Genomic DNA, 120,879 nt, shown 5'->3' on the forward strand with positions numbered 1-120,879 from the left:
AGTTTTTCAACTGTCCACTTGCCATTTCAATCAAGTCGCTCTGCCATAAATCATCTATGCTTTTTGTGACTACTGGGAGTCTCTTAAAATTATGTCGGGCTTGTCTGTGTAATTCATCAACAATAATTTGTCTAGACATAATATGTAAACAAGAATATTGCAACTATAGGGTGTTCAGCAGCTGATACTACAGGATTTTCTAAATATAATTTATCCCCTATTTGTATTTTAAATTCCAGAGTGCCATCATCTTCAGTATAGGCTGTTTCTAATGTATTGGGATCTGTAAAATCCTCCAATTCTACACTGGTGATTTTCACTTTGTTATCAGCATTTGTTATTGATAAGGTGGGGTAGTGGTGTGCCTGTGGCTGTAGCCAATATTTGATCTTGATTGGTCTCAATGTGCCCCCAACAAAAAACTGATAATAAAATTGTGCAGGGGACAGCATATATATTTTGCCACCTGGTGTAAATGGAGAATCATATTCTTTGTTGGGGATGCTCTACAATTCAAGAATTACTGTATGTTTTGGATTCTCGATTATGCCTGTTATTTCCTTTTCTGCTGTGAGCAATCTGCTTGTTACAGATTCAAGATGCTCATTGAAGGTCCTAACAACATCATCATGGCCCGGCTTGATTTTTATGTCCACAACAAGTTTCTTGTATTGTTGCACAATTTCTTGTAGCTGGGTGGCAAAAACAGACAGAGCATTTGCTTGATTGGATTCCATGGTCCCTAGCTGTTGCTTGATATTAGCTACAATTTGTTGCAAATTTTCAACAATTGCCAATTTTGAATTTTGAGCTGTAAGATCATGGACCTGTCTTCTGATATCCTCAAACAGGGCATGCAGTTCATTAATATGTTGATTGGTTGGAAGAGTGGCCACTGTCTGTGTGAGATGTTTGATCTCTGCCTGGATATTCTTGATATCTTCTGATTTCAATATGCGATTCACTGCTCTCTTAATATTTTTAAGTTCCTGTGATGTAGGCAGATTTGATACTGTATTTTGTAAAAATTCAAGTGCCAATTTTACATTGTGTAATTCAGAAGCATCAGCCACATTTTGCATAGCATTTTGGAGCAGGGCTATATCTGCCTGAGAGGGTGTGGATTGTTGTAAAATTTCAAGTTTTGTTTGAATATCATCAATCAAATGATGAAAATGAGATAGTTCAGATTCAGTGTTGAGGTTTTCAAGCTTTGTGATTTGTTGCTGGACACTGACAAGGGTATCTACAATACCGGGCAATCTGGATTCTAGTACATTTGCCAAATCACTTTGCACTGCTGCTATTGTACCTTCAAGATGAGTTATGGAACTTTGAATTTTTCCAAAATCTTCATATGTTTCAAGTTGCAGCTTAATATTTGCCACACTCCGAGTTATTGCATTCAAAGCATCAGAAGATGCAAATATTAAGCTGCAACTTGAAACATATGAAGATTTTGGAAAAATTCAAAGTTCCATAACTCATCTTGAAGGTACAATAGCAGCAGTGCAAAATGATTTGGCAAATGTACTAGAATCCAGATTGCCCGGTATTGTAGATACCCTTGTCAGTGTCCAGCAACAAATCACAAAGCTTGAAAACCTCAACACTGAATCTGAACTATCTCATTTTCATCATTTGATTGATGATATTCAAACAAAACTTGAAATTTTACAACAATCCACACCCTCTCAGGCAGATATAGCCCTGCTCCAAAATGCTATGCAAAATGTGGCTGATGCTTCTGAATTACACAATGTAAAATTGGCACTTGAATTTTTACAAAATACAGTATCAAATCTGCCTACATCACAGGAACTTAAAAATATTAAGAGAGCAGTGAATCGCATATTGAAATCAGAAGATATCAAGAATATCCAGGCAGAGATCAAACATCTCACACAGACAGTGGCCACTCTTCCAACCAATCAACATATTAATGAACTGCATGCCCTGTTTGAGGATATCAGAAGACAGGTCCATGATCTTACAGCTCAAAATTCAAAATTGGCAATTGTTGAAAATTTGCAACAAATTGTAGCTAATATCAAGCAACAGCTAGGGACCATGGAATCCAATCAAGCAAATGCTCTGTCTGTTTTTGCCACCCAGCTACAAGAAATTGTGCAACAATACAAGAAACTTGTTGTGGACATAAAAATCAAGCCGGGCCATGATGATGTTGTTAGGACCTTCAATGAGCATCTTGAATCTGTAACAAGCAGATTGCTCACAGCAGAAAAGGAAATAACAGGCATAATCGAGAATCCAAAACATACAGTAATTCTTGAATTGTAGAGCATCCCCAACAAAGAATATGATTCTCCATTTACACCAGGTGGCAAAATATATATGCTGTCCCCTGCACAATTTTATTATCAGTTTTTTGTTGGGGGCACATTGAGACCAATCAAGATCAAATATTGGCTACAGCCACAGGCACACCACTACCCCACCTTATCAATAACAAATGCTGATAACAAAGTGAAAATCACCAGTGTAGAATTGGAGGATTTTACAGATCCCAATACATTAGAAACAGCCTATACTGAAGATGATGGCACTCTGGAATTTAAAATACAAATAGGGGATAAATTATATTTAGAAAATCCTGTAGTATCAGCTGCTGAACACCCTATAGTTGCAATATTCTTGTTTACATATTATGTCTAGACAAATTATTGTTGATGAATTACACAGACAAGCCCGACATAATTTTAAGAGACTCCCAGTAGTCACAAAAAGCATAGATGATTTATGGCAGAGCGACTTGATTGAAATGGCAAGTGGACAGTTGAAAAACTTAGACAAAATCAACAAGGGCTACAAGTATCTACTCACTGTAATAGACACATTTTCAAAATTTGCCTGGGCTGTGCCACTCAAATCCAAGACTGGAAAATGTGTTACAGAAGCTTTTAGAACAATCATCAATCAGAGTGGAAGATCCCCGCGCTATTTGCAAACAGATAATGGCAAAGAATTTTATAATTCAGTGTTTCAACAATTTATTAAAAGCCAGGCAATAAAACATTATTCGAGTTACAGTGATCTCAAGGCCTCAATTGTAGAGAGATTCAACAGAACCTTAAAAAATCTTATGTATAAACAATTTACACTTCAAGGTAATTATAAATGGGTTAATATTCTTCCAGAACTTCTACATAAATATAACAATTCTGTCCATTCCACAATCAACATGAAACCCTCTGAAGTAACTTCATCTGATGAGCAAAAATTGATCAGCACTGTTTATTATCCTAAATATCAGCCAACAGCAAAAGAACCCAAATACAAGGTGGATGATCAAGTAAGAATCAGCAAATATAAGCACTTATTCAAGAGAGGCTTTACAAGAAACTGGAGCACTGAATTATTTACAGTGGTTCAAGTTAAACCCGGGACCCTTAACACATATATAATAAAGGATCACCGAGGAGAAATTCTCAAAGGCAGGTTCTATGAACAAGAGCTCAGCAAAACTAAACAGCCTGACACATAACTCATAGAAAAAATTATCCGCAAAAAAGGCAACAAGTTACTTGTCAAATGGCTAGGACTCCCAGAACACAGCTGGATCGATGCAAACAAAATAATAATATGAGCACCTGGGATGTTATAAAAAGGCTGCCAGAACCTGAACAACAGAATAAGAGAAATGGCAAATTGTTACCTGATAATATTAGGTGTCTTATTGTTGGGCCATCTGCTTGTGGTAAAACTACACTAATGGTTGATAATTTTTTATTGGCACCCAACTGGTTAGACTGGAAAAACAGGCACTTGTATATCTTCTCTAAGAGCTTGGAACAATTAAAATATCAGCAGCTGATGAAGCTATATGATGGATTGGATATTGCCACTTTTGAACCAGATGTTAAGCCACTTGATGAATGTCTCGATAATTCTGTTGTTGTGTTTGATGACATTATATTGGATAATCAAAACAAGGTTAGAAATTTCTTTACACAGGGCCGGCACAAAAACATTGATTGCTTCTACCTGGCACAGACGTTTTCAAAAATACCCAAGCAACTGATCCGAGACAACAGCAATTTTATATGTGTGTTTCATCAAGACCATACCAACCTCAAACACATACATGATGAATATGTAGGTGGGGACCTGAGCTACAATGATTTTTCCAAGTTTTGCAGCAAGTGCTGGAACCAGGACAGTTATGGGTTTGTCACAATTGATATGACAAGAACACCTAATACTGGTAAATACAGAAATAAAATCAACAATTTTCTAGACATTGAAACATAAATAAATAACTTTGAAAAGGCCAATAATTGATGATCTTAAATTAAGAGATTATCTTGTAAAAAGATTTAAGGGATGGAAATCAGAGAACCGAGGAATTTATGAAAAACACAAACAAACAGAACAGCCTGTAATTGATGCTATTAATAATTTAGGTAAGAATATCAAAACTGTTGCAGAGCAAAATCAAAATTTGCTCACAGAGCTTGTACCTGTAGCTGCAAGGAACATATTAGATTATCCATTCACCCCACTTTCAAGTATTCATACACCTAGTCCTATTGCTCCTAGAAGAATTGAGGCTAGTCAGGATCCTATTGAATTGGGTCTTCTTGCTCAAAAATATTTAACAACACCTAAAGACAATAAAGATGAGGTTTTTGGCTTATATGCTGACACAGAGCGTGATGGTAGCATCATACATAGAATTGGCAATTTCAGAGTAACATTTATGGGAGATGATATAATTGTATATTCAGAATCTCGACTTGGAGAAAAAGGTGCTTTTGTTAAGTACTCCGGAACACCTGGATTGTGGGAATTGATGACTAGGAAAAGGCCTGGCAGCTATACAGATCAGGATTATGAGGATTACAAAGAAATATTAATAAAATCAGATGCTCTATACCAGAACAATGATCCCACACAAAAAAGAGTCAAGTCGAGCAGTGGGGCAAAATACAATAATTTAATCAAGCCCATATGGTCACAGATCAAGACTGGCAGTGGAATCAAACAATACAACACCCTGCCCAAAGAATTTGTGTGGGTTGATGATGTCAGGAAACTTGTAGATAGGTTATTGGTGATAGCTGGGGAGGAAAATGCTGGGAACCACAATTTTTACAATGAAAAGGTTGGAATTATGGACATGATAAGCACAAAATTGTCTAATTTTATAGTGAATGACACTAAGGGGATTGGATATCTTATAAAAATTATTAATACTCTACCCCCCAAATTTTGGAATATTTCTGAGGGTCGGGGCCTTGTTAATGACATTATAAACAAGCTGCCATTTGAACTACACATTCCAGGCTATCAGTATTGTGGTCCAGGCACAAAATTGGACCATAGATTAAACAGAGGGGATCCTGGTGTTAATCCCTTAGATGCTGCTTGTAGAGACCATGATATTGCATACAACACACATTCTGATCTTGACAAGAGACATGTTGCAGACAAGAAATTAGAAGAGGCTGCATTTGGCAGATTTGTAAGCAAAGATGCTTCTTTAAGTGAAAAAATAGCAGCATTGGGAACCACCATAGCTATGAGCACCAAACAAAAATTGGGGTGGGGGTTGTGAATATGTATATAATAAACCTACAATGAAGGCCAAGGGTGTTATTTATCAAATACCTTATGCAGGTCTCAAATCTCTTAAAACTATTGACAGTCTTTTGACCAAAAAGCAGCGCAAGAAAAAAAGCTCTTGTATTGCAAAGGGCCATGGTATGAAAATATTACTTAGCACCCCCAATTAAAAAAATTACAGCAATCAAGAAAAAAATCACATGTGGGGGGATTTATATTTACCATCCCTGCCATCTTAGCTGCTCTCGGGGCTGTTGGGAGCTTGGCGGGGGGATCAGCTGCCATAGCAAAAACAGTAATAGATGCCAAGAAAAATAGGGCAGAATTAGATGAGCAGAAGCGCCATAACCTGGCAATGGAGAAACAGGGCAAAGGTGTTAAGAGAGCCATGAATAAGTTTAAAAAAAACAAGAGCCGCTTACAAACCAAGATATTGAAGCTTTAATCAAGCCACTGGGCATCAAACATTTTAGAGGTGTGTACATGTCTGATTCTTTACCAGAACAACCACTCAACAAAGAGTGTGGCATTGTTAATTTGGATAAGTACAAAAATCAGGGCACTCACTGGATTTGCTATCTTAAATATTTGAAAGATGAGGCATTTGTGTTTGATTCATTTGGAGGTGTTCCACCTGAAAATTTAATAAAATATTTAAATTCAGCTAATCTTTATTACAATAATACCCGTGTTCAAAACTTCAAAGATGTTAATTGTGGACATTTGTGTTTGTTTGTTCTTAGATATATGTCTCAAATAAATAAACCATCAATTGAAGATTTTCAAAAAGCCTTGTGGTATCTGAAACATCATGGGGGTATTTCATCTCACCAGCCAAAATTCAATGTTGAAACTCAAATTGCATGATGACATAATGTATCCCAAAACAATAGCTCTCAGGGCATTTTATGGCATGTACCTAATCCCTAATATTACACACCACAACAACACAATTGCAGTTGGGGATGAAAAAATTGTCATCACTCCAGGGCAATATAATCTATCTACTCTAAATGCTCAATTACCCAGAGGTATTGTGTTAAGTCAAAATTCTGTCACTCACAGAGTAGAGATTGTATCTGCTACAGAAACAGTGGATCTGGGTACTATAGGAGAGCTGTTAGGCTTTGAGAACAACACAAAACTTGAACCAGGCATCAAACACACTGCTATGAATATACCTAAATTCTTAGCCATAGAGACTCTGAATATTCACTGTAATGTGGCAGAGGGTATGATCACCAAATCAAATGGCATAGGCACTCACAAACAAACAGGCATTATTGCAACATTCAAGCCTAATTCTGAATTTATGGAGCCAATCATCTACAATCCATCCCCAACATTATATTTTCCTGTGTGTCATAATAGAATAGATTATATTGAATTGATGGTCACTAATGAAAAAGAAGAATTAGTTGATTTTGCTGGAGCCACAACAACTGCAATCATAGAGATTAATATTTAAATAAAAATACATACAAGAAGAAAATGGAAAATATTGAGAGTTATGAGCTACAATCATTCCCCCCAAACAGGAGGACATTTGCAAATTTAAATCAACCCAACACAGAAATTGAGGTTGATCTTGATGTAGGGGATGGATTTATACACCCCCACAGAGCAGATCTATACATCAAATTTGATGTTGTAAAGCTCGATGGTACCGATTATCCGGCAAATTCAAATATAAGATTGGTGGACAATTTTGTGCCACATCTATTCTCTGAAATTGAGATCAGAAAACATGGTGTTGTTATAAACAGAGTGGATTATCCCGGCATTACCTCCACAGCTTTGGCCACATTAAAATTATCCAAAACCGAGGCTTCTTACTACAAAATAGGTGGATTTGAGGCTGGTGATAAGATATTATCTAAAAACCACACAGTGCTGTTCCCGATGCGCCTATTGCCAGGATTCTTCTCGGATTTCAAAGATATTATGTGGAAGGGTGGTTTAAGAATCACATTTAGAAGAGCTGCAAATGATAACAATGCCTTGATGAGGTACAGTGCAATAAACTCTACAGGAGAAGCTCTGCCCAATACCCTACCAGATGCAGGCAAATGCATTATTCAGACTATGGAGTTAAGAATCCCTGTTGTTGAATATGAGGCCAGTTATGCTCTTAAATACAAAGCTGATATAATAAAAAATCCACAGGTTCCTCTACAATTTTATACATATCAATGTGTACAGAAGCCCGCAACTGGTTCTTATTATGAATTTGATGCCACAAATTCATTCTCCAGCATTCAATATGACATGCCTGATTTTGTGGTGGTATTGTTTCAGACTGGGAGACACAACAATCAGGAAAAAAATTCAAGTAAATTTGATAACTGCAACATCAAAAACATATATCTTAAAAATGGCAGAAATGAGGTATTTCCTAGAGAAAATTACAATTTAGACATGTCTAAGAATGATTTCCTCAAATTATATGAGGCATTTTCTTCCTTCAAACGTGTCACTACTGGCAATACTGACATGTATTACACACCAGATGAATTCAAAACACAGAGACCCATGTTTGTAATTAACACTTCAAAAAGAAAACAGGTTGTGGTGAATGACAGAACAAACATTAAAATTATCTGTGAATTCCATGAGGCATTACCTGATGACACCATATGTAGTGTTATTCTCATAGGGGAAAAATCATATGTTTATGATGTAAGAAATGAGAGAGTCACGGAGCAATTCTAGAGGGTCTCTGCATATTGCATTGTTTTAATATTAGATAAACAAATTGAAGCTGGTATCCAATTAAACTTAAACCAGAAGTAAATATGTGTGTATGTGTGTGTGTATATGTATGTATGTGTGTGTGTCTTGGCCTAGTTTTAAGTGTGGCCAAAAAAAATATCAAGAGGGGCATATTTTTAACAGAATTATGGACAGCAATCTCACAGAAGTGCCTTTTGTAAGTATAGGCACATCAATCTGAGGGGGTTCATACTTTCTCATGGAATCCATGAGGGCATTTTTTACAAAAATCTTGGATTAGACAGGGTTCCACACTTGAGCAAAAAGCTCATATGGGCATGTTGAGCTTGTTTTAAGTATAGCCAAACCTGCTTGAGGGGGGTTCATACTTTCTTGGGTTTATAATAGTACAAATACAACTACTATGGTGTAACCGAACATTATGTTTAAATAATTTTTTGAGGAGTACCATTACTGTGACGAGTATGTACATTGACACCGTGGAAGCAACAATAGGGGCGGTTTTCAATGTGATGCATGGGTGCTTGTCTTTACTTTGTGTTGGCAGATCGGTTACCATAACGTTGTTTCGTGTTACTTTCTGATGGTAATAAATGTTTTATACATGCTGTGTATTCATCTATGGAACTATCCTCCTGTGTCCTTGGCTATGGATATCACCTAGATGATATCTAGGTTATGCTTGATAGGTTTATGGTTCCCGTGTGCGGCTTTTTTGATGCTCCGTTACCCTGCTTTAATCCGTCTATTGTTATGCCCATGCCTATCCGGGAACAACGGTGTCTATGAATTAGGCATCTCTCTACAATTGCACTGCGTTTGGTACCGACAATCCTACAGTTCTGTGCTGTGTGTGTTCCAATTATAATTATATGAGCGTGTTGTTCCTATGCCAGATTTACGTGGTTTCGGAGTCAGATCCCCATTTCAATCTGTCCTTATCTTGACATTTGAGGGCAGGTTTTTACCCCTAAATTTCTTTTTAGAAGAAACAAAAAAAACAGGTATATCTTCCTTTAGGCCCCTCTATACACCTTCCAAGTTTCATTGAAATCGGAGGGGGACACAGGGGTCAGATCCCCACTTCAATTTGTCCTCATCTTGACATTAGAGGGCGGGTTTTGCCCCCTAAAACAGTTTTCTAGCCGAAACAAAAGAAAACACATATTTCTTCCTCTGGGCCCCTCTATAAACCTGCTAAGTTTCATGGAAATCGGAGTTGGACACCGGGGTCAGATCTCCACTTCATTTTGACATTTGAGGGAGGGCTTTGCCCCCTAAAACAGTTTTTTAGCCGAAACAAAAAAAAAAACACGTATTTCTTCCTTTGGGCCCCTCTATACAGCTTCCAAGTGTCATGGAAATCGGAGGGGGACACTTAGATAACCTCCCTTTAATATATGCATTTTTGTTGAAAGATTAGTTGATTGATTCATTTCGTTTATTTTACTTTGCTTTTCTTACACTTTTGAGTAATGATGAGGGTGAGTAATGATGTAATGGAATTGATGAAGGGACACTCACATGGAACACCCATACCCAGGCCGGGATTCGAACCCGGGACCCGTGGCGTGGTAGTGCTCTGTGCTAACCACTCCGCCACGCAGGTCGGCTTTAGTTGAAGGAGAAACGTCTTTTGTTTATCCATGGTAATTGTAAAAATCGTAAAACCTTGCATGGAACATAACATAAGCAACCTTTAATTTTCATGGATAATTGTAACCAATTTTCTTACATAAAAGAAGTTAGTTTTGTAAGCTTTTAGGACGCTTGCCGAAAGGCTGATCTACCAGAGTACCAATCAGGAAGTTGTCCTTATTCTAACCTTTTGGTGTTTGGCGCATCGAAAATAGCTGTCAGTCATCGTAAACGCAAATACAGTATAAGAGTGCCTGTATTGTATTTCCTCAGTGGCGGCGATTAGGAGGGCAATTGCCACCCACTTTATGACACTTTTGCCCCGCACTATCTACCAAGAGAAAGTAAATTATCCTTCCCCCCCCCGCCCGCCCCAGTTTTGGCACCTTGTCCCCTACCAGTTTTTGAAACAAATCGCCGCCACTGTGTTTCATTCTATTTCTACCTCCTTAAATTAATAGCGTCGATGGGAATTAATTTATTCAATACAAAATTGATAGGGTTATGCTTTACCAAGGCTTCCAACCTAACCGTTGTCGCCTTAGTAGGCAGCTAACCACTCCGCCACGGAGGCTGACTAGAGGAATGTGTGAACTTGTGTTGATATATTTTTTTATACGTTGCTTTTCTTCAAAATTTGGCTAAACATAAACATTGTATAATAATTACAATAAATTATATTATAATACATGAAACTGATTATGTGGTATCGCCCTCGCCTTGTGATCAAGGGGTTTCGGGTTCGATACCCGGTGGAGGCACATAGTGGTTTGGATCCCACTTTAAACTGTAGGTCCAGTCCCACTGTGCATAAAGTGGACTTAAAACACCAACTCAATCAATTAATCAATCAATGAAATTGATGAATGGGAAGCTCAGCTGAGAGCACATGTTACCTACACCTTGATACCAAAATCTGTCAATAGGCACAAGTATATATAAGTTTTTCTCCGGCAATATTGCACAAACTGCTTATGATGGATGCACTTTTGGTGCTTGAAAAGCATCGTTATCAGCTCCTCCAGTTGCACTAGAAAAGCATCGATTGACACGGTAATTTATTTCAAAGAAACCAAAGAGTGTATGAACTTGGTTTGATGCATTTCGATCTCTGGGTGTACAGTACGGGACTCGAACCCTACGGCCTCCCCCACAACGCTCTGCTCCACCGTCGCGGCTAGATAGGAGAGTATGTAAGGCAGTGGAGTGCACAAGTTTCATTTGTGAATGTCAGCCCCCAAACTCACCCCCACCCACACACACATATACACCCTTTCCTAAAAGGCAGAACACAAAATGAAGAAATGATGAAATATAGGGAGGAAGTCGCGTCACTTATCGCACGTAAGTCAAACACCTTTTCGGTCAAGCGCCTTATTTTGTCAGATTAAATGTGTTCGTTTGTTGTTGTTGTTGAGTTATGGTTTTAAGTCCACTTGATGCACAGAAAGTCTAATCAGGACTGGACCTACAGTTTAAAGTGGGATCCGAACCACTGTGCCTCCACCGGACATCGAACCCAGGACTCCTTGATTACAAGGTGACGACGTTACCACCATTATTTTATACCCCTAAGCGGTAGCAATCCCCGCTATTCACTTTTTCTCAGTCTTTCACATTTGTCAATTTTTTACTAAATTCTTTGTTTTTCTCATTGCGGACAAACACAAACATCCATGTCCTAACCAGGCCCGTGGCGTCGAAGCGCGCTTGCTGACCATTCCACCACAGAATCCGACTGTGCCACCACGCCATCGGGGAGGCCTGTTTTCGATGTTTTTGTTGGCTAAATGTAGTGTTTTTATAGCTAAAAGATTTAAACCTAAAAAGCACAACGTAACCACGAAAGCATTAAGAAGATGAAAATCGACACTTGACATAGAAGGTGTTTGCATTAAGTGAGATGAGTCATACCAAAAAATATAGGGCTTACTTTTAAAATAAGAAGCCACAACACCCTCCCTTGGGGTCGTGTCCCCCCCTTTATGAAATTCCAGCACGCCAAAGCCGCTGCAGAACGCCGTGCCGGCGGTGACGGACCTAGCCGGTCGAAATGGTATCTTCCCTGACATCGCGGAGCCGAATCGATAGGCGACTCGCCGATATTTTTGGGAGGGAGGGGTCGCTGGAATTTTAGAGCCCAGGTTCTAATCACAAGGGGTTGGCCTGGAGGGGATGGTCGTGAGCTTCCCCGAAACGCTGCGGGTGACTCGTAATTGAAGTAATTCAGAAAGAGCAAACACGGAGAGCAACAACTGTGTGGAAACTGTTTCGTAGAGCGAGGCCGTGGGTTTGTTTGCAGACGCCGTCGAGCGTTGCGTCACGTTTGGACAAGTGTCCGTTCTGTGTAGCATGCAATATGCATGATTATCCAAACAGAACCAGCAAGAGAAAGAGGAGTGGAAGTTGTTTTTTTCAAAACTACTTTCCTCCTTTCGTCACGACCAAACAAATGGACCCGTTCGATGGTTTGTTTTAGAATTTCTATTTTACTTTTTTCTTTTGAAAAATTAATTGCTTTTCTTCACTACACTGCAGAGAGTGTAGTTTTCATATATTTCTACTTCCTTTCTTATAAAAATAAAGATGTAGAAGGTTTCTTAAATACTTCCTTTACCCACAAAAAAAGTAAATATGTTTTTCCTGAAAATATTTGCTTTCGCTAGTGGAAGAAACGTTTCTATCGACATGCACTTCGTTACTGTGTGCTGATTACAATGTGTTAAGTGTTGACAATAACTGCAGCACCTATTCTTTATTTCTCTATTGTACAAGTAGTAATAATACAGTGTGTCCGGTCCGACTTAAAAGTATAATAAAAGAAAAATTAATAACTTGTAAGTTTATTAAGATATGTCCATACAGTTTTCTTCTACGGATAGAGTAACTAAAAAAAGTTTTTTACATGCCTAATTTACCTCGATATGTACACCATTAGAAGCACGACATATATCCAACCTATATTCAAGCTCCGCGCATAGCATTACTGGTATCACATTCCGGATGCGACGTCGTAGATCATGTTTGGTACAATGGAGATTACATTACTTTGCTGGATTCTTTCTGTGGTGTTTTGTAAAGTCTCAAGTGTACCAAACTCGAAAACTTGACCTTCTTGATCAACGACGTCGCATTTGTGCCTCAATCCGGAATGTGACGCCAGTAATGATGTACAACATATGAATATATAATAGGTTAGACATGTGTCATGTTACTTATTAATTGTATACATATCGAGATAAATTAGGTATATGAAAAATATTTTTGAGTTTTTCTATAACTGTACGGAAATATCTTAATAAACTTACATGTTATTAATTTTTCTTTTATTATACTTTTAAGCCGGACACACTGTATTGCTACTTTGCAATTAACTTGATTCGTTCGAAAAAGTTTACTTGCTATTCTTGTTATTTCAATCATTTCTTTGAAAGTTGTGTCCAAATTAAGAAGCAGACGCAAAATATTGCAGAATTGAAAAGTAGAGAGAGAGAGAGAGAATAAAGAAGGGTAATAAAAAAGCGAAGAGTAATAAGAAACTAATTGTAATAAGAAAGCAAGAGAGAGGGAAGGAAATAAATATAATTAAAGAATGCGAGAAAGAGGGGGAGAACAGAATGGAAGAAATAGAAATTTGAGAGTAAGGGAAAGAAATACGATAGAAAATGAGTGTATGTGTGTGTGAGAGAGAAAGAGAGAGAGAGAGAGAGAGAGAGAGAGAGAGAGAGAGAAGGTGACAAAGAAAACTATAATAATGAAGAACAGTCAGTGAACATGAAACCGATGGAACTTAATTCGACCTACTGTACACCTATTGTAGTGTGTCACTCCCGTACACCTGCGTTTTCTGCTGCTTGCACTTCAGCGACGCTTGTGTCAGTGAGTGTTGCAAAATTGCTTTAATGAAAGTTTAGTTACAACGTCTGATTCTTTTACACTGCTATTTGAAAGATTGGTCGCCAAGATAATAAAGAAAACTTTGAACAATTGAATACTTTCTAATATTGTGATGCTCATGAACAATACATGTGATAATTTTGAATGTTTGGCATGTTCTCTTTGAACTTCATTGTCCCTTGCTGGTTTGTATTTATCTTCCGTTACATTTCTGACACTTTTGGCTTATTGCAACTATGAATATAACTGTTGATGAGATTATACTATAAGATGAAATGAAAAGACCACATAAACCCATAGGCCACTTCACTGGCTGTGGGTCCAAGCATTAGAGCCTCGCTTGTCAGCAGGTGGGCATTTGAGTGCCTTAGCAAAAAAGGTCACTCCTTACACTCCGACAATTGTTCCCATACTGAACAATTATAATTGTTGTTATAAATATTCAGTTTATAAATGAAATATGCACTGATACCATTAAAAATTTTGCTCGAGCATTATGTTTACGTCTGTGTGCATGTTGCCTAACTACTTGTAGCTGCATGCCCGCCAACCTGCAGCCGTGAAATCCGATGTTTTCATTTTCCGCGTCAGGGAAAACGTAAACAATGCTTCGTATGTATATGCATATAAGACCACTCGATAGTGTACATAACGATCTTAATTGACACAATAATACAAATTCCCATCCATATTTTCAGTTCGTTGCACTCTTTTCAATTAGCAATTCAATTCTTTCAATAACTTCACTGCACGAAGTTTACATTCATATTATGTATTACACCAGGCCCGTACCCAGGGGAGGGCCATGGTGCCCATGTTCTACCGCCTCCACCTATGAAATATTTTAATGTGAACCTGTAAAAAGCTACGAAATTAACATTGGCGATTTTTCAAATCTGTTAAAATTTCGATTTTGTCATTGCATAAGTGAATGGATTTGTTGACAGCCTCCAGAATTCTTCAGTCTGCAATATTGAGTAATTTTAGTTTTGTCCAAGGCTACCAGACGTCCCGATTTAGTTGGGACAGACTATTAATTTTAATCCCTGTCCCTACTTTTTTTCGAAGCAGCCGTCATGCTAAAATGACTTTTTTTTGTTAACTCACATTTAGACATGTTCTCTATATAAATTAAATGATACGTATCAGCAATTATTTTTATTATATCAATTTCATCATATCGTCACTCATCCTCATAGTTGCTATTAGACTTGGCAGAAAAGTGGCATAAAATATCCTAATTCAATCAAACCCACACCATTTCGGATATTCTCTTTGTTCCACATTTTCGATTTGGCGGTCTTAACTACACGTAAGGTAGATACTTATGTACTGCTATATCTCTATTCTTATACCTTATTTTTACCTATTCACGTAATAATAACAATACAGTATTAATTACTTTAAGCATTATGGCTATTACTATAAATTATATTAACGCATTAATTTATACATATATATTATTATTATATTACTTTATTATTATTATTATTATTATTATTATTATTATTATTATTATTATTATTATTATTATTATTATTATGTCTGAGACACTTTGTTCGGACCCCGCTAGATATATTTCTAAATACATACCTGGCCCCAACCTCAAAAATACCCTGTACATAAAAATGTTAAATCTTCCTTCCATACCCCAACATTTCACGTGTAGTGATCACACTGCTTCCGTCGTTTACACTTTTCTTTTCGAGCAAAGCTTGCTTTTATTTTGAAAATGATGTCTTGCGACTGAAAATCAATTCGCAAATATAATTGTTTCCAGAATTTCACTTATTACGTTTTGATATGGAAAATTTGAAGTAATTATATCCATAAATGACAAATTAAGCTGCAGTACTTTCATGAGAAAAGTAGCACACGAACCAATTACACCCTCACCTAGGCCGTCATTCGTCTCGTGAAACATTGGAAACGATATATTTTCCACATTACTATGGGTTTAGTTGCTTTACCAGTGTAATAGGCAAATATTCACTGGTGTTCTTCAAGAAGTAACATAGTGAACTTGGTAATATTTTGTTTAGGTATTTTTTTCAAATACCATACTCAATTTCGGGTGTTAAGTCTCGTCTCGACAATTCTCGAAGCATCTAGTCTAATTCTCTTCTCAATTTTACGAGGCCGTCTTGGTCTCGTCTTGAATTTTGAAACGGAACTGAGAGGAGATCGGGACTTTTCTCGTCCCAATACGAACGTTATTTTGCATTAAATTTATTAATACGTTTACCTTTTAAGCCAACAATAAAAATTACTTACAGTATAGATTGTTGTCCCCGGGTTCGAATCCCGGCCTGGGCATGGGTGTTATTTTTGAGTGTTCCTTCTTCAATTTCATCAGCCTCAACTTCACTCCTTTGGTATAGTGAGCGGGGTTATTTTCAGCGCCGCTATGTTAATTCGCATCATGTAATAAAGTGAATTTAGGTAGTAGAGCTGACTAACTCTCAGGCATTCCTAAACCTGAAGGTTTCTTAGGCCTCCCCGATAGCGTAGTGATAACGCCATCGTCTTGCAATGAAGTGGTTTTGAGTTCAATACCCAGCGGACACACATAGTGGTTCGGATCACAATTTAAACTGTAGGTCCAGTCCCAATTGCCTCTTTGTGTATGAAAGTGTACTTAAAACTGAAACAAACATACTGAAGGCTTATTGGGAACGTTTTCCACCTGTCCCTCTCTTAGGCAAGATCAATCAGCTCTACCAATTTCCTTCAGGTCCATCTTAATATTGTCATTCCATCTTTGTCTTGGTCATTCCACAGGTTTCTTGGCATCGGTTTTCCCCAACAGGGTTCCTGTAACTAGTTCTAATCCCTCCCTACCCACTGTCTGCTTGATTTACTTATTCTTTTATTATAATTAAATCAATTATTTACTATTTAGGTACTGAAATAATTAAAAAATAAGTAGCCTTATAAGTAAATTAATATTGAGAAGTCAAAACATCGAACCTTAAGATTTTGAATTCTTGGATTTTACGCAAGTTGATTCTTTTGTTTCCTTGTCACAGTGCAGTAAATAATTCTTAACGACCCTTCCTGATTTTAATGCGTAGGCACGACACGGAAAAACTACGGAACTCCCTTCACTGCCAGTGGAAGGTACATACCAGTATTGTGAAAGTAGTTAGCATTCATCCCACAACCCGCACTTTGTATGCGGAGTTTCCCATTTCGCAACGAAATCAAGGTAGCTCCCTCGCAAGTAAATGTTTGGACGAACAAAAATTTCCAATTATTTTTAGAAAATGCTTCACTTTAAAATTCTATATCCGCATGTATGAGTATATCAGAATTTTACATTGAGTGATATTACAATATTAGGAAAAATTGAGGAAGTACTAATTTTTCTGCACATATCAACTTAACCAGAAAAGAAATGACAAGAGTCAGTTTTTGTGTGTGTGTTAGCGTATTTGTAACACAGTTATTCGTTATTCTAATATCCCATCTTTTTAAGTAAATATTATCTGCGATTCGTTTTTGGCAAATGTTTGTATTGGTCTTTTCTGCCCCTGTGGCCTAACCGTAAGACCAATCTGTGTTTGTACGTGCAGTGGCCTTATGTTAGTTTCATATTTGTTAGTTGCGAACTTTACTGGTGGAAATTAGAAGTATTTACATTCATGACGTCAGGCGTGCTTTTCTCTGATTGGTGCACCTAAAAACGAATTCGAGCAACCTAATCTCACACGTCGGACACATCACAGCACACGCACACTTCAGATATTTGGGTGGTTGTTTGGAAAATAAGAGAAAACATTCCACTTATTTACACACAGATTACACATTTAATGCAGTCGCACACACTTCATAAGGTTTATAGAGTTCGCTGGGCGAGAATTGTTAAACTTGTAAAACGTAATTATGTTCAAGAGAGATTTGCCTGTAATTTAAGGTGATTACAGCTTATTGCTAACATTCAGTTCTCACAAGTATTCGAATGGTACTCTTTCCACAAATTAACATTTTTTCATTTTTAAGAAAATTATACCGACACCATTGAACAGCCATGATAATTCTATGGTTAGAACATAATATATTTATAAATAAATTATACGTATTAGCAATGATTATTAAAATGAAGAAAATAAAACATGAAACATTTTCGCAACACGACTGCAGTTTGAAAAAAGTCGGGATAGAGATTAGAAAGAATGGACTGTCCCGAGTCTTGTAGACTTGCATCAATTCTTATAAGACAAAAATTACTCCATGTTACAGACTGGAGCCTGCCTCTCCCAGAACAACCCATTCATCTATGTATGGACGAATTCGAAATTCTCGCGCAATCTGAAAAATCATCAGTGTTATTTTCGTAGATTATTTTAACTTCACATTATAATATTTGATAGTTCGAGGGGGATTATGGCCTCCATGGCCCCTCCTTGTCGGGCCTGTCGTACATATTCAAATTTCAGCTCTCGGAAAAAGATAAATGCATTTTAAGTGTGAGAGAAATTATTACATATTATTTTTGTCGGTAATTTATTATTATTATTTAAATATGATAAATTGCTGACCAGTGGTAGCGATTAGGGGGGGGTGCGTTGGGGGCTTTTGCTCCCCACTTATTGCCCTCTATTATCCATTATGCTAAAATTTGTGTACTGCTAAGGGAAGTAAACTGTACTTGACCCCACCCAACCCCCTCCCCCGTTTTGGAACCCAATCGTCGCCACTGTTGCTGACGTATCACTGAAAAATTTCTATCGATTCACATTGAGATTTCAAATGTAAAGAACGGATGGTGCCTCGCATTCTAAGCTCGCCCAGGGTCTCGCGATATGTTGCTACGCCACTGAAGATAATATACTAATACAGGTTAAGTAATATAAAAATACCCATGTGTGGTCACAGTAATAATTATGACATATACACATAAATACACATGTTAATTTTATTATATATGTGTGTGCTTAAATTTAAAAATATAAATTAGAGCAATACAAATAAATGCAAAATTCACAGTTCTTGGCACTCTTACACTAACACAGGAAATTTGAAGCTAATGCAATAATAAAACAGAAATAAATTAATAAAACAATTACAGAGTTTCAATTAGGACAGTTCTGCCCTAATTAATTTTCACAGAAAAATTAATTATAGGCAAAACATGATGTGATTTATGGATTGTGATTCTCATGAAGGTAGAAAACTTACTTTTACAAAGTGTGCATATAAATTGATAATGGTCTTCCTATAGTTACAGTGCATCGGAGAGTCATCTACTGGCATTTATTAATACCATACTTTTATATCATTGATGTAAGTGTAATTCTTGTTGCACAACACTAATTAACTTAATTAATTAATTAACAAATTTTAGAACCGATCCTTTCTTGCAATAATCAATGGATGTAATTTCACAAGGAAAGGCTAGATTCTAAACTTATTAGGTAAGTGAGCGAAAGGTGGCCATAGTTTCCAAGGTGGCCCACTTCACGAAAATCGTATTAGTATATAACAAAGTTAACAAATGGCACTATATCAATGTACCATGTCCCCCTCTGGTGCACTATGCAGAAAACGAACTGTCTCGGGCTGCCAGCAGCCATTTTATGTAAGTTATTGTATCAGGGATCGAGCAGAATAGTTCCCGTTGTTATTTTTAGGTAAGTAAGAAATGTGTGTGTGTGTACGTCCTTGAAATTAACGAAAGTTAATACTTTATACATATTTTTAAAGCTCGTTTAGTTATCCTTTTGATCACATAGTTACATTGTAAGAATGTTTCTTGGGTCAAAGGAACGATACCTATTTTTTTTCAAAAATGTAGTCCAGGGGCGAGTTCCTAAGGTGAGCCACTTTGGGAACAGGTTACACTCGCCTCTGGAATTTACACTTTTTTCACATTAAAATACGTTTTATTATTAAAGATTACCTAAAAATGTTAGATTTGCACAGACTTTCATGAATCACTAAATGTTATTAGTGTGTTGGGTTTATATGTTAAATATTTCAGTGATAAAATTTTATTTTTTGTAATGTGGAATTAGCTAAAATTGTGCTCGAACCCGGAATTAAATTCTACAGAAAATATTTTTTCCAGGAATGTTCCCCATTGTCAAAAGGTGGAAGCTGGGGGAAATCATTCTACATACGAGCGTCGGTCAATACGTATCTGTACTTTTGATGTAATTTTATTTCGGTTGGCGGTCATGTCAATGAAGCGTGCATTTATCATTGATTGAGAGTATATCACTCCGAAGAGAAGTTGAAGAATTTCACTTTTGGGTACTCGCGAAGATGAAGATGAGTGATATGATGAAATTGATGAAGAGAGACTCACAAAGGACACCCATGCAGGATTCGAACCTGGGACTACTGGCATCACATAGGATGTGCTAACCACTCCGCCACGGAAGTCTGTTATGCGTCGTTACTGTACATAATGCATGTCACTAATCAAATGTTTGAGAGTAACAATTTCTCTAATACATTATATTAAAAAAATAGTCATGAAATAATATGTTTTCTTGAGCACAAGCAACATTTTCTAGGACACTATAAGAAGTGGGCCACTTTGGGAACAGATCTAACGGGTTTGTAATTCTCTTTCTTTAAAGTTACAAGCAATTTTGCAAAATATTTATATGGTACATGTTGTTAATTAGTTATAAGAGTTATTTCTTAAAATTTCATACATTTATCTCTCATTCAAGATTTGTAAATTGCTAGAAGCTTAACTAGGCCACCTTTCGCTCACCTACCTTACATGAAACATTCATTGATTAAATTAGGTTTTTTGACATCTCATTTCCGTCACTTTTGGCTCATCACGACGATGAGGATGATTTATGTAATGAAAGTGATGAATAGACATTCACAAAGGACACCCATGCCCAGGCCGGGATATGAACCCGGGATTCCTGGCGTCGTAGTGCGCTGTGCTAACCACTCTGCCACTGAGATCGGTTCATACGTGAAACATTTCACATGAAGCTACTGTCTTATAATCGACGCGCTAGCTACGTCAACGACCGGCTGGCTTTGAAATCCACGGAGAGCGCCCACCAGCTTCAACAATCACATTCAACGCAGTGTTGTCACACATCTACTCTACGCCACCCTGTCCCTCCGCGCACAAGCACCTTCCCACGGTCTCCACATTGAAGTTGCAAAGTACGGCAACAGCCTATCCGCAGTCATGTGACTGATACTCCACGTGGAGTAGACGAGCAGAATGACAGCTGCGCCAATTGGCTGAAGGTTAAGTGTGATTGGACGAAAACAACTCGCCCGCTATTTATCCCCACCCACGTTTGTGGCGGCGGCTTCCTTCAGTTCTTCGACTTTAACCAAGTAAACGCGTGGACTGTACGAAATGATTGAGAGGAAGACGTTCTGTGAAGTTTTATGGATGTCTAATGTTAATAACAACAACAACAAAAAAAAAAACAATAAATACAGCAACCAGTCACTTTGGTTTTAATCATTCTCTCTAAAAGATTACTTGTATGGTAACTTTTGACAAAGGTCACATACACTTTTTCCCTCATTTCCTTCCATTCTTCCAGATCTCACCTCCTGCGATTAACATACATTTACATTAAAATGAACGTTTTATCATCAGTACACTTTCTCATATGTTCTCATGTTTCTGGTTATGTCCATACCTCTCTAGGTTACGCGACGATGAAATAAATGAATCAGCAGACAATAATGCAACGTTTATGTCACAATCCAAACCAGGGATTTCAGGCTTCGTACGGTGAACACTTCGCCACGGAGGGTGGTTCTTCAAATCAATATCACTGTTGCTATTAACCCAGAAACCTAGAAATATAAGGTAAAAATGTATCATAGAAGCAACAAAATAGCCTGGCACTGTACTAACTTACGCCGAAGGGATTGTAGACTTTTGAAGACTTGCTATTGACGTTTGCTCAGCGCCGTAGAGTTATGCAACACACACACATAACGCCATGCAGTAAAGTGAATGTTTCAGGATATTAGGTGTCTTATTTTTGTCGTGGGTGACTGTACATAACTATTCGTATACTGTATGAATAGGAATAGAGAAAATAAAAGTGACTTCGTATTTGTAAAAACTCAGTTAAAACTAAATAAACTCCAATTGCCCTCGGAGGACAGGGCCTCTCGCGTGGTCAGTTCATCGAGTTCCATCGAGTATTATAGCTATCTTCTCTCCAATTGTCCTCTTGATTTGTGAGCTGCCACAGGGAATCGAACCCGGGTTTGTTCGCGACAAACACGAGCACGCAAATTTGGCTACGAAAGAGCTACTTGTATACATAAGAAATATATTTGAGTGATAGTAATATTATAAATTCAACATTTTTTGTCGGACGATTGAAAATATTTAGATATTATTTATCTTTATTATTTGTTTATTTAATTCTAATATAAATGTTAACGTTAACTGGAAGTTTTAGAAATGATTATTTATGTAAAATAAATTTAAAATGGAACAACGTAGCTTGTCCTTGTTACATGTCCAATATATTATATTTAGATGTTTGTGTTAATACATTTTTATGTTTATTAATATACAGGATGAGGCACAAGTCAGGTTACATGAGCGAATGACCACCGCGGTCGCCAGACCTAACATTTGTGGATTTGTTCTTGTGGGGACAGAGCTGAGGTGAAATTTGTTTACGAAAACGTAAATACCATCGTGTACGCTAAGAAAATTAAGAGCCTGGAACACCTTAAATAGAAAAAGGATCACAGGCGCCATCTCCGAAATCACTCTCACCTAACAATCAGACGAATTACACAACTGGGAGCGTCGAATTGAAGCATGCATTCACGTAGATGGTGCGCATATTGAACATGTACTGTAACTGTGGCCATGGGTGTCAGAAGGGGAGGTCGTACATGACCGTGGACCCCAATCCTCCACTGGAAATTCGCGCATCGTTCATTTCAAATTACAGAAAAGCAGAAAGATTTATATGTATGGTTAACAACAGACATTATGTTCAAATAACTAAAGTACAAATACATAAGATCGAAGAAAATTGTGTGTAAAATACAGGAACCAGGTGTCGTTCATATTCTACCATTCCATCCAAAGAATAAAAGGTTCCACCGTTTCCAAATTAGAACTGTATTAGAGAGATAAAGTCTAGGCTTTTTCTGGGAAAAAGCACTTATGTCAAAAAATGCAATTTTACAGCAGACAGTAATTTATGTTTACTCTTTGCATAGCAAACATGATAGATATTGGATCTGCACTGATAAGAATCTTTACACATGCCGCATATAAAATTATACTTATAATATTTTCTTTAATTGATTCAATGTGACTTACTACATGAAAGAAACAGATTATCGCACTTTGCGGCTTTTTATGTGCCTTTTCCCGAACACCGTATAGAAATAATAAATTTAAACTTTATAATTTAAATATTCCTCTAACTTTTACAACTTTTTCTTTAACTGGGAATGTAAAGGTTAATAACAAAATAGAAAAATTATGCATTTCAATATACAAACCATATTAATTATAAAAAGATAATGCAAAAACGGTTGTGCTTGATATTCATTCAAAAGTCTCTCCAAGAATATAGAAATGAAAATTTGCAATAGGATTGTTTCTTTATTAATTTATGATCGTTATTTTTATAAACAAATAAAATCATGGTAATAATTATTATTGTAGTTATTATTCTACCAATCTAGTTTTATAAATGGCCTGACCCCATCGTTATAAATATTTCTGGCGACGTCCATGACTTGGCCCATTACATATCAATCGTGTGTATGTTTCTATGGACGTATTTGTTTCCCTACGCAACCTGACTTGTTCCTCACCTTATACAGTCACGGACACTTCTGGGTTGTAACGATTCTGTTAACTTTCAATAGGATCGTTCTAACCCAGAAGTGTCCGTGACTACACTTACCATTGATTGAAATTTTTTGGTCTGATAAGGATTCGTGGCAGTACATATGTTGTGTGCATTGCATTAAACTTCGTGACGTATACGCTTCATTGCTCCAAATGCCACTACCCTCTACTTATCTAATTTCTTTTTCTAATGGAATCTCTTTTACCTCAGAGCATTAACTTGTAATCTCTTCTACATCCTGAAATCCTCGCTTCTCTGCAAGGCGTTGTGTGGATTGCTTAACTCTGCGGCGGTGGTGGAAGTTTCCATTGAAAATTTGCTATTAAAATCCACTTAACGCCGTAGAGGTAGGCAACACACAGAACGCCATACTGGGAAGCAAGTATTTCAGGATCTAGGTGTACGATTTCTATTGCCATTGACTGTACCTCTGCCATTCATCGTTTCCGAGATATCAAATTTTAAATGGAGCAGTAGATCATTTATAATTTCACGCTAGAAAACAGCCGTGGCTTAGGAGCCAATGTTCCATGCAAGAGTGTGGTCAGTGCATCAAGTCCAATTGTCACTGTTTTCTGGTTTTCGAAACCGGAGCCCACTACTTCTTCTTCTCAAGTAGCTCCCCAATTGTTCTCACGACGCTGGATCAATGCCGAAATTTGAAGGAATCGAACCCAAACCCCTCGCATCAAAGGCAAGAGCGTTAACCATTTGCTCACGCGGAAGCCGCCAGATTGTAGAATTCCGCAGTGACTTCTCACCTCAGGCACTTCACATGGGAGATATGACCAGGTATGTAGTCGAGTGTATACGGCGTTTACCGCCGTATAGTTTACCGCCGTATACCCCTGGTTAACCTTGCACATATACAACACGCATACCTTCTGTTAAAAGTCTTATACCTTCGTTTACATGTATTTATGTACTTTGGACATTACTCCAGTTATCACAACACGGTCAAATACCTTTGTTTTCACTTCATCGGGGAACATAGTATTGAGAAGGTGAAAGTGTGTCAATGAACGATGCACATCAGAATTTTATCCCCATCATTTGACTGCTTAATTTAAATTAAAAATAGAGGTACAATTTTATTACATAAAATGGATTATACTAAACTAAATTATAATTAGAAACAATATCACGGAAATGTTCTCCTCCCAATAATTCTATCACATTCCCCCATATAGTTTATTAATTAATCCACCTATACAATGAATCGTAACAATTCGTAGAATCTTTGGAAAGGTAACGTACAACGAACTCCAAATCCCAGACATTTAGCCATCACCTTTTCTAGACAGGAAATTGCTGGAACCATCTAAGGAATGTCTTGTCAGACATCGCCGAGCTTCCTTGATCGCCACAGGTGTAAAGCAATCGCAATCAAGGAAGAGACTACAGGTCTGACTGCATTTGTTTAGTAAAATCAATCTGAATAAATATCTGGGAAGAGAAAGGTTAAGGGGGCTATTCTAAGCGAGGAGTCAGGGCAGAAAATTAGTTCTAAGCCACCTGTCAGCTTTCCAAGTCAAGAAATCGAGTAGTGAGTTACGAGCATTACAGAGAGTACGTTTTGGGCGAGACCGTGTTGAGGAGAGTCACAAATCAGACCATAACCGTACCTCGCAGAACTTCAGCTGCTGTGCAGAGACAGGTATGCTATTTCCATTAGCCATTCTGATCCAGTCTTTGGCGGTTTTAAAACTCAGGTGTTGTGTTTAGCCATTCGTATGTGTTTAGTTACTAGATCTCGCATCTCACCATCAAGCTCACCATGAGTAGCAAGTTCCTCCAAAATAGAGGATGAATGATCCCACATACCGAAGGGTATGTTACGGAATATCTTGAACATCCCCCCACAACATGAATTACTGCCCCTGCACATAAAAATAATAAGGATTTAAATATAGCATGCGTTAATAAATAAAAATTAATAATAATAATTTTGTAAAATTACAGTTAATGTATGTCCAGTTAATTTAATCAGAAGCCTCGCTAGCTTGAACTCCACAATTGAAGTCTACTGTATTTCAGTTTTAAAAACTGAAGGAACGAAAAAAATAGAATTCTTGCATTTTCTGCTCATTTTTCACTTTAAGTTTTTTCAATTTCAGAGTTAATAGCAATATTATAAAAGTTATTAACAGTATACACATTGATAATTCACACAAGCAATATCAACAATAAAATAAAATACAATAAAATCCTGTAGTGGAATCCATGAGTATTACCGTGCAAATCGTCCATGACTATTTTCATTAATTCTTCTCTTATATCCTATGTGTTTTTAAGCAATGGGGTTTTATGTAAGTTGTCAACAGCTTGTTTTGAGTTATCTTTTAATTCTTGAAGCTCTTATTTTGTCAAATAAAGTGCACGAACATGGTGATGGACAATTTGCACGGTAATACTCATGGATCCCACGAGTCTAGCTTGTGTCATTCTTTACAAAATTCACAATTTTGTTGTCACGATAAAAATCTTTGATAAGAATAAGGAGATTTCATTATCACTTTTACTGTTTTTAAAATGTTGTATTATTATGGGATATAGTGTAATACACGAAACTCGTAAGTTAATTTCTTCTGTATCTTATTTTTACAAGATTTTATAGATTTTGTGCTAGTTTCTAATTTAAGAAACGAACAGCAACAAGTCTATATGTTTAAATGCAATCATTAAAATAGCTACACGTTTCATTTTTAAAAAAAGTCTTCTCTATTGTAATATTATGACTCTATTATGTCAACCATGGGGTAGATCGGGTATATAATCAGCACCAGTGATCTAGCATGAATGACAACTTTTTGTAAAGTTAATTTATTTCATCTATTTTAATGAAAACATGGTCTGCACGTATCGTTTCACGAAACGTAGTTTATACCCTGTGAAAGTTTTGGGACTACAGAACGACATGTTTTGTTGTTGCAATTATTTGCTATAAGGAAACAAAATGTGCAGGTACAAGTGTTGAACAAGGCCCAAGACGTTAAGACCCAATTACCATACACGCAACGCAAACTACAAACAAGACACGGAATGAATGAATTACCAAGCAGTTAAGTCTTTGTACTTGTTATTCCTTACCTCAATTACATTGCCCAACGTCTAAATTTCAAATTACGTGCATTCTTGTCTCGTGTGTACAATTTCCGCCTTCGCTGTTATGGAAGATAATGAAGTTGAACGGCTCTCGCCGGTTAGGTTATGAGAATTAGTAACAAAATGGACTAGCTAGTAGGATGTATGCAAAGTTGCTTCTTCAGCTTTAGCGTATGGCAGCCAAGTTCCAATTTAGATAATTTTCAGCGCTCGTTAGGGGATTGTTGTTTGCCAGGAACGAAGCTAAGCACGTAATAGCTCAGTTACAAGTTTTACCCAGACGCCAACAATAATTTCATGATCCTACACCATTACTCAAATAGAACTTTATGTGGCCCCTGAACCTGAGGGGAGTACATTATGTCGGACTAGCTGTTTCATTAAAACATAAGATGAAGTTGGACAATAGAGGAAGACCAAGTGGGTTTCTGCAAAATCGCCAAAAAAAATAATACCAGCATTGTCGATCGACCAAAAAGTTTAATCGGTTAACCGGATGCATTTAATCGAATAACCAAATTTATTAGATTTTAATACGTAGATATCATGGAGAAAAACCAACTAAACGAACTGCCATGACATTAGGCGGGAGGCAGAAGTTCACTCTGTTTCCACGTTGGAGCACAAGCCAGTATGTTCTATCTTAGCAATCTGTGGAGCAAGGTCGCACATAAGGGCAGAGAAGGGGAGAAAGCGAATGTGAGGAGCTGAAGCAGCACAAGCTGATGCAAAGGCTGGTAACTGCAGTGGCTTTCTCCGTTCCCCCGCAATCCCTCGCACGTGTTTACTGGTCGAGCCACCTCGCGTCACTACTTGCGCAGAGACTTGCTTTCGTTCGTTCGCTCCAGAGATTCCCGGGAAAGAGAATGAAAGACTTCGTTGTAGAGTTGGTGTTTGTAATCCATGTTATACAAATTGACCGTATTTGCTCGAAAGGTGATGGATGACAACTGTGTATTTTTATCTATTTATTTATTTATTTATTTGTTAGCGTCTTATTTTAAATGGTGGAGTTAAGGCCGTACAAAGCCTTTTCTTCCACTCAACGCTAGAAAAATGTCACATGTATATTAAAAGTTGTTTGATACTAGATACTTTCCTTCCCTTACGCATCATTGTACTGAACGAACGCTAACACCACGCATTCTTGACGTTAATTCTTGTCGGTTATTAAGATTAGAAGTTTCCTAAAACACAGGGTCAGCCAATTTTTCTACCTATTTTAAGACATTCACAATTACAGCTTTTGTTTGGCCTCTGAAGCTTTTCTTTTCCTGCTCTTGCAGTTGAACTTTTGAAGACTATTCTGGTTCCGTGTCTTGAGTTTCCTTGACTCTGTAAAGCAGTCCGACGTGTAGATATGGGACTCCATTTCTGGGGCCTGTAACGAACTTTCAATTCACACGGTATCGAATGGGACTCGAAAGTTCCCCGGAGAGAGGTCTGTCTGACGTCGAACTAGGCAACGCAGCCCGGTTGACGTTGCCACACATTGTCCCGCTCTCGCTTTGCTTTTCCCATATGTGGCACCAGCGCAATTCTGCCCAGCCGCCTATTTTCATGGCCGTGCGTTTAATATAATTTTAGTTTTCTAACCATTCCATATGAAAAGCAACACATACATTTTTTTATTTGTGCGTATCATGCTCTCCGGGAGTGTAGAGTTATGTAAGAAGGCAAGAAGTACGTACTAGGTTATTCCAATGGTCTTTCAATGTAGGTGAAGAGTCTACCTCACCAAATGATTTATAGATTTTCACCTACAGAGGATTCACAGAGCACTTATGTTACTTTATCAATTCGATTAGTCATGTTTGATCGGTTAATCAAATTTTAAAATTGATCGGTTATGGTTCGATTAACCAATTAAACCTCTAGTAAATTATTTTTATAATATTTTTTTTGTTATCATGTGCTGTATTTCAAATGTTATTTTTTCAAGACAGTTTTCTCCAAGGGAAAAAACTGAATAAGAAGTGTTTTTTTTGTCCAGCCGATATGATAAAACTATTATACCAAAACATAAGCAACAAACCCCTAGAAGTAAACGTCAATTGTGCTACGATGCCAGGGCAAGCGGCATGGGCGGAGTTTTAGCTTTTGCTTTGGGAGGGGCGAGACTCTGGGAGAAGCATAGTCTATGATATTATAAACTAGGGGATATTCAATAACCCTCAGGTATTGAATATTTCCTAGTTCATAACGAGTCAGGAGGCCTTCCGCCGGAAATTAAAAAAGAAACAAACTTAAAAGCACTGAGTTTTATGCCTGTTAGATTTGAAAATGTTAAATTTCCTCGCGTAAGTAAACAAATATTAATTAGTATATTGGTTGTCAGTTTTAAAAGAAGCAAAACATTACGATTATTGCATTTCATTATTTTCTTATTGATACAATACTCGTATTACTTTTAAAAAGTTACGGTACAATAGTAAGCTTCAGAAATTTTAGAAAAATTAAATTGAAAAGTTTTTTTCATGCCTCAGCAGTAACTGTTGACTCAACACAAAGTCATTTTACGTTTTTCTTTCATCAAACTGTACACATCAATCAAATCGTCTAAGACCCGCTATTGCGGCGCAATTACCGCACGTGCCATCATGACATACGTCAAGGTTTGCGGTATGGCTTCATAACAAAAATGTAGTGACTGAACTTAATCATGTGTTATTTTTTAGTCTTTTTTAAGTTGGGAGGCAGGCTCCCCCTGGCCCCTCCAGAACTCCGCCTATTAGCGGGTTCGAATCCCGGTCTGGACACGGATATTCTTTGTGAATGTAATTTCATCATATCATCGTTCATTCTCATGTTCGCGATTAGCCACAAGTTGCAGAAAAGCAACGTAAAACAACCTAATTTAATCGATCAGCCATAACAAAAAATTTAGCACCTAAATAGCTTCCAATTATAGACCTGCAAGAGATCCACTAAACGTTAAAAACTATTTAACGATTAATGTTTGAATAGCTGTTGGAAAAGATGTAAAAAGGTGAACTAGATGGAGTAATGGGGAAAGTTTTTTGACGTGTTCTATATCTTCCGGTACACCAAATTACATGGACGTAGCTTCGTGTACTTCTCAGATATCGAATACACTATATGCACTGTGCGAATGAAGCTTTTTGCTTTGGGGTGATGCCCAGTCAGTGACGTATTTCTGATTTCATTTCGGGATTCTTTTTGTTGTTGTTTTTTTCTGCTCATGAAAATTTGTATATGTTAACTAAACTATTGCTTTGCGATTCTAAGTACCTTCGAAACTTGGTTCTAATCTAGGTTATTAAAATCGAATGATAACATTTGCACGTAATTTAGATACACTTAATTACATTTGCATTCTAATATAACCGAAACTCATGCACAAAAAGAGCTTTCGAACTACTAACTCCGGAAACTTGAGCAAATTTCTATTATTAAGTTCCCTGGCCCTCACGGGTTCTTTTTCTATTTATTAAGTTTAAATTTAATGTCCATCTAATATATCCACAAGTTTCACGTGAGAGCTTTAATACTTGTAAAATATCAACACTATTCCATGAAAACTTAAGTGGAAAACAGCCTGCTGTTGTCTCAGCTCGGTAAGGTTGGCCAGTTTCAGAATGGTGTCCTGCATATTTTTTATTAGAGAAATTTTTGATGAATGGACCATTAATGGACAGAATGGTTTTGTTTATTTGTTTGTTATATAGTTAAGAAATAGTATACTCTATGCTTTCATTCCCATTTTTATTTGATGGGGACAAAACATCCCTGGCAGGAATGAAGAAAAATTCTCCTTTGCTGGGGATAAAATTTTGTGTGTGTGGCATCCCCCCCCCCCCCAGTTAATTCGCATATATACGAGCATATCTATTGTTAAGTTTCAATTGTTTGCCAGCCGTGGAAAGAGCATGTCCAAACTCTAGTATACAGCCACCCGGCCCCGTGGCGGAGTGGTTAGCACATCGCGCTATGGCACCAGGGGTCCTGGGTTCGAGTCCTGGGCATGGATGTTTGTGAGTGTCCTTTCATCAATTTCATCATATCATCACTCATTCCCGTCTTCGCAAATTAGCCAAAAGTGGCACAAAAAGGGAAGTAAAATAAAGCAAGTCAAGTGTAGTATACAGCCAGTTGAGATTAAGTCCTTGTAATGCAACTATACTGTTCAACTACAATTCAAAAACAATTTATTTAAATCAAACACGAGATCTATCCTACATAAAGGTACTTACTAAATTACTACTATGTACCTTTTTGGTAATATAACCTATTATTGTATTGTTTCGCACTATATATTTGGATAATTTTCTATATTGATTATGTTAAATTGTTTCATACTTATTTTTGTATGTAGGCCAACTCTATTACTGACTATAAATAATACTTCTTAATGATTTTACGGTATTGAAACAGCTATATACTATCTAGTAATAATAATAATAATAATAATAATAATAATAATAATAATAATAATAAGTTGGATTCTAATCAGCATGTGTACATGCTTATCAATGACTGTGTTTCTTGCGATGAAATATACACCCATCGAAATTCTCATGATAAAATTTGCACCCTTAAATTACAAATACTGACGTCACCTAATTTTGAATGAAAGAATCACAGTGCATTCACAACAAGGCAAAATTTAATAACTATTTAAATTCACCCTACTAAGAACCGTTGTGCACCGTAAAAGAAAGAGGAACAACATTTAAATATATGTCTTCTCTTCTTCTATTACATAGTAAATAAAGTTACCGGTTTCGTTTTAATTTTATATATATATATATATATTACATAAATCTGCAGCATCTATATTACTTCGTCAAAGCCAAACAGCAACACCACCAAAAGTCACCATGAAAATGACCGGCTACTGCTATGCAGGCGGGAGCAGAATATGACGTAATTCGCTCACTCAGCGCTTCACCGCTGTCAATCGCAGGCTGGCGACAGATGCTGCTGGTATTGAAAGCTATTGTTGTGTTCTGCTCGCCTTTATGGCACCCATATGAAAATGCTAAAGAGGGCGCTGTCTGTGTATTGATTTCCACCCATTTAGTAGAGGTAAGCGTATTCTTCTCCCAGCCCCGTCTCCCTTTTTTGGCTTCTCTGCTGTCACTGTTTGTACCGAGCATGTCCAGGATATCAGTTTCCTATGTGAAAACATGTGTCAAAATTGAAAAGCATTTTTGAAGCAAATAGGGTCAGATTTCAAAAAATTTGTGAAACACAATACTTTTCACCTAAAATGTGCATTCCTCTACAAATACTGCTGGTATAATCACTGTCGTACACAAAGGGACTACAGCCCACACCGAAATTGTAAGAAAATCAACATTTTCAAATAAAATCTGTGAAGAACGCTGGAGAAACCAGAGTGGTATGTGCAACCCCGTCTTAAAATGACCCGGAATTGCCATTTTTGATAGTAGAAAGTTCTAAATATGCGAAATATCTTATTGCGTATACCGACCCCCTAGAGCGCACCTTGTGCACCTTTACAATTCCAGCCCCTCCAGAAAAACCAACCTGAGTAGGGCATTGGTTATGTAACAGTAATAGGGTGACCAGACATACTCTTTCTAAGATCATTATACTCTTTTAGATGTTCATATACTCTATACTCTTTTCAATTTGCAAAAGTCCCCAAATATTCTCTTTTCCTTGCTATTTACTTGTAATTTCATTCATTATTTTACGCGTAAAAATGCCTTAAAATTCACAGAACGGAAAACGTCAAGATGTCCACAAACTGAAGTATTTACTCCTTGACTCAAGAATTTCCTATGTACAATTTCAAGAGTCATTTTCATATTCCATCAACAAGCAAAATATATTTCAAATTTATTGGAATTTAATGATAATGATTAGGGCTGAGCCGATATCACTTTGAACCGATACTCTTACCGATTCCCACCGATACCGATACCGATACTTGAAAATTGCAATAATTAAAATTTGTTCAAAATATTGATCAATATTCTTATGTAAATCTTCTCCTCCAATTATATGCATCAACATACCAAGTAATTTGATTTAGAATATTCAAGAATTGCATCAGAATATCAAAATAGATATTATGTAGTCACAAAATATAGTTTTTCGAGCAAAATTAGTGTAAACTAAAAAGGAAGTTTTAATTTTGCATAATTTCCAGGATAATTAGATTGTCAAGAAGTCGCGCGGGAATTTTGCGGGCCCCGTGAAAGACCAAAATGACGGAAAGTATCGGCTGGTATCGGTAGCTGAATTCCAACCGATACTTTCCGATATCGGGTATCGGCCGATACCGATACATCGGCATCGGTATCGGCTCAGTCCTAATAATGATATTTTTAAAACTTACTGTGCAATTTCAAAAGCCGTTGAAAAACATCTTGAAGATTGGGGGGAAAGAAAAGAATCAATGATGGGTAAGTGGAGGTCAGTGTGCAAAGATTTAGTACAGGCTGGGTCAAATTTAAAAGTGATTGTTCCTCTTATAAAATTCTTATTTACTCTGCCTGGTACAAATTTTCGTTGTGAAAGACTTTTATTAAAATTTATTAGCGAGAGGAAAAAAGTTCACACCTGGTGTCAACACTCGAACAATTAATGAAAATGAAATTCAATGTGGACATGACATGTGAAAAGTTTAGACTGGCAATAAAGTACGATTTAAATATACTCAAGAAAGAAAAATCATCCCAGAAGTATGAACGATGGTACCATTGCTGATACATTACATTAGACCCATAAGTAATTTGAATCTGTAGAGTGTAGGTCTATTTTATAGGAGCTATAATTGAAGCAATAACAAATAGCCACCCTTATTTTCGTTTTCTTTATATGTTTTGTGCATGCACACCTTCAAACATATAGACTATACTCTTTTTGGTCAACAAATACCTGGTCACCCTAGTTTATACTATATTTATATACGTAATTTGGCCACTACTCCAGTGAATTTATGACGATCAAATACCTCTGGTTTAACGTCATCGGGAACATAATGTTGAGAAGAGTATAAATAAATGATACGCGTCAGCATTTCATCGGTATTATTTAACTATAATTATTTTATTTAGACTAACGTAAATGTTTGACTTGATATGATTTCATATTTTGAAGGATCCAGTAAATACTATGCGAAAGTTTTCAAGAATGTTCTTGTTTCTCTTTCCTGCAACAATTGGTGGCGGACTTTAACGAACGAAAAAAGAGAGAGAGAATTGTTGCTTCAATGTAAGTAGTGCGGTCTTCAAAGTATTTTCTTCCCAGTTATTAGTAGTGTTATTGAAGTTGTTAACAGTACACAAACTGATAATTCACAAATGATGTATCAATAACAAAAGAAAATACAATAACATGCTGTACTATATATAACCTTTATGTTTGAATGCTATCACTTAATACGCATACCATATATTTTTTTTATTTTAAAAATAAAATATATTTTAATATGCATCTTTTGTCCCAATTGTGAGCATACCATCGAGTCCGCCTGAGTTCAGTCTCTGGGTGATTTCGGATATCTCCTATAACGACTGAGGGTCCATTACCGGTTGAAGATCTCCACAACTCTATACCGCGTTTGTTAGAACCTGTCCCGTTTCCCGCGCTAGCGATCGCTCGACAGTTTCGGTGACAATGAGGAACGAGGAAAAAATCGTCTGCTGGGCAGCGAGGAGCGAATGGAAGCCAGAAGAGAGGCACTTACGTAGACGCTGTTGCCACGTGGCGTATTTTAATTGGCTGCCTGGCTTTGACTTTCCCCAGCACGGAGAAAAGCCAGCGACCAGCTAGCGCGGGAACCGGAACAGGTTGTAACAAACGCGGTATAGGTAGGATTGTAGGAGGGAGACTGGCAGTCGGGATATAGGCCAAGGCCTTTCCAGGGTTGTAGAGCCACTGGTTATGTTTATGTTGTTATGGACATACCATCAATGACATTTCTTGTACAAGTTAATGCAATCATGGTCTCCAGTTAACGTTTCACGATATTTAGTGTATGCCCTGTGAATTTTTTGTGGCTGATTTCTTAGGAGTTGGTAAATGTATTTCTATTCATAGCCTAGGACCACGTGACATAGTGAGATAGCTCAGATCTTGGTCTCAGTATATGCCACTGTCTTTGTTATAAGGTTCACAAAAAGCAATGCAGTTTCCAGTTGCGATTTTTACGTGTGGCTCGAGCACGCTTGAAACTGAAAGGGTAAAGTTGGGAACGTGCAATAACTGTGCGTTAGTTTGCCAATTAATTAGTCTGACAGATGTTTATAAACTGTGTTTCGAACATTACTCACTTTTAGAGATAATTGAACACCAACTTCTCGTCGATTTATCCACGCAATAGTGCATTTGAAAACGCGGTGAAGCTAACAAGTGCATTTTTTCCTCTAAGTATATTGTTACGTTTGCTTTTCTGACAATCAAGTTATACCTGAAAGTAAATGCATGGTTCGAGTGTAGTATTTGTATTATACCAAGTCAGTTTACCCATACACAAATTCAAGTTTATACACAAAATTCAAGTATACATACAAAATACAAGTGGATACAAAACATTCAAGTTTCAGTGGTTTTGTTCAAAGTGTCCTCAATGTTTTGCAATGCATTGTGTGCAACGATCAACAACAGAATTGCAAAAACGATGCAGTAAACTTGTATCATTGTTGATGACATGACACGCATTGAGAATTGAGTCTTTCAGTGCATTCAAATCTGCCGGTGATGATGAGTATACCTAACAATTCCTCACAAAGCAAAATAGCATGGCGTCTAATCACAAGAACGCGCAGGCCCATCAGTGGAATGTACCACAGCGTCCTATCCACTCTTCAAATGTGCCATCTAACAACAAACAACAACACTACAACAATCCAGAGACTCAACTGTCGACAAAAGAATAACGAGGGCACTGTTGCCCGTGTCACACGACAATGTTACCAACCGTATACCTAAAATATATTACTTAGCACAAGAAGTACACACACTATCGTAATACAATTATCAATGTGCTTTTTGGGTAAACTGACTTTAGCGCCACCCTGTGCATTGCTATTTTAAAAAAGTATCATTCAATATATTGTAGAATTGTGTTTGTGCTTAAATGCCAACATAACTGTATCTAAAAAGTTCTAATTTCTAATTTAACTGTTTGGCCCATTGACTTAAGCTGAATGAGAAGTAACATTAAGAAGGCATATTCTGTGGAGAAAATGAGTGTAATTATATATGAAATAGTGCACAAGAGTCAACATCACTTCCGCGTAGTACACTCAAGGCAACACATCTGATGAAGGAGAATGAATATTTCGGGATATGTGTGTCGTATGTGTATACAATGGTGGCTGTAGTTCGATTTGAGACGAGACCTTCAACAAGGACGATTTCCTCATTCACAAAAAGAGAGAGGATGGTTACATATGTCCCTGTTCAGTTCAAATCGTGCCTAAGGCTCGCTTTAGACGGAAGCGCATCCTTAGCATTTTTTCCTAACATTTATGCCATGACCAAAATGCTACAGTGTAAAGTGAAGAATCTTATGGCATTTCTGAATCGGACCTATTTCCGTAGCATGTTTCGTAGCGTAACCAACCAGAAGCGAGCTCTATGTCACGAGCGCAGATGTAATAGCGGCCGAGTGAGATGTAAACAACGTATCACTTCACTTTTTTTTTAAAACCGATAAATATTCAACCGAGAGGAATAACGTTTCCTATATAAAAAGGTGTTAGTTAAACACCTGTATAATACTTTATACAGAGTGTTTCAAAAGTCGCGTAACCCAAATTTGAAAATGAATATCATGAAAACCGTAAGAGATATTTACATCGGGTTTGCTGCATTATAAAGCCTCATCGTTTGAGATATTTTTCAATGCTTAACATTATCAATTTATTCGATACAGAAAATTAAATAAATTAATAACTGGCGGAAGGCAGCGTTATTTTTTTTTTCAGAAATGCACTTTTGAGTGAGAAAACTACTATATAAGAAATAATCGGAGAGCCACAATTAGACGTCTGATGACTGATCCCATGTCAATCTGTCATTTGCGACTAATAATGATCATGTGCAGCATTTGATTGATTTATGACTGGCGATTTTATGGGTTGAGTGAAAAAGTGCCATTTTTCGAACATATCTCCGGCAGGTAGAAATTTTGTCACCAGACGTACGCAATAAGTGCCATACATTTACAAGACAAATCATAAATCATGATTTTGTAGCGAAATTGGACCCTTGAGAGAATCCTAGGCTGCCCCTGGCTACCCTGAATTTTCTTCCCTCACGCTTCGCCACTACAGTGCCTGGTTGATTCAACATGGCGTATTCATTGGAGAAGCGCGTGTGCATTGTTGAAGAGTATTTTACTACTCATTCTTACACTCATGTGCAAGAAGTTTTTCAAGATAAATACCCTGCTTCTGCTGTACCTCACAAAACAACTGTTTTACGACCAGTGTGTCGATTTCGAGAAACCGGAAGTGTATGAGAGAAAACACGAAGTGGTCGCCATCGTTTTTAACCGATGTGCGTACATGGCTGAAACAATCTCCAACCAAAAGCCTGAGAAAACTTGCGTCTTAAGCTGATTTGTCACTTTCCAGTGCTCATAGGGCTGTGATGTGAAGAAAGCTACCCTAAAACCATATCGCGTTCGCGCTGTTTAAGAACTGCGACACCTTGATAAGGATATACACTTGAACTACTGCAGGTTGTTTCGATATCTCATCGAAGAAAATGGCATCATTAATTAATTCCTTGTTTTTCACTGTTGAAGCTTGGTTCCATTTGAATGGTTATGTCAACAGCCAAAACAGCAGAAAATGGTCTTCTGAAAATCCTCATGCATTCCACGAGGTACCGCTCCATCCACAAAAGCTTGGAGAATGGTGTGCTGTATCCCGACGACGTATTGTGAATTCCATTTTATTTCAGTGAACAGTGGATGGTATTGTGTACAGAAAAATATCTCAAAGGGTGAGGCTTTATAATGCAGCAAACCCGATGTAAATATCTCTTATGGTTTTTGTGATATAAATTTTCAAAGTTTGGGTTGGGCAACTTTTGAAACACTCTGTAGCTTATACAGTACACATATGGAAGAATATATTAGTTTTTGCAATTGTAGATGGTGTAATTCGGTGTGCCTTTCGTGCTGTATATATTATACATTGGAATCGCAAATTGCTAACCGGAATGCTACATGAAATGCTTCCGTGTAAAGCAGGGGTGTCCATCCCCCCCAAGGCCTATGACGCACCCCCCCAAAAGGTAGAACATTCGCCTCGCCAACCCCCCCTTTATGCCGAATTATTTACTCAAATCATTTTGGTCAGACATAAATTGCGGAACAATATAATACAGACATATTTAACCAATATATGTTTACTTTAGGTACTTTAGGCTCTTTCACATTTGCTAACATAAAACGTACAAAACTGCTCAGGCCACTGCCATTGTTAGTGAACTGAACCTTCACAGTTTGTCTGCTCGACTAACCTTATATTAATGCGAACAGCACCCCACCGCCCCCCCATCCCCCCATCCCCCCATCCAAACCGATTCTAAAGGCATAAGAGGTGGTGTTTCATTTCAACCCCATCACCGCGATCACCCACAGGTAGGTAGAGAAACTGTACATAATAACCAAAACTAAAAATCAATAACAATTCAATCGAACGAAACGACCCCCTCCCCCCATTTTTGTGTGAAGATATATAGAATTGGTATAAAACTTTGTCCCCCAAAAAAATTCCCATGACGCACGCGCGTCATGAAAACCCCCTGTGAGCACCCCTGGTGTAAAGTACTGTTTGCTGTAAGTTTTTTAGAAGCATATAAAGCATTAACAGCATTTTTGCCAGCAATAATGTCAAAATAAATGCTTCTCTAGAAAGTGCTGTCTGCTGTAACATTTTTTGGAAACATTTATCCAGCATTTCTTTTCTCTTTCAAAAATGTTAAAGGAAATGCTTCGGTCTAAAGTACATTCACCAATCTATTCACCTCGTCAGGAATAATCCAATAGGTAACAACAGATATCGATTCTAATTTATCTCTATAAATAAATATATTTTTGTATTTTTTTGTTATTTAGCGTCTTGTCTATCATTAAAATACAAAATGTATGTACAATTCAGTCTGGTTCTTTGTAACGCCACTTATAATGAACATTGTTCAGTTTCCTGACATGATTTCTCTTTCTCTTCTTTTCTAGGGACGAATCTAGTAGGAAAGTTCACTCAGAGTGTCCGTAGAATAGTCCAAGATGTGAAGGACGAAGGCACAGCAAGTAAGTTACTACACTTAATATTTTAGGCTGTCCAATCAAAAGAAGGCAAAAGTCATCTTTTTAATACTACTCAACTACTATACGATTGTAATTCCAAGCTATATTTGAAACTAATTTCAATAGTGCCAACATTTTCTCCTCATATAAAGCATAATTATGTCAAAAAATTTAGATTAGATTCATTTCTGGCTGGGGATAGCTTCATGGATCTGCTGTCACAATAAAACAATAACTCACGATGAAACAGATTTTCCTGTTTCTACGAAACTACTATAAATAAAATAATAACCCGTCGTGCAAGAGCCCGTGAGGGCCAGGGCCTACGTACCGACTGCCGGCCTCACTCCTAACCTGTTACGGGGTGACGTGTGGTCAGCAGAACGAACCCCCAGTCTTTGAAATAGGTTTTCATGGCCGGGCTACGCTACTCATTCGTAGCTCCCCAATTTGCTCACGATTTATGGGTCACTGGTCCCATAACACAGGCCGAAATCTCAGGAGAAAAGAAGTTACGCATTTCCACAGGAGGCTCAAACCTGCGTGCGTCCCGTAGCCGGAGTCGAAAGCATGACGCCTTTGACCACACGACCACGGTGCAGGACCTGTGAAACTACTACTTTATGGTAAATTGAAAACTAAATAATGTAAACACGAACAAAACCAATATAAAAATCATGGAGTAAGCAATCCAACAAGTCTGCCATGACCATCAGTGTTCATAGAAATAACCTAGTCATCTGTCGTTAAATAAATAAACCCACGACAAAATTAAATGATATAAACTCTCTTGAATGTGTGGCAAATGCCATACTCTTAAATCCAATAATATAAACCGTGCTGATGACTATCGTCTTAGTTCAAAAAATTGAGTAGTTTCTTGAGTCTTTCCGAAGAAAATTAATTTTTATGTCGTGCCATCTATTGGACAATTTACAAGTTGTTGCTTTTGTACTTTTTGTACTTCACGTCGTTTTTCTTATTGCTAATTGTTGCTTTTGTATTTTTTTCTTTCGCGTCATTTTTCTGCATTTTTTGCAAATCTCGACGCTGAGGACGAATAAGGATTATAGAAAATTGATGAGAGCGCAGTTGGCAACCTTCGATGAAGAGATCATAAGTTCAACATCCAATACTTGCAAATTTTTGACTGGTACACATGAGAAAACAGTGTTTACATCTATTCAATTACTTTTTATGATGCACAATATAACTTTGATATACAAAAAAATTAAAAAGAAGAGAGTTTCATCAAATACCCAGGCCTTTAACGTTTGTATTGGGCAGCCTATGACACTGCATACAAGAAGAAGTAGACTCAGAAATCTTTCTACACACAGCTCATGGTATTGCACAAGGTCAAAAAAATCTTCATAAAAAATTTAGGTAAAGACCCATCTTTGACATTTACTTATTCAAATCTAAACTACTTGGAGGGCTGTTTTTATCACAGGAAAAGCTAGGGATGGTATCGATACTAGACAAAGACTACCCTTTGAGATCATGACGACTGCTTATAAAATGAGACAAAACCGAGAACAAGACTTGTATTTAAAACTTGAGACGAGAACGAGACTGGCGTCTTCAGGCAGGATACGAGTAGAGATTGCTAAGACTTGTCTCGTTTCCATACCATTACTATAGGTCTTTTCCACTCTTACGGCGGCCGGTCCTAGTTCTGGCAAGGGAAGTGGGGAGCGGGGATTACGTCGCAGTCCAACCAGACAACAGCAGTGGCGCCGAGAGACACGACGCGGCGGGAAAAAGTACTACGTGAACCTTGTTCTACTGGCTGCTGCGTTTCTTATCGCGCTGGATTGGTCGCTTGCCCGCTCCCCACTTCCCTTGCCAGAACTAGGACCGGCCGCCGTAAGAGTGGAAAAGACCTTTAGGTAAAAACGTTCAGAACTTTTGACGTGAGTTAAATGGTTGAAACACTGGAAAGAGAAAAATGCAAAGTTCTGCCAGCTTTACATGCCCTTACAAGCTGTGATCACACCTCAAATGTCTTCAGTAAAGAGCTACAGAGAAGTGCCACATAAACAGTGTTCTCTTTCTATTTGATATTTCCGTGTTTTCTATTCATAAGTTTTATAATCGCTGCATCCTAGAAATAAATTTAAAAGAAGGCAGAGTTGTGCTGTTTGCACAGAGAAACAGGGGCTTTGGCAATGCCACCTACGGTAGATATCCTCGAAAACCATGTCCTAAGTATAGATTATCAGGCAGACCATTATGGGGTCAGTCAGGCCTTCAGAAGAGTACCAGAAGAATCCGATTCGCATATGTTTGACTGGACTCGTGAGTTTGAATCTTAGGAAACAAAATGAACCGTGCAAATTGCTGTTGATGAAGAAATACGACATCGTAAAGACTCACCTTCAATCTTATGAAAACGCGAGAAATCTGATTCACCTTTTAGTAGAGGCGGCAACTTAAAATAAATTTTGGGAGGCAAGGTTGATATAAACAATATTTTATACGTATATGTAAAATATACACTATCCGTCCTTCGAAGTGAATTTGGGGGGGGGGGCATAAAGTGCCTAACCCCCCAAATCGGCGCCTATGCTTGTAGTTCTCCTTGTTGATGTGTTGGTCTTGACCAACTCTAGCTGATTAACTTGCTCATTGTGTTAAGTACATATCTGAATGTAAATTAATGGAAGGAGGAACTCTTACCTCACTCTACAAATATTAATTTGTTTTCCATGTACACTTCCGGGATGTAGCGATAACGTTGAAAGCCAATAGGATCGTTACAACCCAGAAGTGTCCGTGACTGTACGTAGATAAATGTGTTATAGAAAATCATGTATGACTATATTTTTGTTATTAAAATATAATTTATTATTACTCTTAAATAAGAGTTTATTCTCCATTTGTGCAACTAAACATGTCAATAAACATGATTCAATTTATGTTAAAAGTAGCTCATAATAAGAATCAGATAACATTCAAAAACTGGAGGCAAAAATTTAAAATTAGTTTAAATTCAATTGTAAATATATTTTACAAAATATTAACCAAAACAACACAATGTAACCCGTCTGCTCCCACAAATAAGTTACACCTTGACTTGAAATATAATATTTTAAAATAAAAAAGAGGATATCTACCTAAATACTCAAATTACGGCGGTATACAAACTGGGTCAAATGAATCTGATGTTACGCGCGACAGACATGCTGATTTCGTTCAGGCAATTCTAGGTCAAAATACTACTTAAGGGATATCAATAGAAATAAGCTGAAACTCTTTCTTTCATTTAATTTGGGTCTAAAACTTATATTATGTGCTATATAAAGTTATTGGATGGAGAAATAGATTTTAGTTCTTCAGTTTTGGCACATTCTGTTGAACCCTTATGCATTAGATAAAACTTTGAAATCACAAGAAGGCTTTATCTTAAAAGGAGCTTTAAAACAATAGAGAGAGAAACATTAAAATCGTATCATGGGTTCACAGTTAAGAGCAAAAACTTATTCTATCCGTCGTTTTCAAATATCAATATATCAATGCTTTCAAGGCTAAAAATCACCAATTATAAAAAATCAGTTCAACAAGTTTCATCCTACAAAGGATAATTTTATGGGAATACGTAATTTCAAGGACTAAAAGAAAAATCCTTGTTTATAAGCTCTACGAATGTTATGAGTACATATTATAACCCACAATAGAATACAGACACAAAGTAAATTTTGTTTGATCTTTTAGAGAATATATTGAGCATGTGAACTCGTTCTTGTTTTTCCAGTTGTAACTAATATGCTGTTACAAAATCTTCCGCTGAAAATAATTGATGATCTGATTCTAAATTAATTAATAACCCTTTGTTTTCAATCATGTCCTCATAATGGAGCATGATCATATGAATGTAAAACAACTTTTTTTGTTTTTGTTTTTTGTAGCAGAACTGAAGATCAATATGTCCTTTTTCCTGTAATAATGTTATTGCATTGCAATGGCCACAACTTCAAATCACTTCCATTTGAACGTAATTGTATTTTTTTTTACAATATTTATAATTAAAACAGCAGAAATGAAAGCACAGAAAACAATACAATAAAAGAATCATTAGCGGATGCTTTTGCTAACGAATAATTAAATTTTTCGAGTGAATTATCTCGGAATTGTCATTTGAAATTTACATTTCTTTCACTGACATGTTTTCCCAAATGTAGTTATGCCGTGCAGTTCATTTTAATAACAGAGCGGAGAATATTTTTGCAAGCATGAAAAATGTAGGTAAATAAATCCGCAAGAACACAGCCTTGTCGAACGCAACGGAAAGATATTAATTCATATTTCACAAGATCTAAATCTAATAACATTACAGTAAGTACGTACCAAACTCAGGGTACAAATCAAGTTATTGAAGGAAGGTTCTTTTCAATGTAGGTAACTCAATACTTGTTCAAAAACATTGCTTTTTCCCTCAAATCCATGAGAGAGTGGATGTTTCGGCTCCGACATGGACATGAGTCAGCGTCGTCACGGAAGAAAAAAAGGCTCTGTCCGAAAGGTCCAAAACGCAGGCTAGAAGTACGGTCCAGTCGGAAGTGACGTGACCTAGTGCATTTCGAGAGCGCCAATTAAACGAACATTCGAGTCCACAGCACGCAGGACTCCACATTGTAGTCTTCTTTACTAGACTTCTGCACTCGTTGTTCACTTGTTTGAAATTATGGAAGTCAAAAGTCAGCCAGATGTAGGTTGTATGTGTGTAAATGTAACTATAAGAAATTTTAAAAATGCTATGTGGTTTCTACAGTGAAAAGCAAGTGTTTCTAACGCGGGAAAAATAGTGTGTTCTTCAAGGGCACCCGCAGGATTTTTTCTCAGGGGGGCAGAATCATAGAAACTTTTATTAGTATTATTTATTTATTATAATTATTAATATTATTATTGCTATTTTACTGCTATTATTATTGTCTTTATTTTTCTTGCTGATATTATTATTATTGTTACATTACTATTACTACTACCACTACCTCTACTTATGTTTTCTTTAAATTACATATATTGATAATTTCCATATTCTGTATATCCATATACAATTTGCATAACGGTATACTTAACATTAATTTATGTAGGACAAAAAGCTGTTTGATAGTTAATCAGTTTAAAATATACTGTAAGCTTAAATGTAACCCTACTTCAAATAATAATAATAATAATAATAATAATAATAGTTGCTGTAACTTACGACCTGTAAGTCACAGAAAACATTACTTCTTGTTGTAAAATGTCTCTACAATTTCACCACTCGAATTACATTAACTCTTCCCAGAAATGTCAGGGCGGGGGAGGGATGACGTCACCACTGCCTTTTTTTGTTTTGTTTTTGTATGAATTTTCATTGTCATTTATCTTTATATGCGTACAACATACAGGATATACTTTAGTTTTTCAAACTGGCATAAGCAGTTATTTGAGACACGGTGCTGCAAATCGTAAATATCATGCAAAAAAAAATGTTATCACCGGATATGGATAAGATTTGTTGCATTCATTTATTCATGCTATTGTTCTCTATTTGCAGGCGGACAAACGAAAGAGGAGGTTATAGAGACGAACGAGAGACTCCGCCTCGTGCGTATCCGTTTGGAAGAGTCCTACGACACGGCGAAGCAGGCTCTCATAACGCTCCAAGGGAAGTACACGGACAGCAAATCCGTTAGAAACGTCTTCCAACGCTACGCCATGCTTAAGGTCATGATAAAAGTAGGTCAGGTTTCAAGTATAGTTTGGGTTTTCATGTTATAAGCGATCAAAGTTTAGGTTGAGCGACTTTTTAAACACTCTGTAGTACCATTATCTCATGTCAACAATGCGAAAGCACACTACAATGGAAATTCTTGTTTGTATATTAATGAAAATAATTGAAACGCACATTGAAGCTGATAAGTAGGCTATTGAGGAAAAAGCAAAACGATAATGAAATTATTTTTCCATTGAAAAGAAAAAGAGAATTCCTACAGGTAATTAGATGAGGGAAGGTCCCTCATGCTATCAGTGACAAGTTTTCTCTGCATAAAAGTTATGAGAACAATTATCTGCGGAATTTAATTAATTAATTAAATTTCCGGTAAAGTTCATTATTCAGGCAGTGGTTTGTAAAATAAGCAATTGCTCAGTATTCACACAAAGTTAGAAAAATTTCCATTTCACAAGTTCTCTAGATTATCGTTAACAAAGTATACTTTAAAAGATTAGGCCTACATAAATTTCAGGAAGGAAATTTATTTTTGTAAAGGTGTGTATGATGTTCTTGCGTTTACGAGTAAACAACGATGTAAACTATGTAATAAGTGTAGACAATGTAATACATGTAAAGAACATGACGTCAAGAGTTGAAGTAGCAGCAGGTGGTACAGGTGAAATAGAATACAGTTGTTGAAGAAGTGTAAGAAATACCTTATTTACGGCTACGAACCATTTTATACTATATTCTATCCCTGGAATCTGTGGAGCAAGGCCGCGCATAGCGGCAGAGAAGAGGGGAAATCGAGTGGGCGGAGCGAAGCAGAATACGCTGCTGAGAAGGCTGGTAACTGCAGTCGCTTCCCCCTCCACGTAATCCCATTTCTTCTCACGTGTTCATGGGTGGAGCCATCTCGCGTCACTACTTTCGCAGAGACTTGTTTTCGTTCGCTTGCCCCAGAGATACCCGAGACAGATTATAAGTATCTAACACAGTGTGTGAAACATTCTTATCAATGGAAAAATATGCTACTTTTGGCTTATCTCGAAGTTGAAGCTTGAAAGTAAATAAGTGAATTTTTGTTTTAAACATGAATGTTTTGAGAAAAGAAACAACGTGATTGAAATACGTCACTTTTTCTTCAAAATTAAATTAATTTTAGTGAAGTTTACGTTGCTTACATAGACTATATAAACAAATATAAGTCAATGTAATCTACGCATAGCCGACCTCCGTGGCAAAAAGGTTATCACAGCGCGCTACGCCGTCAGGAGTCCAGGGGGGGCGTTCTTTGTGAATATCCCTTCATAAATGTCATCATATTATCACCAATCCTCATCTTCGCGATTAGCCAAAATTGGCAGAAAAACGAAGCTAAATAACAAGAATCAAATCAAATCTACACACATATTACGTGACATTCTTTTTTTCTTCTTCTTCTATGACCCTATCAAGACTACAATTGTATGTCGATTTTGGTCAACGGTCTTGTTAATATGACCCCTAGCGAGTTAAGGAAGTAGATGTAGGTAGTTTTTCTGTATGGAGGCTGGAAAAAAGTTATAGTCGAAGACAGTTGCGGTGATTAGGGAGACGTGGGGGTCAGTTGCCTCCCCCCTTTTTGCCATTTTTGCCCCCTCTTTATGCTAATTCTTGTCTACCAAGAGAAAGTAAACTGTCCTTGCCCCGTTAGTTCTTGCACTCAATCGCCGCCAGTGGTTCAATACTAAACTTTCCTGCAAAACCATAAATGATGTATGCGAAAGAGGGGGGGTTGAAATCAGTTAGAAGAGCATGTAGAGAGGTCCAGAATTTAAAATAAAACCTACAAAAGGCCCTAGGAGGGTGCAAGGACTTCGGCAAACAATATACGAGTGGCCTATAAACAAAAGTTTTCAGATGATTTTTTTTATTTTTTTTTTGTTATTTTGTGTCATTTTTCTGGCAATTTTGCCTAATCGCGACGATGAGAATGAGTGATTAAATTATGACATTGATGAAGAGACACAAAGAACACCCATTCTCAGGCAGGGATTCGACCCCGGGACCCTTGACGTCCTAGCGCGCTGTTTAACCACTCCGCCATGAAGGTTGGTTCAGAGATTTTTGTTCCTTGGTCCGAAGTTTGTTTGTTTGAATTGATGTTTAGAGTCCACTTTATGCACAGATAGGCTAATCATGACTGGACCTACAGTTTAAAGTGGGATCCGAACCACTTTAAAATGTGCCTCCACCTGGTATCGAATTTGGGACCTCTTGATTACAAGGCGACGATGTTACCACTACGCCATCAGGGAGGCTCTTGGTCCGAAGTACATGTTTCGTATACCACAATATAAACATTATTACAATCACTAAACAATTAATTTATAGAATTTAGTATTATAAACTTTTAATCTACCCAGACAATTTTTAATGATATCCAATAACATACTTGCTTAATTGGAAGCACCAGAGTCCTATAAACTTGTAATAATACACAAACTATTATTTTTATTTGGCGCGAGACCCTCTGACGCCTCGGGGGAGTGTCCAAGTTCTCCTCCCTAGGGCCGGTTCTGTGCATAAGTTTTGTTTTCTTCGAAATATTCGGAATATTCTGAGAACAAGTATTGTGCATCGGGAGTTTCGGCCCAATATGAGCACATGGTGGGAAACCGATTTGTATTTTTGCAAGGTGAACATTGGTACGGACCAGTGATGCGTTTGGGTTCCAAAACTGGGGGGGGGGGGGGGGGGCAAGGTGCCAGAACTGGAAGGGTAAAGACAGTTTACTTTCCATTTGTAGATAAGGTTTAGTATATTGCGGGTGCAAAAGTGGCAAAAAGTGTGGATGAAGGGGGGGCAACTGACCCCCACGCCCATCCTAATCGCCGCCATTGGATGTGCACAATGGATGCCCTGGAGAAAAATCTACTATCCAGCAATAAATTTGGTTTGTCGGATGTTCCTGACACCAAATTGTCGACCCATCCATAATCTTCTTTTTGTGACCCTTGGGAGGAAGTTGTTGATGTTTTAAGTCAACTTTAAGCACAGTATGGCTAATCGGGACTGGACCTACAGTTTAAAGTGGAATCGGAACCACTATGAGCCTCCACCGGGAATCGAACCCGGGACCCCAGGGGGAGGAAGTTGTGTATAAGGGTGGATTGAAGAGTAAGATTTTTCTTTGTAATAGCAAAATTAAGTTGCTTTCTCGCTTGAAAAAGACAAATGTAAAATTTCTTGTCGATATCCTAATTCTAAAGCTTGCCTCAACGGCTTTAAATTGTTTAATTGTTGTTTAAATTGTTTAAATTGTTTTGGGTATACAAGACATGCACATTTTAGCGATTTGTCCAACAATACGTATGGGAACTGTGTGAGAGAAATATTTTCGAGTGTTCTTGCTCGTTTACCATGAAAGCGACTTGCTGGTTACATCTGTTGATCGACAAGCGGCAAGTGACACGCGACAGGGGGTGACACGGGTCGTTCCGGTCTGTACAGAAACTTTCACCACGCATATGCAACCATGATACGGCTGCTTATCATGTCACTTCGTTTCCAAGTGAGAAGTGTCGCTTGTAGCTTGTCAGTTGTCGCTCGTCACTTCGGTCTGAATGCTCACTAAGGGCAAATATAATCGAAATTTCATACTTTTTAGTTCCCGTAAGTATTAATCGTACAGTCACCTGTAAATAAAGTACAGCTTTGCGAACATGCGCAAATACCACAACCACAGCTCAAGATACTAAATTATATCGGCGTTCCTTGTACAGTCACCTGCAATAAAGATGGGGCACATACATCCTGAAATACTCGTTTCTCTGCAAGGCGTTATGTGTGTTGCTTAACTCTGCGGCGGTGGTAGAAGTTATCATTGAAAATTTGCTATTAAGATCCACTTATCGCCGTAAAGGTAGGCAACACACATAACGCCTTGCAGAGAAACTAATATTTCAGGATCTAGGTATTCCATTTTTTATTGCAGGTGACTGTACAACGATGTACTTCACGATGGAAGGAAGAACTTCATTTAGTTGGCGGGGGGCAATATTCCAGGCCCAATTTTCGTTACGTCAACCTATTATTTTCCTAGAGACCTGCGGCCCCTTGAAGCAGGCAAATTCAATCGGACGTCGGTGACGTCATAGCGTCGGTGATGACGTCAAGAGCAGCTGGGCCGAATGGGGAAGGGGGTGTGTGAAAAGGAAGCGAGCGAGAATTTCGAAGCCTCTGGGCGAGAATGAGTAGTGAATTTCCAGCTGAAGCCGAGGCACGGATAGTTCTGAGACGAAAGCTTTTGAGAAGTCTTAGAGGAGCCGTTCGCTTACTTTGAATTCGAAGAAAATTGAATTCGATTTCGTCACCTTTGTAACAGGGTAGAAACATTGTAATGAAATAAGTTCAAGAAGTTTTGTGCACGTGAAAAGTCCCCACTAAATTAAATGACTGGTTTTAGGGATTTTGTAATATCCACAGCACGGGGTAAAAATTATCGGGCAGCGGTACAAGAAATTTCCCACAATAGAAATGTTCAAATAATAGGGGGGAACTCCCCGGAGCAGCCCTCCTCCACCAGCATACATTCGAGGGTATGCGTTTAGGCCGTGGTGCCTTAAGATAAACCAGGACGTCTTATGGTCCAAATATTGGTTCCACCATTTTACTTTGCAAATATATTTATAATTTCCAAAGAAAGGGGGAAAACAGAAGTTTTCTTTACATGCATACAAACAAATATGTTTGATCCATTGATTGTTCCGGTGCTCCAGTACAATTTCGGTTTACATTTTGTCTTACGTTTTACATTTAATGCATGTGTTATTGTAATTACATAATGCGATTTGTAAACATGATATACAGGGTGGCTATAAAGTCTCGAACCATAGAAGAAATGACACAGAGCACATGTTCCTACTAAAGAACGTGATCCGCAGGTCCGCCACCATTCTCAACGCACTTCTGGAGACGTTTTACAAGACTTCTTTGAATTGTCTTTAACATACGTGCTTCCAGAGCAGCAATTGCAGTGGTTATTCTTTCCTGGAGATGTTCCAGATCCCGAATTTTTACTGCATACACCTCAGTTTTCACAAACCCCCATATGGCAAAATCCATAGGGTTCAGGTCGGTTGACCTTGCTGCCCATTCCACATGGCCCCTTCTCCCAATCCACTGTCCGGGAAACATGTCATCCAACCAGTGGCGTACGAAACCTGCATAATGAGGTGGAGCCCCATCTTGCATAAACCACTCTGGATAGCCACCGAGAATATCAAGATCTGGTACCATTTCATTGCCCAACATACTGAGGTAATTTTCTCCTGTGACTGTTGATTCAAAGAAGAATGGACCAACAATCTTATCGTCCCATAAACAAACCATACCATCACTTTTGGAGAGCCTTGCATTTTACTGTCGGTGAACCAGTTTGGGTTCGTTTGCGACCAGTACCTTAAATTTTGTTTGTTCACCTCCCCAGAAACGTAAAAATTTGCCTCGTCTGAGAACATCACATGTAATCAAACAAATACAAGAATATAGTCATTTCTCCTACGGTTCCAGACTTTATAGCCACCCTGTAAATTTTATACAGAACTGAATAGTATATACTATTAATAATAGTGTAATATATATATATATATAATACAGTAATACAGTAGAATAGTTATTCGTAAAGAGAAGAAAATAAATACATTACAGTAAGCACTGGCATCTATGACAGTTGACAGTGGGTGATACTTTTGTTAGAATATTTAATCAGTTAACTGAACATTAACATGCTTATTTTAAATATACATGTATGTACTGTGTATACATCCATACATTTTTGTTGATATCGTGATTGTTCCGGTTCTCCGGTACAATTTATGTTGGTGATACTGTAGTGATGTTAGTTAATTAATTACTGAAACGTTAACATAAATTTAACTAGCCAATATTCACAACTACTTATGGTATGCAACGTACAGTGCTGTGCAACATGTTACAAATTAGTAAGATATAAAATGCAAAGGCAAGTACCATAAGGTAAGAAATACATTCTCGTATGTTCATATAATAGAGAATATGTGCGTAAGTTATATATATTTTGATTTTTTGATTTGATTTGACTTAGTTTATTTTACTTCGCGTTTTGTTCCTCTCGGCTAATTTGCGAAGATGGGGATGAGTGATGAAATGATGAAATTGATGAATGGACATTCACAAACAACAAAGCCCGACCGGGATTCGAACCGGGGACACTTGGCGTCGCAGCGCGATGTGCTAACCACTCGGCCACAGGGTCGGGGCCTATATATATATATATATACAGGGTTTGTCCGGAAACTAATAGGACTGAGTCGATTTTAAAAAAATTATTGAGCCAATCGTTACAATTCTTTAAAAACTTTCAAAGTAGTCTCCTTCTGCGTCGATACAGCGCTGCCAGCGCGATTTCCAATCATTGAAGGCGGCACGGAAGGCATTCTCCGGAATAGCCTTTAGAGCCGCGGTGCAAGATGCTTGGATCCCCTCTGTCGTCTCAAAAGATTGCCTCTTTGTCTCGGGATCATACTCAAAGATCCATGACTCGTCACCTGTGATAACGTTATCCAAAAATTGGGGGTCACTTTCACACATGTTCAAATTTTCTTGGCACACTTCCACTCGCCGCAACTTGGTCGTCAGTAAGCACTTTTGGGACCATCTTCGCGCACACCTTGCGCATGTTCAAATGCTCCGTCACAATGTCATGAACCACAGATTTAGGTAAATTTAACATCTGGGCAATTAAGCGAATACTCAGTCGACGGTCTGAGTTCAAAACTTCGCGTACACGAGTCACATTGTCGGTGTTTGTCGAAGTCGAAGGTCTTCCAGCACGGTCTTCATCGGCGACCTCTTCCCGGCCCTCCGAAAAGGCCTTGTGCCACCGAAACACACCACTTCTTGCTTAAGTATCATCTGGGTAAGCCTGCTTGATCATATCAAACGTCTCTGTCGCAGATTTACCGAGTTTCACACAGAATTTAATCGCGTACCTCTGCTCTAACGAACGCTGCATTTTCGGCTTGCACCACTCACAGAAACACGTCGCGCGAAAAAGCCTGTCCTGACTCTCCGGGTGCTCGGAGACAACTGACTAGCTGCTTGTAGGTTAGGTAGGAACCCCCTCTACCGAATACAGTCAGTGCGCGCGCGCTCCGAAGTACAGTCGCGGCGAAAAAAAATCAGTCCTATTACTTTCCGGACAAACCCTGTATATGTATATATATATATATATATATATATATATATATATATATATAGAGAGAGAGAGAGAGAGAGAGAGAGAGAGAGACAGAGAGAGAGAGAGAGAGAGAGAGAGAGAGAGAGAGAGACGGTTCAAATCCAAGAACTTTTCTAACGTTGGAAGCGGCCCCGGCGCCCACCCAGTGTCGAATAACAGGGGTACCTGGGGGAAACCCTGGGGGATAAAGGCGGTCAGGGGCGTGATGCTGATCACATCACCCCCACTCACGACCGGATCAAGAAAGTGTGGGGCATTACCCCCTATACGCCTTCATGGCGTGGTGCTAAGCACAGGGGAGAACTTTACTTTTTTTTACAGATAATGTAAACCCAACCTCAGAGTAACACATAATCCATCACAGGTTGCACTGAGCCTTATTCCATATGACCACCCTGCACGTCCACACAATACTCCCAGCGACGCACCGCTGCACGAAACACCTTTTCTAGCATTGTACAATGTTGTTGTTTGTTGTTGGAGGCCCTATATATAGTAAGGCTGAGCCGAGACCGATACATTATGTATCGGTTGAAATTTTCCCACAGATACCTTCCGATACAATCTTTCTTTGATTCCTTGTGGCATATTGTAAGAAGTTCCGCTTGTTGTATTTCCGAGAATGACTGAACAAACTCCCACCCCCTGGGAAGCAGATGATTGACAAGATCAAACGCCTAAGCAAAGCGAAAGCTTTGGATCAAGCTACGACCAAACTTCTCGAAGCCATGTAACTACCTCGTAAAGACTGTGCGGATATAAAATAAATAATTTGTTTCCAATTCTTGCTCGCAAACTCGTGCGGTAAGAAGATGGACAGTATCGCTACCATGCTGAGCTGTTTCCGGACCACATGATTGCCGAGTTCTTGGGAAAGACAAGTGAAAGTCGATGTGGAATTCGTTTTATCTTACATTCAAGCGGGGGGGGGGGGGGTGCGGATTCAAAAAGTTATTCTTGCTCTCTTCCCTTCTGTGTAAGTCTTTTATATGACTGTTGGTATCGGCCGATACCACAGCGACTTGTATTTATTGCAAATAACAGTGAATGATGGACATTATATCATAAAAAGGCCATATTTTTATAACTGTATTTATATATATATATATATATATATATATATATATATATATATATATTACGTCGCTTTTCTCCCTCTCCAGGTTAACCCAAACGACAAGAATGAGTAGTGTTCATGAAATGAAGAAACGGGACACACGAATTTAGGGAAACACATGACTCTGCATTAAACTACATATCGTAACGATCCGTAGTACATTCAATTATTATGGACAACGAACTCCAACTTCCAGTCATTCAACGTTCCAATCAGGAAATATTCAGAAACATCACAGGAATGCAGTGTCAGACAGCACTGAAGCTCTTCCTGGTCATCAGCGGTATAAACATGTAAACGGACGAAATCCAGGAAGAGGCTAGAGTCCTGACTGTGCATTTCTTTAGTAAATTGAATTGCAAAAAATTTCTGGGAGGCAGAGAGTTCAGGGTCAGTTCGAATTCAGGGATTGAGGAGCAAGTTACGATTGAATAGAGAGAGAGGAGGAGGTTCTAGGGAGAGTTTGTTAACGCAAGTCGCAAGTCAGACTCTACGTACAGTAACAAGCATAACCTCTCCCAGTATATCTTCAGTTGGAGTACAGAGACATTATATCCTTACATTACCCATGCTGATTCAGTCTTTAGGGGTGTGAAACTCAAGTGTCATGTGTTGTCATTCAAGTGTGTAAATTTAGTACCTCTAGCGCCTTACCACCTTGGTCACCACGAGCAAATAGTGCTTTATCATCAAGGATGAATGATGCTTAGTGAGCTACATTCCCAAAAGATCCCCCCCATACCTAAGGGTATGAGACGATATCTCCTCAACCCCTGATTCTAAAGTCAGAAAACAATAACCAATCTATGCAGAAGATCATAAGCTATGAATTAGGTTCAGTGACTTTAGGACGTAAAGTACATAGTTTCTTACATAGTTGCTGTTTTTTTGTATCAGAAACCCGAAGGTCCCAGGTTCAGATGTCCCTTGAGTTGCAATAGCACTCTTCATCATTCATACTCGCTTGGCGATTAATCCTCATGCGAGAGGTTGTACCTGGATAGCATAGAATGGCAAATGAACACACAATACACTCTAATTTGGACTTTAGGTCTCCCTAAGATTCTTTCGGCATGATGTTAGGAAAATACCTGTTTCATCTAGAAGCTGAAGTTATCAGAATCCTCGAGAAATGGAAGAAGAATATAGGCTCGTTTTTACTGGCGCCGAAGCGTAGGTAGAGAGAATCAACACCACTACCTTGGTGTCAGACCTGCATCAGGCCTTCAGACCGACGTGCGAAGAAAGACCACTCTCTCTCTAGTAGTGTCTATAATGCTCTGCTCACTGATCTCAACTGATTCCCCTCTATCAGGATACACACTATTTATCCTCCAAGGATTGCTGTTGTAAATACCAGGTCGATGCACAGCGTTACTTCCTCGAAGTTGTTTGTTACCTGGTGCCCTACTAAAATTGATGAAACACCTTTACTCAGCAATACTTGGAGTTCCTAGCGACTGCTTCCTGGCTGTGATTCTGATAGACAAGAATCGAGAGTAATTACCTTTGTGGTCATAATAAAATATGAAATTCTATAGAATTGATAGGATATGCCTAAAATTGACCCAATCTTTAGCGTGTATTATTGGAATAGTGCTGTATTTTTTAAATTTTTTTGCAGAGGAAAAATCACGATTTTGGAAATCCCCATGATACCTTACACCATGTAATATGCACAGATCTCGAAATGCACATCACAGATATGCAACAGTCCTCATATACACGGATGATGCATTCAAAAGAATTACCTGGGATAAAAGTTTTATTTTTCTTGTTTCGTTTCTCCTTTCTGCCTGGGGAAAGCAACAGAAACACGGGGATTGGGTATTTCAGATGGTGAGAGGAGAAGAATTAGCTAAGTGTATATTTTCTTCCGCTTTCGACACCTAAAATTACACTAAGGGGATTTTTCGGTAAATCTGGACACACACTATATAGGGGAAAATGGGGTAGCCCCGGACATATTCAGACAGTGATGTGCTTCTTGGTAAGAAGATGCAAAATTGTTTTAAAACAAGCCTGAAATATTTATTTGGAATGTGATCTTTATTGACAAAGCAAAGTTATCGATAGAAATTCAAAAAGAAGTACATAAACAAATGACAATACAGATCTCTACATTTTACATATTTTCACATATTGGCGGGTACCACCGGACACTTAAGATAATTGAAAAAAAATCATATTCTACACTTGGAAGGAACAATAAGAACACCTACCCAGGAAGTTTACAGTGATCACATATGTAGTGGATATGAGTTGATTCGATATCGGTGCAGTTGTCATGGGCCCAGCCATCGCAGGATTGACACTGAATCCAGCCTTCATTGAACGTTTCACCGCAAATGATGCATTCAGTTGTGCTATCCTGTTCGTCTGGTCGTATGTCCTCTTTGTTATTGTCACAAGCAAGCTGATCGTGGCCCATTAGCTTCTTGCGTCCTTTCTTTGCTAGTACATGTGTTGAGGTCACTTTTCTTTCAAGTTGCTTCTTATATGCTGAAGATGTTAGTATCTCACTCACTGCAGTTCTTCTTGTTCGTGACGCTAAACGTCGCTTACAATTTTCTGGTAATGGTGATAACTTTTCAATAATGGAGAGCCCTTTGCTAGTTGATGGACGAGGAGATTCAGGTTCTTCGGTGACATGTAGAGAACGTGGATCCACTGCAGACGACGGAGAAGAAGCAGCCCTCGTTGCCTCCACCGCTGCTGAAGTTGAAGGTTCTGGGTCTTCACAGGTTTGTGGAGTGTAACATCTTTCAACGCGAGTCACGTTTGCGGGCAGGTAGTCAATGTCTGTGAATATATTACGGTTGAATGGATATATTCCAGTGCACGAAAATCCATTGAGAGCAATGTCCATGCGACACACCTTAAAGATGCCTCTGCAACAAGGTGTGCTACATCATAATCGGTTATCTTTACTCCAGCATTCTTGCGCATCCACTTCGAACAAGCTGCATTGTATGCTCCTTTAAACAGTTTCATAAAAGACCTGTCAAGGGGCTGAGTCTTGTGCGTGGTATGTGGAGGAGTACTGAGCATATGAATACTGTGATCCCTCGCATATTGGATCACTTTCAAATCCTTATGACTGCAATGTCCGTCAACAAGTAGCAGAACTGGAACGCTATCACACAGTGTCAAGAACTGCTACATTTTGTCCGGTGTTACCCTCCAATTGCCTGTCCGGCGCTACCCGACACGTACCATTCGACAATAACATGCCTCATACTATCACACAGTCAAATATATACTTGCGGTTTCACACACGATTTGTTCAAACCCTAACCAGTACACTGACAACTATTTGTGTTTCATTTACTTAACTTTATAATAGCAATGACCTTCCTTAAGTTACTTCGGGACGAACACCGCATACGCAGAAACAGAGCGGCTTGCAGTACGTCCGCTATTCTTCACCGACCAACTCCTACTACTTGCACGTGCAGGGGAGAACAAAGTCCTTTCTTTTTCTGCTGATATAGTATTGCTAGCTCATACCGCAGTTTCGGAACTCACACTGTCCGATGGTACCCGATGTCCGGGGCTACCCGATTTTACCCTACGCCCCTGTCTCGTACCCATCAATACTATAAAACAGTGAGATAAAATGGCGTTTTTCTTTCCCGACCCTAATCAGGGGGTCTGCGCACGCCTATGCAATACAATAACTGTGCATTTCAGTATAGTAACTATAAAATGGAAAAGAATTAATGGAAAATAGTTGTGTTGGCTATTTACTCGGTCTGTGAATCCAATAGCATGATAATAACAATAACAACAATAATACTGAATTTCGAATAAAATTTATTTAATTAGGTTATTATATTAGTGTATAATAACAATTGTAACCGTTGTAATTATTATTCTTATTTATCTTACTGTTGTAATCGAAGTATTTCAATGTTTATAATTAAAGAAGGTTCATTTCAACCTGCAGAAAAGTCTTATCAAAAACGGAACTATTGGTAGAAGTTCAACATTGCCTTGGAAAATATTATTGAGTTGATTGTATGAGTTGGTGTTTTAAGTCCACATTATGCACAGAAAGGCTAATCAAGACTGGACCTACAGTTTAAAGTGGGATCCGAACCACCAGAAATCGAACCCGCGACCCCTTGATTACAAGGCAACGACGCTACCACTGCGCCATCGCGAAGGCTTTGAAAAATATTGGTATTATAGAGCAACCACAAGGAAAACCTTTAACGAAAAGTCCCGTGGTTTCACAATAGTATTGTCCTGTCCCATATGTCTGCACTGCATCCGAAAGATCCAGGAACTTCCTAATTTTTTCGAGGTACCTTTGTTTCTGTATCTCACTTTAACATTTTTAAGTGATCCAATTCGTATCCGATCTTTTATAAAAAAATAAACTCGAAGACAATCTGTATTCCACTTGTTTTCATTGGGAACTTGGCCAAACCGGAAGTTCCATCCCCGCCTTCGATAATCGAATGGTCAGATCGATTTTTTTGGTTTACCCAGGAACATCCCCCATAAGAAAAATGGCTAATTTATAAAAATAAAATTGTTGCAAAATGCTACAAAATTCATGAAAGAAATCAATAGAGACCAACAGTGGATCAGGGAACTGGTATTTTCAAGATACATTTTTTGTTACAATTAGTGTTAATAATAATAATAATGTGTAATTAACTTCACATCAAAAGGAAATTAGATTTTCTTGTAAATATATAATACTAGCTGATTGCCCGGCGTTGCCCGGGTATTTATTCATCTCAATCTTCTATTAGACAGGAAAATAATGAATTCTTACTATAGGGTAAAATTAAGTTGGTGGTGAAAGGCATTGGAAGTGTCACTATTCATCTTAGCGACCCCGAAAACTATGGATTCCACACTAATATCGGTCGTTTTCGATATTTTTACATGTGACATTGTGTACACCCCTATGGGTGTCAAAGGTGTCTTGGAGTTGAACGGCATTGCGAGTGTCACTATTCATCTTAGCGAACCCGAAAAATATAGATTCAACACTAATATCGGTGGTTTTACATGCCATCCCCTTCCACCCCATTCCTAGGAGTGCCAGAAGTGTCTTGGAGTTGAACGGCATTGGGAGTGTCACTATTCATCTTAGCGACCCTGAAAACTATGGATTCTACACTAATATCGGTCGTTTTCGATTATTTTTACATGTCACCTCCGTCCCACCCCGCCCCTAGGGGTTCCAAGGGTGTCTTGGAGTTGAACGGCATTGGGAGTGTCACTATCCATCTTAGCGACCCCAAAAACTATGGTTTTGTCACTAATATCGGTCGTTTTCGATTATTTTTTCGTCTCACCCCTTCCCACCCCTACCTCTAGGGGTGCAAGGGGTACCCCCCACAGTATTTCTTTCCAGATTACAAGTGATACGTGTACCAAGTTTGGTTGAAATCGCTCCAGGCGTTCGAGAGTTATGCCGGAACAAACACACACACATACATTCTTTTTTATCAACGGGTGAGCAAAAGGTAACTGTGCACCTACACAAAGCTACAAACGCAGAGAAAAACTTCCCTTTCTTTATTGGTACATAAGGACATGGACAGTTGGTTAGTAAGACACTCATTGTTGTGAGTCACTCATTGTTGGTTCTTCAGTTATTTCTTTGGAGCGTGATCTTGCAAAGCGGAATTGTTGTCAGTCACTTATTGTTTTTTTCTTCAGTTGTTACGTCGGAGCGTGATCTTGTGAAGCGCGGAACTGCATTAGAAATGGTTTTGTTACTCGAGGCTCATGTCTTTTTGGTGGAACAGGTCTTTCGACGTGGAGGTAAATATACAGAAGAAGTGCGAAATAAGTTTATGGAAAGGTTTCCTGATACAGATCCACCACATCGTAATGCAGTGCGGCGGTTGATCGATTAATTTCGCAGAACGGGATCAGTGAAGAATGCGCTGAAATCAGGCAGGTCACGAGTTCTAACACAGGACAAATTACAGGATATTTCGATTAGAATAGAGCAGAGCCCAAAGATGTCAATTCGTAAATTGTCACAGCAAGTGAGTGTGTCGTACGGCAGCGCAAGAACCGCACTGAAAAGCACTTACATTTACACCCCTACAAAATAACAGTAGTGCAAAATCTGCAAGAAAGGGACCACGACAAGCGTGTTGAGTATTGTCATTGGTTCAGAGACTTTATTGCTGTTACCTTGACTTGACACGTCCAGATTTTTATCTGTCGGGAGCACTGAAAAACTGCGTTAACAAAGACTATCCCAACTATCTGGATCAACTAAGGAGAGCCATTACAACATTCATCAGGAACATCACACCATTGGAACTGTCAAGGGGTTTTGCAAACAAAATAAAGCGTGTCAATGCATGCCTAGATGCACATGGAGAACATTTTCAACATTTACTGTAGCAGGTATGTAGCATGTAGCATGTAAGAATGTGTGAACAGTAGGAACACAGTTACCTTAAGTGAACAGTAACCTTTTGCTCACCCGTTATAATAATATATATAGATTAACTAACATTAATGGAAATACTACCATAACTAAGTTGCAAACAAAATATAATGTAGAGCCTAATATCAAAAAATGCTAAAAATGGATGTATGTCTGTGGATGTAAATAAGCCATTAAAGATATGTACTTACATACACAAAACATCGAGTGACACATATTTCATACCCAAACTAACTATATATGTCCATGTACAGCCATGGACACATCTGGGTTGTAACAAGCTTTTTTAGTCTTATTTACTTTCAATGGGTTTGTTAAAACTCAGTTTATACATGCATACAAACAATATATTTTACCGCTTATTATTATTATAATAATAATAATTATTATTATTATTATTATTATACAAATCATAAAATTGATATTGAAAATACTTTGGCATTGTTGACAAGTTCAGACTTGAGTCCAAAGCAAAAACTTTAATTCCCACACTAAGTAGCCAAACTAAGAAGAGAGATCAGCATTCTTGAAAAAGAACCTCAAACTTAGGAAAAGTTTGCAAAGTATAGGGCTGACTACAAAGTAATGATGATAATAATAATAAATAAGGACATACCTGAATCGCATTACGATGAAGCAATTTTGTCTCCCCAAATGTGTGCACTCTTAGGCCTATGCCTAAATCTGTGCCTACTCAGTGGATGTAACTTCAGGTAAAGCATAGAGATAATCAAAATTTCTTAATGTATACTAATTTGCCATTTCTCTTTGCAGAATTGGCTTGTGAAATGTTCTAGGAACATAAAACAAACTGTCGGCAAGGGAATAAAAATTACTTCCGAACATTAACTATTGTATTAATTTTCTGTATCATTTTTAATTCTTCTGAATATGTAGTAAACAGTCACCTATATTAGAGTCTAGAGTGCCTTGGCATTAAGTTGATCTTCTTACTGACATTTCTTCAAAATTATTAAATCTTCTTATTTATATTGTGTAAGTATTTCCTTCTCTTTGCAGGAAGTAATTACCCTAGAAACGCAATATTGGAAGCTTGTTGAGATTCCAAAACAAGAAAAACATGAAACTGTGCCATCGTTTGTCCTGCGTGCATGTTCTATCATGGAGAAAACGCAAAAGACTGGTGAAGGGGTCAAAACTTCTACAAGACTAGCTGATGAAGGAGATAAGAAAAGGGAAAGAATAGAAAGATTAGAAAGTATGTATTTTAACCCCATTTTTTTTAATTTTAGAGTACAATGAAGAACAGTACAGATGAAAAGTAACAAATCTAAACATACAAGGGATACTCATTTCAAAGTGGGACTTATGATTTTTCAGAATAACAGAACACATTTGAATATGTAGAAATTACTTTTACTCTTCGATGTAGTCCTCCTCTACACTAATTAAATTACCCCAGCGTTTCACCAGCTCTTTGATACCAACAGTGTAGAAAGATTTCTCAGTACTCCAGAGTCGTAATTGGACTGTAGTGTGCAAACTGTGTGGTGCACAGTATGTGGGCATGCATTGTCTTGCAGCAATAGGGTGTATTATTTATCAAACCAGGTCATTCATTCTTGAGAGCATGACACAGATATTTGAAAATCTGACAGTAGTAAACACTGTTAATTGCACCACTTTTGTCCCCCCAAAAAATGCTGACCATAACTTAGCCTGCTCAAAACTTTTTCAGATGTGCAGTCCACATGCTTCCACCGTTTTGATTAGCGCTTTTGATTCCAGCATTTTTTAAATGAAGCACTCACGTTTCTTTGCAGATGACCAATAGTTGACGATCTGATTGAGGAAGGACTGGTCTTCCCTGTCAAAATGTTCCTTTGAAATCCTCTGTGCTGGGCGAAGACAGAAAGTGAAGTGCCCTAACTTTGTGGGACTGAAGGCATTCATGGATGATTGCATTGAAGGTTCTCATAGAAAGATGAATCTCTTCCTTGCATTGGCAACATTTTATCCACCGATTTTCAAGAATCAGGCATTCCACTCACTTAATGTTCACTGGAACGACATCAGTGTGCTTCGAGCCACCTCAGCCACTGTTTGAACCATTCAAATGTTTTACAGAGGCTTTCAGTCCTATCACTGTACTGTGCATGAAGTCTTCATTGAACTTCTATCGGTTTTATACCTTTATTTACAATAAATGTCATCACAGACAAAACACTTTGCACTCAAAGGCTTCTCTGTCATCTTGTTTAACAAGTGACTCACGTTGTGAGTCCATGTGGTAATAGTAGACACATATATCTCTTATAATTAAAGTCTTATGTATACTTCTAGGTGTGTTCTCTTATTCTGAAAAACTGAAAGTCCTGGTTTGACATGAATGACCATATGCATTGTGTGTGTATGCATTTGTATGTTTGTGTGTGTTGGGGGTGGTTAATAATCAAAAAGTTGGCAAGCAAGGAGTTCACAATCAAGGGGTTCTTAGTCTGATTGATGGTGGAGAAACATTGTTCATTCATTCGTCAAAATTATGAAAATGTAGAACAGTATATTGCATAACATTACTTAATATACAGTACTTCTGTCATCTTAATTTATTGAAATTTAAAATACTAGTAAAATAGATAAAGTCATAAAAAAAATATTTTTAAGTAACATCAAATAATTATTATTATTTTACACAAGAATTTAATTGGTACATCTTTCTATTATGTTCAGCTATGTCCTCTTGCATATTTAAAATTAATTATTAAGAATTTATAATTGATGTAGAGCAATTGTGTTTCAAATTGTACTATACTAGTTACACAGGAGTTACATAGGATATGCAAAAATACCAGCCAATATGCTGTGTCCAGCAAATGTTACATGATAGGCCATGTCTATGAATTGTATCAAATTCAGTAACTTCAAATTAGTAAGAACACACACTTCATATATGTTCAAAAAAAAAGTTTAAATTTGTTCCCTAGTTTTATGCTGTAACCGCTAGTTATTTTAATAGTTATCAAATAACAGAAACTGTAGGTATGTACTGTACATTTGAATCACTACAAAAAGAGCTAATAGGTATAAAGACTTTATTGAAAAGTAAAAATAAAAATCCACACTGCTCATTTAAATTTTAGTAAATGAAAATGTACAAGGTATGTTCAAAAAAAAGATTGGATTGTTGGAATAGCAACTTTACCCGAACATGTACATCTTATTCATGTTTGTCCCCTTCAAAGTACTGTCCTTGGCTGGCGACACACCACTCCCAATGTTTCTTCCAGCTTTGAAACGCCTCCTGGAATGTTTCTTCCGGAATGCTCTTTAGGTCCCTCGTACATTTTTGTTTGATGTCATCAATGTGTCAAACCAACGACCTTTCAATGTCGATTTCAATTTTGGAAAGAGGAAAAAGTCTGCCGGAGCCAAATGGACGCTGAGGAATCACCGTCGTCCTGTTTTTGGCCAAAAATTCAGTCACAAGTAGAGTGGTGTGAACCCGTGCATTGTCGTGGTGTAGCGTCCAGTTTTGGTTCCGCCAAAGCTCAGGCCTTTTCTGCATCACTGTGTGTCTTAACCTCTTCATAACCTCCACATAAAATTCCATGTTGACTGTTTGTCCTCGTAGGACGTATTCGTAACGAACTATTCCTTGCCAATCGAAAAAAGGTTGATGTGAACATCGTCTGTTGACGATCTTCGTCCGTCGAAGTTCTCCCACGTTGCTCCTGCAAATCTTTCATTTTTCACACAGTCACACAGCCACTGTCCCACTGACCGCTGCAGACTCTGACACGTGTTGCTCGCGTGCGCGAAAGGCTTGCACTGAGCTCTGGGCCTTGTTGCAATGTACTTCACAAAGATGCCGCTAGATGGCGCAACTGTGTTCATTTCATTCCATCAAGTAGTTTGTGCGTAGTGCACTCAATCCGGTCTTTTTCTGAACACACCTTGTGGAATTTTATTCATTTTAGAATACTAATAATTCCTATAGAATATTTTATTTTTGTTAATTTCATGTGCATTCATTGTTTCAGATATGACCATTGCCCAGATAGAAGCAGAAAATACTCAGATGACCAATGACTTATATCGACTTCTGAAAAAATACACTGGGCTTAGAAATCTCATAAGGGAACTCAAGGTAATTTTAACATAAATCATATCCTCATAATTTGGCATAAAATTATTCAGAATGGGAGTAAATTCTATTACACTTTATAATTGCAGCGCTTGGGTGTAAAACATGGTAAGTGACATTTTCGTCATTTTTGAGTTACAAAGTAACATGTGCCATCCTTCAATATTCAAGTGAAATTGCCATGTCATACAATTTGCATTAGACTCAGTGAAGCTTTCTGAAATTGGTAAACACAACACAAAAACAATTCATCTACAGTATAGCTTCAAATAACATTTTTCTTAATAAACTCCGAAAGGATCTAAATGCCATTTACCTTATCTTACACCTGAGCCCTTCAATTATTATACCTAGTCTTACCATAAATACTGTCACAAAGTTTTAAGTAAATTGACACAAAATGCTGAGAGATATTTTAATATCCTAATAACATTACTGAAATGGATGCATGACAAATCAAAATCACAAATTAATATTCATACTGGCCGCCCTTAGCACGCACACATTCCGTAAGTCTTTGTGGCCACGCATCAATTGAATTACGCAACACATCGACTGGAAAATGAGCAACTGCCTTCAGAAGAGACCGACCGCTTTAAACTTTCAATATTGGGATGTCTCTTCTTACAAGCCATCTCCTGAAGCTTGGACCACAATTTGTAGTCCAAAGGGTATAGGTCCGGACTTGCAGAAGGCCAATCTGAAGTGGAAATGAAGTCTGGAACATTTCTTATGAGGGCACGCTCCATTTCTGTGAAAAAGGGGTCAAAACATCAGCCAAAGTGTACCAGCAGACAGTGCTTGAGAGACTAGTCAAGAATCTCAACAACACCCTCTCCCATGGGCAGAACTGGAGCGTCTAGCAGGATTCAGCCCCAGCATATGAGGTCCGAACAACACAGCAGTGGCTGGAGGCAAATGTACCAGACTTCATTTCCACTTCGGATTGGCCTTCTGCAAGTCCGAACCTATACCCTTTGGACTACAAATTGTGGTCCAAGCTTCAGGAGATGGCTTGTAAGAAGAGACATCCCAATATTGAAAGTTTAAAGCGGTCTTTTCTGAAGGAAGTTGCTCATTTTCCAGTCGATGTGTTGCGTAATTCAATTGATGTGTGGCCACAAAGACTTACAGAATGTGTGCGTGCTAAGCGTGGCCATTTTGAATAATGATTTGTGATTTTGATTTGTCATGCATCCATTTCAGTAATGTTATTAGGATATTACAATATATCTCAGCATTTTGTGTCAATTTACTTAAAACTTTGTGACAGTATTTATGGTAGGACTAGGTACTTTTCTCAACATTTGCATACCCCCACTCTATTTCCTTGCAAATATCTTAAAATTTAATTTTCTTTCTTCCTTCCCTGACTAATAACTTACCACAGACAGATCAAAATTCATATTAATGGATGTTAATGAAACTATAATTACCTCAGACTCAGTGGTGTCCAATACATAAACTGCAAAACCCCGCAGTGTGGGGGAAGGCAGGGGGGGGGGGGTATTTTTCAGTTAGTTTTCAGTTAACAACTTCTTATGTGTTCCGTACCACAAACTAAATATTCATTCTTTCTAACCGCGAGTATTTCTTCCCTGCCAGAGACTGGATATCCATGGGATATCCACAATATCCATGGATCTGATCTGGACACTGTCGATATCCTATGGACGTCCTTTGGAGATTTGTGTTGTACGGGAATGTAGGTTTAGAAGCATACTATTATAAAATGCCAACTTGTGAATAAATATGTCCTACCTCATGGTTTATAGAATTTGCAACTCATTCAACAATTGCAGCTTTCCCAATACATGGTATTCAAGATAAATGTGTAGACATGTTTTATTGATCATACTTCTCAAACTCAAACTAATAATAATAATAATTCCTTTATTTAGCGGGCGAGGTTCAGCCGTAGGCTGCTCTACCACCTAACCCTTGTCATGAGCTACATAAGAAAATATAAGTATATATGATATAATATGATAATATATGAGTACAGATGGAAAGCTTGATTACACTAAAGAGAAATAAAAAATTCACATTACCTACAATTACGAATATTCTCATTTCAGTAATATTAGTCATAGGATTATATAAATGTGAAAGAACAAGAAAATATTAAAAAAGAAAAAAAAATACAAATGTGAAAAGAAAAAAATGTAAATGTTAACATAAGGTTGCATTTAAGTAAATAATAATAATAATAATAATTTGAAGATATTAATAAAATTTCAATAGTTACAGTTATAGAATATGAGTGTTTTGTCGTTTGTTGAGTGCCAGTTCATTTCTAGTATGTGCTACTGTTCTGCTGCTGTTCCTGTAGAAGCATTTCTTTCAATTTAATTTTGAAACTCTTATTGAGTTTCATGGATTTAACATTTGTTGGTAGTGCATTCCATGCTTTCGGGGCAGATATAGAAAAGGATGAGGTATATAGCGTAGTCGAATGGTGAGGAATGTCAAGTTCGTTGTGACGACGTGTCCCGTGTCTGTGAATTGTGTTGCGATTACATAATTTTTCAAATAAGGACGCGGGTTTACGTTCAGTTTGCAGATCATGAATGAAAGATAGATAGTGTAGTAGCCTCCTGTTGGCCATTGTTAAAATATTATTTCTGTTTAAGATGGGAAGGATGTGATCGCGTTTATCCAGGCCAAAAGTATATCTGATGCATGCATTTTGTGCGATTTGAATTTTTCTGGTGAGTTTTTTCGCAAGTTTGGACCCATACACAGTGTCACAATAATCAAATAGTGGAAAAATTAAAGATTGAACTAGTCTAAGTTTACATTCTGCAGGTACTTACTACATGCACATTTATATATCTTTATACTTCAAATCTTACTTTATACTAATTCAAATATGGTAATGGTAATGTATTTTCTTTTCTATTACAGTCAGAGTACATGAGTTCCAAAATATATCCTATCTTTCCACGTTACACATTGCTAAAAGACATGATCAAGGATGTCACTCATGATCCTGACTACATGGAAGTGTGTCATGAAGTTGATGTAGTTTAATATCACTGCCATTTTACTTTCAACTAGAAGAGGAAATCTGTGCCATGAACATTGTTGAACCAATGCTTGTAATAGGGCAAGGTTGATATGTTATGATTTGCTCCCATGTTATCAGGTACTGAACTAAAGACACTTTATTTAGTGCTTTACTTTTGTCACTGCAACAAAAGTTATTTCAAATGTCATAGTTATAGGAGAAAGGATTAAGGAATTGTATTGCAATATGTGGCTGTCTGGTAGAAACAGAATGTCAACAGTTTGAAGCAAGCTTCTGGTAACATAATTATATGGAATTAAGTTTAGCAATTAGTGCTGTTATGGAATCAATAACTTGGCATACTGCCCCATATTTTAAATAGTTGGACAAAAGTAATAAATGCTGGTACTGGATATGTTTTCTATAGGACAAGTTAAAATTCCATGTGTAGCATCAAAAAATGTCATATGAAAGCAAGTATCACTTTAGTACTTTGTATACTACAATCAATTGCTTCAACTTTTCAACAACATTACACTGAAACAAAAGTATATAAGGAAGAGTTAAATGAATTGCCAACATCATACTTTCATGCTGAGAGCAAAAATAAGCTTTCCTGGTGACGAATGATGAAAAGATTCTCTCGGGCTATCGGCCAGGTGAGTTGTAGAAAAGATTCCAAGCTTTCGAGAGCTAACTCTCATCTTCAGGGTAGAAGGTTTCATCTCATAATTTTAAAATTTTACACATTGATTTTTTCACACAACTCAAAAGATAATTATCAATTCATCTCTTTAAGTTAGCAAATATTTCAATTTTCAAAAGGAGAACTATCAAAAAGAGCAGAGAAAAAAAGTAATTTTCATTCAGTGCTAATTTTTTTCTTGAAATATCATGTCAAACAATATTCTACTTTTCTGTCTATCAAGAACATTCAGCAAAGCTATTTCATTTGTGCAAATCAAGCTATAATTTATGTGCCTTTGTCTTCTGAGCATAGGAAATCATATATGCAAAAAATAGTGCTATTATTTTGTGTATACAGATATTTTCTTTATTTGCTGATAATATAATTAAGTGCTCTAAAAGAAACATACATAATTTACTGATCCTAAACTCATGAGAAGCTTTTATTTCTATCTCTGAAACCTGCTTGTGTTTTCTTGATAAAACAAATAAGTAATATATCTATGATGAGATGGGTCAAAGTTTCATGCCGCAATTATTTTAGTTTGTTTTCAGGATTACAGCAACATTCAAAATATACTTATTTTATTGGAAAATATTCCTCGTAAAGTAACGTCAGAAAAATTTTTGACTGTCTGAATTTTGTTATTTTGCTCACAATGAAAATGTTTATATTACTGCATGCTTAAGATACCTATATAATAACTATGAACTAAAATAAATATATAAGAAGGTTGTAAAAGAAAGTGAAACTTTTATTTACAAATTTACTTCCTTCAATGAGTTTTTAGGTTGACTCGGTTTTCTGTGTGCCAATAAGAAAAACATTACTCAAAATTTCCACAACATGCACTAATGTAAGAAGAATTTTGTGGTCACAATAGCTCTAAAAAAATTCCAATACAAGGACAAGCCTGTTGAAATTGTGGCCTTTCAGCCACTGAGGTATGTAGGATTTTCTTTTCCCGGAGGGGGCTGGAAGTTTAATGGTGGATAGACCTATTACATAACTGTGTTCTTGGGGAGGGGGGAATATAGTATAAAATATTTTGTAATTATCATTTTGAACCTTTGTTTTAAAAGTTGTTGAAATACAAAATTGGTAATCAGGGGTCATTTTAAGGGAAGTTTGCATTTACCACTTCTGTTTTTCACAGAGTTCTTTACTGCTTTCATTTGAAATTTTTTTTTTTTTTTTCAAAATTTCAGCATAGTGTTGGCATTTTAAAATGTTTACATTGGCTAACAACATTTCTATCCACAATTACTCTTATTTACCTTTTCACACTACAGGTACTACCAATTTATGTATATGAACTTAATCTGTATTCTTACCAACATTTCCAAATGTGACACTTTTTAAAATCATTCATAGAACTCTGGAGTAGTGCGTCTTGTATTGAGCTTTATATACTGCATATGCAAATATTTTTAATAAAATTGTACTGTGTGTTAAAGACACTTCAGGTTGGGGAGAGGACACTGCCTACCCTGAGTTAGCAGTTTGCCCACCTTCATGTTCACGAATTGATACCAGTGCATGTACACAATGTAACTGCCCATCCTGGCTATGGCACTGAGGCACTGCCATTTCAGAAATGTGCTATGGGATCAAGCAAGTGTAAATTATGTGAAGTTAATGAATCGGACTGAACATGTTCTAATTTAAACCTTCAAAAACAATAGAATAGATTACATTATTTTTCTCTATTCAGTTTTTGTGCAGGCTCTTTATTACCTTAAAGTATTATTTTATATTTTTTTCAATTTGAAAATTTTCATTTTTGAGCATTATAAGAAAAACATTAGTTTAAATGTATAGCTCACACTTAAATATTATATATGTCCTCATATTTTTTTTGGTTGCTCATATATTATTTCAATAAATGCCTTTTACATTCAGTAAAACATTCCAGATTTAAAATTGCAGAGTAAGGTAAAATGATGAACTAGGAATGAATACATTTACTGTACACAAAATGTCAATTACTTGATATGTGTTATAAATTTTTATGGAGATGTATTAACAATATATTTGTAAGTGTCCATAATGAGTGGAAGTATATGTAGTTATTAAATATGATCTGCAAATCACTGGAAGAGAAGGTAATTCTAATTATTGCACTTTATAATAGGCTTTGTAATGCTGTAACTAGCATACAAACCATTCTTGTATACATATTAATTCTTCATTAAAAACATGATTATTTTTTGTATGAAATAAAACATGGCTGATATTGATTGGCCTTACATCAAACAACTATTAAAATTGTTACCAAGTTGCCAATTTGCGCAACATAGTCAGCAATTTTATTACATTTTGCCTAAATTAATTTATTCTTAAAGGAGTAATATATACTGTAAATATAAAATTATTGACTAAAATGTCACACAATCAATGATGGAACAGTATGAAGAGTTTTCCTTGAAAAAATGAAACAAAAAATTAGTATTTTGAAAGATTTCTTATTTCAAATGCAATGTTTTGCTTCGTAATTCAGTTTTATATTTTTGGACCTTGTGGTATCAGTTTTTACCTCTTCTTTCAGAAATTTGTACATTGGTAGAAAAGTTAGTTAGAGAGGGATATATGAAACTGCTATTTGCAGACTTTGGTGGAATATTGTATGTGAAAAAAATATCATAGGAGCAACTAGTTAAGTGTGCATAATATGATTGAATTAAGGTTGCATAAGCCATATTTGCCTGAATAAGAAATGATTTAGTTACTTGAAGCAAGAAAACTTCTGACATATATATATATATATACAAAAAAATTTCAGCATATTTCATATATACATATATATATATATATATAAAATACATATATATATATATATATATATATATATATATATATATATATATATATATATATATATATATATATATATAAATACAAAAAAACAGCTTTGGCAGCAAATTAATGTCAAACAGATGAAGAATTGAATATTTATTGAACATAAAGAAAGAATGTTACATCCAGTTGACATTAAGTAAAGTTCCTGGTGATATTTTATGAATGTTACGTTATAAGTATATATATATATATATATATATATATATATATATATATATATATATATGTCAGAAGTATATATATTTATACATAGTATTTTCCAGTGAAACTATTTTTCTGGTCTTTAAGGAAATACACTCCCAAAATTGTCACAATTTTGCTTTAGAAATACGTGAAAATAACATTATAAAATGTTCTGAATGAGAAAATGCCAATTTGCACCAAAATTGCAGGACACACTTCCTGTGATATTCTTATGAACTCTTGTACCTTACTATAAGTTCAAATACACTAATGCCATGCACATGTTCTGTAAATAACAACACAGTGCAGAAAATTAAACACCTTGTTCCTAATATTTCACAAATTTCTCATTTGCATCCTAAGGAACTGGTTCACAAGGAATGGACTTGATCACATGATCATGCATGTATCTAAAAAGGTAAAAGTAAAGTGCTCCCCTGTGCTTAGCACCACGCCATGGAGGTGTATAGGGGGTGTGGGGGTAATGCCCCACACTTTCTTGATCCGGTCGTGAGTGGGGGTGATGTGATTAGCATCACGCCCCTGACCGCTTTTACCCCCCAGGGTTTCCCCCCCAGGTACCCATGTCATTCGACGCTGGGTGGGTGCCGGGGCTGCTTCCAACGTTAGAAAAGTTCCCAGATTTGAGCCAGCCGGGGATCGAACCCGGGACCACAGCCACTCATGCATGTATCTAGAAATATGTAAAGCATAAACTAAAATAATTATATTAAATTAATTAAAATATGCAAATTAATTAATATTATATTTTTATTACATGAATAGGTAAAAGGGCGCTATAAGAATATTGATGTAACACCTCTCAATCATTATCTATCTTACGTATAGTAAAGGTTGGTAAAATTTCTAAAAAATACAACAAAAAGACAGCTTTGGCAGCAAATTAATGTCAAACAGATGAAGAATTGAATATTTATTGAACATAAAGAAAGAATGTTACATCCAGTTGACATTAAGTAAAGTTCCTGGTGATATTTTATGAATGTTACGTTATAAGTAGTAATAAACTTTGCATAAATCTTCTTTGGTGATCACAATATAATCCTTGCCTTCCAACGAGTTTGGCAGAAATAAATAACCCTCGATTAAACAACAATTATATTTTAATTACTTAATTTCAGTTATTTAGTTATTTCATTATTTTCATTAAGTCTGGATCCCCCCTAAATACGTCCTTGCATATGATGTAATTCCTGCAATCCATAAGAATGTGAACTAGAAGTTTGCTAAACATTCAGAACAAAGTGTTCCAATTGCTGTGCTCAGTGCCTGATTAAGGCTCTGTAGTGTCCTAGAATATTATTTGTTGTGCCACTGCAAGAGTCTCATATTTTCAGAACAGCATTATCAGAATATTTTCACTTAGTACTATAAATGGAGAAGCAAAAATAATGTAATTATAGGGAGAAGGTTACTCTTACAAGGTCAACATATATCAATAAACTTGGCAATTCATTTTATAGGTAGTTCACAACCATTTTGCAAAGTTACCAGGAAAATGTAAAAAATGTGAAAAATGTACCCACATCTCAGATTTTAGTTACCTATTTGTTGAAGTAACTATGTTAATGTTATGTTATATTATGTTAATTATGTTCAGAAATATAAACTATGCTATATCACAATTAGCTAATTTTAGAGGGAAAATTAAAAGCACATTACAAATCCAAGGCCAATGACCTAATTACATAATCATATCAAAGGTAATAGCAGCATCCTCAGTCTATGTTTGCACCACCACTGAATAATTAAATGTTTTTTGACATGGGATGAAGTCATTGAATTTATATTTGACCCCAGTTGATGTCTTTGCATTCAATCGTGGGCACACGAGTATTGTGATGAACTACACAATACAGTTTTTTTTAAACATTCAAATATATATTTTTTTAAATTATGGCCTTTCTTCATTGAAATAGATAGTGACTCTAAGAACACACTGTGTACACATAATAAATACCACACTTGATAAATTTGGGGAAGCAGAAAGTACGTACTTTGCTGCCCCTAGCTCAAAATATTAGCATGCAATGTTAATTAGACATTACCCATTGTCTAGTGCTTATTCTAGCACTACTACATGAGCGCTATAAAGTAGTTGGTTAGAGTAATGGATTTGTAGTAAAAATCACATGTCTGTAGTAGGTTTGATTCCCACCACTTGAAATTTCATCTGAAGACAACAGAAGACGTGCTCTCTCGAAGTGTAGTGTTAGAATAAGTATCATTTAAAGCACTAGACAATTGATAATGTCCAATTAACATTGCATGCTAATGTAGAACCATTGCCACTAACAGTCAGAGAATTCTCAAAAAAATTGTGGATGAATAGTGTAGGGCCACTAATACTCCATAATATTTTCAGTGCCAAAGCATGGTTGGATACTACTTGACAGTTCTCAAGTGACACACAATTATCACTCATTAATCACAAATTCTCTTCTAAGGGCACATGGTAACAGAAGACTACAAGACTTTCTGCTACCCCTACCTTGGGATACATTGTAACCTTGGGCACCAGAATGTTTGTTTGTTTTTAAATCTACTTTATGCTCATATAGGCTAATACTGACTGAACCTATAGTATACAATGCGAACTGAACCATTGTGAAATGTGTATCCACTGGGGGTCAAGCCCGAGACCACTTCTTTACAAGGCAACAGCAATACCACTACAGGGAGTTCTGCCACCATCATGTAATTATCCTAGTTGTACCTATTTGCACATCTGCATTGCTGCTTTGTCTTGATTTTGCATATATATCCTTTTAAATATACAAAACAGACAACAAATAACGTAGGGTGAAGAATGTAGTTTCTTTAAAAATAAAAATAAAAGAATTAATGATTAGGAAAAAAATAATTTTGATTTCATGATGACGGGACACATAATGATACATGATACAGAATGATACTGCTAACAGAAAGATCTCTACATGTGGTAAGATGAATCCCTTGTTCTGCACATGGAAGAACTGACTGACTTACTCTGGAAAATCTGTTGTTGTATTTACATACTTTCTGAATTTAAACTAAGCATTGTAAATTCTGGAAAATCCAGATCACAGAATTCCATTGCTATAGCCAATTTTTCATGAAACCTTTCATCACAATGAATGGAGATGTCTTTCTTCTTAGCCCCTACTACTATATTGTGCCCACTTCATTTGATAAAATGATATAAACAGAAAACAATTATATCAATAAACTTCTATGCACACAGCACGGCAGAAGACTACAATACTTTCTGCTACTCCTAACATCCATAAATGATCTTACCCTTCATTCTTCATCCATCTTTAGCTGGGGATCATCCCTTCACTGGAAAATGTAGTCATAGTTATTAGGCTATACTCAAAACAAATATAATGCATTTTATACTAAGAGAAAAAATACTGATTTGGAATCTTAGTGTTATGATTCTACATACAGGCAACAAATAACTTAGGGTAACAAATTACTTACATGAGTAAGAATGTCTCACTACAAATAAAAATTAGGTGAAAATATAGACATTTAAAATTACATTTCTTGGAAATAACATTTCGAAATTAATGTTGTGCATATATTTTCATTTTCTCATATATATTTTTCCTTGAAAAGTGTGTTTCTCTTAGAAAAAGTATACAACATGCATACAAAATTATAAATTATATGTAGAGTTATAAAATGCAATGTTCACTGTTGAATGACTGTGGTATGGAGTATTTATTCTTCTTAATTTCAAGAGGCACAATTCTTAATGGTATCACACTTTCTAAATGCACATACTATAAATTATAACCCAATATATGAATCTTTGTTTAATAGTACTTAAATGTTGAATATAAATTTTTCATGTATCTGCACTTTTCAGGTATTATATTAAGTTATTTCCTATGGTTTCATTTCAGGGTTAAAAATCTTTTTGTAATACTCAATATAGCTGGTAGTGCCATGATATAAAAATTATTAGGATATGTGAAACATTAATATCTGCAAATGATATGATATCAATCAAAGTGGAATAAATACAGGTGCAAGATGGAGTAAATGTAAGCAAATAGAATTAAAATCAGATCTGTCAGAAAGAAATGAGTTTTCTAGGTGAAAAAATTATAGTGAATATGTGAAGTACTGAAATGACACAGATTTTTTGCAAACACTCTATTGAAGTGACAAACATAAAATTTTCCTTTGCTCAATTTTTCAGCAAATTACTAAAAGTCTTACAAGTAGAGGCTAAGACTTATAAAATTCAGTTTTTCGATGGGACTTCTTGTAGTGGTAGGGTACCCTGTAGGTATTGACATGTGCACTAGCCAACATTTCTGAGAAAAAACACTTCAATGTTCCAAAGCTTTCCAAGCGTGCCTCGTGAGGAGATGATAATTCAAGTGCTGTAGGTTCTGGGTTTGGTTCCTGTTCAGTTCACTTACTTATTATCTAGAGCAACTCTTTATTGCATTTTTTAAATATTTTTTGAAATAAAGACAAAATATTTTTTTTTGGGAATATACACTTTTTTGATGTTTTTCAATTTTATTTATGAAAATGACGCTTCACTATATTTTGTTAATTTTCTCATTATTTTACAAATAATTGCATATTAACTTATCCATGTGTTACATTCAACAAAATATTATGTATAGCAAAAGTAACACATTTTTCTTTTTTCAGAAAATGATCAAGAGAGAAAAAACAAAAATGCTTTTCACAATCAATGTTTTTTATTTGCATTTCTTTGTAGGCAATATAGAGTGGAAATTATCTTAAAAGCATGGAAACAAAATATTTTTCTACAATTTGCACAGACGAATTTTCGCAATAAATAAAATGCAGTGAACAAGTTAACAAAAAAACTAGTGGCAATCGAAGGGGTATGAAACCCAGAACCTTTGGCATGTGAAGCTGATAAGTTATAATGAGCCACTGGGCCACTAGGCAGTCTGACAATATCTCCTCCTCTTGAGGCATGCTTGCAAAGCTTCTAAACATTGAAGCGCTTTTTCTCTGAAATGGAAAGCTAGTGCATGCTTGCACCTTGGCATATCAATATCTATAGGGTACATATCCTACCACTATAAGAAGTTCAAAACTCAATTTCCCAAGCTGCAGCCTCTCCTTGTTAAATAAATTCAATATCAGACATTTCATTTCATTATGATCAAACATTTTCCACAAATTTTATCCAAGCTCTTTTCAACATTAGAAATACAAGATGCTTTCCTTAGCAGTTTAGAATAATTTATATATAGCCTTAGAGCACTATTCATAAAATATGCTATGGGATCAGAACAACTAATTTCTTAATAAAAGAAAGTACAAATATTCTAAATACAAGTCAATTATAAGCATACTCATAGTCAAAGATTCTGTGATGTGCCATTTCATATTATTTAGGTATAGCATTTCTTCCTCATAAATTTTTGTATTTGTGTACTTTTCTTTCATTAAAAGCATATATTATCAACACTGTTAATGCAATTGTAACTTGTATGTATGACATGTGAAGTTATGTCTGATAATTATACTTTATTGCCTGTTAATCATATACATGCATTATAGCATTTATTTTTATAGTTACAAGAAAATATAAGATTGTTCAGCAAATTCAAAACTTAGATGGTATGTGCTTCATGAAGTAGTTATGAATTATGAAACAAAAATTAAAACGACCAATATTACATTATTGTATTTTTGTGTAATATTTCTGTCGGTCTTTTTATATTAGATTACCTGTGACAAAAGATTACTGCAACTTTGACATGCCAATAGAGAAATATTTTCTTAAATATAATTTTATGTGAAATTCAATTTTATTGTTGTAAATTACTTACAAGTTTGTATAGATGCATGCATTTGTATATTTTCATGTATAACAAAACTAAACCACTAAACCTACTACTGCTCCAATTTAAGATTAAGATGTTGATCTGATCAATTTTTTTGTTCATTTGCAAGTAATTTTCAAAGCCTGACTCATTAGATGTTGAGATCTCCGAAAACTCAATGACAGACCATTTGTCACAGACTTTGCCCTGGAGTAGTCTCACTTTTATGTATTATTTCAAATCAAGTTTGAAAACTGAATCTTGTAACTGAATAAATGCATTCAACACAAGCCACAGATATCAAATACCTATTAACTTGCTATAATGGGATTTCTCACCAACATGCATGTAAGTCAAGTAATTAATTTACAAATATTTGAATTAGGAGGTAGCTAAATAATGTTTCAGGAAGTTAGCTTATAAACAATTATAGAGGGATCTAATATCCCGCACTGTGGCCATGTGGTATAAGGCATCAGGGCTCTGACAAGGTCAAACAAGCTGGTTCGAGTCTCCTGGGGAGAGCCCAACACCTTTTCTCCTGAGATATCTGCTAGTGTAGGGGACTGGTGGCCACCCACCATTGTGAGGAAATTGGTAAGCTGCATGGGCGTCCGGAAGGGAGGGCAATGGGGGGCCGTACCCCCCCCCCCCCCGGAAAATGAAAGTCAACCAAAATATATGTATTTCACACATATAATTTCATTTTGGCCACAATAATATGTGTTAATTATAGCATGAACACCATAAATTCAAATTTAAACAATGTTTTTTAGGGAACAACACTATTTTTGGGGAAGATTTTCCTTCGTTTGCCCCCCCTGGAAAAAAATACCTTCCTTGCCCCTCCCTGGAAAAAATCCTGCGGACGTCCATGGTAAGCTGTGAATGAGTAGCTTAATTTGTTCATGGGAACTTACAACAATAATTGGGGGTTCATGGTGCTGACTACACATCATTTCGTAACTGGTTGGATGATCGCTCAGACGCCCACTTCTACCGAGGCTTATGGGAGCAGGAGTGAGGCTGGCAGTCAGTACATAGGTAGGCCCTGGCCCTCATGGGCTGTTGCACTACGGGTTATTACAGAGGGATCAAACAAATTAGTTGGTACTATTGGCATTGATTTATATAGATATATCAATGATTTTGATTTATTGGTAAAAATTACCAATAATCTTAGCAATGATACTTTGTTATTATTATATGACTATAAAAATATAATTCATATGCCCTAATTTTGTAAATTGAATGTCCAAGGCAAAACTCATTGCAGAAACATACATTTATTAAGGAGGTGAATGAACTGCATATGTTCTTTAGAAAAAGACCAAAATACCAGTAGAACATTTGCAACTTTATATTTGATCAGTGTATAAATATCGGTTAACTGAATCTCTGTTGTTATCGGCAAAAAATCCATATCAACTCATCTTTAAACTTCACAAAATTGAGTGACAATTTTTGCTTTGATGAACAACAACCAAGGGATTGTTACTGTAATTTATTGTCATCATCGATATTATTATTATCTTTTATTTTTGTTCTTTGTCAGGTGCACATCAAGCTTGTTTTTAGTTGCATAGTAAATTTGATTTTAAAAAATCCTGAAGTGGTACTCAAGATTCTCAATTGTAGTGCTTTTTGGAGCTTAAAAAAATAAGCTGACATTTGACTAAAAAATAATGATTGTGAAAATTATTTTTTACATGTGCATGTTATTGAATTAATTAATTTGAATAATATTAAAAATATTTAACTTTCTATTATAGCAACTTGTGAACACTTTATATACCATATATATGAATTCATACACAATATCAAATCTATAGTTAAAATTGAAAGGAGGATAGAAGAATGTGTATAGACTTAAATGATTTTACAATTGTTGGCATTATTATGACTGTGATTACAATCTAACTATATTTCAAATAAATATAATGTGTACTTCACATTTCCAAAATTTCAACCATATTAATGTGCTTCATATATTGTGTTTGAAAATTATAAGCTTTCACCAAGTCTCTTTCTTTTGCATTTACACCAATTTTGTTTCCTTTGTACACCTTTCTAAGATATTTCATTACCGTTACCTTTGTATCTATCACATATTGCAAGAAAATCAGTAACCTCATCTACAGAGTGGTCACAAAGTAGGCATACTCATCTTTATTTTCGATACTATGATTGTTATGGTTGAATGTTTGATATGCACATATATCTGATGATTTAACAGTCGTAAACATCGGAATGGAGACTGCCATTTTCATAATACAACCGAATCTTGCACCATGTTCCAGCACACATCGCATTGAAATTTATAGTCAGTCCCAGTACATAATACAACCACCTACAGAAAATTGTATACCGTAACTGCCACTAAAGAATGGATTTCCCTCCCAACCACTGTAACATCCATCAAAAGCCATAAGCTATTTAAAAATAATCTTAAACTGTATCTACAGCAGGACTGCGAACTATTTAATCACGTGCAACTTTTCAATCATAAAAATACTCACTGTAACATTTAGCAACTGTGTGCATATTAATCTTATAATTTCATTATTTTATTTTACTTCATTATTGTTATTATTATTATTATTATTATTGAAAGTGTGTCATTATCTGAATAAAACTTTCCCAGGTGGTGGATTGGAAGAGGTTGTGAAGATTACCCAGCTCACTTAGTCTGGCTTCTCAAGAAGTCCCGACCTCACCTCTGGGGGTTCATTAATGGCAGAAATAACTGGTCACACAATGCAATAGTTATGAGCAGTTGTGGATGATGCCTACATCCATGGGACCCCTGATTATCTCTGTAAAACATCTCTCGGAACATGGCACAGAATTCAGCTGTGCTACAAAAATGACAGTCTCCATCCCAATGTTGTGGACTCTTAAACCATTGTAGTGTTGAAAATAAAGGGGAACATTTCCACTTTGTACTCTATACATTTTGTATAACAGATATTCTTTATACATTTATCATTTATGAACATGTAATATAGAGATCTAAATGGACAATGAAATTTAAACGTTAGTTTTCAGCAAGAAACATTTTAAAAGATACCTCACAATTACCATATGTTTGACATAAAAAATGACAACAGCATTTAAAATAGAAGTGTATTTACTCTATGAAGAAATTTTATTTTCATTGAATTATATATATCATTTAGTATTATTACAGTTAGAATTCATGAAAATAGCAGCCAGTCTATCATTCAAAAACATTGTCAACATGATATCGGTGGCATGTGTAGTAAGTACATATTTGCATGTTATTTGAATTAACTAATAATTGAAAACTATTTAATCCTCTAGCAACTTGTAACATTTTTAATGTAACAATGTTATAAGAAATACATGCAGAGAATTATTTAAGTAGTATTGAAAAATAATTTTGTGTGTATGTGTGTGTTATTGTATAAAACAATTTTATATTGTACGAAAGAATAAATAGTTTAAACATTTTGATAAATATGTAATTCAGGCAAATATGGAGCTTTTTTTATTGTTGCAAAGGAGATTAAAAACAAATGTATATAATCATCGTCACATGCTTGAAATTTTGTTTTGCTATTAAGTTGTTATGAAATGTTGTGTGTGTATAATGTATTCTTGTTACCATTGTAGGATTCAAACATGAAAATAGTTTTCTCTATCTCCATGGAATGTTCCATCACTCAAATATGAATATGTTGTAATGAGCTTGAAAAGCAACACAAATGTTGTTTTTATGTGGATGCTTAATGAATGTTACTCATCAGCGATCAGCTATGTATTGTTGGGTTGTTGCTGTTTTACACATGTGCTAAATTTTTGTATGCATATATAAGTGTACATGTAAATACAGGAAAAATAATTGCATTACATATTTGCTTTGTTAATAAAAAGCTTGGAGATAAAATTATGCAAAATTTACCATTAGTTTGTTTCTCTTTGCACTTCTCTTCATTCATTCCACTGTTACTATGTTTGAAGATTTCATTGTCATTTCATCTTCAATGAATGTACAATGTACCAACAAAATCCCATTATCATTGTTTTGAAGTTTGTTTTAAGATAGGCTAATCGAGACAGGACCTACATTTTAAAGTGGGATGCTATAGCTAACTACTGAATGCCTAGTGTCCACCCTTCTGGCATCATCAGTACAAATATATGTTATGATATTCTCGATGATGTTTTCACTAAGAGATCCGTGGGACAGAAAACTGCAATACGCCACTTGTCAGTACCTAAATTTTGGAGCTCCTATCGGGAATCAAACCGAGAACTGCTCACACCAAAGGCTGGAGCATTAACAATTCGGCTACTCACAAGATCCAATGGTAATACTACTCATTACAAGTAGTCGAGTCTGGATAATCTGGTTTCCATACAATCCAAAAAAGTCAGTTCAATATTGTTTAACTATACTCTGTCCCAAGAATCTGCAGAGACGGGGAGACTGGGAGTTGGCAGAGCAAAGCAGTGAGCACGTCTGAAAATGGCTGCTAGCCGCAATCACTTCCTCCCTCACGAGTTTTTTGGCCGAGGCCTCTCGAGTCACTACTTGCGCAGAGATTGTTTTCATTCACTCACTCGGGGTGTAAGGGGTGACCTTCCACGTAGTACACCCAAATGTGAACCTCACTTCCACGTTAGTACACCCTGGACTGAACACTAACGAGGCTCTGGCGACTGGCCCCATGGCCAGTATAATTTTGTTTGTATTGTCCTGTTGTCCTTATGTGTGCTGAGTGCCCGTTTACAGCCTTGTATTTGTTTCCTAAGATCACTGTTTTTGTTCTATTGTTTTTATTTTCCCATTTCATATTCTCCCTAGGTTATTCTGTATCATATGAGTTTTTTTTTTTATTTGAGGTAGTCTTAGTCCCATCCACCTCAAATTACTGATTTTTGCCTTACATATCAATTTGTATCAACAAGAACTCGCATACAAAAAAGTCTGGAAACCAGCATGCCTCTGCCGCGTTACCACTGGTATGCTATTGATTGATTGATTGATTTGGTGTTTTAAGTTCACTTTATGCACAGTAAGGCTAGTCGGGACTGGACCTACAGTTTAAAGTGGAATCCGAACCACTATGTGCCTCCACCGGGTATCAAACCCAGGACTCATTGATTACTGCGCCATCACTTTAAGCAAAAAATATCCAACTAAGTGTACTTTCAATTACTCCTCATTAGTTACTTTCAATTGACAATATCTGCCTCCTTCTTTACTCTCAATTAATAATCACAACAATTCGCCAAAAAATTCAATTCTAAGTAGAGTAACACGATTTCAAGGAATTATTTAATGGATAGTAAACACTCCTTTCTTAGACTTGGAAAGAGGGGGTGGGGTGAGGGCTTCAGTTCAAGAACCATTCCATTGGCTGTCAATCTAACATTCAGCAGAGAGTCATTCACATTTACCTACTAATGCTAATAGTGACTACTACATTCACATAAACGTATATTTTCAGCTTGAGTTGATTGATTTGGTTTTTATTTTACTTTGCTTTTCTGCCACTTCTGTATAATCGAGAAGATGAAGATGAGTTATAATATGATGAAATTGATGAAGGAAGACTAACAAAGAACACCCATAACCAGGCAGGGATTCGAATTCGGTACCCCTGGTGTCATACCACGCTGTGATACTCTGTCATGGAAGTCAGCTTCAGCACTGCAGGTTGAAGTGGGTCTAATAGATGGTTGGCGTAGATGCATCGTCACAAGGTCAAATGGAATCGACCAGAAATAAATAGAATGGCAATGGGTCTCCATTCACTGATCACGTGTCACAAAAAGAAAAGCAGATTGGAAGGACTTGGACCTGGGAAAGTTGTTGCTATACTTCCACTGAACATAGCATAGGCGTGCGCATGGGGAAGGGGGGCAAATCCCCCCTTAATCATGGACGTCCGCAGATTTTTTTCCATGGAGGGACAAGCAAGGTATTTTTCCATGGGGCATATTACTCCGATAATAGTGTTGACCCCTCAAAAAAACACCTCTTGAATTTGAAACTATCGCATTCCTGTACCCCCATTATTTAATAATTAATGTAAATTACTATGACTGAAATTAAATTATACGACGTGTGAGAATTTACTTTTAGGTTGACATTCGTTTTCTAATGGGGAGATGTGGCCATCCTTGCCCTCCTTCCAGACGTCCATGTCCCTATATAATTATATTTTCACCTAGAAGTTTAGGATAGAGGAATTTTATCGCTGTTATTAAAATATATTATACTCTTAAAGAAAATGAAGTATTTTCAAGCCGATGAAAGTTCATAGCAACTACGGAGAAGGAGGCGCAGGGGCGCAACAACAAGGGGGACAGATGTCATTGCCCCCCAACCTTGGACGGAAATCAATTTGAAAAGGGGCAAACATGGAAGTAAAGGAAAGTAAGACTCGCTGAATCTAAGCGTACCAGGACAAAAGGATACTCAAGATGGAATTAGTTTTCACGTCTTTCTTGCATTATTTCTTCCAGACGACCAAGAGCACATGCAAGGGGTCACAGAGGGGCAATTGTCCACCTCGATTTCATATCTTATAAAACTAAAATAAAGATTTCGTGAAATTTTCTTGCTCGCTTCACTCGCAATATCTGCTTTTCTTGCGGTCTTGTCAAGTTCAGAGCCGTAACTAGGGAACGCCAAACGTCTAAATGAAAACAAAATGTAAAAGAGAATGCCACGGCGCTTCATGAAAATTCTTGCGCCATATTATATCAATACTGTTTTCATTTTGCACAAATTTGGATCTCATAATAATCTACAAATCTTGGCCCTCCCCGCAAAATATTACCTACCAACGTTTACACACACACACATACGTACGAGGGGGAGCTGGAAAGTTCATGAAATCACCCAGAAGAAATACAGTTGGAACAGCCATTTTAATACATTATTCAACGTATTCCCCCCGAAGCTCAATACACGTTTCACAATGATGTTTCAACATTTGTAACCCTTTCAAAAAGAAAGTTTTGTCCTGCTGTGCAAACCAGCCCTCCACCTCCTTAACCAGTGCCCCTTCGGACTGAAAATGTGTGCCCTTGAGATGTTTTTTTGGTTTGGAAAGAGGTGATAGTCGGATGGGGCCAGATCAGGAGATAGGGTGGGTGGGGTACACAGGTAAAGCCCAGATCCGCCAGCAATTGCATGGTTTGATGTGCCTTGTGCGAGGGCGCATTGTCCTGGAGAAATTCCACACCACGGCTCACTTTTCCTCGACGTTTTTCCTTCAGAGCCGCCTTCAATTCAATCAAATATTGGGAATATACAGCAGCATTGATGGTTTCACCCTGTTTAAGATATTTTATGAGGATGACACCGTCCTTATACCAAAAGACCGATGCCAGAACCTTCCCCGCTGACCTTTGACTTCGGTCGAGGAGACCCACTGTGGTGGGTGCCACTCCATGGATTGCTGTTTAGTCTGTGGGTCATAATGGTGAATCCATGTTTCATCTTCAGTCACCAGACAGCGCAAAAATCATCAGGGTGTTGAGATTTGCGCACGGTCTCCCGTGACATCTGCACCCGTGTTCTCTTCTGGTCAGCATTCAGACATTTTGGGATCCATTTCGATTTGAGCTTCCGCATGTCCAGATACTCTGATATTTTGACACCCACACGATCACGCGATATCCCCAGATACACAGCAATGGTTTTGGTGGTTATGCGCCTATTATCCATGATCATGTCGTGCACTTTGTCAATGTTTTCCGTGATCACTGCACTTGCAGGCCTGCCAGAGCGGGGTTCATCTTCAGTCTCACCATATCCAGTCTTAAAACGCCTCACCCATTTGGCTACTGTTGTATATCCTGGGGCATGTTCCCCCAAAGTCTCATGCAAAGTTTTATGGATATCCATGGGGGATTTGTCTTGAAACACGAAAAACTTGATAACGCTGCGAAGCTCATTCTTCTCAAATTTCCTTAGGTCCTCCACCATCTCTTCTTACTGAACGTGAAACAAAAAAAAAATAACAATGACAAAAGGATCATATTCAGGATAAGAGGTTTACAATATATGCTCTTTATAATGGCTACAACAATTTGTTTTAATTTTTATTTCTTCTGGGTGATTTCATGAACTTTCCAGCCCCGCCCTCGTATATAGCCTCAGGGTCGACGAAAAAGGGGGGTGCGGACCGTGCCACTGCCCATTTTCAGGGCGGCAAAATTTGAAGAGAAGAAAAAAATAAACCTATTGAAAACTTGAAAGTTATAATATTATATTGCCTAGGTATATTATATAACTTGGAAGTTAATATATGCCAACCCACTGTTTTGAAGGAACATATCAGTAGTTTCACTTTAAAACCACTGAGTGCCAAAAGGTGGGAAAGCAGATTCGATGCCTTAACTCTGTTGAGATATCAAGTGGGAGAGGTCTAGGATGGTCTCCTTCAAATAATTGGCGACAATAAAACTGTCCGAATGGTCGCACATAAGGCTCAGTATATTGCAAACCAGTTGCATAGATTGAGCTTCACATTCCTTTGCTCACTTGATATCTGGTATGACATTTTACTCCACGTAATGTAATGAGCAAATGTCTTCAAAACATTAATCTACGATGTGTTAGATGCTATTAGATGATTTCTTGCAAACATATTAGCGCTTTGGGCGGCCGGAAGGGGGCAAGGGGGGGCGTGCCCCCTGGAAAATGTAAGTCAATCAAAAATTATATATTTTTCACATATAATTTCATTTCAGCCACAATAATATGTGTTAATAATTATTGCATGAATATCATAAATTCAAAATTAAGTACTGTTTTTTGAGGGAACAACACTATTATTTGTGAAAATTTGCCTTGTTTACCCCCTTGGAAAAAATTACCTTCCTTGCCCCTCCCTGGAAAAAAAATTGCGGACGTCCATGCCTACACTCGTGGAGGCTTTCGGGGGGCGGCGACCTGTGAGTCCCGGTTGATGAGAAAGAATTGGCATCGAATTTAGATATAGATGTGTCACGGTATCCATGACGTGTGAAAAACACCGTTCGATACTAATCATTTTGGTTTATTGATTCATATTATGTTTAAATGTAAAGTGTGAGGTTTGGTTTATTTTGTGGAAAGATTTGTATCGGAGCCAGACGTCGGGAGTTGGGAGACGGGTTTTTCTGAGTGACAGCCGAACTGTCAATACGGCAAAGTACATGGCATATTTTCACCAGAACGGGACGTCACGGAGAAAAGGAAGACTTATTTTCGTCGGGACCAACGGAGAATTCTCCGCGGGGGGGGGGGGGTCGAAGCTATTCTTCACAGATGACCAGGATAATCAGCTGGAGCCCACCCAAGCTAGCAAGAACTGAGGACGCGTCTTGTGACCGCATTTCGAGACAATGGACAGAGGTCATTTCCATCTCTTCGGAAATCCAAGCCAAGCCACTCTAACGTGTATTTCAACGGACAATTTAGAATCTGGTATAAATCTACCGGACTGCGAGTTCAACACACAGTTTTACCCGGATTTTGTAGAGAGAGAATCTCCGCGCTACAATCTCGCGTGACTATTGTTTTGTCTCCGTGGACTTTGTTTTTCTTACGTACCGTGAGCGAATTGCCGATAGAGAGTTACCAGTGTGCGCTTTATTTGGTGAAGCATTATGCGGTGGTTTGTTTTTACCAAGCGTGGACTACCATAAAAATGGGCAGCTAAAAAGATAGAGAAGGGAGGCCGTCGCCTTCCCCGACGCCTGAAACGATGCACCGCCACCATCCGGTGAAGCCGACGCCGATGACCGACGACTGACACACACAGCGCCGGGAAGCCCAACATTGCCAAACGCCCAGAAGTACGTTTCCAGTTCGACGTCCAACCGAAGCCCGTTACCAGAGAGAGAGAGAGAAGGATGACTCCAGTTCGACGTCCAACCGAAGCCCGTTACCAGAGAGAGATCATTCAAGGACGACGTTTGATTGATGCCCGACACATTAGAGAGATTCCGGACCGACGCGTGACCATGTGCAACCTACGCTTCTGAGAAGAGAGACACGCGACGTTCTATGAAAGTGAGAGTGCCCAATGTTGTCGCAATCATCCTTCGCCGCGTTCGACCTCGAAGAACATTTTCGCCGCAAAGGAACCTTGTGCAAATCCCGCATCCAGGAAAGATGAACGATCACGCGATGTAGCAGAGTCCGGCAGAATATTCTTCAGATGATCTTGCAAGCCTTGTTGTTGTGTGTGTGTGTGATTTCTTATATGTACATTTACAAGACATACAAACACGTAGGTTCAAATTAACAACATAACTTTAATGCCTGGAAGCCATTCACGTACATCTTACACACGGTTACTATAATAACCAATCAATAACATGCTACAGAATACAAATTCTTCTTCTTCCTCTTATCATGCGTCTATCATCTCCTCCTGGAGTCTCTCTTTTTTTTGTTTTAAGTGCTGGTCTCACCATATCTATCAGGAGGTCTCCTAAGTCTATTCGATCTTCTGATTGGTGGGTGCCAAGCGTCTGTATTTGGTTGGTTTTGGTTATATCTTCCCTCTGCATCCTCTGGCTGTCCTGCTGGTATCGATTCAAGGTTTGGATCAGGTAGATCTGTTGATGAGGGGTTTGGTTCACACTCACGTTTTCGTAGCTACCTGACGTGTACCGTTCGTGTCGATCCGTCGAACAACTGCACTTTATATATTAGGCTGTTGCCAACTCTAGACAATACCATTCCTGGTACATGCTTGGGCGAATTTACCTTCGGGGTCTGCACCCAGACTGGATCATTCGGAAGATATGTAAGATAAGTTTTGTCAAGTCGCTTCCTCTCTACTCGGCCCCGCCGTGATCCAAGAAATGGTGGGCGATCCACTCGCCTTTCCCGTTCAGTCATATATTTATGTCTCTTGTATCACAGTTGGTCACTTTCCCTTGATTCATCATCCTTATCTCCCATTGCCTGTGTTCGAATTCCAGCTTTCTCTTCTCTCGCCTTCTGAGCCAACTGCCTCAGATACTCTTCTTTCTTCTCCTTTTCTTGCTGGTCAAGTTTCTTCTTCAGCTGTGCTCTCAAACCTTCACTTTCCGGTATTTTAGTATTAATATAAAATACAAATACCCCGTATTTGTGAACAATGTGTTACATTGTGCTAACAGTTTTCTCCAACCCGGATGAATACTGTCGAGCCATGAACGTCCAATCAACGGATAACGGAGAACTTCTTCACACAATATCACCGGTAATTTATACAATACATCATTCCATGATAAATCAATGAAAGCTTGACCTTTCAACTTCAACGTATTATTATTCACACCTCGTAACTTTAGTGTAGTGAATTGCGTTCGCCGATGAGGAAAGAATTGTTTGAAACAATTGTTATTAAACAGAGTAACTGTAGATCCAGTATCTAGTTCACATTGAACAATTCGCTTATCAATACACAAATCAACTACGCACGGTTCGGCTGACACAAGAACATTAGTACCATCTATAGCTTGTGCTCTTGGCTTGAAACTAACACTCCTTGCTTTTGAACGAGTGAGTGTTGCATCTTCCACTTGTGTATTTTCTGTGTTCGATGAAATAGTGCAAGTACTATCTTCTGGCGGATGAGAATCACTAACCTCGACGTGCAATAAAGACAAACCATGAAATTCGTTATGTATGTTTTGTTCAACAATAGCGTCTAAAGGTTTAATATTAGACGTAGATATTTGATCACTTGTAATTGTCTTACTCGCAACTCCACCATTATTTTTCCTAAACTTGCATTTTACATGCCAATGACCTTTCTTTTTGCAAAATGAACATATCGAATATTTTGCTGGACAATGTCCAAGATCATGCCTTCTGGAGCATCTATCACATTCTTTAGTGCTTTTATAACTTCTATTACGAGGAGTAACAAAGTTATTTTTGCTTGTTTGCGAGGACTGGAAACATGGTTTAAATTTCTGTGTCCCAGCAAATGCAACTAGATTAGAACTACATTCCTTTTTACGATGTGTGACCATTTATGTTTCCCGTTCAATTAATTCCATTTGAAGCACAATATCTTGACATTTTGCTGGAGTCAATGTAGGTTCACACAATAATTTATTTCTAATGGCGTCAGACCGAACGCCTACAATTATTTGCTCTACAATGGCTTCCTGTAAGTACTGGCCAAAACTACATTTAAGTGCTTGTTGCTTAACATGTACCATAAAGTGTGTTGCATCCTCGCCGCTTTCCTGCGTGCACTGCCTGAACTTAAAACGTTCCACATATTTGTTTATTTTGTGGCCATAATCTTTAAGTAGATTGTCCTTGAGCCGTTCGACTGGTTCAGGTGCAAGTATAGTCTTCAACACTTTGAAAGCTTCAGACCCTATAACTGCAATCAGTATGGGTACCTTCCTGGCTTCATTAACATCATGAGCCAAGCAAGACTGTTCAAACCTCGTTAAATAATCTTCTATTTCTTCCGAATCTGGCCGGAACTCAGAGAATAAATTCAAACCGAACATATTCATAATTGTGGTCAACTAAATATCACAATATCGTAAACACAATCCGTATCACACTGATTTGAATTTGCCTTGTACAATTATTGTAAATAATACACAAACCGTGTAATCTTGGTTCTTACCGTAGAAATTGATCAAGCCGACACAATTTCTCCTTGCATAAACCTATGCTGGAATTATGATCGTCGCGTACTCTTCGTGACGTCTTCATCCATACTTCTTCTTACGAAGAATCGCCAAGAATATCCTGTACGACTGCGCCATAGATGTAAGCCTTGTTTTTGTGTGTGTGTGATTTCTTATCTATACATTTACAAGACATACAAACACGTAGGTTCAAATTAACAACATAACTTTAATGCATGGAAGCCAGTCACGTACATCTTACACACGGTTACTATAACAACCAATCAATAACATGCTACAGAATACAAATTCTTCTTCTTCCTCTTATCATGCGTCTATCAGGTCTATGTCCATGTAAGCATGTATTGTTAGTATTAACGCCGTACCGTAAACGCCGAAGTCTCACTTATTTGCAAAGTGACTCAGGAACCCCGAACCTAACTTCCGTGTCTGATATTTTAGTATTATTATATAAAAGGTCATTTCATGTTCATATGTAATAATTTAATTGTCTGCATTCAGAGTTAGAAGCTCCATTCCATTACGTAAATTTTTGGTGTAAATTGTCAAAGTGTGCTCCATTTTTGTGTAACCGACCGCCCCGTCGCGTCAATTAGCTTGTCAATAGTTGACGGATTAGTCTTTTTATTCGTGGAAAGCGTATTTTATATTGCAAGGTCGTGCGAGTGTAGTATTATTTATTGCATAGTGATTTTTGATGTAATTTTTGCACGCGCCGACGATTGATTTGTGTATTCCGGCAGCTGGAGCCGATTAAGTTTTACATCACTATGTAATGGTGCATTTGTTCTCAATGGACGAGAGAGGCTTGTGTGTATTAGCCCCGTCCGAGAAACTTGGTAAATGTCGTGCTTACGACTTGATGCGTACGTTCATTCGAACGAAAGGTTTATCTAAGCTGACCCAATTGTTTTAGATAACTGCTTTCCGAGGACTGGCGCATATTTGATCTAAAAGAGCACAGGAGCGGCCAGACTAATGACCTAAATTGACGTAAAGGTTCAAACAAAAAGGGATTGGTACCAGATCCATGATTTGTATGTATATTCACATGTAAAATACCTCAGAAGTACGAATGAGAGAGAGAGAGAGAAAATGAGAGAGAGAGAGTGATTGAGGAGTCGATGTAAACAGTTTGTTAATTCCAATATTTTTTTGTTGATACAATATATTCTCATTTTTACCGTTCGTCAGTGTTATTATTTGATGTTTTTCAGGTATCTGGTATAATGCTATTAGTGTGTTATTATTGTTCGAGTCTGCATATCTAAGGTAAACAAAACAGTGTAACATTTCAAGGTATTTATCTCCGCCTCGCACTAGTACGACAATAAACGATCGTCTCAGTACCGAACTAAAAAACCTGGACCGTAAGTAAAAGTCACGACCGGGCTCCCGTACCCATAATGACGTCGGGCCCCCGTGCCGGGGTATGAATGATACGTCATTCCGGGGAACGTGAGTGCACTTATTACAGATGATCCAAAGTTAGACAACACTGTACAGGGTCGAAATCGAAGAAGAAGCAGTCTCAGTATGATGAAACTGTTGAAGATCCACAAAAACGGTACAAAGTTGATTTTTATTACCAACAATTATTTTAGCTCTAAGAGAAAGATTTGAGCAGCTTAAACATCATAGTGAATTTTTCAATTTCTTTTTTGATATTAGTAAGCATAAAGACATGCCATCTGATCCTTTATTTGAAAAGTGTAGAAAACTTGCCGGAATGTTAAAACATGAAGGCTACCGATTCGGCTATAATAAAACAATTACATCAAAGGAGACCTTAAACTGATAAAGGGTCATGATTTTGCACCTAATGTGAGTGTAGAACTTCGAATTTTTTAACTTTGTCGGCTAGTGGCGAACAAAGTTTTTTTTTAAAAAAAATTAAGGCTAATAAAAATATTATCTTCGGTCCAATCATGTCTGAAACACGCTTGTTTCCATTTTATGCAGGATAGCATTATATGAGAAAGAATATTACGTGTAAAGGTAAAGGTAAAGTTCCACGTCATGAAGGCACATTTAAGGGATGTGGGTGTAGGGCCACACACATTCTCGATCTCGGCCATTTTGGAGGTGATGTGATCAGCACCACTCTCCGGCCGCCTTTACCTCCCAGGGTTGCACCCAGGTACCCATTAATTTGAGGCTGGGTGAACCCCAGAGCCGCTTTATGCGGGGGACAACGCAGGAAAGAATTAATGCGGGAGATCTGGGAATATTACATGTAATTATTTTAATAATCCAATGATATCACAGACCTACAACGGTAAACATATGAAGTCAAATCTTCATTTCTTTCCTAATACTTGTTACATTTAAGATACGTTTAAGAGAGAGGAAGAGAGAGTTTTCATAAAATATAATGATAATATAATAATATTAGTGTCGCATTATTATTTTATAGTTTGATGTTTTACTGAGGAATATATTGATTTTCAATTTCCCGTTAATGACGGGGGGTGCGAAAGGAAGCGATCTACCGCCACCGCCCAGGGCGGCAAAATGACTAGCGCCGGCCCTGTATAGCCTACATACATATATGTAATGTATGTGTGTGTGTGTGTGTGTGTGTGTGTGTGTGTGTGTAATTCTTAATCTCATGTTGACAAACCAAAGTCACACATAAGGGCCTAAAGCATGATTCAAAAGTCCATTAACGCCCCCTATAAAAAGTAATGGAGTACAGGTTATGTTTACATATTGTACATATTGTATTCGTTTCTGTATCCCTGAGTAACTACGTTTAATTTTTACATACGCATATCCGAACTCTCTACTATGCCAATGGCTGAGGGGCCCCCCTAAAGGCTTCTCAAGTGTCCATTTATGATCTTATGTGGAAATTTCATATCTGAAGTATGTCTACGTGCTTCTGGGGTATTTGTGTAAATTTTCAAGCAAATCTCTCTTGGATAGGCGTCTCAGTGCAGGTAAATCGAACAATGGAGAGGAAAAAGCTGAGAACACTGTCGATGTTGGAGGTATGAGAATGGGCAGCAGGCATGTTCCAGATTGGTGAACAATATTCTAGAATGGGGGACACAAATGTTTTGAAGTAAATGGAAAGTGCTTTCGGGTAATTGATTTATGTCTATGAGTTGTTAACAACCCAGAAGTGTCCGTGGCTGTACAATCAATGCGGTATTTGAAAATTTCCCACGAGAACGGTGGGGTAGAATTCGAGTAACTACCCTTGAAGCATCAGGATATTATAAAAATTATAGTCCATACATATCTCCCACCCCCATCAAGTGACAAACATTAGCAACGAGAAGGAAGATCCAGAAACCAGAGAAGGAATTTCACCCTCATCCCACCCCCCCCTTGAAGTATCATATGGTGTACATGTGTGTGAATAGTGAAATGCATTGTGAGTGTTGGAAACAACTTTGAGGTTTTGTTAAGAGAAGCTTAACATATACTAAAAGTTAAGGTGGGCCTCTCCGATGGCGCAGTGGTTGCGTCCTCGCCTTGTAATCGAGGGGTCTCGGGTTCGATACCCACTTTAAACTGTAGGTCTAGTCCCAATGAGCCTTACTGTGCATAAAGTGGACTTAAAACACGAAATCAATCAATAAATAAAAGTTAAGATAATTGGTTAATGTTCTTTAGTAGGCATTAAAAGAAGAACATAAATTAAGAGCATTTGAAAATAAAATCCTTAGAGAAATATTTGGACCTAAAAGCGATGAGGAGACAGGTGAGTGGAGAAGGTTACATAATTTAGAATTCCATGATATGTAGTCCAAATATTATTAGAATAATTAAATCAAGAAGACTTAGGTGGGCAGGCCACATGGAAAGACTGGGAGAGGAAAGAAGAGTTTACAGGATTCTTGTTGGGAAACGTGATGGTAAAGGGACCAGTAGGAAGGCCAAGACGAAGATGGAGGGATAACGTTGAGATGAACCTAAAGGAAATCGGTAAGGATGAAAAATATTGGATTGATCTTGCCCAGGATAGGGACAGATGGATCGCATGGCTTGTGTTGCTGCAGCCATAAACCTTCGGGTTTAAGAAGGCTGGATAGTTAGTTAGTTACTTAGTTCTTTAGTAGTCAGCAACGTCTTTCTTCATTTTGATTTGATAATGGAACGATTTTCCTTTTCACAACATATGAAATGAAGGGCTCGGGTATAAAACATGGTAAGTGCAGGGACGTAGCTAGGTTGATCAGTTTGGGGGGGGGGGGGCAAATGTCAGAAATTTCTCGATCAAACGATTAAGAAATTTATCAACAACCAACATTATGTATGTATGTATGTGGGTATATATGTATGTGTGTATATATATTTATATTTATTTATATATATATATATATATATATATATATATATATATATATATACAGAGTGTCGCAAAACTCTTTCAACAACGCTTGGTGCTGGTAGATATCATAAAAACAAGTAACTTTTCCCTATAAAGTTTACCTCGAAAGCGCTTAGTTTCTGCGCTATAAGCGCTTAAAGTCTATCCTGTACGTATGCAACCCAACACAGCAAACGCTTGCTCTGACATAACTACCAGGGGCGCGTGGCAGAGTTGCCACTAGCGTTCCTCGTTAAGAGAGACGACTTGAAAACAACAACCTGGGAGTCTTGCCTGAGCAAAATCCAAAACATTAATGATACTTGCGATGTTGTAAGAAGCATTGACAGTATTTATAAACTGACCAAGACAAATAATGGGCAGACTGAAATTCAAGATTACGTACTCATTCTAAAATATCTCCATAATTGATCGATTGATTTGGTTTATTTTAATTTGCTTTTCTGCCACCTTTGGCTAATCGCGAAGATGAGGATGATAGCTATGATGAAATAACAAATGACACCATTGTCTAGGTCAGGATTTAAACCCGAGACACCTGGCGCCTTAGCGATCTCTGCTAACAACATCACCACGGACTGTTTCGTGTATCATGCAATATCAACAATTGCAAGGGGCACGTAAGATACGGGAAATCCACGAACGAACCAATGTAAATAAAGCGCAAATGTGCAATACGAGTGCCCTTTACAAGTTCAGCGCTTGACATAAGTATGCAATTCTTGGCTTTGGTTCTTAATAAGCACTCGTTTTAATGTGTGAATTTTGTTCATGTCTAAACGACGTTTTTCATTAAATTGAAAGTCGGCGTCTGTGGTGGAGTGGTTAGAACATCGCGCTATGATGCCAGGAGTCTTGGATTCGAATCCCGGCTTGGGTATGAATGTTTGTGAGTGTCCATTCATCAATTTCATCATATCATCACTCATCCCCATCTTCGCAAATTAGCCAAAAGTGGCACAAAAAGTGAAGTAAAATAAAGCAAATCAATCAATCAATGAATCATTAAATTGAAAGAGCCTTGCAATTATTTCTTTATGATTGATTGATTGGGTGTTTTAAGTCCATTTTATGCACAATAAGGCTAATTGGGACTGGAGCTACAGTTTAAAGTGGGATCCGAACCACTATGTGCCTCCACAGGGTATCGAACCGGGGACTCCTTGATTACTAGTCGACGACGCTACCACTGCGCCATCGGGGATGCCTAATGAGACGAACACGATTAGCAATAACGGTAGCACAGATAGGAATAATTTTCAAATAAATTGTAATAACATTACAGTCTGCGAGTTCGAAACGAGGCAGCAAACACATCATGTTTACATTTGTTCGTTCATGGATTTCCCGTATCTTACGTGCCCCTTGCAATTGTTGATATTGCATGATACACGAAACAGTCCGTGGTGATGTTGTTAGCAGAGATCGCTAAGGCGCCAGGTGTCTCGGGTTTAAATCCTGACCTAGACAATGGTGTCATTTGTTATTTCATCATAGCTATCATCCTCATCTTCGCGATTAGCCAAAGGTGGCAGAAAAGCAAATTAAAATAAACCAAATCAATCGATCAATTATGGAGATATTTTAGAATGAGTACGTAATCTTGAATTTCAGTCTGCCCATTATTTGTCTTGGTCAGTTTATAAATACTGTCAATGCTTCTTACAACATCGCAAGTACCATTAATGTTTTGGATTTTGCTCAGGGAAGACTACCAAGTTGTTGTTTTTAAGTCGTCTCTCTTAACGAGGAACGCTAGTGGCAACCCTGCCACGCGCCCCTGCTAGTTATGTCAGAGCAAGCGTTTGCTGTGTTGGGTTGCATACGTACAGGATAGATTTTAAGCGCTTATAGCGCAGAAACTAAGCGCTTTCGAGGTAAACTTTATAGGGAAAAGTTACTTGTTTTTATGATATCTACCAGCACCCAAGCGTTGTTGAAAGAGTTTTGCGACACCCTGTATATATATATATATATTCGACCTATTCCTGGAAAAGGGTAATACTAGAGCACATTTGCAACAAATTTGACCCTATGCACCAGGGGTCGGAAATCAATGGGTTTCGAGTTATTGCAGTTTGTAGATTTTCGTGACATATTCCGATTTGCGACCAAAAAACTACTAATTGTGAAAAAACTACTACACCCTGGGCACTTAATCGACATGTTGCTAACAGCTGATTAATGAGTGACTACTGGGGAAAAAATTCATGCCCAAAATTCCCATGCTCACAGAAAAAAACAGTCATTGGAGCACACGTCATGAAGAAATTTGGAAATTATCGTTTAAATCGAAGAGGATTATTAAAAAAAATGGTAACACACTTAGCGTAAAAATTACGGAAGAAACTTCCTCGTTTCATAAGCTCTCCAAAACGATACAAATGTTGTCAACTGGCACACGAGTTGGGGGAGAAATCTGAATAAAAAGCGGAGAAAGCGCGTTGTAGACCTCTTTGTAAAGTGAAAAGAAGTTGTCGGTTGTGAGAAATAAAGGAACGAAAATGAGTGAAATAATAATGTTATTTATCATTCTCATGATTCCAGGTTGTCAGAATTAACTGTTACGAAAACTACAAATCCTGTTCAAATTGCCTCCCCGGTTACATATGCAAGCACGCAGCCTGCGGCGTACTTCAGACACAGTCACTCGCGTTCACACTCAGTCTCTTATGTATTGGGCGGCTGTCACAATTCTCTCCCTCAACTCTTCTTGGGAATCCACTGGTGTACTATAGACTAACTCTTTCATGTGACCCCAAATGTAAAAGTAGCATGGCGTCAAATCCGGACTCCTCGCCGACCAGGGGGTCGGACCGCCTCGATCAATTCATCGCATGGGATAATTGTTGTCCAGCCACTGTCGCACACCCCGGAAATAGTGAGCTGAACAGCCATCATATTGGTAAATCATACCCCTTTTTGTGGCGAGCAGCACATCCTCCAGCAGCGTCGTCAATTCTTCCCTTAGTTTTCGTAGGTAATGCCGTTTAGGTTTTGTGGCAGATATAATGGCCCGATCACATGATTGTGGATGATTCCCATGTAGTCAGAAGTTTCTCTGGTGAGCCTTTTCTTTAGATTTTCTGGGGTTATGACCAAAAATGCGTACTATGAAAATTCGTAATACCATCGCGGTCGAATTTGGATTCGTCCGACCACAGAATTCTTGTCAGATGATGGAAGTCTACAACGCGCCTTCTCCGCTTTTTATTCAGGTTTTTCCCCAAACCCGTGTGCCAGTACACAACATTTGTATCGTTTTGGAGAGCTTATGAAACGAGGAAGTTTTTTCCGTATTTTTTACGCTAAGTGTGTTACCATTTTTTTGAGTAATCCTCAAATGTAAATGCCAATTTCCTTCGGAGATGCCAGGAATGTGTTGCAGCAGAGGAACATCATTTTCAACACCTTCTGTAGTCAAGGTTAGTACACAATATGAAAACTGTAATTTTAATAGCCGACTCTAGCGACTGTCGCTGACCCGTTCACCGGGAAAGACAAGCGCTGATGCCGAGCAGCTTGCCGCCGAGTCTCGTAGCGTGTCAGGGAATGCTCTGTATATACACATCCTATATATGAGAGAGTGAGATAGAGAGAATGAGAAACAGACAGATGTTGTTAAATTAAAATCAACTCTCATATACACACGCATGCCACTCACCATCGTACGCGGGATGTTTTTCTGGCGGGGGGTGGGGGTGCGGTAGAATTGTAAAAGTGGATAATACACTGCAGGGGGTTAAAATTGTACTAAGAAAAAATATAATCGTGGCTAATTTTAATGGGGGTTTGCTTGATTGAATTGGCGTTTTAAGACCACTTTATGCACAGGAAGGTTAATCGGGACTGGACCTACAGTTTAAAGGGGGATCCGAACCACTGTGTGCCTCTGCTGGGATCCGAAACTGGGAACCCTTGATTACAAGCGGCGAAGCTACCACTGCGCCATCGGCGAGTCGAGTAATGGGGGTTTGCTTGCTTGATTGATTGATTTTACTTCGCTTTTCTGCCACTTTTGGCTAATTGTGAAAATCAGGATGAATGGTGATGTGATGAAATTGATGAATGAACACTCACAAACACCCATGCTCAGACCGGAATTCGAACCCGGAACCCCTGGCTTCGTAGCGCGATGTGCTAACCACTCCGTCACTGGAGGTTTGCATTTGCCACTTTTTTTTCCTTTTTAGGTTACCAGTCCAAATTCTCTGACAGACCGACACCGAACAGCGGCATATTTATTTTATTTGTGAAACAAAGTTTCTACCGATTTCCCGTCATAAACCATTTCTGGAAAGTGTACATTCGTGATTCTATTGTGTTCAAGCTGACAGAGACAAATTTGAGGGTGTACCGCCCTGCATACTTGCATTTAAGGTGTGACCAAATTGAGGAAGGATGAAAAGGAACGGACAGACGGTAGGCCAAAAAGTATGGGATACATCCCATTCTCTTTGTCATTGGCATTCAGGGCCAGAAGCCAGAAGGTCAACTGGACTCCTTTCCACTCTCTTGTGTTTACAACCGCGGGAGGGTTTCTCTGACGTCAAGATAAAACTGCCTTCCGAGTATCTCATACTTCAGTACTACAAAGCACGTAGTGCTGTTGTTTCTTAGAGAAATGAGCAGGGCTGTAGATTTATAGACGCTAAAAACTTTCAAAACGGCAGGCAAATAGGAACCCAACATGATGAAAATACACGTTCGCACTTGATGGCACAAGTGTTGACTTGATTGTTTTGGTATTTTTTTTGTATTTTTCTTATATTTGCGACACTTTATTTACATTCGGTTAATCGCAGCGAATATGATGAACAGTAGCTGGATGAAATTGATGATAGGGAAAATGTTTTTTTCAAAGGAAAGAAGAAGAAGAAGAAGAAATGTGAATTTGAGCATATTGGAGGGAAGAAGTTGGAAATTGTGGATACATTTACTGCTTTTGCTTCATCGTTATCCCCCCCTTTTATTCCTACGATAATATCTAGTTCTCAAACACTGGCTTTAATCGCGGCGTTGAGGACGAATGATGATAAGATGAAAGGACAATCACGAAGTAACATTGACAAGACAAAACAGAACCGGTCATAGGATTACACTGACTGTGGGTCCACATACCAGAGTCTCATTAATCTGCAGCAATGTAGTCCACGGTATAATACTACGTGGAATATAGGTTTATGCTTGAGCGCCCTCCGCAAACACCACTCCCTATTATAAATAATATTGTTGGTTTACTGGGATACCGCAAGCGCACATGTGTGTGTGTGCGTGTAACAAAAAATAATAATTACGCAATATTAATAACCATGTTGGTTTTGAGAGTAGAAGTTTACTAGAAACTGATGTTATCTTGTCTGTTATTTCAGTTTTCATAATGTAACATAAACGCCGACATAAGCCTTGAGCGGTGTATACTTGCGCCAAGATAACTGAAACATCGGAACTACAGACTTCCGTTCCTCTTTCTTTCACCCTGGCACTTGTATTCTAGGGTTTCAAATGCGGTGATGGATATGTAATATGGGAATATAACTCCAATAAATCCTCAGCTGGACAGTTTATACCAGAATCGAACCTGTTACCCACTACTTTCGGGGAGGTCCCTGTCTGGTTTCCAAATGGTTGTGAACTTCAAGAATGATGACGCTGGATAACAAATTTTACATACGTTTATGGTATAATTTCTTAAAAAATAATCTTGTTTGTGAGTGCAGAACTAAATATTTGATGGCACTGGATATAACAGATTTCGCACAGATATTGGCTAATTTTATTTTTATGCGTGAGCCGAACGTGGCTTTTTATGCTTTTTATCCTTCAGCCCACTTTTACATTTTTACAAAATTCAACTTCCGACGTGTAAGCTTAATACGTTATGAAACCAGATGCCCCAGGCTCTAACTCTGGTCAGGCATGGGGTGTACTATGCTTGTCCCATCACCATTTCTTCAGTTCATCATTCATCCTCACCGCAGAGATTAACTCATGAGATAGAAAAGCAACGACAAATAACCAACCTAGAAATGGAATTAGAAAACGTTCTCTCTAAATTGCACAAGTTGAGTACACTACCCCATGGGAAGAAGATTTCCGCTTCTGTGAGTAATGATTGATTGATTTGCTTTATTTTACTTCGCTTTTTGTGCCACTTTTGGCTAATTTGCGAAGATGAGGATGAGTGATGTTATGATAAAATTGATGAATGAACACTCGCAAACATCCATGCTCAGGGCAGGATACGAAAGCAGGACCCCTGGCGTCGTAACGCCATGTGCTAACCACTCCGCCATCTTCCTTGAGTAATACAAATGATAACAGAAACCGCTTTAGAATTTGAAAAGCTAATGTATCTAAAGCGTGTAGATCATTGTTAATAGTAATTTAGTACGTACCTCGTTATCTTCCATAAATGAGGATTGGCTTATTCTTCATTATAGCCATGGGTTAGCGGCAATCCCCCTTCTCTCACGCGCACCGCACTATGACTGTCTCCATAATCTGAGACAGGAATGAAAATTGTTTCCAAAGTGCTCCGGAACGAGTAATAAAATCATTAGCAGCAGCTCCTGCGTTGCATCTGTTTTCGACAGGCAAGAAGTAGAAAAATGAGTACAAGTCTTGCTTTGGCATTCATGCCGCGGGAAATTTGGGAGCAGTGTTTCAAACTGTAAGAAAAATTTACTGAAGAACAATTTTACAATATTTGCCATCAAATTAAAATTTCCACTAAAATACAGAAACATTTGCCGGGGCCACATGGGCGTTTGCGGGTGCCAGTGCCCTCCCCCCGTGCCCCCTCTAACGACGTTCCTGGGTAAGTGACATTTTTTTTATTTCTGAGTTCATTAAGAAAATAGTTATTAGAAACCATACTGTAGATAAATTGTTTTCGTGTTGTGTTTACCGATTTCAGAAGGTTCACTGACTCCAATGCAAATTGTATGATATGGCAAAATTGAAGGAAGGCACATTTTTAGGCTTACCATTTCTTTTGGGGTCCAACCCAGGACATGTTCGCGATCAACTCGTTACTGCTGAATTTCAGGGTTATTTTTTTACAAAAATAAATTGAAATTACTTAAAAGCGTTAACATTTTATTGAACATTAAACTATAAATTGTACAAGAAAAATATTAACACTATTTTCTAAAATCAATCAATTAACTTTCAAATGTGTAATTGAGTAATACACTTTCTGATGTTTAGGAAACCTCTCTCTTCTGGGTTGGCATTATCTATTAGTTGACTCAGTTGAACTTTTCACTAGACATGACTTTTTTCAGAAATGGCTTGTTTGTTTTAATAACATCATAAAATTCACAACATGAAAGTTCTGAATTAATTTCGACATTCAGCAGATGTTTAACAGTGGATACTAGAAGTCTACCTCTTTCTGCAGACCAAATATTCCCCATAATTGAAAATACTCTCTCAACTGGAGTAGATGTTCCAGGCAAAGACACAGCAAACTCAACCATTTTAGAAATGTTGGAACATGAAATATCAGTCTTTTGAAACACCTTAAAAATGGCTTGCCACTTCTCTTCAATAGTATCTGGTACTATTCAGAACTTGAACTTGAACCACAACGTACTTTTTGGTTTTGAATTACCTTGTTCAACAATGTACGTTCAGCAAATAGGTCATCAATATTTATGGCATCTTTTACAATTGCATTAATAACTTGTGCACTCTCTTGTAAATCGGACCAGGTAATTTCAGTTTGTAAATTTATGCACTGAAACTTACTAACTTTATCAAAACTGTTCCTCCACAACTCTAAGTATTGGATACTAGAATTATGAAAATTGTCTACGCTTGAAAAGAATTTTTGTTCCTGAACATCATTTTTTTCTTTTAGAATGCATAGCAATTCTTTGGCAGAATGGGTGTCCTGAAGTTGACAAATTAATTTACAAATTAATCCGTATGGAAGTACGGAAACGGAACCTCTCGGAAGTCGATATCTCGAATAAAGAAAAGGTATACTCTATCCTTATAATCGATCGATCCTTGCCGGTCATAAATTCTGGTCGTGAATGTCCGAAAGGTACAAAGTACATACTTGAAGCATGGTCTTAACGGAAGTGACGTCATTTAGTACAGTTCGAAAGCGACAAGTGCACGAGGTATCGAGACCTCAGGGCAGAGCACACGAACTTGGAGGCTTGGTCACGTGACAAGTGGACTTGTTGTTCATTGTTTGAAATCGCGGAGGTAGAAAGCCAGCAAGTTGTTTATTGCAGTTCTTCTATGTATTAGAACATTTACAAATGCTATGTGATTTCTGTGGTGAAAAACAAGTGTTTAAGACGTGTAAAACCAACGTGTCTACTGATCGTATTTGGCGCTGCAGTCGAAGTGCAGTTCGAAAGATCTTCACTTCCAGTCCACGACTTCAAGACCGCACTGCGAGAACATTTTCGAAGTATGCTCGCTTCAAGTACGGAATTACACCTTTCGGACACGGCCTCAATACCGGTAGCTATTTTCATGTTCAGATTCGCAAAACCCCGGACAGCACTAAAAAATCACGACTGTCTGGGCTAATCCAGGACGTATGGTAAGCCTACACATTTTATTTAGTAACTCAAAAATAACCAAAATGTCACTTACCGTGTTTTACACCCGAGCCATTCAAATCTATATTCTTAATTCTTACAATAGTAATAATATTTTTTTAATTACTCTTTTTGTTTTTTGAGCAAAATAACACTCCACTAAGATAGGTAACTCTGTTTTCTTTTCTTTGCTCAGATATGTATTGCTACAGACTCCATTCTAATGAATTTCATAAAATTCAAGCTTAAAATTGTGATTCTCAGAAACTAGCATCCACCTGACACAATTCCTTGACGAATGTCGACTAATAGCCATTAACTTTTGCCTCTCCCTATTCCACAAACATTCTGATTAGGGGTGTGCGGGATCCCGAAAAGTCGGGACCGAGATCGGGAAAAAAATTCCCGTCCCGATCCCGACTTTTCGGGATCCCGAGCAGTTGGGAAATACCGAATGATCATTTTAAAAAGTCGTTAATTCTGGACGTTTTCTGCATTGTAAGTGCGTGGAACTTATCGTAAATTGTTAGTTTTTATTCCAGAAATGCAAGAACAATCGCGTAAGGTGAAAATGACGTGTAGAATTCGAGATTTCAAGATCTTCGGGAAATTTCGAACATTTCCCGTCCCGAAAAGTTTCCGACTTTGTCGGGAAAATACGTATTTTTCCCGTCCCGACCCAACAAATTCTGTCCCGCACACCCCTAATTCTGATAAATTAAATTACATATTAATTTAAAGATGGCATCACATTGTAAGTAATACAAATATATCAGAAACATAGTTATTCTTAAATAGAAATGAAACAAATTCAGCCAAGTTTTAAGAATATATACATTATCGGAAACAAGTTAATTAAATGTTCAATTTGTAAATCTTTAACGAATAATTTTATAAATGATCCGATCTCTTGTGTACACTTAATATAAATAATATTTGATTAAGGGAACCTTCGGAAATTTTTTATCCATGATTCTATCTTCCTTTCGGAAATAAAAACTCTTTGGAAGAGTAAGGCCTTACTCTATATTAGTAAATTAAACATTTATCGATGCGAATGAAGTCAATTTTATATATATATATATATATATATATATATATATATATATTAGGGCTGAGCCGATACCGATGTATCGGTCGGTATCGGTAAGTATCGGCTGAAATAGTTCCACCGCTACCAGCCGATACCATTGTTTTTGAGTGGCTAGAAGCGCGTCCAAAACCAACATTTGTTTCTTTTCAAAGGTTCGTTCACTTTTTCCAACTCACGTTTCGCTTTGAAGAAAGGTGAAAGAAACGTATGGGGGCTATTCACCAGATGTTTACGTTTCTGTGCTTCCTTGGCGCGGGCGGGAACTTCACTTCCGGTTTTCAATAGAATAGAATGGAGATCAAAGGTGTAAACGCAGTGTCTTAAGAAAAGGCCACAATCGTTGTGTGGCTTGTGGTTACAACACAAGGTTGGGAACAAATATTTTTTCTCGGATATCTATACATAGTTTTCAGGCAGATCCGATATGGAAAAATCAGTGAATTCAGGCAGTAAAGCGAAAAGACTGGACACAAACACGAGGGGATAGGCTCTATAGTCGACACTACATCACCTGATTAATTGATTACGTGTTTCGAAAATCACAATCGTCTAATGCACATGTGTTGACTATATTTAAAAATGGAAACTGTTTATAATCATCCAGAATTCCAAAAATTATAATTTTATAATTTAATGTAATTAATGTAAACTTTATTAGTAAAATAAAATATTTTTGAACGACACCTGCAAAAGTTAATAATAAAATACAATGACTATTCATTTCAGTATTGTAATTGTTGTGCTGGATATGCACTCGAATAGCATTAATAAATAAATAAATAATAATAATAAATTTCGAATAAAATTTGTTATTTTATTAGTTTAGTAATTCTTTATTGTATAACATTTATAACAGTTGTAATTATTATTATTTCTACTATTCTACTTTTATTACTGGCCTTTACACCCTACAAAAATTTCTGACGACGTTCTCTCTAAGCCATGTGATAAAATTAAAGGGGCTGTGTTTGATTACACAATGTCGAAAATTATACATTTTACTGTTGTAAAATTGAAATACTTCAATGTTTATAATTTATGTAAGCTTTACTTCAACCTGCACAAGTGTTAGCACGAAACTGTTGGTAGAAGATCAGCATTGTCTTGGAAAAGACTACGATTTTTCCGTAAATTCTCATCCGAAGGATCCGGGAAATTGCCAATGTTTTCTAGGTACCTTTGTTTCTTTATATCACTCAAAAATTTCAAGTGATCCATTTTGTATCTCATCTTTTATAAGAAAATAAGCTCGGTCACGATATGTATTCCACTTGTTTACATTGGAAAATTGCCCAAACCGGAAGTTCTTTCCCCGCCATCTATAATCGAATTGCCTGATCGATTATTTTTTGTTTACTCAGGAATAAACCCCATTTGTGCATTTGTTAATTGAACGTGGACTCAAATTCCGTGAACAGCAAGTACGTGACAAAGATCCATACGCAGATAAGACTCGCGGTCAAGTATCTTGCAAAATCAAGGGTAACGTGAAATTATCCCCATAGGAGTTGCTTCGAAGTCTACCAGGCTTTGATCCTACAGATGTGGCCTCGTGTAACAATAATCCCAATGAGATTCCTGCAGCCAACGAGGAGGCACCTGGTGTATTGTAGACATCTCTCTCTTTAAGATCCCCTGCAACAGTAGCGGCTTCTGCCTATTCGCACGTGCACACCCAAATAAATCTGTAATGCAAATCATTATTATTATACTTATTTATTGAACTCTATCTCCTTCGAAACATCAAGTGTTCCCACGCCGCTCCACCAAGAGAGATGGTAGAGAAGCCTGCGATCCGTGATATCAACCCGCGTAGACCAGGGCGCGATCGGGCTTGAACACAATGGTAGTTTCGCTCGCTATGACGCTGTTGCAGCAGTCGCGTAGAGGACGCTGATGGGTGTTTTAGTTTGAGCGCCGTGTGAGGGGAGGTTGTATCATTTAGGAAGGCTGTGAACGCAGCGATCTGTGTGCGAGGAAATGTAGTGTTGCAAACCCATTCCATTGGAGATTGTGTGACAGAGTCGATGCAACCTGAGGGTTTTTTATTATGAAAGGGAAATTTTAATAGTATATTGTCCCGAGCATAACAGGGGAAGAAAAGGAGGAGAGGGAGGGAGGGCAACTGAAACCAAAACTGGTGTTTTAAGCATGTCTTTACTTCGTGCAACTTGGTCAAAATAAACGGCAGTAGTCAAATTATCAACCCGCGGGGAGGGAGCGTACATCTAATAGTCAGCTGTTTTGCATTGTATGGTTGTTACTGCGTTACAACATTATTTAACGCTGTCAAAAGGTCATTCCTGTTTCAGTGAAACTGCACATAGCAAAAGCAGACTTAACGTTAATGAATTTTTGGAGGGAAGTTAGCTACAAAGCCTGTAGCAACTGCAGTAATATATGGATACGGCGGAAGAGAAGGAAAATGGACATTTCCACTCTAACCTACAATATGTTTTTAACTGTATCACTGCATGCCATTCATTTTATATTACTGTTGTGCAAAATAGTTTGCGAGAAATTGGCCTTAGAAGTTGTGAGAAATTTATGCTATACGTCACGAAAACCGAACGGCCTCTGATTGGATATTCCAGTTATGACGTTCTCGTTCGGCAGTGAACTCGGTCGTCTGCTTAGTGCTCTAGAAATCCATGCACGAAAGCGTTCGTTGCGCATCGTGTTTGTAACGCTGAATATTGAAGAGGATTCTCTGTGATTTTTAAAATTAAAGTTTCGATTATGACATGAGAGAGATGTACGAAAGCCATTTCCGGCAATCTAACATGTGCAGATGCATTCACGGTAGCTCCATATTTTGCACAACTGAAATTTGATGGAGCAGAGATAAGAGGAGCGGAAGTAGCGAGTTAAGTTTTCAGAGGGAAATTTGACATGGTGTTTACTTTCATCGACAGCTTATTCAAGATCATTTAATATATTATTCTGTTGAAAGATTTTTCTCAGTATCAATAATTCCTAATTTTCAGTTATTATTAATAGTGCTGGTATTACTGCAGTGCAATAAGTTTACCTGGAGAAAATTGTGAGTGTCTTTTTGAGTGTCTTTTTGCACGACGGTATAAACCAGCGTTTTTTTCTTTTTTCCTGCGTAGCTGAAAATAAATGTATGTAATGCAAATGAGCGTCGGTAAGGGCGGGGATTCGAACCGGTCCATTGACCAGCTCCTAGAAGTTGGAATCGTTCATTTCAAGTTACAAAAAACAGATAGTATATTATTTTTATTGTAAATAATAATAATAACATAAATAAATTTCAGTTAGATATTATTCCAAACATGGGCGTTGCCAGAATTTTTTGCTGGAGCTCGGGGAATGATAAAACTTGAATAGTAGAAATAATAACAATAATATAAATTGATAATAATAAAATTTTAATTTTACAATAATAAATATTATATACTAATAAAAATAAACAGATGAGTGAATATCTAGTACCAAGTTATTTCATACATTTTTGATCACATTTCACTCAGTGTACTAAAATTCACAGTTATTGTATTTCTTATTAACTTTTGCGTACATCATAGACTGTAAAAGTGGAAAATTTTACTCATAAGGTTTATGTTGTGACCACTCCCATAAACTATATTTTTTGGAATATTGAAAACTGTGGAACCATTTATTTCTTGGATTAAATGGTAGAACATGGAGATAAAACTTGGTTCCTATAGTTTCCTTTAATTTTTTTGATCTAACACACATGTCACTCTCTTTCCACCCCACCCCTAGGGTGCCAGAGGTGTCTTTGAGTTGAATGGTATTGGTAGTGTCACTATTCATCGTAGCGACCCCGAAAACTATGGATTCCACACCAATATCGGTCGTTTTCGATTATTTTTACATGTCACTTCCTTCCCACCCCCTCCCTTAGAGGTGCCAGGGGTGTCCTGGAGTTGAACAGCATTAGGAGAGTCAATATTCATCTTAGCGATCCCGAAAACTGTGGATTCCACACTAATATCGGTCGTTTTCGATTATTTTTATGTCACTCCCTTCCCACTCCTACCCCTAGGGGTGTCAGGGGTGTCTTACTCCCACAGTATTTATTTCCAGAATGTAAGTCATGCGTATACCAAGTTTGGCCATCGTGGATGTCATCAATTAGCTTAGCGACTCCAAAAACTATGGATTCGACACTAATGTTTGTCATTTTCGACATTTTAATTTTCACCCCCTCTCATCCCCATCCCGATAGTTGATGAACTTTAAGTGGGACGGCATTAGGAGTGTCACTATTCATCTTAGCGACCCAGAAAACTATGGATTCCAAACTAACATCGGTCGTTTTCGATTCCCCCACAGTATTTCTTTCCAGATTGAAAGTGATACGTGTTCCAAGTTTGGTTGATATCGCTCCAGGCGTTCGAGAGTTTTGCCGGAACAAACATACACTCATACATACATACATACATACGTACATACACACATACATCCATTTTTATATAGAGAGAGATTGTGGGGTCAAGTCACCTACGCTACAATGAACCCACCCCGCCAACCCCGGGGAAGGAGGGGGCGCAAGGGGCTATTTTGAAATGTTAAAAGGGAACCCCTATTTTTTATTGCAGATTCGAATTCGACGTTCGAATATACGTAGGTTTTGTCCAACAAATTTTGTTCCATTCGTGATAGATAGATGGGGCGCCGTAAGCGAAACGTGTTGGTTGCGTTTCGCAAATGCAGTGGCAGGCAAGTGTGTGAGGAGGGATACATACTATGGCCTAGAAGCATTGTGCTCGCGCTCTCAGTAGTCGGTGATTGTATGGTCAGTGCAGTAGAAGAAAAATTGAAATGATCCTTGTTTATGGTGAATGCAGAAGGAACATCGACGATGCTGTGACCCTTTATGCAGAACATTTTCCTGACAGGCTACGCTTGCTTGCTTTATCTTGGCTCACACCGCCTATCTTTTGCTGTATTTGACAGGCTACGATCGCGTTCTTCGTTTGTTCGAGTTGTCAAACAGTTTCGTGCCGAAGGAAGTGTACAACCTAAAAAAAGGGTTCGTAGAGCAACTGCCACTGGAGAGCATAATCAAATTGCAGTCCTAGCCGCGGTGGCTCATAATCCCAAGGCGAGTACGCCAGTAATATCATCGCAGTCAGGAATTTCTCGCAATAGTGTTTGGAAAATATTGAAACGTCACAAATTTCATCGGTATCACGTGTCCATGCATCAGGAACTTCATGGCGACGATTTTCACAATCGAGTGGTGTTTTGTGAATGGGCACGCGAACAAATAGGCTACTTGTCGACAAGCAGTTTTTTCGCAGAGCACTTGTCTTCGACGAGTCAACCTTCACAAACCACGGTCAGGTTAATCGTCACAATATGCATTATTGGAGTGTGGGAAACCCACATTGGTTGCGTGAAGTTGAACGTCAACGTCCTTTGTCGGTTAACGTGTGGTGTGGAATCATAGGCGACAAACTGATTGGTCCCTATGTTTTTGATACTTTGGACGGGCACAAATATCGAACGTTTTGCATGAGGACGTAAACCTTGCACTGCGACAGCACATGTGGTTCAAACATGACGGTTGTCCATAGTAGCACGAGAGGAATTAAACCGCATGTACAATAGTCGTTGAATTGGTAGAGGCGGTCCGGTGCATTGGCCTGCCAGATCGCCAGATCTTACGACGCCGGATTTCTTTTTGTGGGGATATCTGAAAGAACGTGTTTTTCAAAATGTGCCAACAACCCGCTCAAACATGATCGAACGAATAAGAATTGTTTGCACACGCATTGATGCAGATACACTTCTGCGTTGTGTTCAATCATTTGAACAACGGATCAACAAATGCATTGAAGTTCGAGGACATCATTTCGAGCATTGCATGGAATAATTGCATGTAGAACCCCGATGGTGAGAGGCGAGGGGACTCACCCAAAACAAGCACCCCGATGGTGAGAGGCGAACGGATGGCGCCATCTATCTATCAAGAATGGAGCAAAATGTGTCGGATAAAACCTACGCATTTTCGGACGTCGAATTCGAATCTGCAATAAAAAATAGGGGTTCCCTTTTAACATTTCAAGTTTGCCCCCGCGCCACCCCCCTCCGGGGTTGGCGGGGTGGGTTCATTGTAGCGTAGTGACTTGCCCCCACAATACTATTATACTTTTATATGGAACATTTTTTCGTTCGATACATATTTCTCGCGATATTTCGATTTGTCAAGTTACATGGGACACCCTTTATTTTATATAAGGTAAGCAGGTTAAGATACCGGGCTTTCCTTAGTCAGGCCTGTTCCCTAGAGGGGCTATAGCCCCCACAATCCATGAAATATTTCAATATGAATATTTTAAATAAACATGAAATACTTGAAATCCCCCCTCTCCTTTTCCGGCAAAATTTTAATTCGAACACTGCATATATAAGAGATCTTACAAATTACAACAAGAATGTTTTGTTACTTTCAACTGCTAAGATAAAGGCCGAGTTTGCTGCCACGCGCGTGTCAGCAGTAAGAATAAGCGTCAAATTTGCTCCTGCCACGTAATTCGTCTGCTAAGAGGATGTTACAAATCTTAAAAAGGCGAGAAAAATGCAAGTTTATGACTAGTGGGAATGAATGTCCAGGTAATTTAGAATCTTTTTTTTAGAAAGCATTTAACGATATTATGTTAATGCTAACAGAACCTAACCTAACTACGAGAGCATTTAGGTTTATTATTTAAAAAAAGCTAAGGCCTAATCTTAAAACATTTTTGTGTAAGTAATCGCTAAAACTTCACAGCATGTATTACAGACATAATTGCATATATAGAATGATGAAATCACGATAAAACAAAGACTGAGTCTGCTGCCACGCGCACGTCTCTTTTGAGGTTACAGCAGGGAAAGAACGTGGCAGCAGACACTACCTAAGATAAAAGGTCGGTATTGCTGCTACAACCATTTTCGTCGTCTTCTTCTTCTAAGAGAACCAAACCCACCTACCCTAACATAACCACAGATTACACAATGTAACAAAAAAATATTTTTTTTCTGCTCCTGGGTAATAATTGTTATTTCCTAATTCCTTGTGTTCCAAAAGTATAGAAAATGGCTGTTATTCCTCATAAACTTTGTTTTTGTAGCAAGGACAATGATGTTTTGATATTTACCCTTTTCCAGTACACGTTTTTTCTCATTACGAATAAAGAAGATAAATAACGTGTCATATTGCACGCTGTAGTAATATACTGGTCTCCTCTATAACTGAAATGGACAGGTCTCGGCATTCTGCCAGAAATAACAGTGCAAATTGTGCAGTTTGAAGCGGTTCATAGTCATCCTAGCTGCCTAATTAGATACACGTTTACAATGGCATCAAGAGGCTGCAAGTATATGGCAGACCTTCGTCCATCGCCCCTGTGCCACATTGCCCTGAGTTTCCCGTGCCCACTCCTCCGGAGAAAAAGCTGCCCTCTTCAGACGAAAGTAGTAAGCCAGAGAGCGAGGAAGATATTGATCTGTGATCTTGATAATTACAATTTTCGAGACGAGGAGAGAAACCCGTACTACCCCAATCAAAAGGATCTTAACGACTTAATAAGAGATCTTGGTCTCACCAAGTCCAATGCAGAACTCTTGACATCCAGGCTTAAGCAGTGGAATTTATTAGATGAAAGTGTGCAAATAACAGATCAGAGGAAGCGTCATCAAAGTTTTTCCAGCTTTTTCATAAGTTAAGATGGACTCTGCTTCTGCCACAATGTCACCGGTCTGTTTGAAGCAATTGGAATTGACTTCAGTCCAAATGAGTGGCGCCTCTTTATTGACAGTTCGTCCAGAAGTCTTAAAGCCGTGCTTCTTCATAATGGAAATACATACTGGTCTCTTCCACTAGCTCACTCAGTCCACCTCAAAGAGGAATACAACAGCATAAAGCGATTGCTAGATACCTTGAAATTTTATGAGTATGGGTGGGAAGTCATCGGAGACTTCAAAATCATAGGATTTCTAATGGGTCTCCAAGGCGGTTTTTCCAAGTGTCCTTGTTATCTTTGCCTATGGGACAGCAGAGACACCAAAGCACTACAAGACGAGGTACTGGCTACAGAGGACAGAGTTCTCTGTGGGGAAGAAACAACGTCAAGTGGGAGCCACTGGTAGATCCCCACAAGGTGCTAATGTCTTCACTCCATATTAAATTGGGCCTGATCAAACAATATGTCAAAGCTTTAGATATGGAGTCAGCAGCCTTCAAGTACCTTCAAGAATTCTTTCCTAAGCTGTCTGATGCAAAGATCAAAGCCGGTGTCTTCGTCGGCCCACAGATAAAGAAGCTTTTGGCGTGCGGATAATTTCCCAAGTAGCTCAGTGAGAATGAAAAAGCGGCTTGGAACAGCTATGTCTTAGTGGTTAAGGGCTTTTTGGGCAATCATAAGTCCGAAAGCTATGTGGAAGTGGTTGAGACTCTGGTGAAGAACTACGGCAAAATGGGCGACAGGATGTCCCTGAAAATGCATGTCCTCGATGCTCACCTTCATACATTTAAGGATAACATGGAAGCGTACTCGGAGGAGCAAGGCGAGCGTTTCCATCAAGATATATTGGACTTCGAACGTTACTACCAAGGCCAGTATAACGAGAACATGATGGGAGACTATATTTGGGGGCTGATTCGTGAAAGTAATGTACAGTATAATCGTTAATCCCGGAAAACTACTCATTTTTAAATCCTTTGCAAATATGTCACTTTTGATGTATATGTGTTTGTCTTTTTTTATGTAAATGCAAAACACGAATTCGTATATTTTCTCATTGAAAACAGGTAAAATTAAAAAAATAACACTGTCCTGGTCACAAAAACAAAGTTTGAGGGGAATAATAGGCATTTTCTATGGTTTCCGGTCAGAAACCTTTAGAAAATAACACTCACTACACAGGAACAAAAATCGTGTTACAGGGTGTTATTTACTACCCCAAAAAGTTACCAGCCAATGGCAATGCTTGAAACAGTTGTAGCTACAATCACTACCCGAGATAAAAGCACACCTACGAGCCTGTATTATGTAGATCGATTATTGTCATTACTTAGTATGTTATATGGCCTTCATTATCTTATATTCTCTGTTTTCTCTCTCTCCCTCCCTCCCTCCCAACGAAAGAAACGACCAGATACACCTTCTCCAACGAAGAATAAATAAAATAGATAATCACATCTTTTGTATTGCTCGCACTTGAAAATGTCACTAATCATTATTACAAAACAATGCACTGATAACATTTATCCACAGATTAGGTAAACATCTAATTAAGATTAGAATATCTTAACTCTTTCAGATACTCACGGTTCCATTCTTTCAGAGATGAATTTTAATTGTAGTTGCATAGAAACAGTCGTGTGAGTCAACAATGCATAATCATTGTTGTTCTGGCCTCTCCGATGGCGCAGTGGGAGCGTTCTTTCCTTGTAATCAAGCGGTCCCGGGTTTGATACCCAATGGAGGCACATAGTGGTACGGATTCCACTTAAAACTGTAGGTCCAGTCCCAATTAGCCTCTCTGTGCATAAAGTGGACTTAAAACACCAACTCAATCAATCAGTATTGTTGTTCCCAAGCTTCTATATTCAATTAACCCATGATTGGAACGTTGATCAACGTACATAAGCATCACTCAACTAGGGAAATGGTGGGGAGCCCCGAAGTAAGCCCGCCTCCACACGCCTACATTAGCACACACGCTTAGTGCCCTGGTGCCTTAAAATATACTAGGACGTCAGTTGCATGAATTTAGCGGTTCCTCCGCCATTTAATTTATCTTATTTATTGTTTATTTATTGATACTATAATATATGCATGACAAAATAACATACATATAATGAAATAAGAATGTTGCAAGGTACTTGATTTATAGTATTTTATTTGTTTATTTTTGCCGTTCTGGGGACCAGAACAATATTAAGTACCTCGTGAGTGAAACGATCGATGATTTAATAGTAGGTATGAGGTCTGTCATTATTTATATTCTATAATTATTGCTGACATTATATTTGAAATTTAAATATTGCGATTTTATAGGCAAATCCAGTGTTATCAGTGTGGATATTTGGTTTGAAGTGAGTTTTTTGTTTTTGGCTGATTCTGGAGTCAGGCCCGTACCCAGGATTTTTTTGAGGGAGGGGCCAGATCGAGAAAATGTGTTTATATATACCTGTTTGTGAATATAATCAAAATGTCCATCAACTATTCATTGATTTCAAAAAAGCATATGATTCGGTCAAAAGAGATAAATTATATAATATATTAGTAGAGTTTGGAATACCTAAGAAGCTTGTTAGTATGATAAAAATATGCACCAGTGAAACAGAAAGTAAAATTCGTGTGGGTATTAATATGTCTGACAAATTTACAATTCATGATGGGTTAAAACAAGGAGATGCATTATCTCCATTGCTCTTTAATTTTGCCTTAGAATATGCTGTTAGGAAGGTAAAAGAAACTAAAGAAGGACTAAAATTAAATGGTGTGACTCAGTTGTTAGCATATGCAGATGATGTAGACTTACTGGGGGATGATGTGAATACAATTAAGAATAATGCTAAAATATTTTTCAAAACTGCTAAAGAGATAGGTTTGGAAGTTAACAAAGAGAAAACTAAATATATGCTTACAGGCCGAAACCAAGTGTTAGGTAATAATCAAAATCTAATTATTGATAACAACTCGTTTGAACCAGTTTCCAAATTCAAATACTTAGGAGTAATATTAACAAATGAAAATTATATTAAAGAGGAAATAAAAAGTAGGCTTAATTCAGGAAATGCATGTTACTTCTCTCTTCATAAACTTTTGTCTTCTCGTTTAATATCTAAGAAACTAAAAGTTAAAATATACAAAACAGTAATTTTGCCTGTAGTATTATATGGATGTGAAACTTGGTCCCTTACATTGAAAGATGAACATAAATTGAGAGTATTTGAAAATAAGATCCTTAGGAAAATCTTTGGACCTAAAAGGGATGAGGAGACAGGTGAGTGGAGAAGGTTACATAATTTAGAAGTACATCATTTGTATTCATGTCCATATACTATTAGAATAATTAAATCAAGAAGACTTAGGTGGGCCGGCCATGTGGCACGAATGGGAGAGGAAAGAGGAGTTTACAGGATTCTTGTTGGGAAACCTGATGGTAAGAGACCTGTAGGAAGGCCAAGACGTAGATGGAGGGACAACGTTGAGATGGACATAAAGGAAATCGGTAGGGATGGAAAAGAGTATATAGAACTTGCTCAAGATAGGGACAGATGGAAGGCCTGTGTTGCTGCAGCCATGAACCTTCGGATTTAAGAAGGCTAGGGAGTCAGTTAGTTAGTGTATGTGAAGACACAAACATAAAGAGATGTAAAGAGATTACAAAACAGTTGCAATGTTTTATTAAGTGTTAGATTTGATTTTATTTTTTATTTTTATAAATAATGATCAATAAGATGTCATGCTTTCCTTAGACTTTCATTCGTGTTTCATCTTTATTTTGTATGTGTTTCTATAAGGTGCGTATCAAGGATTATTTTAAAAGAGAAGATCAGAAATGCTGTGAGGTTGATTATGTTAGGTTATCTTGAGTTGTTTCTCTGCCAAATTTAATCGCGATGATGAGAATGAGCGAAGATATGATGAAATTGAATACACTCACAAAGAACACACATGCCCCATATGCCCAGGTTGGGATTCGGACCCGGAACCCCTGGCGTCGTTTCTTAACGCGCCGTGCTTACCACTTTGCCACTGTGGTCGGCGAAATGCTGTTGAAGCATTAGATGTGACCACCAGTGCTACGGTAATACTATACGAAGTTAGAGCTAAACGTACAATTGTAGTTGCAACATTATGGTGCACAGTGACACATACATAGATAGGTTCACATTTAAATATCTCATAGTTTGAAGGGGGCCATGGCCCCAATGGCCCCTCCCCTGGGTACGGACCTGTCTGGACCAGAACAAATAACATCCGTTTTTGAAATATGACTTAACTGTTGAACTCAGTGCCGAACACTGTGATATTGCTTCTTCATGCGGTTGCTGTGACATGCTGTGGCGAACACTCCCTTCGAAAGAGGGGAAGCGGCAGCTAAAAAACACCCATTCACCCAGGACCAGCCCTAAATGGGTGGGTGCAGGACCTGGGGCAAACAAGATAAGGTCCTATAGGCCTTCGGCTTTTATATACAGGGACCGGTACAAAAAGCTGACGGTTTTGAAATGTGTATAGAAATAAAACAATTAATGTAATGCAAGGTATAATAATCAAAATTGCTACAAAAATAATTGCCATTTTCAGTGCATACAATAATTTTTCTTTGTTTTAAAAATTGTGTCCGATAAATGATGACCTCCATTCCTTACACGTTCATGTAGCCTTGCCTTGGACGTCGCCCTCTTTTATCTCCTCTCTCTCTCTCTCTTTTCTTTCCATCGCTATCTCTCTCACTTCTTTCCTTCTCTCTCTCTCCTCTCCTCTCTCTCGTGCGAGAGAGAGGAGATAAGAACAGACGAGAGAGAGGGAGAGAGAGGGAAAGGAAATAAAAATAGTAAGATCAGGCCCGTAGCCAGGAATTCTTAGTAGGGGGGGGGGCGAAGTCAATCCCAGAGGTGGCAAATTTATAATATACTGTGTCGCATTGGCAGATATAGTAGGGTGCACAGAGGCACTTGCCCCCCTCCCAAAAGCTATAAGTAACAGGAAAGGGATAAAATCTTGAAAGTCCAACGAACAAAAAAGTTCGAGCAACATCAAAAACAATATTTCGATAATGACCTTTCCGGACTGCCAAAGAATACAAAGATAAAGTATAACTAACATAAACAGTCTAATCAGGGCTGTATCTCCTTGATATTTACACGTCGATAATGTTAATAGATGATTAATATGTACCAACAGCGTTGAGCCCCTCTGCAGAGTTGATTGAGGGAGCCCCTTATAAATCGTGCTTCATAATGTTTCCCTATAGTTTCCAGTATGCAAGATTTGTATTTTTTTTATTTTTTTTTATTATTTTTTTTTTGTACTTGCTAAAACATTAAAACATGGGTCCCTTAGTCCACCACGGATTATATTTGCTTCAAAGGGGAGACTCTTGCATCACTACATTCTCTGTAGTGAAGCAAGAGGCTCCCCTTTGAAGCAAATAGAATACGTGGTGCACTGGTTACCATTTTGCAAAATATTGTGTGAATTGTATTATTTTATTGTTGAAATACGTGTTTGACATCCGAAAAACAAATAGGAATCTCTTAATTGATCAATGACTTCTTGGATGACATTGCCATCATTAATATTTCATATTAAGTTTAATTGAAAAATATGTTCCTTAATGAGCCCGACCCTGTGGCCGAGTGGTGTCGACCTCCGTGGCGAAGTGGTTAGCAGAGCGCGCTACAACGCCAGGGGTTCTGGGTTCGAGTCCCGGGTAAGGCATGGGTATTTGTGTTCGTCCAGTTGATAAGAAACAAAGAAAAATGTAAGAATTGAAAAGTGTAAAAGTGAGAAAAAGAGTGAATGGTGGGGGATACCTCCGTGTAGGGGGTATTTCCTTTTATGTAAAAAAAAAAAAAAAAGTGGTTATCACATCGCGCTGCGACGCCAAGGGTCCCGGGTTCGAATCCCGGTCGGGCTTGGTTGTTTGTGAATGTCTATTCATCAATTTCATCATTTCATCACTCATCCCCATCTTCGCAAATTAGCCAAGAGGCACAAAACGCGAAGTAAAATAAACTAAATCAATCAATCAATCAATCAATGTTCCTTAATGACTATGACATGAAACCAAACGATATATCTCCTCCTGCCAGTCACAGAATGGCTTAAGATTTGTTAATAAAATTAGGGGAAACCTCCACAGCAGGAGAGTTGACAGAATTATTTTTCAAAAAAATAGGTTGTGCCTGAGGTATTTTAACAGACGACTGTTACAGACACAGTGTAATATTATAAATATAAGAAAATAAATAGAATATAATTTGATAGATTTTCAACTGTATTTATTTCACTGCAGATTTTTTCTACTTGTCATTTTCATGAACCTATATTCATAGGATGCTGCCTGATAACACCGCCAACTTTCACAGTGTGTACAGGGCATCAAGGCAAACAACTTTTCTCAGTAACGTTTTTTTGGATTTGATTTATTTTATTTTACTTCGCGTTTTGTGCCTCTTGGCTAATTTGCGAATATGGGGATGAGTGATGAAATTATGAAAATGATAAATGGACATTCACACACAACCATGTCCGAGCAGGATTCGAACCCGGGACCCTTGGCATAGCAGCGCGATGTGCTAACCACTCAGCTTTTCTCAGTAACTATCAGTGGCGTAGCATGGGCATTTCACGTGGGAACGCCAAGTCCGAAGGAAAGGTCGGCCCTTTTTTGGTTAATAATTTACTTATGGAATTAGTCACCACAGGTATTGTTTATTTGCCTGAAGTCAGCTGGGTTTGCAATAAAGCATCATCATCCATGCAGTTTTTAGCTAGAAAATTAGATGCCTCACTATGCAACAAATGTTTTGAACTCGTGTGTTTTATACCTTTCGGCATGACACAAATCATTATAAAACCTACCTGAATCACACGCCTCTGGACAACAGTAGACGTCATTGTTGTGAATGATCCAACTAATGATTGATTTGGTTTATTTTACTTCGCTTTTCTACCACTTTTGGTTAATCGCGAATATGAATATGAGTGATGATGATATTGATGAAGGGACACTCACAAAGAACACCCGTGCTCACCCCGGGATTCGAATCAGGGGCCTCTGTCGTCTTGGCGCGCTGTGCAAAACACTCTGACACGGAGGTGGGCGAATCCAACTATCGTACACTCTACTAACGTAACAGTGCCGATTAGTAATTCAGACCACTGTTTATTACGTCTTGAGAATGTTGATAAACATTTTAAAATAATTTTGTCCAGAGACCACTCGATGTTAAGAGTTTTCAAATGAATGCTAAACATTTCCATTGACACAATATTAAGCAGTTACATAATAACGAAAAAATAATAACCCGCAAAACTATTATTTTTTTTTTATTAAGTGGTGGAGCAGCCACAGGCTGAACTTCTACCACGAGGACTTCAGCAACTTATTTGACAAAAACTGTGTTGATCTTTTAGTTTTTAATGCACATCGCTGTTCGTGCGATAAATTATACAATGCAGTGGCCATTAAGAAGTGCTATATTTCAGTTTGGTAAAGTTACGTCAGTCAATATTGCGTATTGTAGCAACACAGCACGAGTGGCACGAGCGCGAAGAACCGGGTAGGAATTCTACCGCTGTCGTCTGCTTCAGAAGGCAGGAAGGGTCACGTGAACCAATCATAGACCTCTGCTCCATACGCTGGCGTAAGAGAGAGCATTTGGGAGCGTGCTTTAGAGATCCAAGCTTTCCCTCCAGAAAGGCAGCAAGGAATATAGGGTCCTGTACGCCGAACCTGCTCGGCGTCCGACCAGGAAAGGCATTGAAAAAAATGCTAGAACGATTGTTGTTAGTGGAGCGTTGCAAGCGGACCATGACCGCCATGAAGGTCAGACATGTATGAAATTAGTCAAGATTTACTTTATATTTACAGCATTTACGCATTATTTAAATATTAAATCTGGGAACGCCGGGCGTACGGGCGTACTATAACGCTACGCCACTGGTAACTATTTGCTCGTCCAATTCTTCTGTCGATGTAACAAGTAATCGATATAAGGCATCGTTTGTCCTTAATGTATGCAATCCCATTGACAGCTTCGCAGTTGCAAATGGCATTTATTTTTACTGCCGTTTAAATTCTAAGAGCAATATAGATATAAAATGCTATGGAAACGATATCATGCTATCACTTACCTTTTCCTTTACAAAATGCATATCATAATACACACCTATGTTGCTTATCATATTTGATGCGTTTGCATATGAGGAGAAATGATTCATTAGATTTCACAAGATGCCTAGTGTAACGTATCAAACTACAAATTTTGTTGGCTTTTAACAAATGTGCACATTTGCATCATGTTTGATAATAATTTGACCAACTAAGCTGTCTTACATCTTTCACCAGCCGACCTCTATGGTGGGATGGTTACACAACACACTACGAAGCCAAGGGTCCCAGTTTCGAGCCTGGGCATGAGTGTTCTTTGTGAGCAGAGGCGCAACCACGAATCCTTGTGTGGAGAGTTGGGGGGGGGGGGCAGTACCAGGACAAACTTACAAATAATAATACTTTTGACAAATTTTAAAAATCTGAGAATTAAGATTTGTTTTTAGAACCTTTCTGCCAGCACCATACTAAAATTTCATCACGACCGGACAACCCATTTTTTTTATTTATAGAATTTCAAAAAGAGCGATCATTTGCAAAACTAAAAAAGAAATGACCCTTCTTTTATTCTCACGACGATAAAAAATATAAAGCATACTCGAAAAAAAATGTTAGTATAGATTAACGCAGAATTGAATAAGCTAAATTTTGATGCAACTCGTTTTTATGTAGGTCTATTGGTTAATTTTTCATTTTAAACTCGAGTATCTATAATTTTTAATCCGATAGTAGTTTCACAAACAAAAGAACCTTCGACGAAAAGTCTCCGCGCACCTCCCCCCCTTCTTCCGCTCAACTCGGGCCATAAGGAAGCATGCTCCACTCTGCCCCTTCCTTCCACAGGATTCGCGGGTCTGCGCAGGCTTTCTTTTTTAACTGGGTGCAGTGCAGGTGTATTCAGTGTTAAGCCCGCGTCACACGGAACTGGATATCCAGTAGGTATGCCCTAGTTGGCGCTGGACTGGCTACCAATTCGCTGGTTTTCGCCTCACACGATACTTATCAGCGTACTTGTCGATAGACTTTTGTTCCCATACGAGGGAAGTTGTAATGGCGGCCGCGTGAGATGTAAACAATGTATCACTTCACATTTTTAAAAGCCGATAACTATTCAACCGAGAGGAATAACGTTTCCTATAAAACGTTATTAGGTACAAAACAATGGCGCTGCTTAAATACATACTTTACAACGTTTACTGTACACGTATGGAAGAATATTTTAGTTGTTTCAAATGTAAACACCGTGCACTCAACATAGATGGTGTAACTCAACGCGCCTTTCATGCTGTATACGTTATACATTGCTGGAGTAACACTCGGAAACCACAGACAAAAACGTTCCTTTGCACACTCACAGATTATCTTCAAATGGCGAAACTTTGCTCTGATTGGCTGTTCCACAGAATCCAGTCGAGGAAAGCAAGTAGCAATTAGAACATGTCCTATTGCTCCAAACCAGTCAAGCAGTCAGCCAGGCGGCCAGGACCGTAGCCAGGAATTCTTAGTAGGGGGGGGGGGGCGAAGTCAATTCTAGAGGGGGCAATTTTTTAATATATTGTATTGCATTGGCAGATATTGCAGGGTACAAAGGGGCACTTCCCCCTCCTCCAAAAGTGTTAAGTAACAGGAAATGGATGATATCTTGAAACTCCAATGAACAAAAGAAGTTCGAGAAACATCAAATAACAATATTTCGATGATGACCTTTCGAACTACCAAAGAATACAAAGATAAAGTTTAACGTAAATAGGCTAATCGGGACTGTATCTACTCTATATTTACAGATCAATAATGTTAATATACGATTAATATGTACCAACAGCTTCGGGCTTCTCTGCAGAACTGATTAAGGAAGTCCTTTATAAATCGTGCTTCATAATGTTTCCCTCTAGTTTCCAGTATGCAAGATTTTTACGCACAAAGGAATCTAACGAGAATCCAACACCATTGTGTTGTGTTATACAAGAAAAATCGAATTAATTAAATAATAATGGTTACATATTATCTAAACGTTGATGAATTGTGTAAAAATGTTAATACATTTCTTGTACTTCTTTAAACATTAAAACATGGGTCCCTTAGTCCACCACCCTTAGTCAGTAATTTTGAATACATTACAGAAAAGAATTATA

At 37.7% G+C, this 120,879-nt stretch overlaps 2 protein-coding genes across 2 annotated transcripts; one reads left to right on the forward strand and one right to left on the reverse strand.

Annotated features, from left to right (window-relative positions):
- The first annotated feature begins 26,241 nt into the window (after nucleotides 1–26,241).
- Nucleotides 26,242–66,722, forward strand: LOC145995098 (uncharacterized). Its single transcript, XM_083131633.1, has 6 exons — nucleotides 26,242–26,269; nucleotides 38,995–39,069; nucleotides 44,612–44,793; nucleotides 60,605–60,803; nucleotides 63,586–63,692; nucleotides 66,597–66,722. Exons 1-6 carry the CDS (start codon nucleotides 26,242–26,244, stop codon nucleotides 66,720–66,722), a joined length of 717 nt encoding a protein of 238 aa, XP_082987759.1.
- A 17,027-nt stretch (nucleotides 66,723–83,749) lies between these two features.
- On the reverse strand, nucleotides 83,750–84,232 carry LOC145995099 (protein GVQW3-like). Its single transcript, XM_083131635.1, has one exon. It carries the CDS (start codon nucleotides 84,230–84,232, stop codon nucleotides 83,750–83,752), a length of 483 nt encoding a protein of 160 aa, XP_082987761.1.
- Nucleotides 84,233–120,879: the final 36,647 nt, after the last annotated feature.

The sequence above is a fragment of the Lepisma saccharinum genome, chromosome 11 (assembly GCF_977018435.1).
Source record: "Lepisma saccharinum chromosome 11, izLepSacc3.1, whole genome shotgun sequence".
Taxonomy (NCBI): domain Eukaryota; kingdom Metazoa; phylum Arthropoda; class Insecta; order Zygentoma; family Lepismatidae; genus Lepisma; species Lepisma saccharinum.

Bases quoted from the DNA above. Each gene is read 5' to 3' on its own strand.
- LOC145995098 (XM_083131633.1), top strand. From the start codon at position 26,242: ATGGGATATAGTGTAATACACGAAACTC. The intron at 60,804-63,585 runs GTATGTATTTTA...TCATTGTTTCAG, and splicing joins AAGAATAGAAAGATTAGAAA to ATATGACCATTGCCCAGATA. The intron at 63,693-66,596 runs GTAATTTTAACA...TTTCTATTACAG, and splicing joins ATCTCATAAGGGAACTCAAG to TCAGAGTACATGAGTTCCAA.
- LOC145995099 (XM_083131635.1), bottom strand. From the start codon at position 84,232: ATGGTGGAGGACCTAAGGAAATTTGAGAAGAATGAGCTTCGCAGCGTT.